The 144,179-nt window shown below is 39.8% G+C and overlaps 2 protein-coding genes across 3 annotated transcripts in view; one reads left to right on the top strand and one right to left on the bottom strand.

Annotated features, from left to right (window-relative positions):
* LOC132821885 (mitofusin-1-like) overlaps positions 1 to 39,335 on the top strand; it is a 75,987-nt gene extending 36,652 nt beyond the window's left edge. The window contains exons 10-18 of the mRNA XM_060834804.1: positions 10,024 to 10,145; positions 15,207 to 15,333; positions 18,477 to 18,581; positions 18,676 to 18,778; positions 26,380 to 26,609; positions 27,563 to 27,718; positions 30,170 to 30,366; positions 32,269 to 32,403; positions 37,033 to 39,335. Coding sequence (XP_060690787.1) covers positions 10,024 to 10,145; positions 15,207 to 15,333; positions 18,477 to 18,581; positions 18,676 to 18,778; positions 26,380 to 26,609; positions 27,563 to 27,718; positions 30,170 to 30,366; positions 32,269 to 32,403; positions 37,033 to 37,129 — 1,272 coding nt within the window. The 3' untranslated portion in view covers positions 37,130 to 39,335. The remainder of the gene's footprint in view (positions 1 to 10,023; positions 10,146 to 15,206; positions 15,334 to 18,476; positions 18,582 to 18,675; positions 18,779 to 26,379; positions 26,610 to 27,562; positions 27,719 to 30,169; positions 30,367 to 32,268; positions 32,404 to 37,032) is intronic.
* A 9,724-nt stretch (positions 39,336 to 49,059) lies between these two features.
* On the bottom strand, positions 49,060 to 135,748 carry LOC132821884 (guanine nucleotide-binding protein subunit beta-4). 2 transcript variants are annotated; one of them, XM_060834802.1, is made up of 10 exons: positions 135,519 to 135,748; positions 91,673 to 91,775; positions 86,688 to 86,726; positions 86,484 to 86,590; positions 84,628 to 84,691; positions 84,370 to 84,532; positions 80,708 to 80,774; positions 57,301 to 57,502; positions 56,285 to 56,501; positions 49,060 to 52,011 (listed from the first exon to the last, which is right to left on the bottom strand). In XM_060834802.1, exons 2-10 carry the CDS (start codon positions 91,727 to 91,729, stop codon positions 51,905 to 51,907), a joined length of 1,023 nt encoding a protein of 340 aa, XP_060690785.1. In that variant the 5' UTR covers positions 91,730 to 91,775; positions 135,519 to 135,748; the 3' UTR covers positions 49,060 to 51,904. The 2 variants fall into 2 exon arrangements, with proteins under 2 accessions (XP_060690785.1, XP_060690786.1); XM_060834803.1 differs by having other exon boundaries at positions 135,589 to 135,748.
* Positions 135,749 to 144,179: the final 8,431 nt, after the last annotated feature.

Below are 144,179 nucleotides of genomic sequence, written 5' to 3'. Positions count from 1 at the left end.
GTCCCTCTTCTCTCTCATGTTCCATTCCCCTTCATGTTCCTCCTTCTTTCCCCTCCTTTTCTACATTCCATTCTATTTCTCCTCTCCTCTCACTCTCTTGTCACTGTCCCTCCCTCTCCCTGTCATGTTCTCCGTCGTCTTCCACAGGTCCCATTTTCTCCTTATATGTCCCAAATAAAGCGTCCTAACAAATCATGTAAGCTTCACTTAGCGGATGCAAAATGTGCACCTTCAGGGGAGCAGATGAAATGTGAAGCAGAGAGGATTCATATATTGTCTAGTCGTAGACCATAAAACATCTGAAAGACACATTTACCTTTCCAAAAAATGGAAAAAGCGTTATGCAATCACCTAGGAGTAGGCAAAGAAGTGATATATCTACCCTGCACAATTTTCTCTTCACAGTGTGTTGTAACTTGAAATGGTAACCTCTACCCTATGTGTCAGTAGCCTGAATTATGCATTTAGATTGTTAGCAAGGTTTCGATGTGAAACTCTTCTTTGATTTCAAAGTTCAGGGTGACAACTGTTTCAGATTTTAGTACCAAGTGAAATACAGCAGATATTAGACTCTGGAAATATCTGGTCTGGTCTTAACTGTGCAAAAAGGAACCATGAACATTTCAGGTCATGAAAATTCATCAGTTTTGATTTCAGGTCATGGTTGAAACATGTACTTCTATTTTTTCTCTGTACAGTATGCGATGTTAGCTTTCAAAAGCTGAAAAATTATTGAATACTCTGGATGAGTAGCAGGAATTATGAGAGAATGCCTTATGCTGAGTTTGCCTACTTTAGTTAGCTGTCTTCCAGATTTAAGTGTGGTGCTGGAAAAGCACAGCCGGTCAGTCAGCATCTGAGGAACAGGAAAGTCGACATTTCGAGCATAAGCTCTTCATCAGGAATGTGAGGGGAGGCCAAATGGCCTATGAGATAAATGGGAGGGATGGGGTTGGGGGAGAAGGTGGCTGGGAATCCGATAGGGGGATGAAGGTGGGGGTGAAAGTGATTGTATGGAGGGGAATGGTGATAGGGAAGATGGACAGGTAAATAGTTGGATCAGGGATAAGGTCAGGGAAGGAGAAATGAGGAAACTGGTCAAATCGACATTGATCCCGTGTGGTTGGAGGGTTCCAAGGTGCAAGATGAGCACCTCCACACACATCATCTATTGTGTCTGTTGCTCTCTATGTGGTCTCCTCTACACTGGGGGCTGGCAACTTGCAGAAGTTCCAGAGAACATCTCTGGCACATGCACTAACAACTGCATCGTCTGGTGGCCGAACAATTCACCTTCCCCCTCCCACTCTGCCAAGGACGTGCAAGGCCTGGGCCACCTCCACTGCCAAATTTTAGCCACCCAACACCTGGAGGAAGAACATCTCATCTTCTGCCATGGGACCCTCCAACCACACGGGGTCAATGTCGATTTCACCAGTTTCCTCAATCAAACCCACCAACTCAGCACCGCCCTCTTGAACTGTCCTACCTGTCCATCTTCCTTCTCATCTATCCACTCCACCCTCGGCTCCAAACTATCACCATCATTCCCCCACCTCCACCTGACTAGTGCATTCCCAGCTACCTTCCCCCACCCCACCCCATTCCCATTTATCTCTCAGCCCTCTTGTTCTCCTCACCCCCAACCCACCCTAACCCTGCATCCCCCTCCAAATTCCTGATGAAGGGCTTATGCTCGAAACATCGACTCTGCTCCTTGGGTGCTGCCTGACTGGCTGTGTTTTTCCACCACCACACTTTTTGACTCTGATATCCTACATCTGCAGTCCTCACTTTCTCCTGTCTTCAGATTTAGTTTTCTTGCGCACTTGGATCCACAGTCTCTGTGTAGAGCAGGCAGCAGTTTTCCGTTATCTTCTGTCAGCACCAGTGATTCCTGTGGCAGGTGATTTCATTGTTCAAGGATGGCTATCTCTCCCTCGCTTCTTGCAGTTCAGCAGAATATTGTGAAATTTGATGGTATGTAGTGAGACACCTTGGCCTGAACATTTTTGTTAGTGCAAATCATTCATGAGGGGCATAAATAAAGTGAATAGCAAAGGTCTTTTCTCTAGGGTAGGGCAGTACAAAACTAGAGGGTGTATGTTTAAGGTGAGAGGAGAAAAATTTGAGATCGGAAGAGCAATATTTTCATGCAGAAGGTGGTAAGTATGTGGAATGAACTGCCAGAGGAAGTGGTAGATGCAAGTACAGTTATAATATTTAAAAGACATTTGGACAGACATATGAATAGGCAAAGTTTCGGGAATATGGGCCCAAAGCAGGCTAGTGGGACTAGTTCAGTTTGGGGAAACCTGGTCGGCATGGATGAGTTAGACTGAAGGATGTTTCCATGCTGTATGACTCCATGACTCTATGACTAGGAAAAGCAGGATCACCAAAATGGTGTGGTAGCTGCAACTTCTGGATTTTTGTGTAAGTGAACTTCTTGGAGGTTACATTGTTATTGCACCCCTCAATGATAGCAAACACAGAAATTTGTCATTATTGAGAAAATAAAAGCTGGGCCTTTGTTTTCTAGAAATCGTTCGACCAAAGCCACTCTTTTGTTTCAGGTGAAAATCTTGTAGTTTAAATGGCAGGTTGGACATTTCAATTTTCCTCAGTTGTTGAATTTGAGAGATTGCATTCTTAGGTAGCAGGCATATAAATACAGCATTTGAAAATTCCAAATAACTGGACTAAACAGCCTTTCAGGGTTAGTCACATACAATTACTCTATTATCCTGATTTGCCAAGGAAATATAATTCTCAGCCTATACTGTCCAAGGGTTAAAAGTATTGTTTCCATACTTTAAAAAATCAGTTAATTTTGTGAAAACATTTGCAAACGTTTTTATTCACCAGTAGACTGTGATATTCATCTCCTGTTTGCAATATTTGCAACAGAATTTGTTCAGAATTGTGCTCAGAAAATTATTCTTTAACTTGTTAAATATAACACATAGGGCTTGAGATAGAATATATTATCTTGAACTTTCATTTTTTAAAACTTTGCAATGTTAAAAAGTTGATTAGCGTTTTACCTAACTGTGTCTCAGTTTCTCTTTGAGATGCTTCTTCTCTCCGATAGCTGTACCCTAACTTTTCTGAATGTGTGTTCTATTAATAGTCAATCTTTTGTGTTCATTGCTGAAATCTAGACCTGCTTCGGCGAGGTGCTGCTACAAGTACTATTCTAGTGTACTAACACTTTGCTGTTCTGTTATCATTCTTGTTTAATCCCTTTTTAAATTTTTGTTGTATATTTATTCAGAAGTTGAAATGGACAATTATATTTGGCATCTACTAGTTCCCCATGCCACTTCCTTATAGGAATAGAAGCAGTCTACTTAAATATTACTAGAAAAGCAAATTTTCTATATGCTATAGGGCATAGTTATATTTTAGCTGTTTCAAACCAGGATAAACAGAAAATATGTTAGTGGTTGCTTTGGTTCAGTTCTCTCATCTTGTTTTTGTTTTTGGAGTTCTAGTGTAGAAATGCTTAAAAATGAAGTCACCTGTTCTATATTTGTACAAACAATGACTCATTTAAAACAAATTATATCCCATAATCTTTTGATTAATTGAAAGGAAAACAATTGTAAAAGAGCTTCTTGAGGCTACATTGGTCAACTGCAGCCTTTATGTTTAAGGGCAGTCACTCTCACTTCTCACCTCCCCTCACTTCTGAAACTGAGCATTTTAGTCCACGTTTAAACCAATGGTGTAATGAGGTCAGAAGCTGTGCCACTTTGGCAGAACAAAAGATGGGCATCAGTGAATAGATTCAGGCTGTTAAGTTCTACTTGATAGTACAGATAAGGGATCCTTTATCTGCGTGTCTGAAAACCAAAGGTCTTTTCAAATGCGGGCCTTAGCATACCTATTGACATATTTAGCTCAAGCCCTTTAGAAAGCGCTTTGCTTAGCTCGAATGTGCCTAATGCAAAGTCCTTTTCCAAAGGCCTATTCCATGTGCCTGCAGGTTTGTTCCAGTCCATTCAGGCCAAATGAAGTTTTTGTTTACAAAGGCCCTGATCCAAAAACAGGAAATATCCTTTATCCATAAAACACTTGGTCCCGAGGTTCTCAAATAAAGAATTCCCAATATGTTTTGATCATAGTTGGTGATAGAGTATGTAACGATGGGGGGGGTACTTGGCTAGTTTAGATTTGTCTTGATTTGTGTATAAGACACGCATGTCTCATCCATAGATGTTCAAGGTTTGCATAAAGATTTGTAGCTCAGGTGCTGGTTGCCGTGGTTGTGGCTAATTTCACGAGCTGGGAAGTTGACTTGCAGACATTTCGTTCCCTGTCTAGGTCACATCTTCAGTGCTTTGGAGTAGCACAGTGCTTCACAGGAGACTCCAAAGCACTGAAGTTGTCAACTAGACAGGGGTCAAAACATCTGCAGATCAACTTCCCAGCTCAGCGAGCATACCCACAACCATGGCAAAACATACATGAGCAATTATCACACAGTTGTATCTGTACTGGAACAGCTTGGCAATACCAGGTCTTAGAGCACATGCTGTCAGTATTATTGCCACAATGTTGTCAGGCCTTACAACTTTGTTGTATCCAGTGCTCCAACCATTTCCCGATATCACGTCGAGTGAGTTGAATTAGATTTAGACTGGTATCTGTAATGCTGTGGATCCCTGGAGGCGGCTGAGATGAATCGTTGACTCAAGGCTTCCAACTGAAGATTGTTGCAAATGTTTATGCCTTATCTTTTGTATTGATATGCTGGGCTCTTCCATTATTGAGAATGGGAATATTTGCGGAGCCCCCACCTCCAATTGTCCTCCACCATTCAGGAATAGAGTTGTCAGAAGTACAGAGATTCGATCTGGCCCATTGGTTCTAGACTCACTTAGCCCTGGTCTGTCATTTGCTGTTTGGCATGAGGCAGTTCTGTTTTGTAGCTTCAAACTGACTGACATCAGTTTTAGGCTTGCCTGGTTATACTGATGTCATGGCCTCCTTAGCCCTTCATTGAGCCAGGGTTTATTGTTTGGCTTGGTAACAATGGTAGATTAAGGGATATGCTGGGCCATAAGATTGTGTTTGATTAGAATTCTGCTACTGATGATGATTCAGAACGCTTGATGGGTGCCCCATTTTCAGTTACTTGATCTGTTCAAAGTTTGTCCCATTTAGCACAGTGATAATGCCACACATTACGGAGAGTATCCTAAATGTGAAAACGAGATTTTGTCTCCTCAAAAACTGAGAGTTGGTTACTCCTGATATAGTCTTGGCAGATTGGTGAAGATGTTTTATCTGATATCCATTTTCCCCTTTGCTCAATTTGTCTATATTGCCCGAAAGCTCAGTTACATCCTCCTCACCATTTACAATCTCGACTAGTTTTGTGTCATCAGCAAATTTTGAAATATTACATTTTGAATTCTCATTTAAATCTTTAATATACCGTGAATAGCTAGGGTCCAATCACCGATCCCTGATATACTCCATGTCACCATCACCCTTCAGTCCAAAAACAACCCAGTCATTCCTACTCTGTTTCCGACCTGATCATCAACTGGCCAATGTATTACCAGTCACCCCATGTGCTTTGATTTTGTTTGCTAAATTCTTGATCAAAGGCTCGCTGAAAATCCAAATGCATCACATCCACTGATATAGAATCACATTTACTTGTATCCTATAATTAATTTTGTAGCCTCTAGCCTTCTCTATTAATTTACTCTTAGATTTGTACAATCTGTCTCTTCTCTTCACTGTGTCGTTATGAATTCCCATATCAATACTTTTCTATCTTGCTTTGGCTCTACTCTACTCTTCTGATTTCCCACATTTGATCCGTTGCCCCCACAGTTCATTTAAAGCCCTAGCTCCTTCCCTAGTTGTGCAGCTCACCGAATTGTCATCCCAGTATGATTCCAGTGCAGACCTGCTCAATAGTACTGTCTCCACTTTCCCTTTACTGATTCTACTGCTGCATGAGCAGGAATCCACTGTTGCTGCACCAGTGTTTGAGCCACTGATTGATTTCTGTAATATCATTTGCCCTATACTAGCTTGCATGAATCCAAAGATTATTACTTTGATGTTCTGCTTAATTATGGTACCTAATTCTGCAGAATGTCCTTCTTTGTCCTCCCATGTCATTGGTAGATCACAATGACTAGATCTCCCCCTCCCATTGTAAGTTGCTCTTCATTCCTAAGCTAATGTCCTGCAACGCCTTCTAGACACTCGCTGTTTGCTGTAGAGAACAGTATTAATCCCACTCACTGTACTGTGCCTGATTGCTAATACATTATTTTTTGCTTTAGCAACTTGAATGGCTTCCTGCACCACAGTGCCATGATCAGTTAGCTTCTCCACCCTGCAGCCCTCACTCTCATGCAAACAAGCTGGGGGAACATAGATTGTGGAACAATACAACGCCCTTGATGTTGTGCTGACTTTTTATCCTACTCTAAGATCAAAGTAACATACCCTACATTTTACTATCATCCATGTACCTATTCAACAATTGCTTAAATGTCCCTAATGTTTCTAACTCTACTACCACCGCTGGCAATGTATTCCACGCACCTGCCACTCTGTGTAAAGAACCGACCTCTGACATCTCCTCTAAACCTTCCTCCAGTCGCCTTAAAATTATGCCCCCTTGTGATAGCCATTTGTGCTCTAGGAAAAAGTCTCAGATTATTCTCTCTATGCTTCTCATCAACTTGTACACCTCAATCAAATCACCTCTCACCCTTCTTGGCTCCACTGAGAAAAGCCTTAACTCTCTCAACCTTTCTTCATAAAACATGCCCTCCAGTCCAGGCAGCATCTTAGTAAATCTCCTAATGACACATGATGGGTACTTTTATTATTAATATATCAATTTGAGTATTTATTATTGGATAGGAACATCAATTCTATTGGAGAATAGCAAAGACTGAGGCTCCTTCCCTCTGGGTACCCTTATCTGTCTCACTCACAGTCACATCCTCCTTTCCTAGACTAATGACCAAATGAGAAGACCCTGTCCAAATGGGTGTAACCACATTCTGCAATAAAGTATCCGGGTAAATTCCTACTTACCTGTTGTCAGTTTCTGTGGTTTGGTCATCAACTCATAAAGGAGCAAGTGAGGACTGCAGATGCTGGAGTATCAGAGCTGAAAATGTGTTGCTGGAAAAGCGCAGCAGGTCAGGCAGCCTATTCCTTGTTGGATGCTGTCTGACCTGCTGCGCTTTTCCAGCAACACATTTTCAGCTCATCAACTCATAAAGCCTGGACCAAGCATGCTTGAACTGCAAATGCATTTGTCTTGGATTACTGTGGTGTCAAGAAGCACCCATTTTCCACTCTCACAGCACATCTGTTGCCCAGCCATCTTTATTGTGTTTCAATTAAGTGCATTGTTTAATATTTAATCATAATTAAGTTCTCTTCTCACTATCCTTTACTTTTCTAATTTAAACCATAGAATCCAATAAACTTTGCCACTTAAAAATAAGATTAATAATGAAATCACTTCTGCTAGAGTCTCTTAAATAATTATAAGCTAAGTTATTAAAAGGTTTTTTTTTAAAATATGATTTCTCCCTCTTCAATTTCAGCACTTTGCATACAGTTCCTAATAGTAGGTACCTACCACCCAATCAACTCTCAACTTTCCTCTGATATCACTGATTTCCCCAAAACCTACTATATTCACCCCATTTCCTGCTCTGTGCATCTCATTCCATCTTTGTCCTCTTTTGTCCCCAAAAAGTAAACGACATACCACTGCATTTCCTGAGCTGTACTCTTCCACCCAGCTCTGTGTATTTCCTGCAGGTCTATTTCTGTTTGCTTCTTTCACCAAAATTAAGGAGATTTTAATAATTATAAATAGTCCAGCCCAGTAGACAGCATCCCTTGAAAGCAGTTTCTGAATTGTATTTCCTATGATGCCATTTAAAATTAAAGTCATTTAGGGTGCAAAATAAGCTAATTTGCCCTGATGAGTCCTTACCAGCTCTCCATGGACTATTTCAGTCATTTTTGCCCACCCAAGCACTTCTTTAGCCATGTAAGTCTTTTTCCTTTCAAGTTTCCAAAAATTTTCTTTGTAAAGTAGTGATTGTGGTACTTATGCAACCCTCATAGGCAGCAAGTTCTAGTTCATTGCCACTAGTTGGTTAAAAAGTTCTTCCTCACATTATGGGCGGCACGGTGGCACAGTGGTTAGCACTGCTGCCTCACAGCGCCTGTAGACCCGGGTTCAATTCCCGACTCAGGCGACTGATCTGTGTGGAGTTTGCACGTTCTCCCCGTGTCTGCGTGGGTTTCCTCCGGGTGCTCCGGTTTCCTCCCACAGTCCAAAGATGTGCGGGTCAGGTGAATTGGCCAAGCTAAATTGCCCGTAGTGTTAGGTAAGGGGTAAATGTAGGGGTATGGGTGGGTTGCGCTTCGGCGGGTCGGTGTGGACTTGTTGGGCCGAAGGGCCTGTTTCCACACTGTAAGTCTAATCTAAATTACTCTTGTATTTCTTTCCAAAAACGTTGTTATTTGGACCTTGTATGATCAGCTAATGTGTACAGTTTTCTTTTCCTTGCCTATCATTATCTTAAACTGTAATATCCTTGTAAACGTCTATCAGATCTCTTGACCAAATGGAGCAAGCCCAGCTTCTTCAAACTAAAAAGACCAAAGACTGTGAATGTTGGAAATCAAAAATCTTTCAGTGACTAAAAACATAAATTGCTGGAAAAACTCAGCAGGTCTGGCAATACCTGTGGGGAGAAAGAAAGGTTAATGTATCGGGTCCAGTGACCCTTCTTCAGAACAGTTACAGCCATTTCTGGTTTTGTTTCTCCAAAATAACCTTGCAGCTAAAATCATCTATCACTGGAATTGTTTTGGTAAATCTCATTTGCATAATCTTGAGAGTCTTCACATCCTGGATTCAGTATGAGAGTTGTGGCCAATTTAGAGTTTTATACAGGGTTCATTGTAACAACTGCTTTTGTTTTCAACGTCTCTTAATGAAGTGCAACATTCCAGTGTTTTGTTAATCACTGTCTCGATATGTCCTACCACCTCCAGAGATTTATGCAGACGTGCTTCCATTTGCGTCTATAACTTGCCTCTCCATATTGCCTCTGTCAAAATGCATCACCTGTCACTTTGAGTACTAAATCCCATGTGCTTCTTGTCTGCTCATATGTATGTCCTTGTACATTTAATTGTATAGTTGAGATTTTTTTCGAAGTTTGAGTTACATGGTAGGGATGGAATGCAAGCAGAGGGAACAGAAGAATATGTAGTTCAAAGGGAATCTTAGTCTTTCTCCTAATCGTCTGTTTTCCAAACATAAAATTAAACTACAAGTCAGTGGTTGCACCTGCCTTTATAATGCACCTGCAAGAAAATAAGCTGGTGTTCAGAGGCCCTGAAAATTTGTTGAAACAACAGAGATCCTTTCAGATTGGAGTCAAAGCCATCAAGTCAGATTCTGTAAATAGTGGAATAGAAAATTATAATGCGGCAGAAGTTTGGCAAATTTGTGTCAAAAGGAAATTAGTAGGCAATAGAAAGGAAGTGCAGTACATATTTAACACAGCTTTTCTGAATGCCCTTCCAAAAGCTATGACAGCTGATGTCAGATCTTCAGGTGTCTTGAAGCCACTTTCATTCATCGTTTTTGTACTGAACAGATCTTAACACGGAAATAATTTTAAAAGTGACAACGGATAAACCTTACATAGTTTGTGCCCACATATGCAATGAAAAATAGTGTGTTTTATTTTATTTTATACATATGTATAATTTTATTTTTATAAGTTGACACATTACTGTGAATAAAAACCTCTCATTCAAGACACTGCCTTGCTGCTGTTTTTATACTTTTGTTCATTATAAATTCTGTTTATATTTATGTTTGTTGAGGTTTCTGTATATTTATTTAGAACCAGCAGCAAGCCTGTATCTGAACACATTTGTCCAATGTAAACAATATAAAGTTCACAGTAATGTGTTACTGCTTGGGCCTCGCAGGAGTGTATCTCGCAGTCAGCAGTGAAAACAAAATTTGAACAACACACTATCAGAGCTAAACAGATCATAGACACTGTGAAAAAAATCATGGAATCCATCAATGTGGTTGCAGCAGAAAAAAGGTAAGGAAAATCTTTCAGTGACTTAATTCATATACAAGGCAGCAGTTGGCAAAGTTGAATCTTTAACAGAGTGTCAGCTTTGTTGTTGCTTGTGGCTTCAAGTAGATATGTTGAAATGATAGTTAAAGTGTGATTTGATTCTTTTAAAAAAAACCTGTGCTTAAATGTTATGAAACTTGAATTATGTCAAGAATTGTGTTGGAACAACGAAAAGTTCATATTTGTTCTCCAGGCACAATGAAGGCAACTTTCTTAACCCTATACTAACTTTACAGCATCTCAGAAGCTATTCAACTCATTATGCTACAGCATTAAGCTACAGCAGCTATTCAGCTCATTATGTTTGTGGAATGAGTAACTCAGCACATTTCCACACCTTCTCCTCGTGACTGCACATTCTTTCTTTTCAGATAATAATATAGTTCTCTCTTGAACACCTTAATTGAAATTGTCTCCACCACTACCGACAGTGAATTCTAGATCTTAACCTCTCATTCCATCAAAACATTTCTCTTCCTGTGTCTGTTGCTGCTTTTGTAATTAAATGTGTACTGTCTCTTTCTTGATCCTTCCAACAGTAGGAACGGTTTTTCTCTATCTATGTTATAGACCACTAATTATTTTGAATACCTCTTATAAATCTCCAGTAAACAACCCCCTCTTTTCCAATCCATCCAGGTAGCATGAGTACCACATCGCTGGAATCATTTTAAAAATATTTTCTAAACAATGTCAAATCTTCATATCCTTCCTAAAGTGTAATGCCCATACCTTGGTGTATGCTCCAGTTGTGGTTATATTATTTTGACCGTAACTTTCTTGATCTTATGCTTCTATTCATAAAGAGTGGAATCCTGTAACTGCTCTCAACTTGTCCTGTCACCTTCAATGATTTATACAGCATAAACATCCAGGTCCCTCTACTCTTTGATCCATCCTCACCTTTATATTGTACCCTTTATTGTTTCTCAATGTTCTTCCTACCAAAATGAATTAATTAAGATTTATCCACATTGAACTTATTCTGACACTGGTTTGCACATTTCTCCAAGTTGTCTTTGTCCTTTTGTAGTTATACATTTTCATCCCCAAAGTTCATAATGCTCATAAATTTTGCATTGTCTGCAAATTTTTAAAATTTGTCCTGTGCACCAAGCTCGAAGGAAGTAACATATCAGGAAGAGCGAGGGTTCCAACAACGATGCTGAAGAACCTCATTACAAACCTTCCTCCAGTTTGAAAAACATTTATTAACTGTTGTTTCTATTTCAATTCCCTATCCCTCAGCTAATTCTGATCCATGTTACTACTGTCACTTCTTCTATTCCATGAGCTATAACTTTGTTTGTTGGTAATGTGCAACACTTTATCAAATGGCTTTTAGAAATCTAGGTGCATCGCATCAACAACATTGCCCTCATTAAGCCTCTCTGTTACCTCTTCTAAAAATCCAAACAAATCTCTTTCTTTAATGAGCCTGATTTTTGCCCAAGTGAATACTAATTTTGTTCCAAATCCTTGCTTCTGGAAGCTTCACCACCACCACTGAGGTTAAACAGATGGACCTGTAGTTGTTGTGCTCATCTTGACACACTCCTTTGAACAAGGGTGTAACATTTCCAATTCTCCAGGCGTCTGACACCACTCCTAAATTGAAGGAAGATGACCATTGCCTCCATAAGTTACACACTAACTTCCTTCCCCCAGGCCCCATATCCACCTGGTCCTGATTCCTTATCACCTTTTAAGTTAATACAGCTATCTATCATTGTCCTATCAATTTTAATCCCGTGAATCTGAATTACCTCCTCTTTCACCATGACCGAGGCAGCAGCATCTTCCTTGGTAAAGATAGGTCTAAAAGATGCATTTAGTACCTCAGCCATGCCTGTAATATCCAAGCACAAATCCTTTTTCTTTGTCTCTAATCAGCTTTATATCATCTATACAATTTATTTCCAGGGAGTTAAGGCTGTGATTGCTTTGGTTTTTACCTTCATAGGAATATATCTTGGCTGTACCTGAACTATCCTTTCTTTAAAGGTAACATTTGATTCAAATTTATATGATGCAGCTCCTCCTTCACCCATTGAAGATGGCTTTCTCTCAGTTAATTATTCTTATTCTGAACTGTTCTTTGTCCTTTTCCATAATCAACTTAAACCTTATCACAATGAACACTCCCCTAAATGTTCTGCTTCTGATCCTTGATCCACCTGGCCTACCTTCCAAAGTATTAGATCTAGCAAAGTCTTCCTTCTCATTCCACTGGAATTATACTGATGTTGAAAATTTTCCTGAGCATGCTTTCAGGACTTTTGACCCTCTCTGTCTTTAAGTTGCTATCTCAGTCTATATTCAGATAATTGAAATTCCCCCTTATAATACTCTATAATACATGCACATCTCTGTAACTTCTTTGAATGCCCACTGGCTGGCAGTGCATAGATTATACTGAGCAAAGTACTTGCACCTTTTCTACTCCTTAGCTTTAGCTAAACAGATTCTGTCATTGACCCTTCCAGGACATCTGCCTCCAGCACTACATTGATTTCCTTCACCAATAGTGCCACCCCACATCTTTTTTGCTTTTCTACCTTTCCTGAATTCTTTGCATCCAGGTATGTTTGATCTTGGCCTCCTTTAAGCCAGATCTTGATTATAGCTGCACCATCCTACTTCCATATAGCAATCAGTATCTGTAACTCACTGATCTTATAACCATTTCTAACTTACTTAGCCACTCAAATGTTATCCATCTCTGTCTACTGGGATCCTTAGCATTACTCTCTGATATTATCTCCTAGTTCCCTAACTGCCTGCAAGTTAATTTAACAGGATTAGCATGCCCTGGAAATAATTTACTCTCAGCTCTATTTAGATGTTCTGAAACCATGAATTCAAGCTGCTGCAACAGATGGCATTTCCTGCACAAATGGTTATCTAGGACACAGGAAGATTCTTCACGTTCCCACATGGCACAGGATGTACATTCAGTGGTTGGAGCAGCCCTGCCATTCCTCCACCTATTAATTAATTAAACCTTAATAATGCTAGTAAACCTTACCAATTCAAACAAAACTTAGTAATAGCAATAATCTTTTGTTGAGTATAAAAGACAAAACTTGCCTTCTATTTTGCACTTCCCTCAGCCAGGAAGCTTTTGAATAATACACTATGGTATATCCTAAGAAGGAAATTTTTAAAAAATTATTTCATGGAATATTGGCCCATTCCTAGTTGCTGTTGAACTGATTAGCTTGCCACATCATCATTTCAGAGACCAATTAAGCGTAGCCAGATTGCTGAGTTTGAGTTAAATGCAGGCAAAACCAGATAAAGACAGCAGGTTTCCTTTTGTAAAGATCAGTAGTAAACCAGATGAGTTTTTATGACAATCAACAATCTTTCTGTGGTTACCGTTCCTGAGATGAGCTTCCAATTCTGGATTTTATTAATTGTATTCAAATTCTGGCAGCTTGCTGTGGTCGGATTTGAACCTACGTCACCGAATTAGCTAGTGACATTATCACTGCACCACTATTTCCTCTTGAATTATTGGGTATCTCTGGTTTGCAATAGTTACTATGGCTGACTATTTCCTAAGTTCAATCATGCCCCTTGGGACAAGAACGTGCGTAGAATTATCTGAGAAAACTGCAAAGCCAATGCCTTTTAAATCCTTCTGGCTGTAATCTAAGGATAATAGCAAATCTTCATTTATCATCCTGAAAAAATTTTTAAAAAGCTTTTGGAGTTAAGATTTTGACCAAGTTCGATCCTCCAATCAGTGATATACTTCCTGTAGATTTTAGCATTTTTGCCTCTGCCAGGAAAATGGAGGGATGTGTCCTAGCGACAGTCTTATCTGTTGTCCTTAATTGATATTTTCCTCCTCGTTTACAATGGATATTTGAGCACATTCTTTGGGAGAGTTACCCAAGAAGTACTTGTGATGTATAGGGTTTGGAAACCTAGCATAACGAGTCTTTGACTCTTTTTTTTCTCTAATTTGAGACTGGAAAATCATCCTGCTCCTCTAGGTACAACATCGTGGAAGATTTACCTTTGCAACAACAGAAAGCATTCAGGAGTATTTTATATGCTAGTTTCATTTTATTACATTTAGTTTATTTACCATTGAGTATATTTATGCCTTTGGGACAGTCAAGACTGGAGTTACCAGTGATCTCCCAACTGACTCCCATCTTCCACCCTCTACTATCTTGTAAATGCCTAAACCCTATCTGTATCTTCATTCACACCAAGTCCCATTATTGTCATTGCTTCTTAGGTTCACTGACCCATATTGTTTAGTCTTTCACCAAACCTCAATTTCAATCATTTTTAACCTTGTTTTAAAATCCCTCCATAGACTCACCTATGTCTCTGCAAATTCTACCAAAAATACAAACCTTGATGTCACTATACCCACTTGTTCCACCATCTTGTTTGTCCCTGATCATACATCATTCCACCATCGGTGGGTGTATTAAGCTGCCTTGACTGTGAGGTTTTGAATTCCTTTGTAAAAGTGCTCAACTCTCTTCCTTTAAGATAACATTTAAAAAGTATCTTTTTGACCATACTTCAGGTCATCTGTTGATACCTCTTTCTGTGTCTGTTAAATTCTCTTAACGCTCTATTAAATGTCATGGGGTCCTTTACTGTATTAGAGATGCTACATCACATAAATTTTTGGCTGTATTTTAGATTAAATAGTCATAGCCGCCGTACACTCAGTTCCACAATATAGAGAAGCTTCTTAGAGGAGGTCATCTTCGGTTGTTGATGTGTGCATGGTGAAAGCTTTTTCCTCCGGAGATTACTGCATTAGTGTGAGACTTTATATACCATTGAGTGTGGAAGAATCAAAATATAAAACTAAAGTTCCCTTACTTGCTAATGGCCAGAATAACATATTATTAGCCTTTACCTAAAGAATGACGAAAGCTATTTTTAATTTAGTGAGATCAATTTTCAGTAATATGTGAAAGATGCAATATAATATGTACTCAGTGTGTAAACATTGGAATAAAACTTGCCTTTTTTGCTCTCAAGAGTTCTTTCCTTGGAGGAACGGGAAGACCACCTTGATCGATTGGAGTTTGTGCGCAGTCAGTTAACTTTGCTAACTGAGGACTGTAAGAAAAGCATAAAACTCGTAACCGAAGAAGTAGAAGCCAAGGTGAGTGTTGTAGCCCTCTTCACGTAGAAATTCTTGCTTTTAACATGTAGCTTTCGAATTATTGTTGGCCACTACTAAGGGAAGCAAAATACAAAATTTAGGTAGCTAATTGGATTGAAGCATTATCATGTCTGCTGGGTAATTCCAGCATTTTTGTCGTCTTATAACTTTTTTTTTCTTATTTATCCCTGTGATAAGACAACCAATCAAATGGGAGATGTCAATCTTATTTAGGAGAACTTTATGCTGTATAGGATGACGTTCCCTCATGAAATTTCACGTGATCTACTCTGTCATTCAGCTGGCCTTCAACTGATAAAATATTGCATTAATGCAATGCCTGATTCATGCATATGAGCTTTATAATACTAAATTCTTTGTCATTGATTTCAGAAAGAGATGTGAACTGTTTGTGGTAATTGTATTAGTTAGATTACATTTATTTTGGAGTAAGACCGTGGCATGATATGACTTATCGAATTTGTAATCCAGAATCTGTGGACAAGGGAACTGGTGAAATTTAAATTCATTTAATTAATAAATTATCCTGAAACTATGATTGTTTGTAAAACCCCATCTGGCTCACCAGTGAGGGAAGGAAATTTGTTATCCTTGTATAATCTGATCTCCATGTGATTCCAACTACATGGCAGTGATCTTTAAAAACTATCTTGTGAAATTGCTGAGCACATGACTTAGTTCAAGGGCAATTTGGGATGGATATCAACTGTTAGCCTTGCCCACAATGCCTGTATCTTATGAAAGAATAAATAAATCAAAAATTCCTCATAAGCACTGGGGGGAGGCTGTGTAACTTATTGTCTCCCTAAAGGAAGTGGAAAGAAAATAAATTTTTGAGTTTTCAAACTTTGCTACATTTGACTTATGTATTAAAAAATCTATAAAGAATGTACAAGAGCTCTAACCAGTCATGGAGTCGTAGAAATGTACAGCACGGAAGCAGACCCTTTGGTCAAACTTGTCCATTACTAACAGATATCCTAAATTAATCTAATCCCATTTGCCAGCATTTGGCCCATTTGCACCCATCCAGATTCCTTTTAAATGTTGTAATTGTACCAGCCTCCTCCACTTCCTCTGGCAGCTCATTCCATATACGCACCATTCTTTGCATGAAAAGGTCGTCCCTTAGGTCTCTTTTATATCTTTCCCCTCTCACCCTAAATCTATGCCTTCTAGTTCTGAACTTCCCTACAACAGAGAGAAGATCTTGTCTATTTAATGTTTAGAGTGAGTTGCTGGAAAAGCACAGCAGGTCAGGCAGCATCAGAGGAACAGGAAAATCGACAATTCGGGCCGGAGCCCTTCATTAGGAATGATCTCCAGCAACTGCAGACCTCACTGTCTCCACCTTGTCCATTTACCCTATCCATGCCCCTCATGACTTTGTAAATCTCTATAAGGTCACCCCTCAGCCTCTGTTGCTCCAGGGAAAACAACCCTGACCTATTCAGGCCTTCCCTATAGCTGAAACCCTCCAATCCTGCCAACATCCTCGTAAATCTTTTCTGAACCCGTTCAAGTTTCGCAACATCCTTCCTGTAGGAGAGAGATCAGAATTGCACAATATCTTCCAAAAGTGGCCTAACCGATGTCCTGTACAGCTGCAACATGACCTCCCATCAACAAGTAAACTTGTTACAAAGTAGTTAAAACAATTTTATGATTCAAGTCTTTGTATTGAAAATAAACGTTGCATAGAAAGATAGAGCATTTGTTATAAAATACGTAAACAAATGAAGGATTAATTCCAGATTCCTTGTGTTGATGCTTTGCAAACCTCCCATTGCTGCCTCTGTCTTGCCCCTCCCACCCCCCCTCCGTCTTTCATCTCTTTCTACCTGCAGCCTCAATCTTTTCTCTCTCCCTCCCTCTCTCTTTTCCCCTCATGTTTTCCCTTTCTTTCCCACTCACCTGCCTTCTCTCTCCATCTTCATTGTTTCTCTTTCTCTCTCTTTTATCCCAACTTAATTCTCATCTTCTGAGGCTTGTTGCTGATGAGTTCACTGGAGAGGAATAGCCTGTAAATGGAGGAGCAGCTCTTCTGAGATTCTGTCATTTCCAAGTCTGTGGGCAGCTTTTCATTTTGTTCTAATGCACAAAGTTGAGTGAAGTTTCTGAGTCTGAGGTAAAAGCCAGTTCATTCTTGACAGATTAAAAATTATTTGACATTGTCTTTTCACAACAAATAAATACCATCGTTCTGCTGCTGGAATTGATGGTCACAGCATTGATTATCCTTCAGTAGAAAGTTTCTTCAGAATTTTAAATATATTTGTTTGAAAATTCATAACTTTAGGCAAAAGAAACAGTAATAATTGTTATAACAAAATGCAAGCATAGTTCAAAGGAAGATGAAGTTATCCTCTAAAGAGAGATTTGGGCTGCTATAATAACATTTTATTCTAAGTTCGGATGCTAGATTTCTTCCTTGGATCGAAAGGTTTACAAACAGACATGGTTTCTCTGATGACCTATGGATGCAAATAAGGGTTAACACTAAAAATTGAGACAGTTTGGATCTGTTGAATTCAGATGGATCATGATTCTGTCAAGTGAATACTATACTTCACAGTAGTTCAGGTGAATACTATACTTCATAGACAATATGACCAGTTTCCCCACCAAAAGTTTTCCTTTGAGTAGTGAGTTCCAAAAATAGTCCATCAGTTTATCGTTATTTCTAGGATTTATAGATTCAGGTTGGCTCATTCATTGCAAATGGAGTCTTGAGAGACATTAGGTATTTTATAGAAAAAGTCTCTTAGCCATTTTGACTTTGAGCGTGATGAATTTATTCATGCTTTTATTTGATTCCTGAATTCGCTTTATTTCATAAATTACCAGAGAGGACATTTTTGCCCCCACGGCATCAAGTCAGTAGTATCATTCTGAGAAGAACAATCTAGTTATAAAATCTTCTTTGCCATAGTTTGAGCTATATACTCCAACTCCTGGTTTAATTTATTTTCTTTAATTTGTTAGATTTATCAACCCTTACCCATAGATACATTACAATGAATTGAATAAATTATCTCTGAAGCATTATATAATTGAAAGATATTGTGACTGTGATTTTGTTGCAACTGCTTAACTTTTTTCATCATGAACTGGTATTTCAGGTTTCTGCTGCAATGACTGATGAAATCTGCCGCCTTTCTATATTGGTTGATGAATTTCATGGAGATTTCCATCCTTCCCCTGCAGTTTTAAAGTTTTATAAAAATGTGAGGAAAAGTTCCTTTTTATAGTATATTCATAATTGAAAAGGCTATAGTTTATTGTTATCTTTAACATTTTATATATTACATTTCTATACAGGATCTGCACAAACACATTGAAGAAGGACTAGGGAGGAACTTGGCTGAACGCTGTTCCAGTGCAGTCCATGCTGCCTTGCAGACAGCACAGCTCCAAATGATAGGTTAGTATGCCAAGATATAAGATTGGGGTAATTTGTTTTATTCTAGAGTAGAAACTTTCTCAAACCTGATTTCAGTTTTCAAACTGAGACCTATCCTGCTGTTCAGTAAATGTTTCTTTTAATAAGTATCTCATGAAGGTTTTAGGAAAGCAGGAATTGAATCCCAACAAAAATCTAGGAATTAACAAAATAAAACTACTGTGTTGCAAGATTTGATTATGAGGAATGCATACTTGTATTTTAGAGTACAGAATTGCAGTCTTACACATGTCATCAAGCTCCATGTGACTGTTCTCCAGTCTGGAGTTAAGGAATCCAGATTTAATAAAACCCTTCCAGACACATTAAAAGCTTTTCTAACCTTTACCTACAAAGTTAAGATCTGCTAAGCAAATCAAATTTTGGAATGGTCTTTTGCCGTTAGATAATATTACCTAAGTGGTAGACAACAGCCAGAATCTCGCAGTACACAACAAATGAGTGGTCTCATTACTTCTTACTCCAACATTTCCACATGGAATTTCTCTGTCATTTACTTTGCCGTTTATGGTTATTAATCACAACAGTGCAGCACAGCACCCTCTACAGGGGACCTGGTACTTTGTGAACCAGGAAAGCAGTGATGTGCCTCCTGAGGCAATCATGATAAAATATCCTTGTGGAGATGCACAGAATTAAAAGGAAATGTATGGAATGATGTTTAGTTCCATCTTTGAATTATGTACAGAAAACAGATTAGAGCGAAAAAGAAATATGGCTTTGAAAGATAAGACATGGTAAAAGAGATAAAGTAAACCCTTTCTTCATTTACAATAATTAAAATGTTTTAAAAAAGCACTTAAAAGTCATTTTTAACATTAGAAAAGGTACGTAGCAGAAAGTAATTTTTCATGTTACTAAGAATGCAGTTATACACTTAAATGGAAAAGCCCTAATTTTTGATTGCATAGGTAGTAGGTAGCTGGTATGTCTCTCAACTTTTTGTCCTTCACGTATTAAAATGACAGGTTTCTTGGACAGCTTGTGTAGCAAAGTTTGAAGAGGAGTAGGGCAATTCAGACAGTAACATTGAGTTCCATATCTACCTACCCATATAATCACCACTGAAGGATATTACAGTTTTCCTCAATAATAATGGCATTGTTACTGCAAAATCCGAGCTATCCAGCATTGAACCCTTGTAATACCAAATGGACCTAGGCAAAATAAACTTGCCATTTATAAAATGTTCGGTTATTAAATTTAAGTATTTGTACCGTATTTTGGGTTATCAATTGCATTGGTGTTTTTGCTCACAAAACTGAAATGCACGTTCAGGTAAATAAGTTCATATGCCTGGTGATTTGATTTTGACACATTTGAATTCAAGATTTCTAACAATTGCGGTTTTGTGAAGAAAATAAATAGGGAGAGGGGAAAGGTGAACATATTTTGGGAATAATGAAACATTGTTAATGTTTTTAAAGTTAGAGATTCTTGCTTACATTTATGCATATTATTTAGAAACATCTGATTTAGCTTTTGACATAATCATAATGAGACATTTCGTTGAGCATAGCTTATCTTTGAACTTTCTGACACCAACTGTAACACTCAGGTCAAGTGTTTAATCGAATACTCATGACTTGCTTGGGTGAGTGTTCTAACAACACTCTAGAAACTTAATATTATTCAAGAGAAAGCAGTCTATTTGATTAGTCCTTCACCTGTTAGTCTAAATATCTAATAGCTTAGTTTAGAGTGGATGCTTACAATAGGATACACTGCAGCAATTCGTTAAGACCACAGCACAGAAACAGACCCTTCAGTCTAATCCATTTATGCTGACCAGACATCCCAGTCTGACCTAGTCCCATTTGCCAATATTTGGCCCATATCCCTCTAAATGCTTTCTATTCATAAACTCATTCAGAAGTCTTTTAAATGTTGTAACTATACCCGCCTCCTCCACTTCTGGTAGTTCGTACCATACTCGCACCACCCTCGGGTCCTTTTAAAATCTTTCCTCTCAACTTTGGCAACACCCCTCAAACCAATGACCTCTCTCAGCTAGAAAGACAAAGGCAGCATATGCATATAAACAGCATTTCTTCTAAGTTTCCTTCCAAGTCACAACTCAAATCCTTAATGCTAGATTCAACTCTAGAAAGCATCACTAATAGCTCACCATACTGACCGCCATAGACATTCTGCAATCACCATTGAAAATTTATCAATAAATTGTGACCTTATTAGAAATGTCTACATCTTAAAATTTTTAAAAATGTGCTGTTTAGATACAAGTTAAATATACCCTTTTCGAGCCTGATTTTGTTCTAAAGCGATGAGAAAAACTAGGCAAAAAAAAACTGTTTAAAGAAAGAATTTGCATATATTTGTTGGACCTTCTCACCTTTTCCCAGGATGTATCAAAAGTAGTCAGTGTTTGTATCTTGAAACTTAATCAGTGTGACAAACAGTGAAGTCCCACAGGATGTTGTCCTTACACCACTGGGATGCAAAAGGCAGTCATCAAACTCCATTTAGTCTCTTCCCAATCCTTTCTCTGATGATCCTCCTCCTGATCACTTTAGGAGACTAGACAGTAGTTTGAATATTGTAGTAACAATATCACTTTATTAAATTGTATTTGTACCGAAAAGGATCTTCCTGGATTGCCTCTAAGGACCAGCGTTGATCAACTGTAGCCTTTTTAAAATTTTTTCTAATCAGCCTATTCAGAGTACCCAGGCCTCCCGACTCGGGTAGGGACGCTACCATTTTGTACAACAGCCCTTGTAACCCTTGGTTCTCTTTCCTAGTTAACATATATTACATGCTTAGAGTTTGGGAGAAGTTTGTAGCTCGGGTGCTCGTTGTTGTGGTTCTGTTCGCCGAGCTGGGAATTTGTGTTGCAGACGTTTCATCCCCTGTCTAGGTGACATCCTCAGTGCTTGGGAGCCTCCTGTGAAGCGCGTCTGTGATCTTTTCTCCGGCATTTATAGTGATGTGTATCTGCCGCTTCCGGTTGTCAATTACAGCTGTCTGCTGCAGTGGCCGGTATATTGGGTCCAGGTCGATGTGCTTATTGATTGAATTTGTGAACGAGTGCCATGCCTCTAGGAATTCCCTGGCTGTTCTCTGTTGGCTTGTCCTAAAGTAGTAGTGTTGTCCCAGTTGAACTCCTATTGCTTGTCATCTGAGTATGTGGCTACTAAAGATAGCCGGTCATGTCGTTTCGTGGCTAGTTGGTGTTCATGGATGCGGATCATTAGCTGTCTTCCTGTTTGTCCTATGTAGTGTTTTGTGCAGTCCTTGCATGGGATTTTGTACACTACATTGGTTTTGCTCATGTTGGGTATCGGGTCCTTCGTCCTGGTGTCAGATATGTACAACTCTGGGTCAGATATGTAGATGACACCTTTGTAATCATTAAAAACACAGAAATAGAGAACACACACCGGATCATCAACGCCACACTCACAGGAATCCGATTCACTAGAGAGGAAGAAAAGGACAACTAGCTCCCATTCCTAGACGTGATGGTACAGAGAATACCGAACGGAGAATTCACCACAAAGATATACAGGAAAGTCACACACACAGATCAAGTCCTAAACTACGAAAACAACCAGTTGAATCAAGACACTGTTCAAAAGGGCCACAACACACTGCAGTACACCAGAACTGCAATAAGACAAAGAAGAATACCTATACAATGTACTCGCCAAAAACAGATATCCCGCAGTTTCATCAACAGATGTGGGCGGCACGGTGGCACAGTGGTTAGCACTGCTGCCTCACAGCGCCTGAGACCCGGGTTCAATTCCCGACTCAGGCGACTGACTGTGTGGAGTTTGCACGTTCTCCCCGTGTCTGCGTGGGTTTCCTCCGGGTGCTCCGGTTTCCTCCCACAGTCCAAAGATGTGCGGGTCAGGTGAATTGGCCATGCTAAATTGCCCGTAGTGTTAGGTAAAGGGGTAATGTAGGGGTATGGGTGGGTTGCGCTTCGGCGGGTCGGTGTGGACTTGTTGGGCCAAAGGGCCTGTATCCACACTGTAAGTAATCTAAAAAAAAGATGCCTAAGGGAAAGACAACGGAATGAGGGCATGCCACAACCCAAAGGACTAGCCACACTACATACATCAAAAACATTTCTGAACTGACAGCCAGACTACTGCGACCATTAGGACTCATAACAGCACACAAACCAACAGCCACTCTCAGACAACAGCTCACCAAGCCTGAGCTGATCTAAATGTACTGTCTAAACCTGTCTGTCAATTCCTAAGCATTTGCATCTTTCTGTTCCCCACCTACTCATGCAATTGTCCGGATGCATCTTAAATGAATCTACCGTGCCTGCCTCTACCACCTCTGCTGGCAACCTGTTCCAAACGCCCACCACCCTCTGTATGAAGTACTTGCTGCGTGTATCCTCCTCAAACTTTCCATCTCTCATTATTGAATCCTTCACCCTGGGAAAAAGCTTGTCTATATCCACCCTGTCTATACCCTTCATGATTTTGTAAACCTCACTCAGGTTCCCCCTCGATCTCCTTTTTTTTTTCTCGTGAAAATAAACCTAACCTACTCAACCTTTCTTCATAGTTAGCACCTTCTATACCAGGCAACATCCTCGTAAACCTTCTCTGTACCCTCTCCAAAGTGTCCACATCCTTTTGGTAATTTGGTGACCAGAACTGTACATAGTATTCTAAGTGCAGCTGAACCAATGTCTTGTACAATTTTAACATGACTTGCCAGCTCTTATACTCAAAATCCCGTCCAATGAAGGCAAGCATTCTATGTGCCTTCTTGACCACTCTATCCACGTATGCAGCAACCTTCAGGGTACAATGGACCTGCACTCCCAGATCTCTCTGCCCATCAACTTTTCCCAAGTCTCTTCCATTCGTTGTATAATTCGCTCTAGAATTGGACTTGCCTCAATGCATCACCTCATAGTTGTCTGGATTGAAAGCCATCTGCCATTTTCCGCCCAACTCTCCAGTCTATCTATATCCTCCTGTATTCTCTTATGCTTTCTGCTACTCCACCAATCTTTGTGTCATCTGCAAACTTCCTGATTTTACAAACAGTGCCCTCTTCTAGATCATTTATGTATATTACAAACAACAGTGGCCTCCATACTGACCCCTGTGGAATACCACTGGTCACCTTTCTCCGTTTCGAGAAACTCCCTTCAATTACTTCTGTCTCCTGTTGCTCAACCAGTTCTTTTTCCTCCTAGCTAGAACATCATGCACACCATGTGACTTCACTTTCTCCATTAATCTACAATGGGGAGCCTTATCAAACGCCTTACTAAAGTCCATGTATATGACATCAACAGCCCTTCCTTCATCTATCAACATGGTCACTTCCTTGAAGAACTCTATTAAGTTGGTACGGCATGATTTTCCCCTGCACAAAACCATGTTGCCTATCGCTGATAAGCTCATTCTTTTCTAAATATGAATAGATCCCATTTCTCAGTACCCTTTCCAGCAACTCTGACATCAGGCTCACTGGTCTGTAATTACCCGGAATATCCCTACTACCTTCTTGTACAGGGGGACAACATGAGCAACTTTCCAGTCCTCCAAAACCTCACCTGTATTTAAGGATGCCACATAGACATCTGTCAGGGCCCCAGCTATTTCCTCTCTCGCCTCCATCAGTAACCTGGCATAGATCCCATCCGGTCCTGGGAATTTGTCCACCTTAGTAACCTCTAGCATACCCAACACAGAGTCATAGAGATGTACAGATGGAAACATACCCTTCGGTCCAACCCAGCCCATATCCCTCCAAACCCCTCCTATTCATATACCCGTCCAAATGCCCCTTAAATGTTGCAATTGTACCAGCCTCCACCACATCCTCTGGCAGCTCAATCCATACACGTAATCTTCCCTACTTATGCCAAAGTGATCCAGACTAATCAAACTTCTATCTCTAATCTCAACATTAATCATGTTCCTCTCCTCAGTGAACATTGATGCAAAGTAATCATTCAGAATCTCGCCCATTCTCTCAGGTTCGGCACACAGTCTTCCTTCATTATCTTTTAGTGGACCAATACTTTCTCTAGTTATCCGTTTGCTTTCTTAGATAAGAATGAAATGCTTTGGGATTTTCCTTAATTCTGCTTGCTAAAGCTATCTCATGACCCCTTTTAGCCCACTTGATTCTTTGTTTAAGACTTGTCCTACTCTTCCGATATTCCTCCAAGGCCCGTTCTGTTTTTAGCTGCCTAGACCTTATATACGTTTCCCTTTTCCTCTTGGCTACAATTTCTCCTATCATCCACGGCTCATGAATCTTGCCCTTCCTGTCCTTTGCCTTCAACAGGACTGCCTATCCTGCACTACCGTTAACCTATCTTTGAAAGCCTCCCACATCTCAAATGTGGACTTCTCTTCAAATAGCTGTGTCCAATCCACATTTCCCAGTGATATAATTGGCCTTGGCCCAGTTTAGTACTCTTCCCTTAGGAACACTCTTCTTTTATCTACGAGTATTCTAAAACTTACAGAATTGTGGTCACTGTTCCCAAAGAAATCCCTCACCGCAACTTCTACTATTTGTCCTGGCTCGTTCCCCAGTATCAGGTCCAAAACGGCTCCTTCCTTCATCAGACTGTTGACATATAGAAAACTCTCCTGGATGCTTCGTACAAATTCTACTCCATCCAGACCTCTGATGCTAAGTGTATCCTGTAGACATTATTCACTGTAACTATGTCATGCTATTGAATATTTAGGCTAATAGATAATGGGCTAGCCAAGTAAGACTGCTTTGACCTTCAAGGTGTTGAGCTTCTTGAGTGATGTTGGAACAGCCATCCAAGCAAGTGAAGAGTATTCCATAACAAACTTGATTTGCGTGTGTGAAAGTATATCACATATTTACTTTAGTGTAAAATTGTATTTACTGGTGTCTTAAATTTAGTTCTTCCGATGGAAGAAGAGAAAGACAAATCTGAAAATATGAAATGTGTTAAAAGAATGTAGTCTTTCTCTGGTTCCTGAGTGGAAGGACCAGAGAAAGCATGCCTAAATTGAAATTAGCGTCAGGGCATACATTCATTCTGACCCGAAACATTAACTCCGATTTCTCTCCACAGAGGCCATTAGACCTGCTGAGCTTTTTGATCAAATTTTGTTTTTGTTTCTGACTTCCAGCATATGCATTTCTTTTGACTTTTTTAAATCAGGGAATACAATGCTGATATACATGCTGATTGAGCTTGAGGATTGAAAAGTAACTTGATAGATTATAAGAATTTGAGGAAATGTAAGCATACAGTTGGTGTTCTGAAACATTGCGGAAAGAAACTGAGCAATCTGGGTTGATTAAAATTGTCTTGATTAATCTCTTCTGTTCAGAATTATGGAAAACGTTTTTTAACTTTTTTGGAAGCACGAACATCAAACCTAAAAATAGTTATTTTTAAATTTTTAATGCTATGGTACAAACAAAATTTATAGTTTATAGATCAAAGAGGGACAACATTAACACTGCCTAGTACACCTCATACTGAGAAGCTATTTCTGTTTAAAAATTATCACTTAATTTAGGCACAGACACTTGATCAAATTCTATATCTTTTCCAGGGAATCTCAAGCCTTTGCTTCCACTAAATGTTCAGAATCAAGTCAATGCACTGCTCCCATACCATAAATTTGACCTCAGCTATGACCTGAATTGTGACAAAATATGTGCAGATTTCCAAGAAAATGTTGAATTCCATTTTTCCCTTGGTTGGACTTCACTGGTCAATCGTTTCCTAGGACCCAAGGCCGCCCGTAGAGCTCTACTGGGACTTAGTGACCCAACTTTTCAGGTATACTGAACTGTGGTTTGTGTTATGAATGTAATACTCTTTGATAACTTTTCAGCTGGTGATTCAAAGATTTAATTTTGTAAAAGTGACAGGAGTAATTTCAAATAAGTTATTTTTAGAAGACATCCTAATGAATACACTGTTGCATTCAGAAGCCATAGAAAATAGTTTTGGAGGATACATATCAGTGTATTTAGTTTTATTTCCATTTTCCTCTATGTCGATTTTTTTTTTCTTCTTCTTCTCTTGACTGTGAACCAACTACAATTCAGGCAAACATATTCAACTATGCATCTTTGCACAACTAGTTGGCCATTAGTAATTTACAATCCTGTTGATTTAGGTCTTTGTATTTCAGTTCTAAATGTAACTAAACAGCTGAATCAATATAACACTTGTCCAACAAATTGTAAGTGTTGTATTTAATGCACGTCTAGTAACTTGTCATTTCTCAAAGATGTCCCAGCAGAAGGAATAATGCAGCTGTAGGAAATCAGCTGTAGGCTGAAACAAAAAAGTTTGTTCATTTACTGATCAGATAATTGAGAGTGAACAAAACAAAATTCTATTGGAAACAACAAATGCTGGAGATCACAGTGGGTCAGACAGCATCCATGGAGAGAGAGCAAGCTAATGTTTCGAGTCTAAATGACTCTTCTTCAGAGCTGAAGTGAAGTGTGGAGGACAGCATTTATGCTATAGTTTGGAATGGGGTAGTGAGTGTAGACCTAGATTATCTACTAGTTAAGTCTCTTTCCTAACTTCCTTAACAGTCTTGTAAGGCCAACTTTCAGAGATTCATCCTGTAATGCTGATAGTGATAACACTAACACTTCATCTCCTGTTCAGAATGTTTCATTTGGAACTAAATAGTTTACAACACTCCTGTATTTACTCATTTTTACACATAATGTACAATGCAACTTTATATCTTGTGCAATCTTGTACTATAGATCCCTCGGCCTTTATCTACAACACCACCAGTGACAAATGCACCTGCACTTGCTCAAGAAAACATGGCACAGGAAGAACTCATGCTCTCTCTAGTCACTGGATTAGCTTCTCTGACATCTAGAACTTCAGTGGGCGTTGTTATTATTGGAGGAGTGGTAAGTAGTTTCTTGAATATTCCTAAAATTGAGCTCATATCACAGATTAGAACAGTCTTTTATTATGGACACAGGTGCGATGGCCTTATTAGTTTCCTTTTGTGCTGTCTCATTCTACAGTATTCAAAGTTTGTGAGAAGATTTGTAGCTCGGGTGCTCATTGTTGTGGTTCTGTTCGTCGAGCTGGGAATTTGTGTTGCAGACGTTTCATCCCCTGTCTAAGTGACATCCTCAGTGCTTGGGAGCCTCCTGTGAAGTGCTTCTGTGATCTTTCCTCCGGCATTTGTAGTGGTTTGAATCTGCCACTTCTGGTTGTCAGTTCCAGCTGTCCGCTGCAGTGGTCGGTATATTGGGTCCAGGTCGATGTGCTTATTGATTGAATCTGTGGATGAGTGCCATGCCTCTAGGAATTCCCTGGCACGTCAATCTGCCGCTTCCATTGCAGTGGTCGGTATATTGGGCCCAGGTTGACGTGCCAGGGAATTCCTAGAGGCATGGCACTCATCCACAGATTCAATCAATAAGCACATCGACCTGGACCCAATATACCGACCACTGCAACGGAAGCGGCAGATTCAAACCACTACAAATGCCGGAGGAAAGATCACAGAAGCACTTCATACGAGTCTCCCAAACACTGAGGATGTCACCTAGACAGGGGACGAAACATCTGCAACACAAATTCCCAGCTCGGCGAACAGAACCACAACATTCTACAGTATCTGCACTAGTAATTATTCCAAATGATTTGCACAAGCTCTATTTTGTATATCTTAACTTTGCAATTTTATTGCTTCTTTATAAAATTATCAGAAATATTAGCAGAAGTAGGCAATTCAACTTCTCCAAACTGTTGCAGCATAGCCGATCTGATTGTGGCCATAACTCCCCTTAACTGACTTCATGTGGGTGGCACGTTGGCACAGTGGTTAGCACTGCTGCCTCGTAGCGTCTGAGACCTCAGGCAACTGACTGTGGAGTTTGCACATTCTCCCCGTGTTTGCGTGGGTTTCCTCCGGGTATTCCGGTTTCCTCCCACAGTCCAAAAATGTGCGGGTTAGGTGAATTGGCCATGCTAAATTGCCCGTAGTGTTAGGTGCAAGGGTAAATGTAGGGGAATGGGTCTGGGTGGGTGCGCTTCGGTGGGTCGGTGTGGACTTGTTGAGCCGAAGGGCCTGTTTCCACCCTGTAAGTAATCTAATCAAACCTTCACCTCCACTCTCCAATAACTCGTGAGTGCCTTGTTGATCTAACTCAGCCTTGAATAAAGTCACTGCTTTCTGTAGAAGAGAATTCAAAAGACCAGCAACCTTCTTAGAGAAGCTTCTCCTCATTTTTGTCTTAAATGGGAGACTCCTCATTTTCAAACTGTGTTCCCAGTCCTCGATTTCCCCCCACAAGGTATCTTTTGATCTGACTACTTATTAAGAAATCTCACAATCGAATCCTGAAACAGACATTTAAACTTTATTGCATAGCACAACCAAAAATAAGACCTCTCAAGTAAGCAAGTTAAGCCTAACAACTCTACTTGGCTATTACCTATTTAATGATGGAATTTACCAAAATTCCAACCAACAGAGTCATAAAACTGTTGTGTTTACGTGACTTTGACTCCTCCTTTTCCCAAGCACATATAATTGCTTTCAATTCCTGTATAACAGTTTGTCCTTGTCCCTTAAAGTTTATTCCATAAAGAGTTATTGCTGATTCTTGTGATCAATGAACAGCTATTAAAATTCTGAAGTTTACAGTATCACAATACTCTCAGCATGTATCTGGCAAGCCCCTCAGAAGCATTTCTCTTTCTGCTAAGTCTAATAAGTACAGGTCCCTCTTGTTTAACCTTTCTTCATAAAATTGCCCATCACATCCATATTAACTTCAAAAAATTGAGAGCTGGTACCTTGAGCATTTGTATTTACCAACAAAGCCACAGGATGTTTGAAGTTGCAATCCCAAAGATGTGGGAACAGTCACTTTGGCTTCATTTTGCCATTGATACAATTTGCCCTTAGAGAACTCATACAGGGAATATAACAAGATTAGGACTGCAAAAAACAGTTTCAGCTCAAGATGGGCCTGACGCTTTTTCCCTCAATTAATATTTATTTGTGACGAACACAATCTCTGTCTGTTTATATTTTGGAATATTTGTAGCAACTATCGAGTTGACAGTTATATTCTCAATTTATCCATTTATACTGTAACAGTGCAGAAAGATGTTGCTAATAGTTGTTGCCCTTGATGAGATTACTTCAAAAATCAGAAATATTTAATCAAAAGTTATGAGAAAGACAATGCACAGGGTTTACCCCAAACTTTTACTCTATGTAGCAGACAAAATTCAAGTCAGTCCCTCATTCTGGGTGCAGGAGCACCTTACCAGATTTACAGTAGTTTTTAATACTGTTATTTTAAATTAATGTTTTCTCATGGTTCTCGCTATAGATTTTCAGAGCTGTGGGTTGGAGGCTTATAGCTATTGCTCTAAGTCTGTACAGTATATTGTACATGTATGAGCGTTTAACGTGGACAACAAAAGCAAAGGAGAGAGCTTTCAAGCGTCAGTTTGTGGACTATGCTACAGAGAAATTACAGATGGTTGTTAGTTTTACAAGTGCAAATTGTAGCCATCAAGTAAATCAGTAAGTATCTTTTGCTTTTGCCTTACATTGCTTTCAGGCTGGAATTTGCCAAAAGATTACTTAGCTGCTGGTGCTTTAAAGTGTTGCCGATCATGTATGAAAACAAAACTACAATAGGCTCAATGGACAGCTGGTCTGTACATGTCTAATTAGTTTTGTATGACCATTTACTTGAGTCATTTTCAAAATCTAAACGTTTCAGTAAATACTGGGATTTGTGTTGTAACTTCAGATTATAAACAAAGGGAACACTTTTTTTTGAAGATGTGGTCTTGAGGCAAATTCTAATTATCCCCTAAACTAATAATGGGTAGATGTTATTTTTAATTTTGTTTGTAAATGAATGCTCTATTTCATCTTGATGTCAGTGAATGTACGATTTGCTAAATGGATTAAGTATGCCTCTTAAAGCAGCTTATTTCTTAGTTCTCAGATTTTCATGCTTAGTTATTTGATGTTATACATTTGATGATTTACCTTGGACTCTTGAATTTGTTTCAGTAAGTAAAAGGAAATATAGTAAAATAATGACAAGCTAAATAGGGGCCAACCCAAATTCATGTTATGTGGGACTTCAAGATTGCTGAGAAACTCCAAGTGACCTGATTTGTTTACAAATGTACTGTGTCCAAAAAAAAAACAAAACATAGTGATACAGTCAAGATGTGATGTTTGTCTTTTTCAATTTGTTCACAGCTGCGTTCACTTGATAGATAATGAGACTCATAATCTCAGGTTTGAGATTTCAGGACAGGCGTTTCTGATTTTTTTTTTCCCTTGAACATTTTAAGAATATCTTATGCTTTTAAGTCGTTAATGAATTGCTGGGGTTAAATATCTACCTGTCACTCAGGCATCTTGTATTGACTACAAGAGAAACAGTATTGCTTTAATTCATAATTTGAAAGCTTTTCCTAAAGTAAAACTCTGCATCATAAATAAAGGTACATCCAAAATAAGGCCTGTCTTAATTGTAAAGGGACAAACTGACCAAACAGTGCATAATTCAGTAACAAAGCAGAGCTGCATTTAAAAATATCTCTCCCTATACATTCACATGCTGACACTGTAGCTGCACATGTGCTGGAAATGCTCTCTGTGGTGTTGAAATGCAAATAAATAGCCCCTCTCAAACCAGAGGCCTTGTACTAGAGTCCTCTCTTAAGCTGTGTAGCAAAAGAGAATAAAGTTTCTGTTTCATGGCCATCATCACTGCAGCTCTTCACTGGTTGCTAAGACACATTAACAACAGCTTCATGAGGCTACGCTACCGTTTCTGTACTGGCACTGAGCAGGTAATTTGAGACTTCTTGGGGACCTACAAAACAATAATTGGAAGTTTAGTGATATGATGTATTAGACATGCCAAACTAAAGGAGAAACAGGGATGCATTGATGTTCTGTTGGATGAGTAATCCAGAGGTCACAGGTTGGAATGCGAGGGGCACTAGTTCAAATATCACCATGGCAACTGGGTGGAGTTTACATTGAATTAATAGAATCTGGATTTGAAAATGATAACTATGCAAACCCATCAGCTGTGCTAATTCCTTGAGGGGAAGAAATCTGACATCCTTATCTGGTGTAGCCTACATGTTCATTCAAATCTTCACCAACATTTGAATGTAAGTATGTTGTTGGGATAAAATAAATGAATCCTTCTAGTTTTTCTTGTCTAGTATAATATGGTTCATCTTCGTATTATGTATAATAATTTGTTTTATTTTGTTCAAAGGACATTGAACATTTCTACAAGAATCTGCCAGAGACTGATCTGCACAGTAAACAAAAGGAAAATTAAACTTCTGTCCTTCCCAAGCTAGGTTTCACTCTGGAATCTGACTTATTAGCATCAACTGGGATCATAACACTTGACCTTTTCTCCTTTGCCTTTTCCTGAAGGGAACTGTCCAGTACCTTTGCTCGACTATGCCAGCAGGTAGATGTTACTGAGAAAAACTTAGAAGAAGCAATATCCAGCCTTAACAAAAAGATTGAACTTTTAGAATCTACGCAAAACCGATCAAAGCTGCTGAGGTAAAACATTTTTCATACTTCCCTTGTACTACTTAATTTCTGAACTGATTTTATTGTGAAACAAGTTTCAACTCGAGCAAGTTTATCCCATTATCTCTACTTTTATCCAATTTTTAGCATAAATTATTATAACCTTTCTGCTTTGCTTAAAAGCTTATCTGATCCAGAAAATACAGGATTAGCCTACTAAAGTCTGTAATAAATCACAGTTAACAATTGGTTGATCCTAATTAATATGGAAGTGCAAGCATATGTGACAAAGACTAGCTTAATACGCTTTGTGGTGAAAATCCCATAGTTCACACGCACATGAAAATGTAATGACTGTTGCCGCATTTGTCATCTGCTGCATGTGCCTGAACTATGTTGCAAATAATATCTTCTCCCCTACACTTGCTACTTTTCTTTCTTCTTCCATAACCAAAATTGGGATAAGGTTCTATGTCATTATATAAATGTACATTTCATTAACATGATTTGGAGATGCTGGTGTTGGACTGGGGTGTACAAAGTTAAAAAATCACACAACACCAGGTTATAGTCCAACAGATTTAATTGGAAGCACACTAGCTTTCGGAGCGTCGCTCCTTCATCAGGTGATTGTGATTACCTGATGAAGGAACGTCGCTCCGAAAGCTAGTGTGCTTCCAATTAAACCTGATGCGTGATTTTTAACTCATTTCATTAACAATTCTTTTGTATTGTAAATATATTTTATCTTTAAATTTAATCAATCTGAGATTTCTTTTAATATCTAGAAATTTAGGAAGAATAATGGATGAACGTCCAGTGAAGTATCTGCACTTCGGTGATTGTTGTTGGGGTAAATGTCTGAGAAACACATTGAAAATCAGTTTTCTTTTATTTATTCCTGGATATGGATATTGTTGGCAAGGCCAGCATTTGTTGATCTTTGTTGACCTTGAGGAGATGGTGGTGAGCTGCCTACTTGGAGGGGTGTATTCTAACCTCTTTTCCCCCCGCTTCCCAGGAATAATCTCTCCAACATTGTCCTGTGTCATAAATTTGCAGTAAAAACTTGTGTGTGGCTGTGGCTGTGTCCACTATTTGGAGACTTATCCCACAAAGGCAGCTGCAGTAGCAGCAGTCTTATCGTTGGTGTACAGTCTGGCTGCCCTGGAGATGGTGGCGGGGAGGGGGGGTGGTTCGAGTTGGGCTGTGTTGGAGGTGGGGGCTCCCACGCGTTGTGGGAGTTGGACCAGGTTGGGTGGCGGGCAGCGGGGTTGGACAGTGTTGGGGAACGAGGGGTGGTGTTGGACCGGGTTAGTGGGCGGGCGGGGACGGTGTTAGACTGGATGGTGCAGTGGGTTGTGCGCAGGCTAGCGCTGTGTGCTGCTGGTAATCTCCTGAATGGAGAGCAGACTTTAAAATTCTGAGCCCCAGAGGAAAGGCATTTCATTGATTTTTCCAAATAATCAATTATCCGAACAAAATACTGCCCGCCCATCTCATTCTGATAATCAAGTTTCTACTGTATAAGTTAGATGGCAGTATCTGTGCTGTATTGGAATAGTTTAGTTAGGATTGTGACTAGTTCTCAAGCACATGGCTGCCATACTATTACCAGAATATTGGCAGGGCCTAAAGCTTTTGTCATATCAATTTACAGTGGTATATGATAGGATTGCAGAAGTTTATATTGGTTATGGGATTGCTTAGCTCCTTCCCTTGTCTGCTGTTTTTGTGGTTTGTCATACAAATAGCCCTGTGTTGCAGCTTTGCAAGGTTGACATCTTGTTTTTAGGTATGCATTCTGCTGTCATACTCTCCTGCATTGTCTATTGATTGCCAACAGAAATGGTTCAATAGAAGGAAACAATCTGTGTTAGGATCTGACCCAGGGCAAAGATTCCCAATTCTTTTCAGTTTCAGATGGCATGTCCCAAAATGTTAAGCTTCTTGATCTGGACTGATGAACTGGCTCCCTTTGGTTGGTTGCAACAAGATTAATTTTAAAAAGATCCCATCTCTTGTGGCTATCATTCTCCCAGACCCAAATGAATTAATGTTTTAAAAAGATCCAATTCAATCAGGCTTTCCTAAATTAACAAAGAGTTAACTAATTACTGTGCTTGAGAAGAAATGCTAATGCAACACACAGACACAGTCTAAATACAGGTAGTTCTGGGATAACATGCATTTTGGCGGCGTGATTTGGCTATAACGTCACTGAAGAATTAGAGAACACTGGAGAAAGCTTACCTCTGTTGGCAATTGTGCGATTCCAGCAGGCATCTGTTGTGTGCTTCATTCTGCACATGCGCTGACATGTTCTCTGAAATTTCTGTGCTGTTCTGCGCTGGCCTTCTTGCTATTCTGCGCATGCATCAATGTTTATGTGCTGTTCTCTGCATGTGCACTGTCAGCACCGCAATCTCTGTGCCATTGTGCGCATGTGCAATATCATTACCAGTCTTCCTGCCGTTCTGCACGTGCACCAATGTCAGCTGCTGACAGTGTACCGAGAGCAGGTTCTTACATTTTTAAAAAAATGTTCTGTATTAAATTTACTTTTGTTTTGATAATAAGTATGATTTCAACCTTCATTCAGGCTGTGCTATACTTTGTATTAGAATTTTGGGTGATTTTTGAGCAATCGTGAGTGATATTTTTTGCTGGTCTGACCCTAACCGCACGTTTCTCATAGGCCCCCTTTTTTTCTATTAAGCCATTTTCTATTAAGAGAGGTTTGGCTGCAATGCAACTTCATTATTATAAAAGAACTACCTGCAGGGGGAAGTCCAAAAAATTAAAAGCTTTTTAAAAAATCTCTCGGGATTTGTGGAAATATATAAAATGCGCATACAGTCTGGGATGTATTTGCAATGGTTTGTAGTTTATTTTACACTTCAAGTTCTGTTCTAATATCCTCTTCCTCTCGACAGGCCCATTATTAAAATCCTTAGCTACTTTTGGCTGTATCAGCCCTCTTTATTTAAAAAAAAATTGATTTACTCTCTGGACTTAATGAAAGCCATGGATGAGCTGCTATCAATGCTCCAGCAAGTTTCCTACTGCATCAAAAAAAAGTATTTAAAAGTTGTAGCATCTACCAAAGGCTTTTACAAAACAAAATCAATAATCACAATTTCTGCCACCTGCAGTTGGACAAAATCCCATTGTGAGAACATGACATTGGAACTTGGTACATTTACTGAAATCTCTATTATAGGTAAGATGATAGTTCACACCAGAAACAGGACCTAAGAAAACCCATTAACAACCCCTCAAATTTGCTAGGTATTCAAAGGCAATTCCTTAAACTTTGACACTGCCTGATAGTACTGACAAGAATGTATGTTGGTGATCTGATGAATAATAAATACAGCCTGAGTTTTGTCAGTGTTGAATTTCATCAAAACCAGTGGCAAGACAAGATTTATTTGTATTCTGATTCTCAAGTAAAAAGGTATCACCTGCAATGAAATATTGTCATTGGAATACTTTTCATTAAACTTATAATAATTCAAATACCTCGTAAGAAGCTTGGGACATTTATTTTGGGGAAGTAAATAATCTGTTAGGTAACTGTTGTTAAACAGTCCCTGTTGGCAGTGCTTGAACCTCCCTCTCAAGCATCCATATAGTGCAGCCTCTGAAAGTTGCAAACATAAAACCCTAATCTGTCTTGGAGTTGCAAAACACTTTGTCCAAATTACTGGTCATGTAATCTTTATGGACTTTTCAGAATCATGAATGTCCTGATGGAGATTCAAATCCCTGAAATACTTTTTCCATTAATTTATAGAAATGAGGAATATGATTCTTAGCATGATATTTTTAGACTGGCATGCAGAATTCAAAGGCATTTAATATTAGAATTGCTGAAAGGTTCACAATACACAAATCCCTTTTCTCTGAATCTCTCAAATTGCAAATAATGTTCAGTTGCATTTATTAAGCATACATGGTTCTTGTAAGGGCTATGCACTAAGGCCTGGGCCAATACATAAACTAGTTGTATAAATTCCTGAAAAATCTGAACGCACAAAATCCAGAGAGATTTTCTGGAATTTCTGTATACCTGAAGTGGTGTTTTCAGTCTTACTAGTCAAACACAATATCTTGATTTTATATGTGCAAATCCACAGTATCACATTTTTGAGGCATGGGCAGCTAGATGTTGATGGTGAATTAATATTAATTTTATTTTAATTTAATCATAATCTGATGGTCTGGCAGAGGTGTTTGACCTTGTCTGCTAACATCTTATCATCAACCTGAGCTGCAAATCTTCTCAAAAATCGCTAATACATGAAAATGTTGAGATTATGGTTATAATGTGTTGCACATGGTCTTCTACCTCTAGGTCCCTAAGATCTGGAATTCTCTCCCTAAATTTCTTCTTTCTATCTCTTTCCTCCTTTAAAATGCACCTGAAAGGCTACCTCTTAGGACAAATTACTAAAATCTTGGTCAAATATCTCTAATTTTGCATAGTAGTATTCCAGTAATGCACTTTTTTTTACAGTAAAGGCACTTGTTTATTTTAGTAATTTCACATTGTAGGCAATTTGTATTTTTATTTGTTTTAAGATGGAGTCAGTAGATAGTATCAAAGTTAATTCATATCTAAATGAGAGTTTTTAATTTAACTTTTTTTTGCAGAAACAAAGCAACGTGGCTGGAAAATGAACTGGACATATTTACAAAGCAGTACCTGCAGCCAACCAGTGAAAATTTGCTAAACTTAAAATCTAAATGAGTCAAATAACGTCACTGATGGGGATTGTCACCAATGTTGCCACAGTGCTGTGTAGAAAATACAAACTTCCAGTCCCTCTATGCACAGTAATGTTTTTCCAGGATCCTTTTTTCAATCCTCCAGAAATCTTACCAGATATAGATTAGGACGCACACTATTCATTTAAATTCATCTACTTTAAAATAAGGTATTGATGACTGGGATTATCCATGTCTTGATAGATGTGTTGAATATGGTGAGAAAATTTAAACATTCAGCACCATGATTTAGCAGAGGATGTAAATGCCATTGTGATAAATACCAGGGAGTGTAATTGATAAGCATTGTTTGACATCAGATTGTGAATCTGACAATTGTTTCAGTTGAAAATTAATTTCTTAACATGGGTCATTTAAAAAAACAGGTAATTAACTATTTGCTGTGTACCTAGGAAGGGAATAAAATAAATATTGTTACTTAACACAGTATCGTATGATAAAATGTACATTTCATGTTCATTATCTAAACTTATGGTTAACATGTTGGTAAGCTGTAGAGGCATCTACCATTGCGGATATACAACCTAATCAAATCACAAGAACCTTTTAGTCACAAAGATTCTGACCTATGTGAACTCTTAAATTCTCACTTATGCAAATTTACATGTAATTGTTTTATCATGATTTTGCAAGCTTTCCCTTCTGCCAAAATTAGCACTAGTCTTTAGATAACTGGGTTAATATAAAAATTTTTGATACATGCAAAAAGATGTTGCTGAAAAGTGTTAGCAAAGCTTTATATTTGTAGTTATGACAACTGCAAGAATGCCAAATTTCAAATAGACGCAACAATTATCCTGCCGGAGAAAAGATTGCTTATTGGTTGGCAAGTTGACTCTGATTAAGGGTGGCAAACCCATGAAAGAGCAATGGGCTTCCCAAGCTCCTGTAAAATTCTAAAACTGTATAGGCTTATACATCTTTTGGTTGCATTGAGTGAGTTCCTGCACATGAATGGGTTTTACTGCTATCAAATGCAATTGAGCCACATTGCAAGCTAAACTGTTTATTTTAAATTGGTTATTACTGTAGCTGCTAATACATTCTGGTTTGTTCAGCAAGTGCTGCCCAATCACAGGATGAGATTTAATAGACAGTTTGTTTTGGAAGCACAGGTAGGCAGTGCTCAAACAATTATGAACACAGAAGTAGCATGCTGGCAGAGTACAGACCATGGTCAACCAACCACACTTTCAAAATCCAAAATATCGACTGGTGAACGGTCCAGAGTACATTAACTGCTGCAGAATCAATTTTAAGTAATCATTCAAGCTCATACGGTGGCTCATTACCACTTTATAGAAGTGAGATGTATTCTCTGCAAACAAAGACATTTGAGTCTTGGACCTCCTATGAATTAAGTAGATATATGTGACGTACTTGTCAGTTACCATTTCTCTCCTGCACTATAAATTCTTGTGACGTTTGAAAATTTGCATTTTTTGATCAGTACAAAATAAAAAGTTTCAGGTTTCTCTTTTCTGCAATAAATAGATGACCAGAGCTAAAGCAAGTACAGTTTGTATGAATGGGACTTCATACAATCAATCTTGTACGTAATGACAGGTTATTATTACATAAGGCAAGGTCATAAAGGAAGCAAAGCAATAAGGATTAAAGTAAATCCTGTATAGTTGGTTTTGACAGCATGGAAACCAGAATATTATTATTTGAGGGATTCCCAACACACTGCAAATGCCTTTTCCTAATATTGTAAATATGTTAATATGATTTGTAAGTGAGATCAAAAGAAAATTTAATCAAGTACTAGAAACAGCTTTGAGTGCATTTGCAAACTTTTTTCATGAAGACCACACACAGACTCACATATCATTCTCATTAAGAACTCTTCATTGAAACTTTTGATGATGTTCAGTTAAAGCTGGACAAGAACATAATATTAGATTCTAAATTTCACATGTATAGCTTTGCCAACTCAGATTACAAGTCAAATTGCAACATTGCCCATAAATTAACATAAACAATATTTTTGATGTGACAGTTTAAATAATTTAGAAATGTCCTATAGAAGTTCAATTCTTTAGACTTGCTTAATACATCACAGTTGGCATAAATGTGAATCATGAATGTTGGTTGCTTGTTGCAGAATTGGCATGGTATCAGACCAGTTTACTGGACAGACTAAAGAATAAAATTTAAGACAGTAACTACAGTGAGTTATTGATTCCAAATATTTAAATTTAGTAATGTAGTCATTGTTATTTTTTTGTTGAATGGATCCATAATATTTTTGAGGTTTACCTGCACATATTTAAAATGTATTCAAAAGACTACTTTTGTTTCTAAAAGTAAAGTCACTAAAATATAGATCAGCTACTTTGAGAAATGCCCTGATCAGCCAACAACTCATTGATTAAACTGAGTTGCACCAGTAATTTCCATTGAGGTTACTCCAACCTAAGCACAAAGAAACGATGTAAGTGGATTTTTATGCCATGAATTTCCATGAAATATTCTGAAAATTCTATCCTTTTTAATTTATAAATTAAACCTTAAATTTTCCATCTTAGCAGTGTGAAATATTTACACAGTATGTCCTGCCTTTGCAAAATAATTAACCAAAATTATTTGCATTTAAAGGGTTTCACATTGATTTATATTAAATGGAAGAGAGATGGGAGGATGCTTACTAGACAGACATAGATGAACGCATGTTGTACATAGCTGGATTTGATCTTAAATGAAATTTTCTACTCTTTGGACTGTTTTCTCGAATTTCTTGTCTCCGTTCCCTGTTACTAGATTTATCCATTTGTGAAGGATTAGCCAAGTTGATGATCTTTCAGCATGTATATTTAAACAACTGTACAATTTAAATGTACAAATAAATTATTTGAGTTACGTTGTCTCAATTTGTCATCAGAGGCAGGAGTTGTAACCCTCTTCGCAAGTATAATCGAAGATTTTTGTATGTTTCAATTCCAAGGAGTTTCAAATGAAGGACTGCTTCCAGGAAACCAGACACATAATAATTGCAAATTATTCTTGCTGGGTTGGTGGAGAAAATATTATTTGGAAGGTGCGCAAAACTAAGAATGGGATAGCCTTTCTGAAAATGTTAGATGACAGGCTTGGTGTCATTTGTGTATTTATGGTGAACATTGCATAAGATTATAGAAAATCCTCCAAATTTGTTTAAAGTCTGAGATAGGTATGCCACACATGAGAATGAATAATTCTTGGATACTAATAACTAAGCTTCCACAGTCTTCTGAGGTAAAATATTCCAAAGATTCATGACCCTCTGAATAAGTTCCTCTTCATCTCGATCATAAATGGCTTGTCCTTTATTTAGACTTTTATCCCCCAATTTTAGTACCCCTCTCCACCCACCACCACCACTACTACGATTATTTTCAAACATCAAGGGAATCACCTAGATTAAACTGACAGGGTTATTTTGCTTAGATTTGAATAGGACTTCAGTATCAAAAGCAGATTGGAACAGAATGCTAAATTGTGTCAACTAAAAACAGCTTCGTATGGAAGGATTCTGCCCATCTCTGACGTAATGAAACATTCTCTGCAGATAAAAATTTAACCCAAGTTGAGATTAGAATACTTTACATATCAATTTTAAATTCTGGTAATAGCATTTTCTTTAATTTATTATGAAGTGCAAATGGCAATGCCTGAAGTGTTCAGTCTGCACAAACTCAACTTCACAGCAGAGGGGTCTTGGAAAGCATGCATGGTGTTAAAAGCAAACTAAATTTGACTATTTCCGTCAGTTTGTTCAGTACAGTTTAACTAGATTGTCCATGGTATTATTGATGACATGGTATATGTGTGTGCATGTGATCTGATAATCTATTTGCTGCTTTGCTTTGGTTTAACATTTCAGTGAAAGCCCTTAATTTTCCTCAAATTAAATGGGAAGACTGGTAGTAACATATTCTCTTTTGTAGTTTTAAAAAATGTCTGAACAAAGTAGATTTGTCACCAGTCCAAAAAACTCAGTGGAGTTCATCATCACTGCAAAGTTACTACAGTGCTGCTACCAATAGGAAGTACCTGCAAAGGGGGTACATGAATAGATGGGTTTAGAGGGATATTGGCCAAATACTGGCAAATGGGGTTAGGTCAGATTGGGATCTCTGGTTGGCATGCACAGGTGGGATGGAAGGGTCTGTTTCCTTGCCATACAGCTCTGACTCGATTGTAGAGTTAGCTAACCGTGTTTTGGAGCTGGAGTTGCTAGACTGACTTGTGGAACATCCACAATTCAGAGGTTACTGTGGTCAGCAGATTCAATAATGTGGTCTCACCTCTGGTAAATAGTCAACAAGTGGAATGTGGTGGGTGACCACCATGCAGAGTAGAGGAAGGCAGTCAGTGCAGGAGACTTCTGTGACTATTCCCCTGCAAAACAGATCTTCTGTTTTGGATTCTAGTGGAGCGGATGGTGCGATAGTCTCAGGAAAGTAGCACCACAGTTGCTTCTGCTGCACCTGAGGGATAGAATAAATGTAGGGAGGTTATAGGAATTGGGGATTCAATTGTAAGGGGAATAGAGACTTTTTTGAGACCACAAATGAGACTCTGGGATGGTAGGTTGCCGCCCAGGTGCCAGGTCAAGGATTTCTTGGAGTTGCTGCAGGACATTCTGGAGTGGGAGGGTGAACAGCCAATGATTGAAGTGCACTTTGGTATCAGTGACATATGTAAGAAATAAAAATATGAGGTCCTAAAAGCAGAATATAGGGAGTTCCGAAGCAAGTTGAAATGTAGGTCTTCAAAAGTTGTGATCTCAGAATTACTACTAGTACCACATTGCAAGTCAGCATAGAAATAGTATATATCAGATGAATACATGGCTGAGAGATGGTGTGAGGGGAAGAGTTTCAGATGGAATGGGTTGCTCCTGAGCAGGACTGGAACTGTATGTCCGAGGGAGACTTTGCTAGTGCATTTGGGGAAAGTTTGAACTAAAGTGGCAGGTGGATAGGAACCAATACAGGGAGACAGTTGAAAGGAAAACAAGGACAAAACCCAAAAGAGATAATCAAAGATAAGAGTGATTGGTGAAAAATTCAATAGTAGAAACTAATGTGAATAGTTGATATGAGACTTAAGACTTTGCGTCAAATATTTGCAATAAAGTGAATGAGTTAGTCTTACAAATAGATATCAATACTTGGGGTTAAACAGACATGCTGCAGGGTGACCAGGGATGGGAACTGAATATGCAGCAGCATTCAGTTTTTAGGAAGTGCAGACAAAACGGAAAAGGAATGGGGTAGCATTGCTATTGATAGAGACATTAATACAATGGTGAGGAAGGCAGTCAGTTCTGGTGAAGTGGAATTTGTATGGGTAGAGCTTACAGACATCTAGGTCAGAAAACATACAAACAAAGAACAAGAGTAGGTGACTCAGCCCTTGAATAAAATGGAGAATCTGATATTAACCTCCATTTGACATTCCTGCATTATCAAGTAGATGAAAGATTAAATGTTTTTAAAGCAGAGATATCTATAATAAAGATTGTGCATTCACTGCCTTTGAGGAAAGGAATTCCAAATATTCTCAACCCTCAAAGAGAAAATATTTCTTCATCTTTGTTTCAAATTAGTGCCTTATTATTTTTAAACAATGACCCTCTTGTTCTATATTTTCTCACTTGTGGAAATGACTCGCATTGTCAGGAAAGAGAGATCACACCAGGATTTTGAGGCAGCCTGAGTGAATATATCATTTGGAGAAATGGGTGCAGAGAGGAAGAGGTGCTTTTTGCCACCTTTTTTTTGGCTCATGGTTGATAAGGCTTTTTTATAACAGGATAAATTGAAAACTTCAAGGTTTGTGTGAAGATTTGTAGCTCGGGTGCTCATTGTTGTGGTTCTGTTCCCCGAGCTGGAAGTTTTTGTTGCAAACGTTTCGTCCCCTGGCTAGGCAACATCATCAGTTCTGGTGTGCTGCAGTGTGTTGTGGCCCTTTTGGTTAGTGTCCTGATGCAGCTTCGTTTGTGGGTGTTGGGGTGGTTACTTTCATGAAGGAAGAAGAGGAACACCCATACAAGGTATTCGCCAAAAACGGATACCCGCGCAACTTCATCAACAGATGCCTAAGAGAAAGACCACGGAACGAGGACATGCCACAACCAAAAGGACTAGCCACACTACCATACATCAGGAGCGTTTCTGAACTGACAGCCAGACTACTGCGACCCTTAGGACTCATAACGGCACACAAACCAACAGCCACGCTCAGACAACAACTCACTAGAACGAAGGACCCGATACCCAACATGAGCAAAACTAATGTAGTGTACAAAATACCATATAGGACAAACAGGAAGACAGCTAACAATCCGCATACATGAACATCAACTAGCCACGAAACGACACGACCAGTTATCCCTAGTAGCCACACACACACAGACAACAAGCAACATGAATTCGACTGGGACAACACCACTATCATAGGGCAAGCCAGACAGAGAACAGCCAGGGAATTCCTAGAGGCATGGCATTCATCCACAAACTCCATCAACAAACACATCGACAGCTGAAACTGACAACCGGAAGCGGCAAGGACAGACCACTATAAATACCGGAAGAAACATCAAAGAAGCGCTTCGCAGGAGGCTCCAAAGCACTGATGATGTCGCCTAGCCAGGGGACAAAATGTTTGCAACAAAAACTTCCAGCTTGGCGAACAGAACCACAACATAAATTGAAGACCATGGTCAAAGGCCCAGCACGAAAAGTGATATCACAGGAAAATTGGCTGGTAAGCATTGCTAATTTCACTACTATAGGGGTAACTTTCAGATTGAAGAGAAATAAGAGAAATACTCAGATTACAAATGGGAGAAAAAGAAGTAGAATTTTGGTTTTAAAAAATTAAGAACTAAGAATAGAGATGCCAAGCCAGGAAATATGTTGTATCTGCATGATGTAGGAACTGGTGGACCCAGTTGTGGTTCATAATGACCACATATGGAGCAACTGTTGGTTGCTTGAGGAATTCTGACTCAGTTGATGAGCTGGAGTCTGAGCTTCGAACAGTATGACACATTGAGGGGGAAGAGTTACCTGAATGTCATGTTTCAGGACGCAGTCGTGCCAGTTAGATTAACTACCCCGATTTGGTCAGCCGTCGGGGGCAAGAAAATGCAACTAAAGCGAGGCAGGTAGAGAGATCCAGAACGTAGAGGTGAAGAAGCTTTCTCACTTGAGCTTGTTTAATGGGTTTGAGATTCTTGTTCCCAGTGTGGACTAAACCAGGGCCGTAGGGAGCATGAGCAAATAGATCAGAGCATTATAGGACAAGGACGCATTCAAAAGGCAGGAGAAAAGAGAAACGTGATTGTAATTGGGGATAGTATAGTCAGGGGAAAAAAGACTGGCCAAATCAAGAGTCCTGAAGGCTGTGTTGCCTGTAAGATGCCTGGGTTCAGGTTATCTCATCTAGTCTTCAGAGGAATGTGGTTGGAGGGAAAAGAACCAATTGTTATAGTCCATTCCTGAAGAAGGGCTTATGCCCGAAACTTCGAGTCTCCTGTTGCTTGGATGCTGCCTGACCTGCTGCGCTTTTCCAGCAACACATTTTCAGCTCTGATCTCCAGACCTCACTTTCTCCTCCTAAATGAGTATGTACTGGATTGAAATTGGCATGTACAATGTGTGCATCCAGACTAGCTGTAAGGGATCGGGGCTGAAAACTGAATATCCAATGATGCACATCCTCTCGAAAGGACAGGTAGGTGGACAGTCACCTCATTATTTAGAAATGAAACTAAATCAATAGCTAGAAGCGATGTTGAGTTAGATGGCATAGAATCTATATGGAGAGAGTTGAGAAACTGCAAACGGGGGGGGGGGGGGAAGAAAACACTGATGGATGTTGTGTGCAGGCCTCTGAATAATACTTGCTGCCTGTCATCCTGACTATTCTTAAATGACATTTTTAATTACAGTAATCGTGGGGGACTTCAATAAGCAGGTGGACTGGGACATACAGGTTGGTAGCAGATCCCAGGAAAAGAAAATTGTGGAATACCTGAAATGATTTTTTTGAGCAACTTGTGATAGAGCCCACTACGGAACAGGCAATTCTGGATTTGACGCTGTGATGGAGGAGTTTATAGTGAAGGAACCCCAAGGGGACAGTATGATAATTTGATTGAATTTACTCTGCAGTTTGAGGGGGAGAAGTTGGAATTAGATGCAACACCATTACAATTGAGTAAAGGAAACTACAAAGATATGAGGGAGCAGCAATGGCACAGCAGAAATTCATCCCGAAGTAGAAGAAATATACTAAGAGGAGGACAAGGCAACCATGACTGAAAAGAGAAGTCTGGGACAGCATAAAAGCAAACGTAAAAGCATAAAATGTGGTGAAGATTAGGTGGAAACCAAAGGATTAAGATATATGTAAACGCTAGCAGAGGGCAACTAAAAAAAACATGGGAGAAGATGAAATATAAGGGTGAGCTAGGTGGTAATACATAAGAAAATGGCAAGAGTTATTATAGATATGTGAGAGGCAAGAGTGGACATTGGACTGCTGGAAAATTTAGGCTGGAGAAGTAGCATTAGGGACCAAAGAAAGACACTCAAAGTTAACTGGTATCTTGCATCAGTTTTCACAGTGCTAAACACCATCAGAACTTCAAGACTCAGGGCACAGCTGAAAGATCTGAAGGTGAATAAACTACTTGGACTGGATGGACTACGCCATACCATACTGAAGAAGATAGCTGAAATATTAAAAACATTGGTGGTGAGCTTATAGAAATCACCTGAAGGCAGACAGATTGGAAAATGGCTAATGTAGCATCAGTCTTAAAGGAAGAAAGGAAGCAGAAGACAACAAGCTATAGGGCAGTTAGCCTGACCTCCATCATTGGTAAGATTTTAGAGTCCAAGAGTAAGGATAAGGCTTCAGAATACTTGGAAGTGCATAGTTAAATAGGACTGAGTCAGCACAGCTTCATCAAGGGGAGATCACACCTGACAAATCTCTTAGAATTCTTTGAGGAAGTCATGAGCATGTCGTACAAAGGAGACCTAGTGAAAGTAATCTACTTGGATTTCCAGAGCACCTGACAAGGTGCCACAAAGGAGGCTGCTAAATAACATAAGTCCATGGTATTAAGGCAAGGTGCTGGTATGGATAGAAGATTGGCAGAAAGCAGAGAGTAGGGATTAAGGTTGGGGGGGCGGGGGGGGGGGGGGTCTTTATCAGGATGGTGACTAGTGGAATGCTGCAGGGATCTGTGTTGGTATCACAATCATTTACATTATAGACGAACAATCTGGACAAAGGAACTTGAGGGCATTAAGTTTTCAAATAACATTAAGATAGGTGGAGAGACAGATTATGCTGAAGAAGTGAGACGGCTGCTGATGGATTTGGGCAGGCCAAGAGTGGGCAAAGAAGTGACAGAATGCAATGTGCGAAAGTGTGAGATTATGCACTTTAGTAGGAAGAAGTGGTGTAGACTATTTTCTAAGAGGGAAATGTGAAGTATAAAGGGACTTGGGAGTCTTAATTCAGGATTCTATTAAGGTTAATGGAAGGTTCAGTTGGCAGTTAGGAAGGCAAATGTAAGGGCTAAAGCACCCCTAAAAGCAGGGATGAACTGCCGATGCTGAATGAGGATCTGGTCAGACCGCATTTGGAATAGGGTGAGCAGTTTTGGGTCCCTGTATCTAAGGAAGGGTGGCATTGGAGGGTGTCCAGAGGATGTTTATAAGAATGCAAGGGCTGATGGGCATGTCATGAGGAGCATTTGAGGACTTTGGATCTCTACTTTGGAGTTTAGAAGGATGGGGGTAGCTATCTCATTGAAACTTGCAGAATACTGAGAGGCCTGGATAAAGTGTGAGATGTTTCTACTGATAGGAAGGACTACGACCTGAGGGGACCAGCCTCAGTGAAGCAGCGACCCTTTAGAATTGAAAAGGAGGAACTTAAGGCAGAGGGTGGTAAATTAGTGGAACTCTGCTGCAGAGGCCTGTGAAGGCCAAGTCGTCATTTATAAGATAGAGATAGATTCTTGATTAGTCAGGGCTTCAAGACTTACAAGGAGAAGGCAGTGGAATGGCACTGAGAAACACAATGGCCGTAGTCCATTCAGGCTTTGGCCATTTGATTAATTTTGCTCCTTTAGCTTATGGTCGATCATAAGCTTTCAATGTTCATCTGGTCAAGTCCCCTCAGGATTTTATAGGTTTCAACTAAATTACCTCTGACTCATCTAAACTCCAGATACAGGCCTAGCATGTCTAGCCTTTCTTCATAAAGCAGTCACAGAGTCAAAGAGCACAGAAACAGACCCTTTGGTACAACTAATCCATACCAACTGTAATTCCAAACTGAACTAATCCCACCTGCCCGTGCTTGGCTCATATCTCACCAAACATTTCTTATTCAGGTATTAATTTAAATGTCTTTTAAATGTTGTAACTGTATCCATATCCACCACTTCCCGTGGATGTTCGTTCCATAGACAAATCATGCTGTGTAAAACAAAAGAAAATGCCCACCACATCTTTAAATTTTTTTTCCTCTAACCTTTAAAAATGCTCTGCAGTCTTGAAATCCCCCACCTAGGGAAAAGACACTTGCCATTCATCTTATCTAAACCCTTTATGATTTTATATTTTAATATCCTTTCTGCGCTGGGGAGACCAAAACTGGACACAGTATTCCAGAAGAGGCCTCACCAACATTCAATACAACCCCAACATAACATCCCAATTCCTTTAGTCAAAGGTCTCAGCAAATCCTTACTGCAAGGCGATTCTTTAATAAGAGTTAATTTCTGCAACTGCAAAAGGGATTCTAGGGTACAATACCTCCCCGGTGCTAGGATCAAGAGTGGCTTGGAGAAGGTGAACTGCCAGTGGCTATTGATACGAATACCAATGACAGGTAAAACAAAATGGATGAGATCCTGCATGCTAAGCATAGGGAATTAGGACAAATTTAAGAAAGGACCTCAACAGTACTAATATCAAAATTGCTACCAGTGCCTATGTGCTTGTCATGATAATAGGATATATCTCATGCATACATGGCTGAAGAAAGAGTGGAGGGAGGGAGGGATTCAGATTCCTGGCACTTTAGGGGTAATACTATTTAGTAAAGGTGTTTGGGAAGATTTAAACTATAGTGGCAGTATGGTGTGAACCTGAGTAAGATGACAGAGGAGGCAACAAACAAAGGAATGAAAGACGGAAAAAACAAGGGTGAAAAATGAATGGGATCGTAATGCAAAATAAAGCAAAGATAACTCAACGTTAGAGATGCCTATAAGCATGCTGTATGAGTCTATGATAGATTGAGATATAAAGGCATCAAGGGATATGGAGAGAAAGTGGGAATATGGTGTTGAGAGAGGATCAATCGTCATCATATTGAAAGGGACAGCAGTTTTGAAGGGCCAATTGGTCTACTCTTGCTTCTAGTTTTGAAAACTCGATGCAGAATATTCCAATTGCCCAGGGCTTCTAGGGTATGAAAGCTCAAACAAGTTCAAAGTTTTCATTCTGCAGGTTTCTATAGAAGGATCTTATCTTCAGAAACCTTGTATTTGTATTTTTCTTAAAAGCAGTGAGTGTCTTGACAAATGAATTTACACAAAATTGAACTAAAGCAAATGAATAAAGGTGGCAGCCTTCATGGTGAGATTTGTTGTTTTGTTAAAATTCTTTACCGGTAGAAAGTGGCAATGGCGAGTTGCCTTCTTGAATTGCTGCTGTCCTTGGGTGTAGGTATAGCCAAACATTGAGTGACCATATCTTTACAGACATGGTATTTTAGATGGATCTATTAATAATGTGCAGGGGAACCTTAATGTTAGTACAAAGACAATCTGGTAATAGACTTGGTTAAAAGCATTTTTATCAGTTACAATCAATTTATCGCAACATTAGTTTCACTGAGCCACTGTACAAATACAAAGGAATTTGATGTGAATCAGACGATAAAGATACAAAGTGAAGATAATTTCATTTTATACAGTAGCACAATAGGAGAAAACACATGGCACAAGTTGCTGGTTTTATTGGCTGCCAAGAAAACTTAATATTCTTATTTTGATACAAAATCCAAAGGCAGTCCAGTATTACAAAATTGGTGTTAATACTGTAACCAGAGAAAAATGTTTAAACACCTAAAGTTCTGTATTATACAGGCTGAACAACTGGTTTTGCACTTCAGACCAATAAATTTTACTACTGAATTTGATAGCAAGTTACACAAAACTGCATGTATATTCCAGACATTATTTTACACTGTAGATATCCACTCTGGAAGGCTCAGGGCATTGTTTTTGTTGGTTTGCTTCAGAGTACAACTAATTGGATCCACGATATAATTTCTATCCTGAATCTCCAGATGTCCCCCAAAGCAATGCACTTAAACTAAAGTTTATGCATTGCAATCAAAATCATAAGTGCACATTTCCACTTTCAAGGTGGATATCTAAATTGGCAATACCCACGTTTTTCAATATTTAATGTTAAACTGATTCAAACTTAATTGCTCACTCACCAAGCTTGCATTTGCACCATTCGCTGCAGGGCATACAAACCCACGTGCAAAGCCATAGATCATCCTAGACAAGTTAAGCCAAGCAATCATTAGCTGTGCAATTTGCTAGACTACAGACTTCAAAAACCAAAAGGCATGACACTGATTACTTAAGCCATTAAGTTGGTTTTATACTTGGGCTATAGTGTATATATAATACTCAGAGTTAAGTAATTATTTATTTCAAAGTATGGCTAATAATTTATAGTAATTTTAAAAGTTAAAAGCCTATTTGAAAACCTCCAGGTCAAAAAATACACTTCAAGCTGAAGTTCTATACTTGAATCTATGACACATTGATTTTAATCAAATGCTTCACAACATTTAAACAATTTAAAACTAAATGCTTCATCTTGTTGTCCAAATTAATTACATAATGCTTTCAAACTCAGCTCTTCCAGGTAATATGGATTAAATACGTGTATCTATACAAAATATTTATCATGATGGAAATGATTAGGGTCTTTACTGAATTGAAAGTTATTACAATAAACTTGTCTAAAGGCAATTTAAATTTTCAATGCACCTGCAAAAGATAATACTGGCCTGACTTTAAGGAACAGCACAAATTATTGATATTCGTAAAAGAAAAGTTCGTCCAAAGCTGCTGTATTGGAGGAAGCGGATTACTTCTGCATAAACCTGTTTAGTGTTTGTTGGTCCCAAAGCTTTAAAACTGACTTCAAAACAATGCACTTTGTTATATTGATGCACCAATAACACCGTATCTTTAGTAAAGAAAGCTACTAGATTTATGTAGTTTATATCTTTCAGATTACATAAGACGGGGCTAGTCATGACATTCTAAAACCACAATTCAAAACTGATAAAAACAGAACTGTGGATGTTGTAAATCAGACAAAAATAGTAATTGTTGGAAAAACTCAGCAGGTCTGGTAGTATCTGTGGAGAGAAATTAGTTAATGTTTTGCGTTGAGTGACCCTTAGAACTTCTCTTGCAATTGATTTTGAAGCAAAGCCAATAAATTGCAATGTAAACTACAGGCTTCATGTTCAGTTGCAATTACTCATGCTTCAAAATGATTTGGTAATTGAAGAAACTATTTTCCTCCTAAATTGTCATTCAAGCCATGTGAGAGAAAGGCTATTTATTACATTAAGAAGTCTACATACACTGACATTTAGGGAAGATGATAATTATTTTTGAAACCACTCCCCAGATCAGCAATTAAATTCACTATATGAATCAGGGAAAGTACTACTTCAATTGCACATTGTTGAAAACAAAGTTTTTTTGGGTGGTAGCTGGATGGAAGGAAGGAATGCAGAAAAAGTTTATCTCTTGATCATGTGTGTAATGGTACTATTTCAGAGTATTAGGCGGAATTGTGATTTCATTTGACCTATCAATGTCTAGATACTACCTTTCACAGATATAGTGAGAAAAATCCCGCAGAGACCTGTGAGCTGCCGTAGCAGTCGCCATAAATTAGTGATTTTTTTGGGAGGGGGTGTTCTGTTCTGGGTGCAATGTATCAGATAAGTGTTATCACAAATGGTTCATGAACGTCTTGTAAATTGTGTAAGTTTAACAATGGATCCTGCTGCTGAACATCTGTGTACAGTTAAACAGTGCAAATGCATTTACAAAGTAAAGCGTACAGGTGGAATGTTTTTTATAATTTAAAAACTGCAGCAAAAATTGTGCATACATACAACCAAAGTTATTTTCACAATAAGTTAATTCACAAGAAATAAAATGCCAACAGCAATCAATTTATCCATCACTGGAGTCAAACTGTGATGTTAAAAAACAGGCTAAAAACCTAGTTTTAAAAATGTGATTTTTACATGATTAGCTGCTAGAATGTGTACATTCCATATGTACAAAACAATACAGTTAGCAGATTTAGAGCAACCAATAAACCTTCCAAATAATTCAGCCATTAAAACTAAACAATGGTTAGTTTGAAATATTTTTCGAGCCAACATAGTTTAGTACTAGCCCCTTCTTAAATTTCTCAGTTGTCAGGATATGTTCCTGGTAGATTTGCCTACTTTACAGAAGCCTTGTTATACAGCTGTATTCAATGATAGAAAAAAAATCACCTGTAAATACTAGATAAAAAGAATGTTATTTCATTGCCATTAACTGCATCTTAGGCAGCCCAGTCTCAATGAATGGTATTCAGGTGACATTTCTTCAATTCCAGATCTTTAGGAAACTGTCCCATGATCCTGTTGCTACAGCCATTCCATCATCAGTGATACCTAAACAACTGACACGATTGTCATGTCCAGGAAGCACGCCTAGAGGAAGACAGGAAGAAGAGACAAATGAAACAAAGCAATTTTAAATTCCAAGATTGACAACTAAAGCTTTAGTGTTAAAAGCATTATAATAATGTTTTAATTATATTTCATCCTTTACCAATACAATAATATGCACTTGGCTCTGCTAGCAACTACTCTGAAATCTAATTTATTCAGGTTATCCATCTATGCTATAAATTGTTATGACTCCACCTTGGGTATATACAATAATTAATTTTCAAAATATGGATAACATCAACAAATCCACTATCACCGACTTTGGAAAGTGTTATAATATTTAACCAAGCTGTTAAATAGACATTGAATAAGTTTTAATAACTCATTTTTGGAGAGTTCTGCAATTGCCCATTTCTAGTGGTTAGCACTGCTGCCTCACAGTGCCAGGGAACCGGGTTCGATTCCCGCCTTGGGTGACTGTCTGTGTGGAGTTTGCACATCCTCCCTATGTCTGTGTGGGCATCTTCCCACAATCCAAAGATGTGCCGATCAGGTGAATTGGCCATGCTAAATTGCCCATAATGTTAGATGCATTAGTCAGGTGTCAATATAAGGTTGGGGAATGGGCCTGGTTAGGTTACTCTTCAGAGGGGATTCTGGATCAGTGGTGCTGGAAGAGCACAGCAGTTCAGGCATCATTCAGAGGGTCGGTGTGGACTTGTTGGGCTGAACTGTAGGAAAGCTAAACAAAGGTTATAACACCTCAACATCAAGGTAATAAATTTTTGACCTAACTATGCAAAATTAATATGGTGAAATTACTGGCAGTAGCAGTACCACTAATTTTATGATGAATAATCAAGAGACTCAATGGCATATCAAGACTAGAGTCATCCAACTGTGAAACAACCTTGTCTAGCCCCAGGTATTCAATTCTGCAGGTGAGACAGAACATATCCAGTAATGAAAAATATGAAAATGCAACACATCAGTCAAGCAACATTTTTGTGTCTAGACTCTTCCAACATAAGCACAACATGAATACTTTGTGGTATCAGTTGGCTTGTGCTTTATAGCAATTCTTACAGCAATTAAATGGCAGCCAGCCACATGGCGCAGGATTGAAGTTAAGTGCGTGTAGATCAGGCAAAGGTGGAAAGCTTCCTCGCCAACAGATAGCAAGTCAAGTGCATGCTTAGAATAATAATGGTTATTTTTCATGATGCCCACTCATAAATGACCTCACTTAGGGTCATACATAAATAATGGAAACAGACTCTACAACTTCTACAATCTAGTTTTAAAAAATAATTCCCAGCCTATTCCCTACTCAAGTTCCAGCAACATCCTGGTAAATCTTTGCCGAATTCTCACCAGTTTAATAACATCCTTCCTACAGCGGGGCAACCAGAATGGTATATAGTACTCCAAAAGTGGCCTCGCTAACACCCTGTACAAGTACAATATGATGTCCTAACTCTTGTACTCAATGGTCTAAGCAATGAAGGTAAGTGTGCTAAATGTTTGCATCCACCTGTGACACAACTTTCAAATGAATTATGTACCTGAACCCCCTAGGTCTCTGTTCGAGAACACTACCCAGGGCCCTATCACTAACTATCTCAGTCCTGCTCTGGTTTGTTTTCACCAAAATGCAATATCTTATATTTATCCAAATTAAACTCCATTTGCCACTTTAGTCCAATTGATCAAGCTCCCCTTGTAATATTAGATAACATTCTTCAGCATCAACTATACCATCAATTTTGGTGTCATTCACAAATTTATGAACTATGCCTCCTAAATTCACATCCAAATCATTTATATAAAATGACAACAGTAGACGCGGTCGATCCCTATGGACCACCGCTGGTCACAGGCCTCCAGTCCAAAAACCAACACTCCACCCTGTCTCCTACCATCAAGCCAATTTTGTATCCAACTGACAAGCTCTCCCCGAATTCCGTGTGATCAAACTGTACTAATCAGTCTATCATACAGAACCTTGTCAAAGCTTTACTAAATGTCCATGTAGACAATCTTCAGAACTTTGTGCATCACTGAATGCCCACAACCTCTAGTTTAGGCAAAGCTGTAAAACTAAAATTTAGGAAAGAATCCAAGGAAACATGAGAGATAACTGCAAATGTGGTGGAATGTACCTGGCTATTTCCCCACTTTTGTATGAAGTATGCTCATAATAGATTATAATTTGAGAACTTAGATTCCAAAGTGGAGGAAAAATTGATTTTAGTTTCCTGTTCTGTGAAACATAGAAACAACGAGCAGGAGCCTATCTGACTCTTTGAGCCTGCTTCACCATTTAATTAGATCTTATGTTATATCCTTGCTTTCTCCCCCAAATCCCTTGAGATATTTAAGATCTGGAAATTCTCTCTCTCAGTGACTTCGGCTTCAAGCCTTATGGTGGAAAATTCCACCGGTTCACAATTCTTTGAATGAAGAAAATTTTCATCTCAATCATAAAGAAGCAACCCCATACCCTGAGACTGTGACCCCTCATGCTAGACTCCCAAACTAGTAAGGACTCAAATAAGTAAGCACATCCTGAGTTAGAGTTAAACCAACAATAGTCTAGGTGGGGTCTCATAAAGCTCTGTACAACTACAGTAAGACATCACTATTTCTGAACTCAAATCCTTTTGTATCTGATGCTAATGTATTATTTGCCTTCCTAATTGTTTATTGCACCTGCATACTTGTTTCCATCATATGGTGTATAACACCACCTAGATCCTTTTGTAAAGCCACACTTCCCAATATATCATCATTTAAATAATAATTTCCAGTTTGTTTTTGACAACAAAGTGTGAAACTTTATAGTTAGCTTCATTGTACTGCACCTGCTATGTTTGCCCCCAATTGTTCAACTTGTCTAAATCGCCTTGAAGCCTTGTTGACTCCTCCTTACAACTCTAAATCCCATCCAGTTTAGTATCATCAGTAAACTTATAAATCTTGCATTTGGTTCCCTCATCCAGGTCATTTATATGTATTGAGAATAACTGAGGCCCAAACTGACCTCTGCAGACACCACTCGTCACTACTGTTATCAGAGAAAAAGACTCATTCATTCGCGCTCTATTTCCTTTCTGTCAAACAATTTTCAAGCCATGCTAATACACTACCTCTATTTCAAGTATTGTAACGTTGTCCACTAACTGCTTATGCTAATGAAAATCCTTCTGAACATCCAAATAGAACACATCCACTTGTTCTCACTCATCTATTCTACTAGTTACATCCTCAAAAAATTCCAGGGGCAATAAAACTATGACACCAAACCAAATAGGAGCTATTAGTACAGTTAACTACAATTTTGTTAGGGGTACAATTCAAGCAGCATATTAATGTTGGAAAGCAAAATTGAGGTGCTGAGGAAGGAAAGCCAGAGGTTAGGATTTAGACAGCTGAAGTCAAGGCCACCATGGAGTCATACAGCATGGAAACAGACCCTTCGGTCCAACTAGTCCAGGCCAACATAATTCCGAACTAAACTAGTTACACCTGCCTGCTCCTGGCCCATATCAATGGCAGAATAATTTTAAAAATAAGAGATGCTCAAGAAATTAGAATTAGAAGAATGCAGCTATCACAACATGGTGGGCTGGAAATAGAAATAGGGAACAATAAGGCTAAGGAAGGATTTGAAAACAAAGGTGGAAACTTTTAAATCAAGATGTTATTTAACCTTAAGCCAGTGAACAGAGATGACTTATGTATTGGATTTGTTACGTGTAAGACCACATGGGGTTTTGGATGACTTCAAGTTCATGAAGGGTAGAACATGGATGGCTTGTCATCAGGGGCATATTAGTGTGGCCAAGTCTGACATTAAAATGACTCAGTCATCTTTATTTCTTTCCATCCAGATATTATATGAAACAAATACAGAAATTACTAAGTTCATAAACATATAACTGTCATAACATTTGGCCTTTTGACATGATTAGATATTGGTCAATAACAGTGAAATTCTGCGTAGAAAGGATGCATGATCCAATTTGGAGTCTGGTAATGGTCCACTTAAGGAAGCAGTTACCAACATTTATTCCAAATTTTAAAACACATCAGGTTTCCATATATAGAAGACAGAAGATGGAAGAAGTTGTTCCACTGGAGTAAAATATTCACAAGTCTCCCCATAGCTCCAGATAATAAGCTAAAATATGCAACTACATCAAAAGATTGTAAGGCCTTTGGGCAAATTTTGTTTGTGTTTTAAATCATATTGTCCCTTAGCTGACATGGTAAATTATTCTAAAGAAAAAACATGTATAGGTTTACTGACCTGCACGATCTCCTTTCAAAGAGTCCCAAACATTGCAATTAAAGTCATCATAGCCTGCCAACAGAAGGCGACCACTTTTGGAAAACGCAACTGATGTGATCCCACAGATAATATTATCATGGGAATACATCATCAGCTCCTGGTCTGCTCGGAGGTCAAACAGCCTACAAGTGGCATCATCAGATCCAGTGGCAAATGCATTTCCATTAGGGAAGAACTGTGGCAATACAATAGAATATCTTGTCAAACTGTAGCTAAGTTAAATAGAATTGTAGAGGTGGAGATAGAAAATTACATTACAATGTTACCAATTATAAAGTTATTACTTGTGTTATGAATTCACATAAAATCATAAATTATAAAACGTTTACACCACAGAGGGTGGCCATCAGTCTGTTGTGTTCACGTCAGCTCTCTGCAGGAGCAATTCAGTTAATCCCAAACTCTGGACGTTTTCCTGTGGGCCAGTGGTTTTCCCCACATTTTTCCATATACTCATTTGACCTGCTCATTTGACTTTCTTTAGAAAGTCACAATAGGAACTACCTCCACCTCTCACCTCTCTCTCTGGCATTGCTTTCTAGATGCTAATCACATTTCAAACAGAAGTATTTCCCTTTGTCACCTTCAACTCTTCCATGATTCATTTTAAATTGGTGTCCAGTAGTACTCAGCTTTTCCACTGGGAATAATTGCCCCAACAAGCATTCAGACAGATGATGATTTTGAACATGCCCATCAAATTTCTTCTTAACTTTTGCTTCTTTGATGAGAACAGCCACAGCTTCTCCAATTTATCCTTGTGACTCAAAATCCCTAATCTTGTAGTTTATAACATGCACAATTTATTTTTGATTTAAAACTAATGCAAAGTCAGCTCAAATCATATGGATTTCACCAATGAAATAGTATAAAAATTACTTATATTTTTAACAATTATTCTTCAGACAAAGTTGTCATAGTCTAGACCCAGAAATTCTTCTATGTTATTGAAATGACCAATAAAGTATACTTACACAAACTGCATTAATATCAGACACATGTCCAGTGAATGACTGTCTGCACATTCCATCTCTAATATCCCAGAGTTTGGCAGAAGCATCACAAGCACCGGAAACAAAAATGCGCATGTCAGGACTAAGTGTGAGACTCATGACATCCCCAGTGTGTCCTGTGAACATGGTAGTTTGATGGCCAGTTTCAATGTCCCATAAAGCACTGTAAATACAAAAATGGGCATTAATGCTTTCATCAGTATTACAAAAGCAGCAGTAGGTTTTCCATAAAACTACAGGTTTATCTTCAACAGATACGCTTTGGTGGAATAGAGGATAATCTGTTGGTGTATGTTTCTGGACTATTCCCTCAGATACCCTAGTAGTATTGAGTAGAATGTTAACAGACCTAGCGCAAAAAGTTTATCTATCTTTCCCTAGTTCCACTCAGTTATCCTCTCATGCTCTTTGAGCTCAGCCTGTCCATGAGGTCCAATTCTCACACTCTCCACCCTATTGCCACTAAATGTCCGAGCACCACCTAACATTTCTTCATGACACCCAAATTAACTGATATAATAAACAATTCCCTCTCTTCCCTTTGAAATCCACTTTCATCACCAGCTCCCTCAAAATCCCACCATCACATCTTTAACTTTCCGGGCTACTGTCCTGTGTCCAACTTTCCTTGCCATTGCTTCATCTCCACTACAAACGGTTTCTACCGAATTCTCTGTCCCACAGCCAATGTTTCAGACTGAAAAGGACTTGTTTATAACCTCAGCATCTGATGTGACCTACTCAATGAGAAAGATGACCTGCTTACATCTATTTAACATGGCTAACATCTCCAATCTCCTATTGCCAAACTCTCATCCATGCTTTTGATAACTCTCTCTTTGTCAGCCGCCAAAAGTTTTGTTCCAACATTTAGTCATAGTCACAGAGATGTACAGCATGGAAACAGACTCTTCCGTCCAACACGTCCATGCCGACCAGATATCCCAACCCAATCTAGTCCCACCTGCCAACACTTGGCCCATATCACTCCAAATCCTTCCTATTCATATATCCATCCAAATGCCTCTTAAATGTTGTAATTGTACCAGTCTCCACCATGTCCTCTGTCAACTCATTCCATACACATACCACTCTGTGTGAAAAAGTTGCCACTTAGGTCTCTTTTATATCTTTCTCTTTGACCAGTGGAGTGCCACAAGGATCAGTGCTGGGTCCTCCACTTTTGTCATTTACATAAATGATTTGGATGCGAGCATAAGAGGTACAGTTAGTGAGTTTGCAGATGACACCAAAATTGGAGGTGTAGTGGACAGTGAAGAGGGCTACTTCAGATTACAACTGGATCTTGACCAGACGGGCCAATGGGCTGAGAAGTGGCAGATAGAGTTTAATTTAGATAAATGCGAGGTGCTGCATTTTGGAAAAACAAATCTAAGCAGGACACATACACTTAATAGTAAGATGCTAGGGAATGTTGCTGAACAAAGAGACCTTGGAGTGCAGGTTCGTAGCTCCTTGAAAGTGGAGTTGCAGATAGATAGGATAGTGAAGAAAGCGTTTGGTATGCTTTCCTTTATTGGTCAGAGTATTGAGCACAGGAGTTGGGAGGTCATGTTGCGGCTGTACAGGACATTGGTTAGGCCACTGTTGGAATATTGCGTGCAATTCTGGTCTCCTTCCTATCGGAAAGATGTTGTGAAACTTGAAAGGGTTCAGAAACGATTTAGAAAGATGTTGCTGGGTTTGGAGGATTTGAGCTATAGGGAGAGGCTGAACAGGCTGGGGCTGTTTTCCCTGGAGCGTCGGAAGCTGAGGGGTGACCTTATAGAGGTTTACAAAATTATGAAGGGCATGGATAGGGTAAATAGACAAAGTATTTTCCCTTAAATTGAGACTGAATCAAAAACCTTGGAAAAAGACCATTTTCATGTGATCCAGTTTGACAATCAATCAGTTTTTCTAAGACTGATATGTAATTTTGGTATTGTCATTCTCCACCATTTACAAATGTGAGTACATCCAAAAACCTCTGCTGCCAAATCCACACAGAGCCCTGGTCATTTATCACCTATGTGTTTGCTGAACTACCACCAGGTGTCAGGCATCAAAACCTTTTTGCCTCACACCTCCCTATATCTGCTTCCAGTTCTATAACCTTCAAAGATCTGCATCACCGATCCTGGCCTCTTGCACATTGCCCGTTTCCTATCCTCAACATTGTGGTCATGCCTAGAGGACCTAGACCCAAAGTCTGGAATTCCATTACTAAATCATTCCATTTATTCTTAAAGCCACGTTAACTTGTAAGATTTAGTTATTTTTCAATAATTAATTGGTTAAAAACAAGTTCTGAAGAAGGGTCACTGAACTCAATGTTATTTATTTTTCTCTCCACAGATGCTGCCAAAACTGCTGCATTTCCCCAGCAATTTCTATTTTGTGACAAATGTGAAAATGCTTTTGAAGCAGAGCTTTATTTTAAAATGGTAACTTAAAAGTACTTAATGAGCCTGTTATTAATTGATGTGGCTACTTCAATTTTCTAAATTATTAACAATTACTGTGGAGTCACAAATACTTCTTGTAATTGAAGAACACTCATTTTTTTCCAGAATTTTAGATGCATCACTGGGAGATGATACTACATACCCTAAGTAGATGGATTAATTGAACACTGGTGCTTTTTTTCTGGAATTAAGCTAAAATAAACATATAAAACAGACAATCTTAAAATAAAATTGCCATGTATAAGAATTAATGAAGGGACATAGGAAGTGATGTCACTAAAGATGATCATTCTTTTAAAGGAATAATTCAAGAATTAGCCATAGAGTACCAAGCCAATCCCAGATTGATCATAAACTGTTCATATACTAATAAGAATTCAAGGTTTCTCTGAACATGCACCGGGGTAATGGTAAGCAAAGAGTTAAAAAAAGGCCTGGGCTTTAGTGGTTTGATGCACAAGGAAGATGATAAAAGACAGATGTTGAGTCAGCAGAACAGAACAAGAAACTGGTGGTCAAGTCAAACCATTGTTTTGAACACGTAGCCCTCCATGAAAAGGTTAAGAGCACTAAAAACACCAATAAAGTGTTTCAATTAAGTATTTTTTTCATTTGTCTTTATGATCAACTTACTAAATTTTAAAGAATTTGTGAAGATATGTTTGTATCTGCAATGGGTCATGTAACTAATTAAGACTAAATGGGCTGCCTCAGACTTCAGTCCACGATTGTAACATATCGGTTTGACAATTCAAGTGCACTCCAAAGTCTTACAAAGTCAGCTATCCAAATATTTCATCCTATGACTCTGTCAATATTTATCTTTGCAATGAAATGAAAAGAAAGCACTACCTGAATGAAGATTTTTGTTGGCTATGACATCAACTCCTCTTGACCAAGGGGAAAGGACTAACCAGACTCAACTGTCAGAATGTAACCATTTAGTGGTTTCCCCATTCCCCATAGCATATACATGATGTGTATTTTGATTAACTAAAATGCAATTATTGCAACATGACTAATTTTGGGCTACAATTTCATATGAAGCTTCAGGAAAAAAAATGGGTTGAAATAGCAATAGAGATCAGTATAAAATCACTCAACGGAAATTACAAAAGAAAAATTAAGTAGGCTAAAATTTGTACCAAGTTTTTCAGGGTCCCATTCTACATATGTTTAATTGCAGAATAATTTTAGTAAATGATTGTCATGCGCAAGACCACTGTGGTAGACCAGAGAGTCAGAGATGCACAGCATGGAAACAGACCCTTCGGTCCAATTCGTCCACGCCGACCAGATATCCCAACCCAAATTTAGTCCCACCTGCCAGCACCCAGCCCATATCCCTCTAAACCCTTCATATTCATATATCCATCCAAATGCATTTAAAATGTCGCAATTGCACTAGCTTCCACCACTTCCTCTGGCAGCTCATTCCATACATGTAAGTGTGAAAGATTTGCCCCTCAGGTCTCTTACCCTAAACCTACACCCTCTAATTCTGGACGCCCCCCCATCCCAAGGATAAGATTTTGTCTATTAATCCTATCCATGCCCCTCAATTTTATAAACCTCTATAAGGTCACCCCTCAGCCTCAGACGGTCCAAGGAAAACAGCACCAACCTAGTCAATCTCTCCCTATAGCTCAAATCCTCCAACCCTGGCAATATCCGTGTAAATCGTTTCTGAACCCTTTCAAGTTTCACAACATCTTTCCGATAGGAAGGAGGCCAGATTGCCCGCAGTATTCCAACAGTGGTCTAATCAATGTCCTGTACAGCTGCAACATGACCTCCCAACTTCTGTACTCAACACTCGACCAATAAAGGAAAGCATACCAAACGCCTTCTTCACTATCCTATCTACCTGCGACTCCACTTTCAAGGAACTATGAACCTGCATTCCAAGGTCTCTTTGTGCAGCAACACTCTCTAGGACCTTACCATTAAGTGTGTACGTCCTGCTAAGATTTGCTTTTCCAAAATGCAGCACCTCGCATTTATCTAAATTAAACTCCAACTGCCACTCCTCAGTCCACTGACCCATCTGATCAAGATCCCATTGTAATCTGAAGTCACCTTCGCTGTCCTCTACACATCCAATTTTGGTATCATTTGCAAACTTACTAACAATACCTCTTATGCTCATATCCAAATTATTATATAAATAACGGAACGTAGTGGAACCAGCACCGATTCTTGTGGCACTCCACTGGTCACAAGCTTCCATTCTGAAAAGCGACCTCCACCACCACCCTCTGTCTTCTACCTTTGAGCCAGTTCTGTATCCAGATGGCTAGCTCTCCCTGTATTCTGTGAGATCTAACCTTGCTAACTTGTATCCCATGGTGAACCTTGCTGAACACATTACTAAAGTCCATATAAATCACATCCACCGTTCTGCCACCAATCCTCTTTGTTACGTCTTCTAAAAACTCAATCAAGTTTGTGAAACATGATTTCCCACGCATGAAGCCATGCTGACTATCCCCAATCAGTCCTTGCTTTCGAAATATATGTACATCCTGTCCCTCAGGATTCTCTTCAACAACTTGCCCACTACCGAAAGACTCACAGGTCTATAGTTCCCTGGCTTGTCCTTACCACCCTTCTTAAATAATGGCACCATGTTAGCCAACCTGCAGTCTTCTGGCAACTCACCTGTGACTATCGATGATACAAATATGTCAGCAAGGGGCCCAGCAATCACTTCCCTAGCTTCCTACAGAGTTCTTGGGTACAGCTGATCAAGTCCTGAAGATTTATCCACTTTTGTGTGTTTCAAGATATCCAGCACTTCCTCCTCTGTAATACGGACATTTTTCAAGATGTCACCATCTATTCCCCCACATTCTACATCTTCCATGTCCTTTTCCACAGTAAACACTGATGCAAAATACTCATTTAGTATCTCCCCCATCTCCTGTAGCTCCACACGCAGGCCAGCTTTGCTGAACTTTGAGGGGGACCTATTCTCTCCCTAGTTATCCCTTTGTCCTTAATGTATTTGTAAAACCCTTTGGAATCTCAACTCTATTTGCCAAAGCTATCTCATGTCCCCTTTTTACCCTCCTGATTTATCTCTTAAGTAAACTCCTCCTGTCTTTATATTCTAAGGATTCACTCATTTATTTTTAGATATTTTTATTAAAAATGTAACATTTTTACAAGTTTACAAAATTAAAAAAATCCCAAGTATAAACATCGATATACAATTAAATCTTAAATAAATAATAACCAAAATTTAACAAAAGAAAAATACCAAGAAAAAAAACAAAACTAACTACTAATCTAACCTACAACTAAACAGAGTGTATAATTAAGTCTCTTATATTATTCAAATAAAAGAAAGAAAAAAAAACAACGGATAACACAGAAATTGGGTAATGAGATATATGCTCAGAATGTATTAACATCAAATGTAACAAAACGCGTATTCGTGCGGGATTCCTCTCCCAAGGGGCCCCGGACTAGCCAGGTTTGCCATCTCAATTAAATAAAAGCCCTTGTTAGGATGGCCTAAATATCTGTATTTATATAATTCAAGAAGGGCTGCCATATTTTATGGAATAATTCGGTCTTTTGGTGCACCATATTTGTAAGGAAGTCAAGGGGAATACATTCCATAATTAATCTGTGCCAATTTGAAAATCCAGGGGGGCCCTCAGCCACCCAGTTTACCAAAATATTTTTCCTTGCACAGAAGGAGAGAACACAATATAATCTCTTCCCATGCATATCCAGGAAGGGTAAGTTCGAAAAGCCCAAAAGGAGAGATACAGGGTCCACTCTAATTTCCGTTCCTAAGATTTCTGTCAGAGCACTTGCTACTTTAGTCCAATATCTACGGATCTTATGACAGGTCCATAGGCAATGTACAAGAGTGCCCACCTCTATTTTACATTTGGGATACATTGGAGATACTCCTGCCTTAAATTTTGCCAATCGATCCTGTGCTATATGGGCCCTATGAAGTATCTTCAGCTGAATAGCCCGAGTTCTGTTGCAGATGGTGATTCTTCTGGCATTTTCCCAAATGTCATTCCATGTTTCTATAGAGATTTCTAATCCCAAATCCTGATCCCATGTTTTAAGCAGATTGTCCATATCTCCCGATACTTCATCATGTAGTAAATGACAAATAGTACTGACGGAAGATACCCCCATTGGCCATAGCACTCTACATTCTCTATCTGATTTATAAAGATCATCTAGTAACGTAGTCTTCTTCTGTATATAATCTCGAATTTGGAAGTATCGAAAGAGGTCTCCATTAGGTAATCCGAATTTCTGACGCAGCTGTTCAAAAGACATCAGGACCCCTTCTTTAAATCGATCCCCGAAACAAAAGATACCCTTGGATCTCCAGAGTTTGAAATCCCCATGCTCCCACCATCAGAGCATCGAGGGATGTTTTACGTGAGTTGCCCTCATTTTGCCGCATTATATTCCAAGCTTTAATTGTGTTTAGTATTATAGGGTTTTTACAGTGATCCGTGATGATTTTCCTCTTGTCTGAAAATAAAAGGTTAATAAGTGGGCATTTTACTTGAGAAGCCTCGATGTCCAGCCAGATTGATTGCGGGTCAGACAAGACCCAATCAGCTATGTAACTTAATATGGAACTTAACTGATATTTCCTGGAATCTGGGAAATCCAATCCTCCCCTTGCCTGCGGAAGCTGTAGCTTCTTCAGCTTAATGAGGAGCCATCTATGATTCCAGATAAAGGAACCCAACTAGCCATATAATTTACGTAATGCCAGCCTCGGCAGCATCACTGGAAGCATTCTTATGTGGTATAGGAGACGGGGCAAGACATTCATTTTAATTAGTGCTACTCTACCTAGCCAGGAAATTGGAAGGTCTCCCCATCGCTGGAGGTCCTGCCTTATCCTTTCCAGTAAATGCACAAAGTTATCCTTGTATAACTGACCAAATACTGGGGTAATAAAAATGCCTAAATATAAGAAACCCTCCAGGGACCACCGAAAGGGAAAGTGGGATCCGTCCACTAAGTGGGGTATCCTAGCAAGGCCACCCATTGGCAGAGCCTCCGATTTTTGAGAAATTAATTTTATAGCCTGAGAATGCACTAAATGTATTAATAACTTGGATTAAGCAAGGCACAGACATCAGAGGATTACTGAGAAATAGGAGAACATCATCTGCATAAAAGGGTAATTTAATGTTTACCTGTGCCAATCCTCGGGACCGTTATATTAGGGTCAGCCCATATAGCTCAATTATTAGCGTAAATAGCAATGGCGAGAAAGGACATCCTCGATGGCAGCCCCTATCCACACTGAAGCTATCCGAGCCTAATCCATTGGTAATCACAACTGCTTTGGAATCACTACACAGTGTTGAAACCCATTTGGTAAACACCTTTCCAATACCAAACCTTTCCAATGTATAAAACAAATATGACCATTCAACCCTATCGAATGCCTTTTCCGCATCTAATGAAACTACTACTCCTGGTATCTTTCCCTGATGGCAGGCCTGAATCATATTCTAACATTACTGGATGATCTACGCCCCTTAATAAATCCCATCTGATCCTCCTTTATGATATGTGGCAATACTCTTTCTAGCCTCAATGCTAACGTTTTAGAGGATTTTAAAATCTACATTTAGCAAGGAAATTGGTCTGTATGACGTGCAATCTTCTGGGTCCTTTCCTTTTTTAAGGATAAGAGAGATATTTGCATCTTTCAGCGAAGGCGGGAGACAGCCCTGACTGTATGAGCAGTTATACATGTCCATAAGTGGACCAGCCAATATTCCTGTGAATTCTTTACAGAATTCAGCTTGAACGCCATCTGGGCCAGGTGCCCTACCGCTCTAAAGTTGCCTGATTGTGTCAAGTATTTCTTGGATTGTTAGGGGAACATTCAAGACCGATACCTGTTCTGGAGTTAGGTCCGGAAAGGTCAAATTTTTTAAAAATGATTACGTCCTCCTAGTGTTGTCTTCACAATCCTGCAATTTATATAAATCAGAATAAAATTTTCTAAAGATTGTGTTAATCCTTTTATGATCATGAGTCAAAATACCCATACTTTCCTTGATAGACGTGATAGTTTGAATGGCCTTTTTCTTTGCAAGAAATGCTAAATATCTACCCAGTTTATCGCCAAATTCATATAACCTTTGTTTTGCAAATAATATTTCCCTCTTAGCCGTTTGGTAGGTGTGGTGTTTAGAGTTGTCCTAAGGACCGTAATCCTTTGCAATTTGATAGTAGAAGGTCTGTCAGCGTATGCTGTTTCAGCTGCTTTTAAGTGAGCTTCAAACAGACGCTGTTGTTCTCCCTTTAATTTTTTCTGGGTCGCTGAGTAGGAGATGATCAAACCTCACATGTAAACTTTGATGGTCTCCCACATCATTGATGGGTTGCTAGCCGTACCTAAATTAATTTCTAAAAAGGTTTTAAATTCTTGAGAGAAGCACCTTACAAATTTACTATCTTTCACCAGGAAGGGGTCCATACGCCAAAGCCGGGGGGGATGTCTCACCTCACCTTGATTTCCATATATACAGCAACGTGATCGGAAATTGCTATACTGCCTATTTTACAGGATGATATGGAATTTTTAAAAATTGAGAGGGCAAAAAAACAAATTGATTCTGGTATGGCATTTATGTGGATTGGAGTAAAAAGAAAAATCTCTGCACCTGTAGATGAAGACATCTCCATACATCTACTAGTCCTAATTCTTTGTTCAAATCCACCAATTGTCTAGATCTGGGAGATACTCCTGCAGTACTTTTGGGTATCCTATCTATTTCCGGATCCATAATACAACTATAGGGGGAGACTTTAATTGTATGACGAGCACTGAGTGCCATCAACTTTGAGAAGGCTTCCGTTATAAATTTAAAAGAACGTGCGGGGTGGGCAATACATATTTAAAATCCCACATTCCTCTCCATATATAAGGGCTTTAATCAGAATATATCATCCAGATTCGTCTTTTATCTGATTTAGGATTTTGAAAGGGAAATTCTTCCGAATAAGAATAATAACTCCCCTGCTTTTTGAGCTAAAAGAAGAAAAAAAGGCCTGACCAAATCCACCCTGTCGTAATTTCAAGTGTTCTTTATCCAAAAAGTGTGTCTCCTGTAGGAGAGCTATATCAACCCTTTCTTTCTTGAGGTTTGATAATATTTTCTTCCTTTTGACTGGTGAATTACTCGCCTTGATATTCCAGGTGCACCACTTAACCAACTGATCAACCATAATCGTCCGGGCAAATCTGAGACCCCTCGAGAGGGGAAACCCTACTCCAGAACATCCCGAGCATAGAGCATATAAGATTCACAAAAATAAAGGCTGTCTAATACACTCAACAGTATAATAAAAAATTATTTCTAAATAAAAAAAACGTTTTTAAATGGAGATTTTCCCCCTTGTTCCCGGGGGTATCACTTCCTTTCTAAAGGTCCATTGTATCCTCTCCCAACCAGTGCCCCACCCTTGACCCAGGCGCTCCTCAATAGGATGAGGAAAATTCAAATATACTACAGAGCTAGAGTTAACAGTGAGCACCCTACACACCACCCCCCCACCAACACCTTGATATATTTGGTAATGTTAATACCATGCATAAACATATATAAGTATAAAATTACAACCTCAACAAGTAATAATTAAATATAATAATACAAAATAACAAGGGAAAATAACCCCGCTCCTAGAGACAGATGTAAAATAGAATAAGGTAACCACCTCCCCCCACCAACATTAACTAGACCCCCTGGTCTCTCTCTCTCTCTATATATATATATATGGGGGAGAAAAAATCGTTAAGTAGAGAACAAATAAATAAATCCCTCTCCCCACTACGCAAGATAATATTAAACAGTAAGGTAAAAAGAGAGATGAATATATATTAAAAAAAGGGAGGGGGGATGTAAACCGGAGTGGGGGGAAAGCAAACCAATATCAATTATCTCTTAAATTTATCTGAGAGAGTCCAAAAATTCCTTGGCCTTTCCTGGTGATCCGAAGTTATACACGGATCCTTCATGGTTAAAGTGTAGTGTCGCTGGGTAATGCAAGGAGTACTGAATAATTAAGTCCCTTAAACACTTCTTCGCCTCATCGAATGCCTTCCTCTTTCAGACCAGAGCTGGGGAAAAGTCCTGGAATAACATGATCTTGGATCCTTTATAGATCATGGCTTGGGGATCTTTTCCAAGATTTCCAGAGGCTTCGAAGAGTATCTGCCTCTCCTTATAGCTCTGCAGCCGGAACAGGACCGGGTGGGGGCGCTGGTTCGAGCCAGGCTCGCATATTGCAACCCGGTAGGCCCATTCTACCCTTACCTGGCCTGATCCAGCCTCCAAATTTAAAAGCTGTGGAAGCCAATGTTCCAGGAACGCTGTAAGCTGGCCATCCTCTTCCCGTTCGGGAAGGCCCAGCAAACAAATATTTGAGGTCATCAATGTGGTTCTCTTAGGTCCGGACTCGCTGCTCGGAGTCTGGACCCGATCCACGGCCAATTATGCTGTATTTGTTTTGGAGGTCGCGGCCTTTAGCTCCGCCCCTCCAACTTGGCACTCGATTTCCTTAATGTCTCAGTCGTGCTTTTGCAGCGCGGCCGAAAGTGAGTCCCATTAGCTTCGGGACTCTTCAATTAAAGCGCAATCTTCGCATCCAGTTTGGAGATGATTTCCACGGGGCTTGCCACCGTAGGTAAGTCCCCCGGGACTGCTGCAGATGCCTCTGCTGCAGCTGGAGAGGGTGGAGAAGGGGTTCCTGCTTACTGAAAGCTGCGGGTTCCCTTGCCTTTAGTCATTTTTACTGGAGATTAAATTGTTTAAATTCAATACTAAACAACTAATTACATTAAATAAAAGCTATTTTAAATGATTTGGTGAGTGTGGTGGGGGTGGGTGACCCACTTTGCCCAAGTCTTGGGAGGAGCACTGTAGACTCAGACTTGCTGGATTGCCGCCATCTTGGATCCCCACTCAATATATTCTGTCTTATACCCGATATATGCTTCCTTCTTTTTCTTAACCAAACCCTAAATTTCTTTAGTCATCCAGCATTCCCTATACCTACCACCCTTTCCTTTCACCCTAACAGAAATATACTATCGCTGGATTCTCATTATCTCATTTCTGAAGGCTCCCCATTTTTCAGCCGTCCCTTTACCTGCGAACATCTGCCCCCAATTAGCTTTTGAACATTCTTGCCTAATACTGTCAAAATTGGCATTTCTCCAATTTAGAACTTCAACTTTTAGATCTGGTCTATCCTTTTCCATCACTATTTTGAAACTAATAGAATTATGGTCGCTGACCCCAAAGTGCTCCCCCACTGAAACCTCAGTCACCTGCCCTGCCTTATTTCCCAAGAGTAGGTCAAGTTTTGCACCTTCTCTGGTAGGTATATCCACATACTGGATCAGAAAATTTTCTTGTACACGGTTGACAAATTCCTCTTCATCTAAACCCTAACACTATGGTAGTCCCAGTCTATGTTTGGAAAGTTAAAATGCCCTACCATAACCATCCTCTTATTCTTACAGATAATGGAGATCTCCTTACAAATTTGTTTCTCAATTTCCCGTTGACTATCAGGGGTCTATAATACAATCCCAACAAGGTGATCATCCCTTCCTTATTTCTCAGTTCAACCTAAATAACTTCCCTGGATGTATTTCTGGAAATATCCTCCCTCAGTACAGTTGTAATGTTGTCTCTCATCAAAAACGCTACTCCCCCTTCCTTTGTTGCCTCCCTTTCTGTCCTCATGTTCCAGGATACAAATGCTACATTAAGCTGCCAGTCCTGCCCATCCCCGAGCAACGTTTCTGTAATTGCGATGATATCCCAGTCCTATTTTCCTAATCATGCCCTGAGTTCATCTGCCTTCCCTGTTAGCCCTCCTGCATTGAAATAAATGCAGTTTAATTTATCCGCCCTACCTTGTTCTCTGCTTTGTCCCTGCCTGCCCTGACTGTTTGACTCACTTCTTTTCTCAACTGTTTCAGATTGATCTCTTTCCTCACTACCTCCCTGGGCCCCCCTTCCCACCACCTTAAATCTTCCTGAGCAGCACGAGCAAATCTCCCTGCCACTATATTAGCCCCCTTCCAATTCAGGTTCAATCTGTCCCACTTGTACAGGTCACATCTACCCCAGAAGAGATTCCAAAGATCCAAAAATGTGAATCATTCACCCATACACTTGCTCCTCAGCCATACGTTCACCTGCTCTATCCTCACTAGCTTGCAACATCAAGAGTAATACACATATTACTACTTTCGAGGACCTCCTTTTTAAACTCCTGCCTAACTCTCTACATTCTCCCTTCAGAATCTCATCCTTTTCCCTTCCTATGTCATTGGTTCCAAAGAGTACAATGACCTCCTGCTGGTCCCTCTCCCCTTTGAGAACATTCTAATATCCTTGATCCTGGCACCGTTCTGATTTTTCGCTGCTGGCCACAGAAATGTCTGTCTGTACATTGGACTAGAGAGTTCCCTTGCACAATTGATCTCTTGGAACACGACATACCCCTCATTGCATTAGAGCCAATCTCAATACCAGAAATGTGGCCGTCCGTGCTGCATTCTCCTGAGAATCCATCAGCCCCTACATTTTCCAAAACAGCATACTTGTTTGAAATGGGGACAGCCACAGAAGATTTCTGCACTACATGCCTACCTCTCTTACCTTTCCTGGAGTCAACCCATCTACGTGACTGTATCTGCAACTTTTTTCCCTTCCTATAACTGCCATCCATCACACTCCCTTGCTCTTGGAAATTCCTCATTGCCCGTCTCTCCAACCGATCCATTTGATCTGATAGAATTTGCAACCAACAGCATTTATTCCAGATATAATCCTCAGTAACACGTAAACTCTCTAAACTCCCACATCCGACAAGAGCAGCATATCAATCTGCTGAAGACCATTTTTGCTTATTTCAAAGTACAGACGCAGAAAATAGCATGGTCTTATTCCTCTACAAAACACTGCTCCAGGCTAACTTAATATTTATGGCTTATATTTTAAGTTTAATCAAGAGACATATCACAATAAATCATATAGTCAAGAAGGAACCCACTCTACTCACTCATGCAGACTTACAGCAAGGCTCCAAGGCCACATTTAAAACTTCACTTATCTGTTTCTGTGCTGTGACCTCTCCCAAACAGGTTCCTCCAAAATTAGTTGTGAATTACACTGTTTGTTGATTTCCCCAGATGCAATCCGATGTCCAGCAACACGAGTTCAAACAGCAAAGGCAGTAACTGCGCAGGTTCATTGCTGTGTCAAGTTAGCAGTGTGGGTTTCTCCCTCTCTCTCTTGCACTGACTGACAATGTGCTTGCTGCCTTTGACTGTTCCTCTCCCTTTTAAAAGTGCTGTTGTTTTGACTTTTTTGTTTCTCCTAAGTTCCAAAACAACACAACAGCATATAAAACAGTAATTGCTGCTCCTGGAATTCAAGGAAATCACCAACACCTAAAATAAGGAGCAGCCTGTTATTGCCAGAAATTTTTCCTGTCCTCTATCTTGGAATACCCAGAATTCTGAGGCATAAATACAGTGAAGATGCAGCTGGTTCAGCACTCTGCTGGAGCAGGAACAGGCAATGGAGGAATCATTCCAGAGAAAGGGCACTCAACTACAAGGCTTTCAGTAATGCATAGCGAAACCTCAACAGTACTGCAATGTAAAGTATATGACAGTGGGGTAAAGGGCAATACTAGGCACTACAGTAAAGTGCCATATGCAGTTATTAAAGAGGATTCAACAGTGTGAAGGAGAGGTATGTATATATTTTTGCAATTAGTGAGGAGTATACTGCCTAGTGAAAAGAAGCAAAGTTGTGAGCATGCTGGAGATCAGAAATAGAAACATAGCACTGAAAAATTCAGCAGAACTGAGAATCTATAGAGAGAGAGAGAAACAGAGCAAATGTTTTGAGTCCAATATGACTCTCCTTTAGAATTAGTATTGCATGGTGTTTCCTCCTAAGTACCAGAATAAAAGGACCTCACTGGTGGATGCAGATACCAGAATCAGGAAGGGACAGCCATGAGATGGGAACTAATGACAAAAGAAAGAAAATGATTAGATCCTTAAGGTCAGTTTCAAGATCAAGGGGACAAGTGAATGTTCAGTACTTGTGTACATTCAAGGCTTTGATTGATAAGAATCTTGAGCACTAAAGGGAATCAAGGGATGTGGAGATAGAAATGGAACATGAAGTTAATGTAATTGTAACCTTACCATATTTCAAGGGCTCAATGGCTGTTTTGTCTACTCCTGCTCTCTTTTTTTTTAAGAAAGAGAAATGAAAAGGGTCAACAGAAGCTGGTGTCAGTGGTACAGCATTTGGGGAAGTCAAAAAGGTTTACAACCGTTATGGAAAACCATTGCTGCCTCACAGTGCCAGGGACCCAGGTTCGATTCCCACCTCAGGCAACTGTGTGTGGAGTTTGCACATTCTCCCAGTATCTGTATGGGTTTCCTTCTGGTGCTTCAGTTTCCTCCAAATTCACCAAACCTACACAATCCAAAGAGGTGCAGGTTAGGTGAATTGGCCAAACTAAATTGCCAATAGTGTTCAGGGATATGTTGGGTTAGGTGCATTAGTCAGGGCTAAATATAGGGTGGGGAAATGGGTCTGGGTGGGTTACTCTTTGGAGGGTCGGTGTGGACTTGCTGGGTCGAAGGACCTGTTTCCACACTGTAGGGATTCTAGGATTCTATGAAAAGAAACAATGAAATATGTTAGATTTTAACATTGGAGGAGGAATAATTTCAGTGAGTTGAAAAATGATCTGGCCCAGGTCAGTTGCCAAATTGGAAGACAGCATAGTAAATTAACATTAGGAGGGAGTATTCAGGTACAGAGTAGGGATTTCAAAAGCAAATGCAGCAGGACGGGGTGATGAGAAGGCCATCCACAGGGAGGGCTCTCCAGAAATAAAGGACTGAACAGAAAAAGGTTTATACTAAATCTATGCTTCATAATACTGGATAGAAGCTGAACATAAAATACAGAGAACATTAAGGAAGGAAGAAAGAGGGGAAATATAGGGAACAGGAATAATTTAATAATTAGCATTGTAAATGCTAGTCACAAAGGCTGATTAGGGATAGAATGGAGACCTTCCTTTGGAGGCAAAAGAGATGACTGACAGAAGTAGCAACAAAATATGAGACAGTAACAATATTGGATGAGGTTAAAACAAATCAAGCAGAGTTACTTAAAACCTGGAACTATGTAAACAAGAAATAGCATGCAGTGTGGATAGGATGCATTCTCAATTTCCAAGGCAGCATGGGGTAGAAATTACAGAGATGTTGGCCATATTTTTTTTTACATATTCTACAAAATTTAGAAAAGGTAACGCAGGACCAGAGGATTGCAAATGTTACACTGAATTACAGGCCATTTAACTGTACTACATCTCACCAGGGTAGCATACTGAGAGTTAAGTGCTGCTCCACCCGGAGTTGATACAAAAGTTAAAGATGTTATAAGAGCGCACAAAATTTCCCTAATTTATTGGTCTTTTAAACCTAGATTGACATAAAGCATAAACCAGGTTCCTGTATGTACAAATTACCATTTAATACAAAGAAATAAATCCTAACTACAGCTAACAGAACAGAAGATCAGTTATATGATGTCACCTGCCCTGACAGCCATAGGTGCACCTGTTCCCAGAGGCACCGTCGCAGACATCAGATCGGCCTTCGTCAGAGTGAACCCACGGAAAGCGACTGGCCCGGTTGGAGTCTCCGGCTATGCATTCAGATCCTGTGCTGACCAGTTGGTGGGAATATTTGCAGACATCTTTAACTTTTTGTTACTATGATGTGAGGTCCTCACCTGCTTCAAAAGGCCACTATCAGCCTCGACAGATCAGGCAATGTGTCTTAATGACTACCGACCAGCAAGCTCTGACATACATAATTGTGAAATGCTTCAAGAGGTTAGTAACTGTACACGTGAACTCCAGCCTCCCACGTTGCCTTGATCCAATATAATTTGCCTATCATCACAATAGGTGCACGACAGACACCATTTGGTTAAGTGGATTGGCCTTGCTAAATTGCCCACATTGCCCAGGGATGAGCATGTTAGGTGTAGCCACAGGAAAAAGGATTACAAAGATAGGGTAGGGGTGTGGGTCTGGGTAGAATGCTGTTCAGAATGTCGATGTGGAATTGATGTGCTGAAATGGCCTGCTTCCACACTGTAGGGATTCAATGATTCGATCTCCCTGGCCATGCATGTGTAACATCTGGATATCGAAGGACACTTATGTCATACTCCTATTTATTAGCTTTGCCTTCAACTCATAATTCCAACAAAACACATCTCCAAACTCAGACCTAGGACTCTACTCCCATTTCTGCAACTGGATCCTTGACTTCCTGACCCACAGACTGCGAACACTAAGTTTAGGCAGCAATGCCTCCCCCACAATAATCTTCAACACAGGCACCCCACAATGTTATATACTTCAGCCCCTTACTATACTCCTTATACACTCTCAATGCAACATCTCACATTGGTCCATCAAATCAAAGTCCTGCTGTACTCTGAGATAAACATCTTCACTGTCCATTACATGACTTATTTTAGCATCATTTGCAAACTTATTAATATACGTTATATACACAACAAAATGATTTATACAAATAACAAAAAACAATGGACCCAGCACTGATCTTTGTGGCACACCACTGGTCACAGGCCTCCAGTGCAAAAAAGCAACCCTCTATCATCATTCACTGTTTCCTACCTTCAAGTCAATTTTGTATCCAATTGGCTAACTTCCCCTGGACCCCATGTTATCTAACTAAGCAGTCTATCAAAAGCTTTGCTGAAGTCCATACTGCCAATATCTATTGCTTTGCCTTTGTCAATTATTTTTGCATTTGAGCAATAGGAAGAGGCTGAATAAGCTGGGGCTTTTCTGATCCTGGAGTGTCAGAGGATGAGGGGCATAGACAGGGTGACTAGCCAAGGTATTTTTTCCTAGCGTGGGAGAATCTAAATCTAGAGGGCACAGGTTTAAAGTAACAAGGGAAAGATTTAAAAGGGATCTGAGGGGCAACTTTCTCACACAGAGGATGGTGCGTGTATGGAACATGCTGCCAGAGGAAGTGGTAGAGGGGGGTACAATTACAACAATTAAAAGGTATATGAATAGGATGGGTTTAAGAGGGATTTGGGCCAACTGCTGACAAATGGGACTAGTTAAGATTGGAATGTCTGGTCGGTGCAGAGGAGTTGGATTGAAGGGTCTGTTTCCATGCTGCATGTCTATGTGACTGTGTGGCCAAATTCTCGACTAAACATCTACAATAATGGGTCAGATCTCAAACAATGACGAGACCAAGTATAGGAAGGAGATAGACAGATTACTGGCATAGTGTAGTGTAAAGACAATAATCTCTCCATCAATACCAGCAAAATGATGGAGCTGGACATCAACTTCAAGAAGTGAAGTGGACACTCCCCTGTCTGTATCAATGGGGAAGAAATGGAGATGGTTGAGAGTTTCAAGTTCCGAGGAATAAAAATCACCAATGGTCTATCCATGTCGATGATAGAGTCAAAAAAGCACATCAACACCTCTGCTTTGGAAAAATGCAGATGTAACCAGATTGTTGTTATGGATGACTTCAACTTTCCCAATATTGACTGGAACCTCCTTAGTGCAGATGGTTTGGATGGAGCCATTTCTGTCAGGTATGTTCAGGAGGGTTTCCTTACTCAGTATGTTGACAGGCCGACAAGAGGAGAGGCCATTTTGGATTTGGTACTCGGCAATGAGCCAGTACAGATGTCAGATCTCGTGGTGCAAGAACACTTTGGTGGCTGCCTCACATTTACCATAGCCATGGAGAGGGAAAGGAGCAGTTATTATGGGAATATATTTAATTGGGAAAAAGGAAATTATGACACTATCAGACAGTTGAGAAGTGCAGATTGGGAGCAACTGCTCCAAAAAAAGGGCACAACAGACATATGGAAACTGCTTAAAGAGCAATTGTTGTGAGTGATGCATAAATTTGTTCCTCCGAAACAGGCAAGAAGGGGCAAGATTAAGGAGCCTTGGATGACGAGAACAGAGGAGCTTCTCATCAAAAGGAAGAAGGCAACTTATGTACAGGTGGAGGAAGCAAGGATCTACCACAGCTTCAGAGGATTACAGGCTTACTAGAAAGGAGCTCAAAATGGACTGAGGAGAGGCCAGAGGGGCATGAAAAGGCTTGGTGGGAAAGATTAGGGAGAACCAAAAGGCATTTTACTCCTACATGAGGAATAAGAGAATGATCAGGGAGAAGGTAGGGCTGGTCAGAGGTAGCACAGGGAACTTGTGCGTGGAATCTGAGCAGATGGAGAAAGGCCTAAATGAGTTTTTTGCTTCGGTTTTCACTAAGGAAAAAATACTTTGTTGCGAATGAGAACTTTGAGGAGCCGGGAAACAGGCTTGAACAGATAGAGTTTGAGGAAGTTGACGTGCTGGAAATTTTTTTAAGTCCCCAGAGCCAAACCAGATTTATCCTAAGTTGCTCCAGAAACCGAGAAAGGAGGTTGCTATGCCGTTGGCAAAGATATTTGCTTCCTTACTCTCCATTGGAGTCGTAACAGAAGATTAGAGGGAGGAGATAGTAGTTCCTCTTTTCAAGAAGGTTAATAGGGAAATCCCTGGCAATTACAGACCAGTCAGCCTTACATCTGTGGTCAGCAAGGTCTTGAAAGGAATTCTGAGGGATAGGATTTATGACTATTTGGAAAAGCATAGTGTGATTAAAAGCACTCAGCATGGTTATGAGAGGGGCAGGTCATGTCTCACAAATTTTATTGAGTTCTTTAAGGAGGTGATGAGACAGGTCGACGAAGGTCAAGCAGTGGATGTGGTGTATATGGACTTCAAGGCATTTGATAAGGTCGCCCATGGTAGGCTCATTCATAAAGTCAGGAGGTATGGGATAGAGAGAGATTTGGCAGTCTGGATTCAGAATTGGTTGGCTGACAGAAGGCAAAGAGTGGTTGTCGATAGAAAGTATTCTGCCTGGAGGTCAGTAGTTTCCCACAGGGCTCTGTCCTTGGGCCTCTGCTCTTTGTAGTCTTAATAAATGACTTGGATGAGGTGGTTGAGGGATGGGTTCGTACATTTGCTAATGACAGAAATGTTGGAGGTGCCGTTGATAGTACTACGGCTGTTGCAGGCTGCAGCACGACATTGACAGGATGCAGAGTTGGGCTGAGCAATGGCAGCTGGAGTTCAATCTGGATAAATGCAAAGTGATGCATTTTGGAAGATCGAACTTGAATGCTAAATATAGGATTAAAGACAGGATTCTTGGCAGTGTGGAGGAACAGTGGGATCATGGTGTTCAAGTGCATAGATCCCTCAAAGTTGCCACCCAAGTGGATAGGGTTTTTAAGAAAGCGTGTGTTTGGCTTTCATTAACAAGGGCATCAGGTTTAAGATAAGCGAGGTTTTGTTGTAGCTGTACAAAACCCTGGTGAGACCACACTTGGAATATTGTGTCCAGTTCTGGTCACCCTATTATAGGAAAGAAGTGGAGGCTTTGGAGAGGGTGAAAAGAAGGTTAAACAAGATGTTGCCTGAACTGAAAGGCTTGTCTTATGAAGAAAGGTTGACTAAGCTTGGACTTTTCTCTCTGGAGAGGAGGAGAAGTGATATGATCGAGGTGTACAAGGTAATGAAAGGCATGGATCGAGTCAATAGCCAGAGACTTTTCCCCAGGGCAGGACTGACTGCCATGCGGGGTCATAGTTTTAAGATATTAGGAGGAAGGTATAGAGGAGACATCAGAGGTAGGTTCTTTCCGCAGAGAGATGTGAATGCATGGAATGTTGCCAGCGGTGTGGTGGAAGCAGAGTCATTAGGGATTTTTAAGCGACTGTTGGACATGCACATGGACAGCAGTGAATTGAGGGGTGCATGGGTTAGGTTATTTTATTCTAGATTCAGATTAATCCTCAACACAACATCGCAGACCAAAGAGCCTGTTCTTTGCTGTACTTTTCTATGTTCCTAAGGAGACTAAGGAAATTCAACATGTTGCACAATGATTCTTACTGATTTTTATAGGTGCACCAGAGAAAGCATTCTATCCTGTTGCATCAGTGTGGTATGGCAACTGCTCTGCCCAAGACTGCAAATGATAGTTGTGAATGCAGTCCAATCAATCACAAAAAACAGCTTTACTTTCACTGACTCAGTCTATGCTTTCTACTACTTCGGAAAGCAGCCATCATAATCAAAGAACCCTCCACACCCTGGTTATACTCTTCCACCCTCTTCCATTGGGTAGAAGATACAAAATACGATTTTCCTGCACCTCGGATGCTGCCTAACCTGCTGTGCACTTCCAGCATAACTCCAGCACCACTCTAATCTTGACTCTAATCTCTAGCGTCTGCAGTCCTCACTTTCGCTTAGAAGATACAAAAGTTTGAAAACACATAACAACAGATTTAAGGACAGCTTCTATCCTGCTGTTATCAGACTTATGAAGTGAACTCTCATATATTAGAGCTGATCTTCCTCGGTATCTTTCATGAAGCTGTAACACTATATCCTGCATTCTATTTTACTAGCCTGATATACGTAAGGAAGATATGATTTGACTGGTTAGCACAAAGATTTGAAAAGGACATTAAGGGTAACTTTCTCTCACAGAAAGTAGTGTGTGGTAGAACAAGCTGTTAAGAAGGTGTGGTAGAGGGGTGTGTACAATTACAACATTTAAAAAGGTATCTGGATGGGTATATGAATAGGAACTGTATCTCAGTACACATAGCATTAATGAATCAAGAATCAAATCAAAACAATTTGGAACAGTCAACAAATAACTTTGCTAGTTAAAACTCTAAGTCTTATAAACTCCCCTTCTACATACACACAGACAAACAGAAAATAGAAAATACATGGGTGTCATGAGCAGAGAGAAAGACTATGAAAACAATGCAGGGGTCCTTGCTCAGAGTTTGCTGAGATGATTCTTGCACTGATTGAAATACTGCTTCCTGACCTTCCTTGTCCAGATGCTTTCGCCTTTTTACAGGAGATACAAGTTGACTTTTTCACACTTTTAAAAGATTGTTAAGGATACTTAATTAAAGTCTCTCATTACAGCAACTAATGAAAAAAAAAATACACTGGCTTCCTTCAGCTTGACAATGTTTCTTACTGCAGAAAACCGAGCTTTTGAGTTTGTGAAGATGATAGCTTCTCCTTATCTTCTTCACAGCCCCAAGATTTTAGCTGGCAATCTCAATTGTTGGCAAATAGAAGTTCTTTGTCATCAATAACTGGTCACTAGCTCACAGACCAATCAGCTACATGCTGCCAACTGAATCTTCATTTGTACACAGCTTTTCAAAAAGTGCAGCAACTCATCAGCCTTGAATTCAAAGCAGTTCTTTTCCCATTTCCGTACACAATTAAAAACATAAAAAACAAAAAGACACTATCTTTACAAGTGGGACAAAATATATTGACACTTGCAAACATTTAGGACAATAAATTATCTGACATGGCGTATCAAAGGCTAAATCATTGTCACTAATCACCTGATTTGGTCTCTTTGATGAAGTTAATACATGTTTGGTATACAAACCTTTAAACATTTTTTAATGAAGTACCACCAATCAAATATCTCATCAAAATAAAAGTCTACAATATTAACATGAAAGCAAAAATAGCTAAGGCACCAGAAAGAGAGCACAGTGGTGAAAAGTTATGTCTTGGGCTCGAGAGAAAAATACAATGGTGCCCCCTAGAGTTTATCATTGGGACTACTCTCTCATAATAAAAAAAGATAACTAATTTGTATATACAAAACATATTTCAATAGGTGCAGAAGACAACACTTAAGAAAAAGAATAAAAAGTAATGAAGATACTAAGGCTTTAAACAGTACATATTGATGAAATGTGCAGACACGTGGCAGTTAAAATATAACAGGAATATTAATATATTTGGTAGTAAGAATAGTTGGGGCAATATAAACTATTTGTACAATTTTAAAAAGATAGTTTAGGAATCTGGGTATTTATCAACATAAACATTCAAATCGTGCCTAGGCAAGTTGAGAAGTCTATTTAAAAACATACAGCATCCTGAACTTCATAAAAAAGCCAGAGCAAGGTCTCAAGGCAAGATGATTATGGTAAACCTTTTATAAAATAAGGGTTGGCCCTCAGCCGCAGCTATATGTTCAGTTCTCAACACATAAGGAAGAATGTCAAGGACTTAGTGAGGATGCAAAACTGATTTATGAGAATAGTACAATAAAATAAAGAACTGCAGAATTGGAAATCTGAAATAAAACAGAATTGCTGAAGAAATTTTTTGAAACACTTTTTTTCCCTTAGATGCTGCCAGACCTGCTGAATTTCCCCAGCAATTTCTGTTTTTGCATGAGAACATTGACACAGATATAGGGCTCAATTGTATAGAGGTGCTGTTGAAGTTTGGGTTATTCTTTAAAGTAGAGAGGGTTAAAAATTTGACAGATGTTCATAGTCATCAAGCATAATTTTGTGAAGAGTAAGTAAGGAAAGAAACCAATTCCAGAAGCAAAATGAACAGTAACCATTGGCACAGATTTGAATTTGCAAAAGAGCCAGACAGGAGATGAGAGGAGGGCTTGGAACATGGCAAGTTTTTAATGATACGCATTGCAATGTAACAAAAAGGATAGTGGAGGAAAATTCAATTGCAACTTTCAGAAGTGAAATGGATAAATACTTGAGAGAAAATATTTAGTGGGTTTTGAAGAAGGACCAAAATCGGTGAGACTGCCCAGATAGAACTTTCAAATAGCTGGCATGGGCTACAAAACTTTGTACTTTTCAACTTACCAACTGGTATCGCCTGAACTTGTTACAATTTGGTTATCATCCAGAAAACGACAACACGATAAGTAACCTATAGAGAAAAATAAAACAAACATCAACAGTTTGCTTTCATGGTCTTCATAATTGGTTCTAAAATATCTGCAATTAATTCTAGCTTTTGATCTGATATACTTTTTCATGTAAAACTGTAGAGAAAATATTCACAAGCTGTTTCCAAAAGAAGCAGCTCAATGCAAGAGGACAAATATAATAAATATATTTGCAAAATACTGCGAATGCTGGATATCAGAAATAAAAACAGAAAATGTTGAAGAAACTCCAGCAGGTCTGGCAGCATCTATGGAGACAGAAAGGATGACATGAAGGACTTAAAATATAATCAAATAAGTATGCCATTATTATTATTTTTACCAGTTTTCATCACTTAATTCTAACTATTGAGTCCATAGATAACATTCAAACATTGATGATGTTCCAGCAGAATAAGAACCATAGCATAGGCTAAGCTTGCACCAAAAGGTTTCATCTGGAAATTAACAACTGCTTTTAAGAGGTCAAAACCATATTCCTCCTCCTCCTCTAGTAAAAAAGAATTTAATCCCATTTTAAAAAAAGCCTAATTATTCATGCCTTGGAACACGTACCACTAAACCTTTCTTGTCAGAATAAATTTAGCTTTAAGAAATTTGCACAGGATACCATCCTAAAGCAGTCTTCCTTCCTTCTCTATATATGTTTTCAATACATTAATGCCCTTCTCAGTGTAAAGTGCCTTGTCAGAATAACCCCAATAGAGCTCTTAATGTGAAATGGCCAATCATCTATGCATGATTAAGTTATTACATAAATCAAAGGAATTCTGATATTTGGTTAGCCTCTTTAGTTTCACATTGCAGTAATGAAAACTGCTACTGATAAGAAAAAGACTTGAGAGAAGACAAGACAATACATTAAACCTGTGTTTGCTCTCATCATCACAAGTGCTATGCTCTTCTTTAAATTGTGCGTGCGCAGCTTTTGGCGGGGAGGTGAGGGTGTTGCAGGTCCAAAGGCTGGAAGGGTGAGAGGTCCAGGCACAGGACTAAGTGTTCAGATGTTGGGGATGGGATGGTAAGAGGGAGATTGGGGATTAGTGAAACATCAGGATCTGGGAGAGAACTGAAGGAAGACGAGCCATGGAGAGTAGGGAAGGGAGCGCAAATTCTCCCGGAACCCCCAGCTCAACCCACCTCCCAACCCAACTCTGCTTCAGGGTTCTCATTACCATTGGCCCCTCCATCCTGAATCCCAGAGCGGCGGGAGCGGGAAAGCCAGACTGTCATTATAGTGCAACGTATCTTGCTGCAGCTGAGTGCCAGTGAGGAGTGGACTGAAGGTTGGAGCCTAATGTGACAGTTTTTGGACTGTGGCCTGGCACCAGCTGACAGACCACATGCTGAGCTGCTGCTCTCTGAAATTCTTTGCCAGACTATAATGTAAATACTTTAACTCTGTTAGAACTATTTTATTTCTAACTATTTTTCAGACACCAAGTAATGCTACTACTTTTCTTTTTTAATCCTCTTTTGTATCCAAGATTTATAACTAGGTACTTGTACCTAAGATGGCGCCATTTTAAACGCAGCCATTGTAAAAACCTTTTCACTGTACTCCTGCACTGAAGTAAATGCGATAATAAAGGACATTCTATTCTATTCATCGCCACACCCCTCCCCACCACTGAAGCCCAGTTCAAAATTGTATGCTTCCCTGCACTTATGCAGTAATGCATTTGTGCATGCCATCATATGTAAAGTCTACATTTCATGTCAGTGCTTGGAGCTCTGCATTGTTGAATGAACATGCATGCATAGCTGCCTGCAGTTTTGGAATCAGAGAATATTGCATAAATTAATGACTTCATGAACTTTCATAACAAAGTATATGATAGTTTTATGTTTGATATGACTTTATCTTTGATATCCAGCAGATCATATTGCAACTTTATTTTCTTTTTCTTCCTTGCTTTAAGGCACCAACTCTTTTTGTTGTCAGTTTCACAAGCACGTTCCCCAGTGCTTTAAACAGAAAGTTGGTGTATTGCTCAATCTCATCATCATAATGGAGTGAACTCTCGACATTACTCAACATCCATACTTTGAAGGAACAATTATTGGTTATAGAGCAGGAAGATGAATCCTGACCAGTGTTTCCCCCTCCAAGCAGAAGCAGTAATTTAACCAACTAGAATACTTATTCACCTTGGCTACTTCAAAACTAGGAACTTCAAAGTTGTAAAACATATCTACATACCATTTTCTTATTAGTGGAGATAAATATCTCCTTCCTAGTCTATTAACTACCCCCACATCACCAGGATTTCCTATCATGAAATGGGTTGTTCAACTACTTAGTCCCCAGTATCACATATTTTGCTCCTCCTTTTCCTTAGTTGACAATCAACAACCCCTTTGTCTGCCTACCCTTATTTCTTTCTTTTTCTCATTGAGTGCCACCTCCAGCTATCCACTCACTCCTCCCTACCCCTATTCCCCATCATCAGCAGAAACACCACCTTTTCCTATCCGCATCTAATACTGGAGGCGGGTCACTGGACTTGAAACATTAACTGTTATCATCCCATAGTTGTTTCCAGTCCTGTGGAATAAATTGTTCTTTTTGTTGCATACCACGTTAAGCCATTATAAGGAAGCACTCCAATGAGTATTCACAGCCAACTAATCCATTAACAATTTTTCAATTCATGAAGGCTCAAATTGCCACTAATTAAGTCAATAAACTGCCTGAAAACTTCCCAACCTCCATAAAGACCATACCACAAAAGAATCATAAATTACTTCTGTCCATACAGAAAGATAGTGGTTACCCATTAAGATGGGCAAATAGCACTTCTTCACCTCAAAGTAGCTTGTTTCTCTGAATGACGTAGCAGAAACCACCCATCACATGACTTGAACCTGTACTGATTAAATTGTTAAATATACAGTTTTGAATTCTGACTTCAGTTGCCATCTTAACCTCATGAGAAGAGCAGCTCCAGATCTGAGATTTGAGGAGGCATGCTCTCCAGTTCTTTCTCAATAGTCTCATCTCCAGAAAGAATCTCAGGCTTCACCTGCCAAACAGGACTAATTCTCAAGAGTATGAGAAATATTTCTGCACCATTAACTGCCATTTGAAACCCAGCTCTCAGGAACTGAACTTACAAAATCAGCCAAATGAAAGACTCACAACTGGTCAGAGACATACTGGACTGTAAGTCACATAATCAAAGATGTCGGTACTAATTTAAGAAATTCAACTATAGCAATTTACTTCCTTTCCTTTCTATTTCCTTCTACCACGTATGCTTTCATGTGCATCAAATAATGAAGCCACCCACTAGCAGCCCCCCCACCCAACATTTTGAATGATTTTTTTAATAAACCTTATATCTGATTGCATATTAAGGGATTTTGTTATGTCCTTACTTCTAAAATTGAAAGCTTACAAAAAATGGTTACATGAACACAACTTGGCCAGTAAGGGACAAAAATAAAACAGCAAAGAAAAAGCAAATTAAACAATACCTCACTGTCTCAGGCTTTACAGGGAAGATCAATCATAACTTAAATTCATCCATTCTCCCACTGCCCATGACACGGTTTACTCCAACATGATCGTACCTGTATGCCCCGGTAGTTCCCTACTCACTCGAACATTGCCCTCCCTCGTTTTCAAGCTGTATATTGAACAGATGTTGTCCAGCCCACCACAAGCAACATAGTTTCCAGAAGGAGCATATGCACAAGTCATAACCCATGATGATCGCAAAGGGATAGCATGCATCTACAGAAAAGAGAAGAAAATATCAAGTGGTCACAGAGTTACACTAATCGAGGTCTAAATTGTGTGAATTGTAGTCAAATCAATTACATTCTTACTTTATTTGTTGTATAACTATCCCAGATGATTAATTTTCCATCTTGAGATGCACTAACTAGAAGTCTGCAAATATAAAAACATATTATTCACTGAAGTATATCAATGTCACAATGTGAAGAAATTTTACTCAAACGAAAGCAAGGCTGAGACATTTTAGGAGGCTGGAGAGAAACTGCAGCACAGTTTCTGCACAGCGGCCCCCCCCCCCCCCCACTTCAATAAGAACAATGAGAGAGATTTGGCAGGTGCTCACAATTGATAAAATAAATTGTGAAAACTCCACTACTAACTGGCTTCATAATAAAAGAGTCAAACAAAGTAGTCTAAAAATAATGTTTAAAAAAAAAGCCAAGAGGATTTCAAGAACATCAAATGATGCACCAGATATTGTGCACACTGGAAACAGAACCTATAGTAACTTTTGGAAAGAAATAGCACACATTTGGAAAAAATTGAAAAAACATACATACAAGAATTGATACAGAATGCACTGAACTGTTGTCTAAGAGAGTTTAAAAATTAATTTGTAACGTTATAAACTTACAGAATTCTACAAAATTCAAGCTTCTGCAAAAAATGTTCATTTATTGACAATAATGCCAAAAGTACTCTTTTTCTTTAAAAGTAACCCAAAAAACTCTGTGGATGCTGTAAATCAGAGGCAAATAGAAATTGATTGAAAAGCTCAGCAGGTCTGACAGCACCTCTGGAGATAGTTAGAGTTAATGTTTCAGGTCGAGTGACCTCGCCTCAGAAGGGTCCTCTGTTCTGAGGAAGTCACTTGATCTGAAACGTTAACTCCGATTCTCTCCACTGATTCTGCCTGACTTGCTGAGCTTTTCCAGCATCTATATTTGTCTTATTTTGTTCAGTGTCTGAAGACATTACACCAAAAATTTTTAATCCAGAAATGAATTGCATCAAATGAAAATTATCCTAATTGAACAGCAAAAGATTTATTCCTATCACAATATCTAGGGACTTAATAATGGCAGGATAATATTATTCATTTAATTTGCAGGCGGTTGACAAAGATTTTGAGCAATGCACGATTGTACATTTTTTTTTCTCCATAGGATATGAGCATCACTGGCATTTGTGGTCCATCACAACCGTTCCTTAACGGAGTGACTCGTTGGCTATTTCAGAGAATAGTTAAGAATGAGCCACATTGTCATGGGTTTGTAGTCACATATATGCTGGACCACACAAGAATAGATTTCCTTCACAAAATGGTATTTTGTGAACTCGTTGAGTGTTTGCTGCAGTCATGTAGTCACCATTACTAAGACAATCTTTTGAATCTAAATTTATTACTTTTTAAACTTAATTCCAGCAGCTAAGATTTGAATGAGTATGACAAGAGCATTAGCCTGGGGCTTCTAGAATACCAGTACAGTTACATTATACTGCACCACCATCTCTTCCTACTGTTGATCTTTCAGGATGTTATGATAATTTCATTCTTCTTATGCTATGAATGAAATTATGTTGCAAATGTTCATCAGTGCCGCATAATTTTCACCATCGCTTTCAGTAAAACACTGCAATTTCAAGAACAAGCCATATCCATAAGCACATCATTATAACAACTCCTCTAAATATAGTTGCAATACAATAATAGATACATTTCACAAGGATCATACCCAAGGAACACCTCTAGATATCAATAATATAAAAGAAAGAAATGCATAAGAATCACATGGTTTTTATTTGAATGTTAGATACTGAAGCCCAGATTACATTCAATAATACAACTGATTCATTGTAAACATCACAGCAAACACAATGAGTGACACTACAAGTTACTGAGCTATCTGATCATATAATCATAAGTCAACATTCAAACACTGACCTGGAGTCTGATCCCCAATGCATGGCATAGATTTTTGCCAAATGTCCCCTCAATGTTCGCCTTGTACGCATTTGGATTCGACCAACTGAATCCAGCCCAGCTGTGATCTGAAGATACGATTTAGTTAGTTGTGTTTCGATCAACAGGCAAACAACAAGAAGGTTTGTGCATGGTATTTGTCCATTTCCCACTAAATGAGTTTACCTGTGCTAAGGTGGAATCACCACATGCTTTTCTTGCATCCTGCAATGACAAAGAAAATTCTCTTAGCAAATATTTAATATTAAAGTCATAAATCTAATACAATTACTTAAGATGGCACTCTTTTATGCCATTCTTCTTATTGTACATTGTAAAAGAGCTATGCAAATAAAATAACTTCCCTTCATTAAGTCATTCATGCACTTGAGATTTAATTGGCATGGTGCTGTGGTCAAACATCTGTGCAACATAGCTGTGGATTTTCAGATAGTACTAAAAATTAAATGATCGGACAAGAGTGGCATTGAAAATCTAGAAGAGGAGTATATACCTAATAAGTAAATCAAGTACCTTCACGACCATTACTTGCTTTCAAGCTTTCACGTATTCACTGATTTTTACTCCTCAACAACAAAAGTACCAGTGATTTAACTAGCCAAAACTAATGCTAGCTTCATCGTGAAAAATGTCTTTTTGTAGGCAGTTACTGGAGGATTTAAGATTTGCCTTATTGTATATTTGTTTTCTACCATGCTCAATGCAAGCCACATACAAAACATTTGTCACTTTTACACCAACCCTTCTTGATCAAATTTAAGCTAATCACAATCCCGTGATTTTATTTTTGTCAATCATTTTCCTCTTTATTTTTTAAGTCTTAATTTCTGTGAATAGCACAGGACATTTAAAACAGAAAATAGATGACTCTAAGTTAGAAGGGCTGCTAGCAAATGTTTCCTCGCATGAATAAAGGGCATTGAGGGGTGAGGACAAAATACAAGAAGGTTCAGAAGGATGGAATGAAAGGGAGACTATGGAGGGATTTAAAATAAGAATTTTATTTTTTTATATAGATATTTTTATTGGAAATTTAACATTTTTGCAAATTTACAAAAATAAACAAAACTCTCAAATACAAACATTGATGTACAATTAAATCATATATACAATAGTCAAAATTTAACAAAGAGAAGAAAAAGAGAAAAAAAAGGAGAAAAGAAAAAAAAACAAAACTCAACTTTCTACTAATCTAACCTATAACTAACCAGAGTGTATACCTACGTCTCTTACATGCTCGGAATGTATTAACATCAAATATAATAAAACCCGTATTCGTGCGGGATTCCTCTCCCAAGGGGCCCCGGAGCAGCCAGGTCTGAAATCTTCACTAAATAAAAGCCCTTGTTAGGATGGCCGAAATATCTGCATTTATATAATTCAAAAAGGGCTGCCATATTTTATAAAATAATTCAGTCTTTCGGTGCACCATATTTGTGAGGAAGTCAAGGGGGATATATTCCATAATTAATCTGTGCCAATTTGAAAGTCCAGGGGGGCCCTCAGCCACCCAGTTCACCAAAATATTTTTCCTTGCACAGAAAGAGAGAATAGAAAATAGTCTCTTCCCGTGCATAAGAATTTTATATTTAAGGTATAAATGGACCAGGTCTCAATAAAACACATGGAGACAACAGGTAAAGAGGACTGATGTGACTTCAGAAACAGACAAATACATTGCAACAGTTTCTTTGGATCGTGGTTTGGTGGATGTGATGTCAGCCAGGAGAATGTTGGAAGAAATGAATTGAAAAGTAACAAAAATGTAGGAAACAGTTTCAACGTATGGGCTTTGGTAGGGACAAAAAACTTTATGCAGGTGGAAGTGGGCAGTCTCCAAGACAGAGGAGATGCACAGTAAAAAACCAGGGTCAAATACTTCACAGAGATTACCAGTGATCTGGATGCATTTGCAGTTGTTTGTTTTATCAATGAGTAGTTGGCTTAAGGGAAGGTGTAGCAAAAAAAAGTGGAAGAATTGAAAACTATGTTTTTCAAAACACAACCTTTTGTTGGTAAGAAATATCAGGCAGGATAAAACTATTTGTTCAAGGAACCTTAAACACGAAATTGTACTAATATGAACACAATAGATAGCTCAGTCAGGGAGATCGTACAACTTCAAACTCAATAGCAGCAAATAATGGAGCTTTGATCTTCCTTCAGTCTTAAATGACATTTTAACTTTGGTTTATTTCTTCCACAAGGAATAAGCAGGATATAAAGAAAGAGAAACAAAAACCATTTGATAAGGTGCCAGATACAAGATTACTACACAAGATGAGAGTTTTTTTGTGTTGGGGGCAATATATTAGTGTCAACGGAAGATTGTCTGCTTCCTACTGATTAACCAATCAGGAGAAAAGGTATTTTCAGGTTGGCAAACTGTAATTAGTAAAGTGACACAGGAATCAGGCCTTAACTATTTATGATCTACATTAATGATCTGAATAATGGAATCAGGTGTACTGCCAAATGTACTGACAATGAGAAGATGTCAGAAGAAGGACGTAGATAAAGTGAGTGGGCACATATTTGGTAATTAAAGTATAACCTGTGAAAATGAGAAGTGGTCTATCTTGGTAGGAAAACAGTAAAGCAGATTACCATAAAAATGGGGACAGTATGCGAAATACTGCAATACAGAGGATCTGGATTCCAAGTACATGAATCACAAAAAACGCATACAAGTACAGCAAGTAAGTAAGAAGACAAATGGAATGGAATATAAAACAAGGCAAGTCTTACTGCAAATACAGTGCTGATGAATAGCTCCTATACTACTGCTTATGGGTTTAGTTACCTTAAAGAGATGAGATATCTATATAGGAAACTTCATGCTGTACAACTCTGTGGCTGAAACAGACCCTTCTGTCCAACGCATTCATACCAACCAGATATCCTAAATTAATCTAGTCCAATTTGCGAGCATTTGGCCCACAACCCTCTAAACATTTACTATTCAAGTATCCATCCAGATGCCTTTTAAATGTTGTAATTGTATCAGCCTCCACCACTTCCTCTGTCAGCTCATTGATTTACATACCACTCTCTGCGTGAAAAGTTACCCCTTAGCTCCCTTTTAAATTCTACCCCTCTCACCGTAAAACTATGTCCTCTAGTTTTGGACTCCCCTACCCTGGGAAAAAGACCTTAGCTGTTCATTATCCATGCCCCTCATGATTTTATAAACCTCTAGGAACCCGCACCCCAAGACCTCTTTGTCTGGCAACACTCCCCAGGACCCAACCATTAAGTGCATACCAAAATGCAATACCTCATTTATCGAAATTAAACTCCAACTGCCACTCCTCGGCACATCTGACCAAGGTTTCGTTGTTCTGAGATAACTATTCAAGATGTATTCCCTTGCCTTATTAATGCTCCAAAATACATTACCTCATATTTTTCAGTATTAAATTTGCCACTGTTCAGCCCACCTAAATCATCCTGTAATAAGTCTGGAAAATGAAGTTTGTTTCAATAACAGCAACCATGACAACTAACAAATTTTGTTGAATAAACCCATTTCATACACTAATGTCTGAAGGAGGAAATCTGCCATCCTTACCAGGTCTCTTTGCTTCCCTCTGAAATGGTCCAATTCAAGGATAATTAGGGATAGAAACATTCTAGCTTCGCCAGTGGCATCCTGATCTCAAAAAAAATGAAGACTGGGCCTACCTTCACTGGAATAGAGGACGTGGCGATTGAAATAAGATTCTGGACATGGTAACTGCTAAGAGCTACCCGTTGTGGGAATTAGAACTAGTTTCAAAAAAGGAACTCCCACTTAATTGGAGAATGCGGAGGAATTTCCGCAATGTGTTGTCCATGTTTGGAATTCTCTTCTGGAGGAAAGTGTTATTTTTCAAAACTTAATAACTGACTTAAACAAGTGAGGAATTAAACTACACAATCTGTTTAACTATGGTTAACTGTTAAACAGTTTCTGTAGGGAAGAAACCAAACAGCTCGATCAGCTTTGAGGTTTCATTGCTGTTTTTGGCTCAGGTTAATGTAAACTTAAACAGACACACAAAATGGACACAGGTACATTTTAAGATAGTAGCTTGGAACGTGCAACAAGTCTGTATGTATTTGTTTGTTTGGTTACTTTGAGCTTCAATTAGTTTTAGGGATCAACAGTCATTGTGGAGTCTTACAGTCTTCTTGCAGTTAAAGGATACTGATAGATTTGGGAGAATTCCTAGATGCACCATCTGGGATATAGTTATTCACTAGATGATGACAGTATGTTCAGGCAGATACACAGACGACCTAACTGGTACCATCTAATCTTGGTTAAGATCTCTGGAACCGCTCAGTTAAAAGGGACAAGCTGCTATAAAAAGGAAAATCTTACAAAGCGATGGATTTGTCAAAAGCACGAATGAAACATCAGCAGGTAGTGATGCATCAAGAACAGGGTAGATACTCCATAGCCAATTCAAAATGATAATGCATTGTTCATAAACGAATATGCTCATTAGAGTTCAGGATATATTTTGATCATGCACAGTAGGTAGTGGTTGGCATGGATTAATAATGCCCATGTTTTAGTGGTTGGACGTGACAAGGAAAATTGACTAAAGACATAAGAACATTACAACAGACCAGTGTCCTGAATAGCATCCTGAATTTGATAAACTGTAAAACCACGGTCTTACCAAATACAATTTCTTCTGTGCATGTAGCAATAAATGTAATAAATTATGTAAAATATGTGGAATCATATCTGTACCTGGAATAAATCTTGTAGTGACCAGTAAAATTTAGATTGACTCTTATAACTCAGTCCATAAACCTGATTGATGTCGGTCTTAAGGTTGAAGCGCACCCTCAAAAGTTTTACAATTCCGCAATAAGTAGTGGAAACTGCATCATTAACTCTAGATACTTTTAATCAATCTGTACAGATCTCTGGAGCAGATTTCTCAAGAACAAGATTTCTGGACAGATTTTTGATGGAGAAGGGAGTCAAAGGTTATGAGACAGTCATGGACGAGGAATTAATGCCAGATTAGAAGAGCCATAGGAAATTATTAAAATCAAGTTTTAATACAAGTTTCAAATTACTGAGGGCCTAATACTTTACATATTTTTCTTTTAATTGAATATAAGAGTGCATAGATGATGTAAAATCTTACCCTAATTTGATTCCGCAATTGTTCTGCTTCTTGCCGCAACTGTTCCAGTTCACTCATTGTTGTGGCTTGATATCAAATGTCCACAGACTATCAGGAAGCAGATCTGCAATGCAACACATCTCTAGTCAGCACTATTCAAATTCATTCAGTATCACACTATGACTGATTACAATATTTGAGGATATTTTTAGAACAAACAGGTTAATACTACTAAAGTTCAGTCCTCAGCACAATCATCACACCCAATCAATTACACCTACATCTTAAAAAAAGGATTTGTAATGCAGTGTAATCTCAAAATAATGTGGTTGGATGAAAATTACAAGTGTATTTAACCAACAATACAACAAACCAAAATATATAACCAAACTACAGCAATGTATATTATCATACAAAGTAAATTTACAAATGCACCAAATTATGTAGGATATACAACACAAATAGTTAATATGCAGGTGTTTATCTTCCACCTCAGCATCCTCACATCTTCCTCAGAAATCTCCGATTGTAGCCATTTTTCCCATCTTCTCTCCTGTAATCCATCTTCCTCTTGATTGACGTAAAGTGTAGATGCAACCACTTCTTGTGATAGAAAGCTGCACATTCTCACTGCTCCAGGTAAATAAGTTTACTGATTCCCTATTGAAGCTCTTTGTGACCATCTTAACTGCCTCATCGAGCAAGAATATTCATTCTGTATCAACTTTGGCAAAATTTCATAATTGGCTCCTCACCTAACTATATTTTCAGAAATTGAAAGGCCTCCAATTGTTCACTCCTTCAGTCGTTTTTATACACGCAAAAAAAGAGGTCCAGCCTAATCATTACTTCCTGAAATGTATACCAACGCATTTCTGTAATCTTTTGTCAATCTTCTCTGCATCATCTCCAGTATCAGTAGTTCCTTTTTAAAAAAATAAAAAGGTAATCAGGACTGTAAGTACACCAAGGTTAGATATTGGTTCAGCTCAACTTCCTTGTCAAATCCATACTTCATTTGCTTTCTTTTAAAAATGTCTTGCTAACCTGAACTGCAACATGTAATAATTAGCATACTTGTACTGAAATCCCTTTGTTCCCTAAGTCCAGCGAGACTCTCCGCTTCCAATGACTTACCTCTGTACTCTATCAAAACATACTTCATGTTTATCAACATTGAGCTTCATTTGGACCATTCACCCAACCTATCCATATCCATCTACAAATTTATTTCATCATTGCAATTTACATTCCCACCTATTTCAGCGTCATCTGCGAATGTGGCTATAGTACTTTCTAGCTCAACATCCAAGTCATTAATACAGATTACTAGATACATGTAACATTTTCAGTAAAAGGTTCCTGTGTGAGTTCTACGACATTGTAAAAAGAAGTCTATTCTTGGTGCCTACAAGTTAGTTCAAGATGCACGGGTAAACGTTTTCAAACGCAAGGGAGCATCTGAGACAAACATTCTTCAAACTTGAAAGAGTAAAGCAAAATAATCTTAATGATTGGATCAAGGTATTAGGAGTAAATTCCACACAGGAAGCTTTCAGTGAAAGTATTCTAATTTTAAAAAATCAATTCCTTCAGTAATTATACTGCCATTGCTAGACAACAGCCCATATTGCTGCTGAATAAGTGAGCGTAAAATTTAACACTTTTTCCATCAACCCCATAAATCCAAGAGAAAGATGGAATGTAGGAGAGTGAAAAGAAGGCAAGCAACGAGGGTAAAAAAGGGATAGCTGAGAATGCCAAGAATTATTCCTCAGGCCAGAAAGTATTCCTGATGAAGGGCTGATGCCTGAAACATCGATTCTCCTGCTCCTTGGATGCTGCCTGACGAGCTATACTATTCAAGCACCACACTCTTGACTCAAAGGGCAAAAGTAAAAATCAAAGGCCTAAGCATTTCCATTAGAATGTTGCATGGAAAACCCATGGGACTTACTGAGCTTCATAAGAGTGATCTGGAGAAAGACGCCCAGAATGAAAACACAATGGATCAAATTGTAGCTCTACCTACAACCATGAGACCAAAGCTTAACCCTGCAACATGTGCCAGAGAGATGACTTGGGCAGTTCAGAGATAGAAAGGATTCCCTTATTCTTCAACTGATACAGCCATAATTGTGTTAAGGAATTATCTGAACCCTTTTGCTGTGGAAATTATTTTCATTTCCAAAATTTTAATGAATAGAATTGGAGAGTATTTATCTGTTACTTTGCACAATGTGCACTTATGTGACTTAATATGCAGAACAGTGACAGTAGATGTTGTTAGAAATTAAGCACAGATGGGTTGACTTACTCAGAGGTAACTACCAGATGGAATGAAAATTGTAGCTTTGCCAATAACCACAGAAAACCCAAATGAGATTATAAGAACAATTTCTGGATATACTTTTTACGTTTGTGGTGCCAGAACAATGCTTTAACAAAATCCATTAAGGGTTAAAACTTTATATCTCACACATATTAGCACAGTCAAAAACTATTTAAAGATCTGGATAATTCAAAAGGGTTTTCTAAGTATGATTACGGCTCAGATCCAAAGTCAAACATGTTAGCACAATCTGCAAACACTCAAGCCAAAGCCAAGGGAGGTTTTGGAAGTGTTACTATGTTAAAAATCAGATTCTGATGAGGAAATGGCATCACCTAATGGGGCTGTAGACAAAGACTTGACAGTTCCTCATACCACCTGTATATTAAAGGGACAGTCAGAGAAGACCTGAAATGCCCAAGGCATGACATTTGGGAATACATAAGAATCAAGCATCAGTAAATTCACATTTTCAGTGACTGAGTCTTCATAAGGACATAGTACAGTTTTTAAAACGTGCCAAATAGTGAGAAAACTGCAAGGTAATAATTGCTGTTCATTAAATAGGGTTTAGTACAACATCTAGGACCACGACCAAAAACAAAAGTAGAACACCAATATATGCTTCTTATTGATAAGAGAATTTGGTTCCAAGAAGCTATTCCTTTGAGAATAACAACTAAAAGTGACAGAAAAAAAATATTCAATATTCATTACAGATTACCATTAGTCAAACTTTATTTCTAAAGCTTTTCAAGACTTGATGTGTGACTTGGATACAAAACAGTTGAAGTGAACAGTGCATCATTCAGATACATAGGGAACTTTAAGCAGGTATTATCAGGTTCTCAAGCCGCAGGTTAAAAGCATTTTGTAATGAATCCCACACAACTGAACCAAAGAACTAGATTTTCCATTGTGTGCTACTAGAGACTTGCAAATGAATCTACTGGGTTTAGTCCATTTAAATTAATAAGATCATGACCGATCTGGTTCATTAACGCCCTTCAGGAAGAAAACTATTGCCTGGTCTGGTCTATATGTAACTCCAGACCAGAAAATGTGGCTGACTCTTAACTGTCCTCTGGGCAATTAGGGAAGGGAAATAAATGCTGGCCTAGCCAGCAATGTCACCATCTCATCAACAAATAAAGAGTCATCTACCAACTCCATGAACTTAGCAATGTCCCTTTGAAGTTTTTTGTCTTCCCCAAAGTTTACAAGGTTTCAAGTTTCACATCATCAGTAAAGTGTGGGTTTTGCCAATCGATAATGGATTCCTGGTCATCACAGACTCTTGATTTCAGATATTTATTTAATTCAAATGCCACCATCTGTCATGGCAGAATTCGAACCCGGGTCCCCAGAACATTACCTGGCTCTACTCCTCTCTCATCCAGAGAGCTCTAGATTGTTTGCCCTTAATTTTTACCCTTTTCTTTTTGACAGAATGTACTTTGACTCTCTTCTAAGATAGGAGAAAGTGAGGACTGTAGATGCTGGAGATCAGAGTCAAAAAGTGTGGCACTGGAAAAGCACAACAGGTCAGGCAGCATCCAATGACCAGGAGAATCGATGTTTCAGGCATAAGCCCTTCATCAGGAAGGTGGAATCTCTAAGATAACCCACTATTCAGCTCCAGTTTTTCCACTAATTCATCTATCCAGTCCAGCTCTATTGTTTCCCCACTGAATTCAACTATCCCCAGTTAATTACTCTACCCTTTCCTACAATTATCCGAAATTTTATGACACAATGATCACTATCCTCAATACGTTTCTCCTACTAACAGTTCATCAACTTGGCCCAAGAACCAGTCTAGCAGTGCCTCTTTTTCTCATCCGACTAGGCAACTGCTGCAGAAACACCCGAGTGCAACTTGAGAATACTTGCGCCTTTCTGCTCTTAATTTTACTGCTATCCCAGTCAAAATTCAGATAATTAAAGTTTCCCATTGAAACTATCCAATAATGCTTGCATGACTCATTTCTTTGCGGATTTGTTCCTCTACGTTATTCCCACTATTGTTCTTTGATAGAATCCCTCCAGTGTGGAAACAAGCCATGTGGCCCACACTGACTCTCTGAAGAACTGGTGGTCTGTAGAGAAGTTAAAAATCACATACATCAGGTTATAATCCAAAGGTTTACATGGAAGCATTAGCTTTCAGAGCGCTGCTCCTTCATCAAGTAGTTGTCATCAAGTCAGAGTCATAGAGAAACAGACCCTTCGGTCCAACTTATCCATGTCGACTAGATATCCCAACCCAATCAAATCCCATCTGCCAGTACTCTGCCCATATCCCTATAAACCCTTCCTATTCAAAAACCCATCCAGGTGTCTTTTAAATGCTGTATTTGTACCAGCCTACACCACTTCATCTGGCAGCTCATTCCATACACGTACCACCCTCTGTGTGAAAAAGTTGCCCCTTAGGTCTCTTTTATATCTTTCCCCTCTCACCCTAAACCTATGCCCTCTAGTTCTGGATTCCCCCATCCCAGGGAAAAGACCTTGTTCTATTTACCCTATCCAGCCTCTCATGATTTTATAAACCTCTAAAAGGTCACCCCTCAGCGTCCCATGCTCCAGGGAAAACAGCCCCAGCCTAGTCAACCTCTCCCTGTAGCTCAAATCCTCCAAACCTGGCAACATCCTTGTGAATCTTTTCTGAACCCTTTCAAGTTTCACAACACCTTTCCAATAGGAAGGAGACCAGAATTGCACACAATATTCCAACAGCGGCCTACCCAATGTCCTGTACAGCCACAGCATGACCTCCCAACTCTTGTACTCAATAGTCTGACCAATAAATGAAAGCATACCAAACGCCTTCCTCATTATCCTATCTACCTGCGACTCTACTTTCAAGGAGCTATGAACCTGCATTCCAAGGTCTCTTGGTTCAGCAACACTCTCTAGGACCTTACCATTAAGTGTATAAGTCCTGCTAAAATTTGCTTTCCAAACATGCAGCATCTCACATTTATCTAAATTAAGCTCCATCTGCCACTTCTCAGCCCAGTGGCCCATCTGATCAAGATCCCGTTGTAATCTGAGGTAACCCTCTTTGCTGTCCACTAAACTTCCAATTTTGGTGTCATCTGCAAACTTACTAACTGTACCATTTGTGCTCACATCCAAATCATTTATATAAATGACGAAAAAAAAGGACCCAGCACTGATCCTTGTGGCACTCCACTGGTCACATGCCTCCAGTCTGAAAAACATCTCTCCGCCACCACTCTCTGTCTTCTATCTTTGAGCCAGTTCTGTGTCCAAATGGCTAGTTCTCCCTATATTCCATGAGATCTAACCTTGGTAACCAGTCTCCCACAGGGAACCTTATCGAACGCCTTACTGAAGTCCATAAAGATCACATCTACTGCTCTGCCCTCAATACTCTTTGTTCCTTCTTCAAAAAAACTCAATCAAGTTTGTGAGACATGATTTCCCATGCACAATGCCACGTTGACAATCTATTATCAGTCTTTGCCTTTTGAAATACATGAACATCCCCCTGTCCCACAGAATTCCCTCCAACAAATTGCCCACCACCGACATCAGGCTCCCTAGGTCTATGGTTCCCTAGTTTGTTCTTACCACCTTTCTTAAACAGTGACACTACGTTAGCCAACCTCCAGTCTTCTGGCACCTCACCTGTGACTATTGATGATATAAGTATCTCAGTAAGAGGTTCAGCAATCACTTCCCTTGCTTCCCACAGAGTTCTTGGGTACACCTGATCAAGTCCTGGGGATTTAGCCACTTTTATGTGTTTCAAGACAACCAACACTGCCTCCTCTGTAATATGGACATTTTTCAAGTTGTCACCATCTATTTCCCTACATTCTATATCTTCCATGTCCTTTTCCACAGTAAACAGATGCAAAATACTTGCTTAATATCTCCCCCATCTCCTGTGGTTCCACATAAAAATGGCCTTGCTGATCTTTGAAGGGCCCTATTCTCTCCCTAGTTACCCTACTGTCCTTAATCTATTTGTAAAAGCCCTTTGGATTCTCCTTAACCCTATTTGCCAAAACTATCTTACATCCCCTTTTTGCCCTCTGTTTTCTCTCAAGTATACTCCTACTGCCTTTCTATTCTAAGGATTCACTCGATCTATCTTGTCTATACCTGACATGTGCTTTCTCCTTCCTCCAAACCCTCAATTTCTTTAGTCATCCAGCATTCCGTATACCTACCAACCTTTCCTTTCATCCTAACAGGAATATACTGTCTCTGGACTCTCGTTATCTCATCTCTGAAGGCTTCCCATTTTCCAGCTGTCCCATTACCTGCGAACATCTGCCCCCAATCAGCTTTTGAAAGTTCTTGCTTAATACCGTCAAAATTGACCTTTCTGAAATTTACATCTAATTTATCCTTTTCCATCACTACTTTAAAAGTAATATAATTATGGTCACTGGCTCCAAACTGCTCCCCCACTGACACCTGGAGGCGCAGGGGTCAAAGGCATCTGGAAACCCATCGTAAAGGGACCTCCAGCTTCTGTCCCGACACTACAGATTTCTTACAGAACCTCAGTAACCACAGACTAGTTGAACCATGAACATTCCTAGTCACAATGGACGTTTCAGCACTCTATACCAGCATCCCCCACAATGACAGCATCGCTGTAACAGCCTCAGTACTCAATATTAACAATTACCAATCTCTGAGCACCATCCTATAACTCATCCACTTCATCCTCAACCACGTTTTCACCTTTGATAACCAGTTCTTCATCCAGACACACTGAACAGCCATGGGGACCAAATTTGCACACCAATATGCCAACATTTTCATGCACAAGTTCAAGCAAGAGTTCTTTGCTGCTCCAATCAACACTATACACCAGATATATTGATGATATTTTCTTCCTCTGAACCCGTGGCAATGAATCAATGAAACAACTACAAAGTGATATTAACACATTTCATCCCACCATCAGACTTACCATGGACTCGTCTCTACTATCTTTCTCATTCTTGGTCACATTCATCTCTATCAAGGATAGGCACCTCAGTACCTCATTCTACCGCAAGCCCAAGGATAACCTCACCATGTTACACCTCTCTAGCCTCCACCCTAAACATATTAAAACAGCCATCCCCTACAGACAAGCCCTATGCATACACAAGAACTGGTCAGATGCAGTGGAATGTGGCAGACCCCTGAAGGTGCTCAAGGGTGCCCTCATAAGAACAGGGTATGATGCTCAACTCATCAATCACCAGTTTTGACGTGCCATAGCGAGGAACCATAATGACCTCCTCAGGAGGCACACATGGGTTGCAACCAATAGAGTTATCTTGGTTGTCCAGTGTTTCCCAGAAGCCGAGAGACTGCGATGTACTCCTCAGCATGCAACATATTGATGAGGACGAGCATCTCGCCAAGACCTGCCCTACACCTCCAGTTCTTGCCTTTAAACAAAAATCAAACCTTAAATGGACCATGGTTCACAGCAAACTGCCTAACCTTCAGGGCAACATCGACCACAACACCATACAACCCTGTTACTCAATCACTGCAAGACATGTCACTGTCAACAAATTTACCACCATTACCCATGGGGACACCAACCACCGTGAACTCGGCAGGTGCTCATGTGACTCAGACAACGTCGTCCATCTCATACGTCGCAGGCAAGGATAGCCTGAAGCATGGCACATTGACGATACCAAGCAGACACCACACAATGATCAACAGACAGGGGTGTTCCCTCCTAGTCTTTAGCAGTCAGGGATATTTGGCCTCGGATCATCAAGTGACTGTCCTCCAAGGCAGATTTCAGGATAGCCAACAACGCAAAGTGGGCGAGCAGACGTTGACAGTCAAGTTCAGTACCCATGAGGAAGGCCTCAAGTGGGATCTTGAGTTGATGTCGCACTACAGGTGAACCCACCACACAATACAGTCTGACATACACACACGTCATACTCACACAGACTCTCGCTCATACACATACAACCCCCCCACACAACCCCTCTTACAGGCTTATACACTATCATTACCCACACCACACAACACCAAACTTTTATTAATGCAAATACACACTCTCACATGCGCACGCACACACATACAAATCTATGGGATGAATAAGTATTTGCAGAATTATATTTGCAGTTACATTCTATTTTGCTCAAAAAAGGCACAATCTGCAGGCAGCCAATACATGTAATAGCTTGCAAGTTCCACTTTGAAAATAGAACCAGTCTGACTCAAGATTCGGATACAGACAGACTCTGACCTCAGGCATTTAATGCATTGTCTGAACTGAGGATCTGCTACTAGGTCCTTCTCTTCAGTAAAATTTCCACAGTCAGAAGAGAGTCAGTTTATTTTCCTGCACCAGTTGCTTTAAGCTGTAGCATTAAACAGTAACTAAGAATTCCCAATCATCTCACCAATCACCTGCGTCCCTGGTGAAGAAAGGAAAAAAACCTGGAGAAGAGAGATTGGAAAACAGAGAAGCCTGGCAATAAACAGATTGTCCAAGTTAATCCTGAGGCCATTGAACTGTTCCAATGCAGTTTTCCTTCCACCCCAAAACACCAATTTCTTTTGCCTGCCTGCATCTTCAAGAATGTCTCCATGCGCACATATTTGTGTGCATGTGCAAGGGATATTTTACGAGGGTCATAGAGTCATAGAGATGTACTGCATGGAAACAGACCCTTCGGTCCAACCCATCCATGCCAACCAGATGTCCCAACCCAATCTAGTCCAACCTGTCAGCACCCAGTCCATATCCCTCCTAACCCTTCCTGTTCAATAACCCATCCAAATGCCTCTTAAATGTTGCAATTGTACCAGCCTCCTCCACATCCTCTGGCAGCTCATTCCATACACATACCACCCTCTGCATGAAAAAGTTGCCCCTTAGGTCTCGTTTATGAGGAGTTAGAGTTTAACTAATAGTTCCATGCTTTAAGTACATAGTTTATACCTTTGGTTATAATCTATTCCCTTGTAATAAAGAGCTCACATTAAGTACAGAAACCGGGTCAGTAAATGCTGTTGACCCATGTCTCTGAAAAATAAATTGTTAAATTCGCCAACTTTGATAAAACGCTCAACTTTTGTGATGTCTTCAGGAAGTCTGCCGCAAACTCCAAATTAAATATTTTAAGGTAAGGTGGTTAAAGATTCACTAATTTTTTTTTTAAAAAGACTTCATCCCAGAATAACCCAAAACATCTTTCACTGTAGAGTTTTCTTGCATAGCTAATTTGAATTGGTCATGCAACTTACCTTTATGCTCACACATATAAAGATAAACAAATACAAAATGGATTATGCATCTCTGTATGCATACACTGAGGCAATAAACTATAATCACTTCAATTTCAATAAACATTATCTTTTATAATCATATTTTGAACTGATGAGGTGCCAAAAATGCCAATCCTGAAGCAATTGTATAAATATTGCATTTTAGAATACCGTTTGATCTCAATGTCTTCAGATTAAGCACGGTTAGAGGGCAGGGGACAATGGAGCCAGAGCAAGCAGATCTAATTTAATACATTGAAAATATTCTGGAAAAACTCACATCAGGCAACATTCGTGGAGGAGATGAATCAACATTTCAGGTCAAGTGACCCTTTTAACAGAACAACAAACCATCATCTTTGCTGATGGCTTTATTGCTCATGACATGGTCAATTGTTGTAGCAATGTGCACATGTGAAACACAGTTTTAGAATAAAACTCATACACAGGCTTACTGAAATCAATGGGCATTACAACATGGCAGAAGTGACTTGTGTGCAGTAATGGACTGCTAAAACATGTCATCTCAAATGAATGAGAAAACAGCACAGAAAAGCACTCAAAAACGTCCTTGGTAACTCATCCCCAGCTCCACTCCCCAAGCCAAGTGGCAAGCTGCAGAATGAGGAATTCAACCAATGGTAGGGTAGGTTGGGGGTGGGGGGAGTGAAGCAGAAGGAACCAGGAGGACAACCAACAGGAAGTGGAACAGCTAAAGGCTCTGTGGCGAGGAGTGCAGCTACAGTCCCAAGGCTCTATCAAGGCAATGAGAGGTCATTACCATCATCCTCTGCGTGTGCACTCAGTTGGCATTGTGTCAGCAACAGAGTTTTTGGTTTTCTTTCTTTTATTTCAGACTGTCAGCTTCTGCAGTATTTTGCATTCAACAGAATTTAGTTTCCACTTTAAAGTCAAAGCCCTATTTATTATGTCCACATTCATGATGTATACTGAGTATACAAAGGTATTACATTACTAATGGTGGGGTCACAGCAGTTTCTGAACTCTCAGCAGGACAGCAAATATAGTATGTCAACTACACAATGGCAAGTTGTGATAAAATGTGGTCAGATATGCAATTTGTTATCGACCATGTCTTATCACTACGTAGGTTATAGAGATGGTGGTAAACAAGTATAATTTCCCCCTTTCCTTGAAAAGAAGTTCAATTTCTCCTCTCAATAAGACACTCATTGTGATTATGCTAGCCACTGCCAGCCTCTCATTTCCTTGGGATCAGAACACAAACAAATATGAGCTGTCAAAGTTGGCCGGAGTGAACATCCTTTCGCATTAGCTGTGCCATGCATAAGGAGAAGAGTTTGTTAGGAAAAGGCTATTAAACTCAAAGCAGTTAAAAGGGTCACTTATTTTTCATTTGTCACCTCATTTCAAATTACAAGAATCCAACCAGATACCCCAACTACGACGAAAGCCAAAATTAAAGTTCAGATCAAATATCAGATTCTGCTCCAACAGCCCCCAAAACCTCGTCGCCATCTCATCCCACCTACCCACTACATATGTGTTTTAAAACCCAAATTTGGCTGCATCTAAATAAATTTCTTCCCAAATTACTACTTTTAATTTTTAGTGTTCATTTACTTCTCTGTTATGACCTTGGCCATAGTTCAACAAAGAAAATCATTACTTTTTTATCTTGGGTTATTGACCAAACAAAGATAATGAATCAAAAACAATTAAAAGGGATAGAGTCAACAGTCACGTGGAAAAAGGTGGATTGAACAGGAGGAAAATTGTGTGCACTAACTTGGCATTTTGAAGAGGTAATAGAAAGGTTTGATACAGATCATGCAATCTATGTGGCTTACATGGATTTCCAAAAAGCATTCAATAGGATGTCACACAACAGTGATGAGAAACATTATTGCTGCTATCCTTTTTATTCTGAGATATGTGGATACAAAAATGGTGATAGAAAACACAGTAACAATCAATGGATGAAAGGGGGAAAATTATACTTGGAACTGTTTAATACCATCTCTATAGTCTACATAGTGATAAGACATGGTCGATAACAAATTGCATATCTGACCACACATTTTATTACAACTTGCCACTGTGTAGCTGGCATAGTACATTTGCGGGAAGGTTTATAATGGATATCATCAGGGGTCATTTTAGGAGCCTTAATTTTCTGAAAATGATCTAATGATTGGTGAGCACGAGGACTATTTCAACAGCTGCTGACGACATGAAACTTGGAAGCATTGTAAACTGTAAACTGGATAGTAAAGAACTTCAAAAAACAGACACATTAGTGGAGTGGGCAGCAAAGTGACAGGTGAAGTTAAATGCAGTGAATATGAGGGGAGGCATTCTAGTAGGAAAAATATATACAGACAATATGAATTAAAGGGTACAATTCTAAAGGGGGTGGAGGAGCAGAAGAACCTCAGTGGAAATGTGTACGGATCATTGAAAATGGCAGGACAGCTGAAGAAAGCTGTTAATAAAATATTCAATATCTAGAGCTTTGTTAATGAGGCAGAGAACAAGAGCATTGTGGTGATACTGAATGTTAGCATAAAACAATTGTTAGACCACACCTGTAGTAGTATGTACAGTTCTGAGCACCACACTACAGGTTGAATGAGAATACATTGGAAAAAGTGCAAACAGATTCACAAAAATGGCTCCAGGAATGAATATGTTCAGTTAGGAGGAAAGAGTGGAAGGTTGGGACTGTTTTCCTTAGAGGGAAAGCAATGAAAAAGAGAACTGAGGGAAGTTTTCAAAGTAATGGGGGAGCTGGTCAGTACAGAGGGAGAGAAACTGCTTCTGTTTGTTAACGGATCAAGAACAAGGGACACAAATATAAACTGATTTGCAAAAGAGGCAAATGTAATGTGAAAAGAACCTTTTTTGACTCAAGTGGTCCAGATCTGGAATGACTGCTTGGAAATGTGGTGAAGGCAGGTTCAATTGAGTCATTCAAGAGGGCATTAGAAAATCATTTAAATAGAGGCAGTGCACAAAAGTAAGGGGAAAAGACAGAAGAATGTCACAAAGTCATGATGCTTGTTTGGCGAGCTGGTGCAGACACAATAGACAGAATTGCTTTCTTCTGCCAAAGAGAGGAAAGGAGAACTGAAATACTGCCATAATTCCAAACTTTTTTGGTAACTACAATTATTACACATTAATGACCGTCAATGATTGCTTCCATAAATAGATCTACATACACTACTTTCAAAATGCGTACAGCGTTAATAATCACACCACACCAGCTTATAGTCCAACAGCTTTAATTGGAAGCACACTGGCTTTTGGAGCGACACTCCTTCATCAGGTGATTGTCTGATGAAGGAGCGTCACTCTGAAAACTAGAGTGCTTCCAATTAAACCTGTTGGACTATAACCTGGTGTTGTGTGATTTTTAACTTTGTAGACCCCAGTCCAACACCGGCATCTTCAATTAAAAATGCGTGTTTTTTTTAAAAGAGAAAATCATAATAATGTGGTTGACAGGCAGAACAGTATTCATCAGAATTCCTCAAAGTTCAATTAGTTTCCATCAGACCACCAGGAAGCTGGACAGATGGCAACATCATTTATGAAGCTTTAATAAAGTTAAAAATCACAACACCAAGTTATATTTCAAGAGGTTTACTTGAAACCACAAGCTTTCTGAACTCCGTTCCTTCATCAGGTGGTCGTGGAGGAAAAGATCACGATCACAAAATTTATTGCCAACAGAGTCCAATGTCATGGTGATGTGATGCATTAAACAATTTTAGATTAAATCTTTCATCTTTTAATATCAGATCTGGTGGTTTCTGTTCTTTGATACGTAAATCCTAGAACATTTAAATTACATTCTTAAGATAGTTCAGCATTTCTAACAATAGGTGTGAAGTCTGTCTGTATTCCAATGTTTAGTCAGACTGACAAACCCTCTGCATAGTGTTACATGGATTCATACAGTTTGAGAAAAATAAAAAGCAATTCTGCAAAACAAAATTCACCCCATAAACTTTCATGTGCATACATGTAGGAGCGACAATGAGTATGTATGTAGGGGTTGGGGTTGGGGTGGGGGGTGGGGGAGAACCCAAGATACTGGTTGAGGCCATTCCCATGGAGACAGAACTTTGATATCAGCTTTTGCTCAGTGTATGAGGTAGACCACTTTGGCCACATCACAAGAGTATTCACTGCGTCGATGGTGGGAGGTGGCCCCACATGTAATGTTGTTATTGTGTCGATACTTTGACATGTCTTGCAGTGGTTGACGTCCTGAAGGCTAGACAGTTTGCTGTGCACAATGCTGTGATTCAAGTTCTGTGGTTGTTTAAAAGGTAAGAAGTTGAGGTGTGGGGAAGGTCTTGGCAAGGTGCTCATCCTCGTCGATAACATGTTGAAGGCTGTGAAGAACGTGGCGTAGTCATTTGGCTCTAAGGAAGTAATAGACAATGAAGGGTACCCTATCTGATGAAGCTCTGTCTGTCTCCGGAGGAGGTCATTACGGTTTCGCGCTGTGGCACATCAGAACTGGCAGTCAGTGAGTTGAGCATCGTAGCCTCGTGAGGACACATGTGACGTGGGTCTATCTCATACTCTGCAGGCAAGGATGCCATGAGGCATGGTTCATTGCAAAGACCAAGCAGGTGCTGCAACAACAGATAAATGGACACCATGCAACAATCACCAGACAGGACTGTTCCCTCCCAGTCAAGGAATACTTCAGCGATCCAGGACATTCGGCCTTGGACTTTCGAGTGACCATCCTCCAAGGCGGACTTCAGAACAAGCAACAATGCAGAGTCCCTGTGCAGAAGCCGATAGCCAAGTTCGGTACCCATGGAAATGGCCTCAACCAGGACCCTGGGTCCATGTCATGCTACTGTACGATACTCTCTCCCTCACACACACCCCCATGCAGACCCTCTCTCATATGCACACACAAGACCCCCCCACCCACACACTCATCCACATATGCACCCTCTTACAGACACATACCCCATCACACACACATCATCATATGCACTCACACCCACATGCATACTCACTTTGTCGCTCCCTCATATGCGCACAAGTTTATGGGGTGAATTTGTTTTTGCAGAATTGCGGTTTATTTTTCTCAAAACTGCATGAATCCATTTAAAACTCTGTAAAACTGCACAGAGGGCTTGTCAGTCTGACTAAACATTGTGACAGAGACAGAATTCACACCTAATGTTAGAAAAGCTGAACTATCTTGAGAATGTAATTTAAAAGTAGTTCTGGGATTTAGATATCAAAGAACAGAAAAAAGAAGAAAGATTTAACCTAAAATTGTTTAATGTATCACATCTCCTTGACACTGGATTCTTTCGGCTATAAATTCTGTGATCGTGATCTTATCCTCCACAATCACTGAAGAACGAGCAGCACTCCAAAAGCCAGTGCTTCCAAATAAACCTATTGGACTATAACCTGGTGTTGTGTGATTTTTAATTTTGTCCCCCCGGTCCAACACTGACATCTTCAAGTCATAAGTTTGAATAGTGATACTTGCAACAGTTATTTGGAAAAGTTTTGAAACTCTGTGCTTAATTGCAGTTCTATCTTTTAAAAAAAAACAGGAAACTCTAAACCACACCTCTTTGCAATTGATATAGTGTAACCAGGGAGCAACAACCTTTCTGCACTGCAAGACTTAAAAGTCTTGAATCAAACTGGACGTGCAACATAAACCCATTAAAGTTGCTACACCCAGCATGAGCTGCAAAAAATAACTTGCAAAAAAATTGAACTTGCTGAAACATCAGTGTGCTGATTTACATTCAATTTTTACTTTTCAAATAAACTTCTGAAATGTCTATTAAAAATCTAAAACCAAGTTGGGCCATGTAATCATAACTATCACACTGTCTTACATTTGGGCATGAAGCTCTAACAGTAATTACTGCAATAATGTAAGTACAAAACTTAGTCTCATTGGGAAGCCCTGGAAAGGGCTCAGCTGTGCACAGCCGTCTCAAAAGTTTACCCTAAATTATAGAAGTGAAAGGTGAATTTAAAACCATCAGATTTTAAACTTAAATCTAAAAATAAAGCTTACAGCTATCCACGGTATTGCCAGTCATTATATTTTTGTAACCTGGATATATTTTGAAACAATACCAGAAGCTTCTTTTCCCTAATGTTGAGTTTCTAACATGACAGCAAGAAGTCAACAGTCAAACACGTCACAAGATGCAAATCATCAGTTATCAGGAGTCATTATTAAACTATGATAGTCAAGCATTATCTTTAAGAACAAACATGAATTCAAGCAACTTTTTGTTTCTGTCATATCTTGAGCCCTTTAAAATACAGGGATTTTCTTTGCAGATTGAGTCACTGCATTACATATTTATGTTTGCCCAAACCTGCTATACGCCCCCCAATAACGGAAACATGAATGCACTGCATATTTTTCTTTAAAAATTCTCAGCTTCACCCACAGGGTGAAACTGCCATTTTATACAGTTCACCTTGGTCACCTAATTAGAAAAACAAGTTGGTAAAGTACACTGAACAAATCTTCAACTCAGACACAAGGGAAAAGGAAAAAGTATAGTCCACACAGACAATTTTCTAATTTTTTTAATGAATGTAATGAAGTCTCCATTTTGCTTTAGTAGTATCACAAATCCATATTGGATGCACGTGAGAACCAAATGAACCGAGGTCAGCAGTTTGTGGATCTTAACACCACTGCAATGGCACAACTTCGGTGCCTTGAGGTTACCTGAAAGCACAAATCTGTTAAAGAAAGATACATAATGTACAATACTGATTTTATTCATTAGGAATCTCAAGCCCTAAGTAATCATTGCAAATATATTTAGTAAAATTTGTCCAAAAGCAATGTTCCATATTGGTGAAGCCTTTTAACTATATTAATCCAGTCAACCCAAAACCTCTCATCCAGGCTGTTCCCCAATAACTACGCTGCTATTGCTTCCAGAACATTCTTAGAAAGGCACAAAGGCCCAGATTCTTTCTGCAATGCAGAATCTCTGTGTTTAGAAAAGCTGGGAATGCCAAGTCACGCCCTAAAGCCAGCATCTCATTTTTGTATGACAGGATTGGGATGGTCTACAGTTTGCACATTCATGATTTCCAAAGACAACTTGCCTTTAAATGACCAGCTGTTTCCAATTAATTGGGAATGTAGAGTTACTGGAATGAAGCTATGACCAGGTAAGAGCAAATCTGTTCTCAGTGTATATCATTTGGAGAGCCAAGGCACCAATTGTTGGAGGGTAAAGCACCAGTTGGAATCATACCAAGTAGGCATGCTTGTGCATAAAAAGCATATAAACACTTCTGTTTAATTTTGTTCATGGGATGTGGACATCATTGGCCAGGGCAGCATTTATTACCCATCTCAAATTATCCTAAAAGTGATGAGTTGCTTTGAAATGCTGCAACCTTTGGTGAATGGGCCAGGAGGCAGCAGAGACACAGTGATGTTAAAAACGGAGATCCAGGACTTTGATCTAGTGACAACGAAGGCATAACAACGCAAGTTCTACATCAGTATGATCTGCAGCTTGAAGGGGAACTTGCAGGTGGAGGGGTTGCATGCATCTGTCGCCCTTATTCTCCTAGGTGATAGAGGTGACCAGTTTGGAAAGTGCTACAATAGTACTGTACTACATAGTATACATTGTTGAGGGAAGTAAATGAAGGTGGTGGTGAATGGGATGCCAATCAAATGGACTATTTTGTCCTGGATGTTGTCAAGCTTCAAGTGTTTTTAGAGCTGCATCCATCCAGGCAAGGAGAGTATATTCGATCACGTCGGACTTGGACCTCATTGATGGTGGACAGATGAGATTACTTGCTGCAAAATTCCCATGTTCCATCCTGTTCTTGTAACCACTGTCCTCTAATTGTTCTTTTTTCTGCATTCTCTGAGTTCATGTGTGGCAGTGACTTCTGGAACCAAAGGTCAATACTGCAATCCACAGTGGCAGACTGACTGCTGTGCACAGAACACTGGAGCAAAGAGTATGTCACTCATACCTAGAGTATTTATAGGACTAATTCAGTTCAGTTTCTGATCAATGGCTAGATTCTCTCCTGTTGAAGATGCTTGTCACTGGAGACAAAAATGACCCTGCCACTTGTCCAAGCCTGTCCAGTCCAGGTCTTGCTGCATACTGACATGGGCTTCTTCAGTATCTGAGGAATCACATATGCTCAAACACTATGCAATCACCAAACATCCCCGTTTCTGATGAAGATCATTGATAAAAACAGTTGAAGATGGTCCAGCGTAGAACATTACCCTGATGAGTCCTACAGTGATGCCCAGGGATGACAACTGAGCTGTTCATTCTCACCAGTCATTTCTCAATCAATTGAAGGATTTAACATCCCAACTTGAACGGCTACTGCAGATTTTTCAACTTTGCTAAAACAATGTGTTGCTGGAAAAGCGCAAGTCAGGCAGCATCAAAGGAGCAGGAGAATTGACGTTTCGGGAAACACTTTTCCAGCAACACATTTTTCAGCTCTGATCTCCAGCACCTGAAGTCTCACTTTCTCCCTGTTTTAGCAAAGTGTTTTTTTGTAAATAAACAAATTGGTGTGGCGTTATTTGACAGGGGGTGGAGAGGGGGGAGTAGAAGGGAGTAAAGGATAGGATGGGAGTTATGTACATGCATTAAGTGCAAGCTCCTGCTATAGCATTTGAGGAATGAAGAGAAATTGAGTTCACCTTATTGTTCTGGTAATTAACAGTCTGCATTTGACTTAGATTCCAAGGTGGATCAGACAGAACCAAATTAACACACAATAAGAATAAATCTTCTATAGAATATAGATTTTTCAAAGTGAGCACCACAAATCAGAGAAAGGCAAGTAGTTTCCACGAGTCTGATTTGAGACCCTGGAGTGCAGGTGCATTGATCCTTGGAAGTGGAGTTGTAGGTAGACAGGATAGTGAAATAGATATTTGGTATGCTTGGGAGTTAGGGGGTCATGCTGTGGCTCTACAGGACATTGGTCAGGCCACTTTTCGAATACTGTGTTCAACTCTGGTCTCACTTCTATAGGCAGGATGTTGTAAAACTTGAAAGGATTCAGAAACATTTTGCAAGAATGTTGCCAGAGTTGGAGCGGTTGAAATATATGGAGAGGCTGAATAGGCTGGAGCTATTTTCCCTTGGCCATCGGAGGCTGAGACGTGACTTTATAGAGGTTTATAAAATTATGAGTGGCATGGATAAGGTGATTAACCAAGGTCTTCTTCCCAGGAAAGGACAGTCCAAAACTTGAGGACATAGGTTTAAGGGGAAAGATGAAAAAATTTAAAACGGACCTAAGGAGTAACTTTTTCCACACAGGGTGGTGCATGTATGGAATGAGCTGCCAGAGGAAGTGGTGGAGGCTGGTACAATTGCAACATTTAAAAGGTATCTGGATGGGTATGTGAATAGAAAGGATTTAGAAGGATACAGGCCAAATGCTGGCAAATGGGACTAGATTAATTTAGGATATTTGGTCAGCATGGACGAGTTTGATCGAAGGGCCTATTTCATGCTGTACATTTCTATGACTATGATACTATCAGCCAAGAAGAATGCCTTGAATTTTGTATCCTACATTTTTCTAGTGTGTTGATTTTCTTGTATTTCTTTTGCTGTAAATTAACATTTTCTGAAATGACAGTACTGTATCCCCTGGGAAGCCAATGTATGTTTAACAAGAGGAGAGAATTATTTCCAAATATGAAACTATTTTGTAATCCCATAAAGGTGTGTGGGTGTTTTTCATTATAAAAAGAAATTAGGTACGTAGTATCTAGACTTCTGTTCTTTCCAGACCATTCAATACATGCTGATATCCTACTTCCAGGCACTATTAATAGTGAAATCTATCAAAATGGACTAAGTGGTACTTGAATACAAAAGGATTCAATTCAACAGCCAGGCAAAATACCATTGCTGCCTTATTTAGAAACAGGATATTTTATCCCACTGAACCTGTATTCAAATAATTTCCTGAAATCTTTACAATTAAAAACTACACAAATCAGCTCTGCTGTTGAAGCTCATTACAAAGGTTTACTTTCTATATTCAATTGACTGTTGCATCCTTTAATCATCAACAAATTTAGCATCAAAATAATCACACATTCTGCCAAAACTGTGCTTTACTAACCTGCTCCTGAATTTTATTTTGGTACTGTGGAAAATAACACAGGTACTTCTACAAAAGGTTGAATCAGAACATTCAAATCCTCATTCGAATCATAATTGTTCACGTTCTATTTTAAATTCACGCAACCAATTCTCTCTGCTGGTGACAAACACCACATTGTACAATTTGCATTCAGCCTTCTGAATTAAGGGTTACTGGTCACAATACTGCACTAACCCAAAGGCCTTGACCTCAAGAAACAACTGTAAAACACACTGTGCCAACTGAGCAATTTAAGCTTAATTTTAAAAAGCCTGAAATAAAAATTATGCTTCAAGAAATGAACGGTGAATATTTCTAGACCACAAGTAGACCACTTACTTCTTTCAAGCTTGTTCCAATTTTATCCTAAACTCTACATTCCTGTATACCCATGATTATCTTTCATCCCCTTGGTAATCAAGGATTTGTCTTGCTTGAAAATTTAAAGATTCTGCATCCACTATCTTTTGAGGAAGAGAATTCCAAAGACACTCAACACTCAGAAAAACTGCTTCCTCTTCTCTGTTTTAAAACGGGCATCTCCCTTAGTTTTAAACAATGATCCCATGAGCTCAAGATTCTATTTTAAGAGGAAACATCCTTTCAACAGCAACCTGGTCAAGTTCCCTCAGAATCTTGTATGTTTCAATTAAGTCACCTCTGATTCTGACCATTGGTCTAGCAAACTTTCCTTGAACTGTTTCTAAAGCATTAACATCCTTCCATAGGTTTGGTGACCATTACTGTATTCAGTACTCCAGATGGAGTCACACCAATGGCCTGTATAATTGAAACATAACTTCCCTACTCTTGCATTCAATTCCCCTCACAATAAACTATAAAATTCTCTCAGCCTATTAAGCTGGACCTGCATACTAACCTTCTGTGATTCATGCACTAGGGCACCCAGAACTCTGCAACCTCTCATTATTGAGATAATATGCTTCTTTTTTCTGTCAAAATGGACAATTTCACATTTTCCCGCATTATAACCAAAACACAACCTATAAATATCCTTTTGTAGGCTCTTTATGATCTCTTGTCAACTCACTTTCCTACCTATCATCAGCAAATTTAGCTACCATACCTTTGGTCCTTTCATCCCAATCATTTATATAAAATTGTAAAGGTTTGAGGCCCGAGCACCAATTCCCATGGTACATTACCCAAGACAATCAGCCAACTGAAAAAGACCCATTTTACGCCTACTGTTTCCTGTTTGCAAGCCAATCTGTGTCAATGTGTTCGAGCTTTGATTTTCCACAATCTTTGTTGCACTTCTTCAAATGCCTTATAGAACAGTACAGCGCAGTACAGGCCCTTTGGCCTCAATGCTGTGCCGACCTGTCATACCAATCTGAAGCCCATCTAACCTACACTATACCATGTACGTCCATATGCTTGTCCAATGACAACTTAAATGAACTTAAAGTTGGCGAATCTACTACCGTTGCAGTCAAAGCATTCCATACCCTTACTACTCTCTGAGTAAAGAAACTACCTCTGACATCTGTCCTATATCTATCACCCCTCAATTTAAAGCTATGCCCCCTCGTGCTCGCCGTCACCATTCTTGGAAAAGGGGTCCCCCTGTCCACCCTATCTAACCTTCTGATTATCTTATATGTCTCTATTAAGTCATCTCTAAACCTTCTTCTCTCCAACAAAAACAGCCTTAAGTTCCTCAGCTATTCCTCGTAAGACTTTCCCTCCGTGGCAGGCAACATCCTAGTAAATCTCCTCTGCACCCTTTGCAAAGCTTCCACATCCTTCTTATAATGCGGCGACCAGAACTGTACATAATACTCCAACTGCGGTCGCACAAGAGTTTTGTACAACTGTAGCATAACCTCATGGTTCTGGAATTCGATCCCTCTATTAATAAACGCTAAAACACTGTATGCCTTCTTAACAATCCTGTCAACCTGGGTGACAACTTTCAAGGATCTGTGTACATGGACACCGAGATCTCTCTGCTCATCTACATTACCAAGAATCTTAGGAATCTTACCATTAGCCCAGTACTTTGCATTCCGGTTACTCAGACCAAAGTGAATCACCTCACGCTTGTCCGCGTTAAACTCCATTTGCCACCTCTCAGCCCAGCTCTGCAGCTTATCAATGTCTCTCTGTAACCTACAACATCCTTCATCACTATCCACAATTCCACTGACCTTAGTGCCGCCTGCAAATTTACTAACCCACCCTTCTACGCCCTCATCCAGGTTGTTTATAAAAATGACGAATGGCAGTGGACCCACACAGACCCTTTTGGTACACCACTGGTAACTGGACTCCAGGATGAACATTTCCCATCAACCACCACCCTCTGTCTTCTTTCAGCAAGCCAATTATTGATCCAAACTGCTATATCTCCCACAATCACATTCCTCTGCATTTTGTACAATAGCCTACTGTGGGGAACCTTCTCAAAGAACTCAATAAGGTTTGTGAGGTACGACCTACCCATCACAAAACCATGCTGACTATCCCTAATCAAATTATTCTTTTCTAGATGATTATAAATTCTCTCTCTTATAACGTTTTTGAACACTTTGCCAACAACTGAAGTAAGGCTCACTGGTCTATAATTACCAGGATTGTATCTACTCCCCTTCTTGAACAGGGGAACCACATTTGCTATCCTCCAGTCTTCTGGCACTATTCCTGTTGACAGTGACGATTTAAAGATCAATGCCAAAGGCTCGGCAATCTCTCCCTGGCTTCCCAAAGGATCCTAGGATAAACCCTATCCGGCCCAGGGGACTTATCTATTTTCACACACTGCAGGATTTCTAATACCTCTTCCTTGTGAACCTCAATCACACCTAGTAGCCTGTATCTCAGTAATCTCCTCGACAACATTGTCATTTCCTAGAGTGAATACTGTTGAAAAATATTCATTAAGTGCTTCCCCTATCTCCTCTGACTCCATACACAACTTCCTACTACCATCCTTGATTGACCCTAATCTTCCTCGTCATTCTTTTATTACTTAAATACCTATAAAAAGCCTTAGGGTTTACACTGATCCTATCCACCAACAACTTCTCATGTCTCCTCCTGGCTCTTCTGAGTTCTCTTTAGGTCTTTCCTGGCTACCTTGTAACCCTCAAGCGCCCGAACTGAGCCTTCATATCTCATCCTAACATAAGCCTTCTTCTTCCTCTTGACCAGAGATTCCACTTCCTTCGTAAACCATGGCTCCCGCTCTCTACAGCTTCCTCCCTGCCTGACAGGTACATACTTATCTAGGACACACAGGAGCTTTTCCTTGAATAAGCTCCACATTTCTAATGTGCCCATCTCCTGCAGTTTCCTTCTCCATCCTATGCTTCCTAAATTTTGCCTAATCATATCATAATTGCCTTACCCCAGCTGTAACTCTTGCCCAGTGGTATACACCTATTCCTTTCTATCACAAAAGTAAACATAACAGAATTGTGATCGCTATCACCAAAGTGCTCATCTACTTCCAAGTCTAACACTTGGCTGGGCTCATTACCCAGTACCAAATCTAATGTGGCTTCGCCCCTTGTTGGCCTGTCTACATACTGTGTCAGGAAGCGCTCCTGCACACACTGGACAAAAACTGACCCATCTATAGTACTATAGTGTTCCCAGTCAATATTTGCAAAGTTGAAGTCCCCCATGGCAATTACTCTGTCTCTCTCACTCCTATTGAGAATCATCTTTGCTATTCTTTCCTCTACATCTCTGGAACTATTCGGAGGCCTATAGAAAACTTTCAACAGGGTGACTTCTCCTTTTCAGTTTCTAACTTCAGCCCATACTACCTCAGTTGACGAGTCCCCAAACATCCTTTCTACAAATATAATACTGTCCTTGACCAACAATGCCACACCTCCCCCTCTTTTACCATCTTCTCTGTTCTTACTGAAATATCTAAATCCTGGAACCTGCAACAACCATTCCTGTCACTGCTCTAACCATATCTCCAAAATGGCCACAACATCGAAGTCCCATGTACCAACCCATGCTGCAAGTTCACCCACCTTATTCCGGATGCTCCTGGCATTGAAGTAGATACACTTCAAACCAACTTCTTGCTTTCCGGTGCCATCTTGTGTCCCTGAAACTTGATTTTGGACCTCCCTATTCTCAACCTTTTCTATACTTGAACTACAATTTTGGTTCCCATCCCCCTGCTGGATTAGTTTAAACCCACCCCAATAGCCTCAGCGAATTTCCGCCCCAGGATATTGGTACCCCTCTGGTTCAGATGAAGACCATCCTGCTTGTAGAGGTCCCACCAACCCCAGAAAGAGCCTCAATTATCCAAGAATCCAAAACCCTCCCTCCTGCACCATCCCTGTAGCCACGTGTTCAACTCCTCTCTCTTCCTATTCCTTGCCTCACTAGCACATGGCACGGGCAACAAACCAGAGACAACAACTCTGTTCAACCTAGCTCTAAGCTTCCATCCTAGCTCTATGAATTTCTGCCTTAAATCCCCATCTCTCTTCCTACCTATGTCGTTGGTGCCTATGTGGACCACAACTTGGTGCTGCTCCCCCTTAAGGATCCAAAAAACATGATCGGAGACATCACGAACCATGGCAGCTGGGAGGCAACGCGCCAACCGTGAGTCTCTCTCTCTCTCTCTCTCTTTCTCTCGTCCCCACAGAACCTCCTCTCTGTCCCCCTAACTATGGAGTCCCCAATGACTACTGCTCTGCTCCTCTTCCCCTTTCCCTTCTGAGCAGCAGGGACAGACTCTGTGCCAGAGCCCTGTACCCACCACTTTCCCCTGGTAAGTCGTCCCCCCCAACAGTATCCAAAACAGTATACTTATTGCTGAGGGGAATGGCCACAGGAGATCCCTGCACTGCCTGCTGGCTCCCTTTCTGTCCCCTGATTGTAACCCATTTGCCTTTTTATTGTACCTTAGGAGTGACTACCTCCCTGTAACTCCTCTCAATAACCACCTCTGCCTCCCAAATGATCCGAAGTTCATCCAGCTCCAATTCCCTAACGCGGTTTTCTAGGAGCTGGAGTGGGTGCAGTTCCCACAGATGTAATCAGTAGGGACACTAGTGGTGACTCTTACCTCCCACATTCTGCAGAAGGAACATTCAATTGCCCTAACCTTCATTCCCACTATTCTAAATTCCCAAAGAGAGATTGTTGAAAAAATAAGGAATTTAAAAAGAACTCGTTACCTTACCAATCTGGCACACAGATCGTTTATTTTGTTAGAGGACGAGGAGGATGGGTGGGAGACACTACCCGAGTCGAGTTTCGGGTAACACAACGACACAAATATATGACTTCCCAGAAGGCCTTCGCTCCTCCCTCGCCCATCTCGGCAAATAGAGGCCCGACCACTGAGGTAAGTCCCTTTTAATGCGGGAAAATTCACCCTTCCCGGCAGCCTTCACTTCACCTCTCCTTCTCTCCTCGCCTTCTGGAAAGCTAAATACAATACATCCACTGGTTCCCTTTTATCTACACCACAAATTCATACTTGAAAAGAACTCCCAATAAAATTAAACATGATTTCCTTCTAACAGAATCATATTGGTTCTAATAGCCTCCAACATTTTCCTTTTGACAGTTGTTAGGCTAACTGGCCTGTAGGTTTCCTGCTTTCTGCCCCCCTCTCTTTTAAAATAAAAGAATTTACATCAGCAATTTTCTAATCTTGAGTTTAAAAATTAAAACCAACACAACTATTTTACTGGCTACTTCTTTTAAGATCCATCAGGACCTAGGTACTTGTCAATTCGCAGTTGATACAAATTTACTCAGTACTATTTCTCTGCTAATCGTAATTTTCTTGAACTCCTTCCTCCCTTTCAACTGCTACTTTAGTTATCTCTAGGATGTTACTTGTATACACGAGAGAAGACCAATGCCAAACATCTGCTTAATTTATCTGTCATCTCTTTATTCTCATTACTAATACCCCTTACTCATTTGCTGTAGGAACTACTAATACGACAAACTTTTAAATTGTCATAAACCCTATCTATTCACTAATGTCCTTTAGTGAATGAAGTTCACTGGCTTTATCCAGTCTGGGCTAAGTGGCACTAGACCCATTGCAACATGGTTGATTCTTAACTGCCATCCGGAATCAAGCCAATCATTCCTATCTCAAGGACAACAAATGCCGCTTTTACAAGCAACTTCAACAATACTCTCAACTGAATAAAAACCTAAATGAAAAGTTAGCACCTAAAACTGTTAATGTTTTCAAAAGAGGTACTTTATAACTAGTTTCAAATAAAACCTATATAAAATATGATAAAGGTTCCCAAGCACTACAATGTAGCTATTTCCCAGTTTAGAACACAGAATACAGAATCATACAGCACAGGAACAGGCCCTTCGGCCCAAGCCGCTGTATCGAACATGACACCAAATTAAACTAATCCTTTCTGACAGCCACTGGTCCAAATCCCTCCATTCCTTATATATTTATGTACTTATTTAAAAATCTCTTAAATGCCCCTACTATATCTGCCTCCACAACCACCCCAGCAGCATGCCATTGAGTAAAAAAAAACTTGCCCCTCACGTCTGCTTTGAACTTTCCCCTTTTCACCTTAAATGCATGCCCCTGATTTCTGACATTACATCGGTGACATAAGATTCTGACTGTCAACCCTATCTATGCATCTCATAATTTTATAGATTTCCATAAAATCTCTCGTTAGCTTTCGCCACTCCAGAGATAACGAGCCCAGTTTTTCTAGCCTTGCCTTATAGTTTATACCCTCTAATTCAAGCAGCATCCTGGTAAATCTATTCCACATCTTCTCCAAAGCCTCCACATTCTTCCTGTAAATGCGACAACCAGAACTGAAAGCAGTATTCTAAGTGTGGCTGAACCAAAGTCTTAGAAAGCTGTAACATGATACTCTTGCACTCATTTCCCCAACCAATAAAGGCAAGCATGCTAATGCCCCCTTCACCACTCTATCGACTTGCACTGCCACTTTCAAGAATCTGGACTTGAACCCCAAGATCCTTCTGTACATGCTATTCAGGGTCTTACCATTAACGGTGTACTTTTCCTTAACATTTGATCTCCTAAAGAGCAGCACCTCACACTTCCAACTGCCATTTCTCTGCCCATATATACAACTACATCTATATCCGACATCATCCTTTGTCAACTGTCTACACTATCGATAACCACCAATCTTTGTATCATCTACAAACTTAATAATCCACCCATCAACATTTTCATCCAAGTCATTTATTTATATCACAAACATCAGAGGTCCCAGTATACAGATCTCTGTGGAAAACCACGAGTCACAAACCTCCAGCCTGAGAAACAACCTTCCACCGTTATCCTCTTGCCTTCTATGGTCAAATCAATTCTGAATCTACGCAGCCAAATTACCTTGGATCTCATGATTCTTAACCTTCTGGATGAGCCTACCATGAGGGACCTTGTCAAAAGCCTTACTAAAATCCATGCAGATAATATCCACTGTTCTATCCTCAATGAGCTTTGTCACCTCCATGAAAAGTTCAATAAAGTTAGTAAGACAAGACCTGTCCTGCACAAGCCATACTAACTGTCCATAATTAGGCCATATTTTTCCAAATGCACAAATCCTAAAAATTCTCTCCAATATCTTCTTAACCACCAATGTAAGACTTGCCAGTCTATAGTTTTAGATTATAAGGAATCCCTACAGTGTGGAAACAGACCATTTGGCCTAACAAGTCCACACCAACCCTCCAAAGAGTAACCCACCCAGACTCATCCCCCTACCATGTGTTACTCTACATCTCCCCTGACTAATGCACCTAACCTAGGTGCACATTCCTGAACAGTATGGGCAATTTAGCATGGCCAATTCTCCTAACCTGCACATTTTTGCACTGCGGGAGGAAACCGGAGGATTCGGAGGAAACCCACGCAGACATGGGGTGAACATGCAAACTCCACACAGACAGTTGCCAGAGACTGGAATCGAACCTAGGTCCCTGGTGCTGTGAGGCAGCAGTGCTAACCACTGAGCCACCATGCCTGGATTATCACAATTTCCCTTCTTGAATAGAAAAGCAACATTAGCTACTCGCCAGTCCTCTGGGATCTCTCCAGTGGCTAATAAAGGATACAAAGATCTTGGTCAAGACCCTAGCAATCTCCTCTTCTGTCTCTCTCAATAATCTGAATAGACACCATCAGGCCCGGGGGACCTATCCACCCTAATACTTTTCAAGAGACCCAACACTAACTCTTTCCTGATCTCAAAATGACCTAGCATGTTAGCATGCTCCACACAAAATCTCACAATCCTCCAGATCCTTCTCTTGGGTGAATACTGACTCAAAGTATTGATTTGGGATTTCACCTATATCTTTTGCCTCCAAACACTAGTTCCCTCCTTTATACTTGAGTGGTCCTACCTTCTCCCTAATTGTCATCTTGCTTTTGGAATATGTATAGAATGCCTCAGGATTCTCTTTAACCTACTTGCCAAGGTCCACTTCTTGATCTAATTCCCTGCTTGAGTTCTTTCCTGCTTTCTTTATATTCCTCATGGGTCGTGTTTGATTTTAGCTTACTAAACTTTACACTTACTTATTTTTCCTTTTGATAAAATTCATAACCTCCCTCGTTACCCTCACTGGAAGGAGCCTGAAAATCTCATCAGCAGGTCTTTAAATTATTCCCACACATAAAGCTTGATTGAGTTTTTTGAAGAAATAACAAAGAAGATTGATGATGGCAGAGCAGTAGATGTGACCAATATGGACTTCAGTAAGGCGTTCGACAAGGTTCCCCATGGGAAACTCTTTAGCAAGATTAGATCTCATGGAATACAGGGAGAACTGGCCATTTGGATGCAGAACTGGCTCAAAGGTAGAAGGCAAAGGGTGGCAGTGGAGGGTTGTTTTTCAGACCGGAAGCCTGTGACCAGTGGAGTGCCACAAGGATCGGTGTTGGGCCCTCTACTTTTTGTCATTTACATAAATGATTTGGATGCGAGCATATGAGGTACAGTTAGTAAGTTTGCAGATGACACCAAAATTGGAGGTGTGGTGGACAGCGAAGAGGGTTAACTCAGGCTACAACAGAATCTTGACCAGATGGGCCAATGGGCTGAGAAGTGGTAAATGGAGTCTAATTCAGATAAATGCGAGGTGCTGCATTTTGGGAAAGCAAATCTTAGCAGGACTTATACACTTAATGGTAAGGTCCTAGGGAGTGTTGCTGAACAAAGAGACCATGGAGTGCAGGTTCATAGCTCCTTGAAAGTGGAGTCGCAGGTAGATAGGATAGTGAAGGCGGCATTTGGTATGCTTTCCTTTATTGGTCATAGTAAGTACAGGAGTTGGGAGGTCATGTTGCAGCTATGCAAGACAGTGGTTTGGCCACTGTTGGAATATTGCATGCAATTCTGGTCTCCTTCCTATCAGAAATATGTTATGAAACTTGAAAGGGTTCAGAAAAGATTTACAAGGATGTTGCCAGGGTTGGAGGATCTGAGCTATAGAGAGAGGCTAAACAGGCTGGGGCTGTTTTCCCTATGGCGTCGGAGGCTGAGGAGTGACCTTAGAGGTTTACAAAATTATGAGGGGCATGGATAAGATAAATAGACAAAGTCTTTTCCCTGGGGTGGGGGGAGTCCAGGACTAGAGGGCATAGGTTTAGGGTGAGAAGGGGAAGATATAAAAGAGACCTAAGCAGCATCTTTTTCACGCAGAGGGTGGTACGTGTATGGAATGAGCTGCCAGAGATGTGGTGGAGGCTGGTACAATTGCAACATTTAAGAGGCATTTAGAGGAGTATATGAATAGGAAGGGCTTGGAGGGATATGGGCCGGGTGCTGGCAGGTGGGACTAGATTGGGTTGGGATATCTGGTCGGCACAGACGGGTTGGACCGAAGGGTCTGTTTCCATGCTGTACATCTCTATGACTCTATAAATGTGGATTTGCTCGATATCAGTTCCTACCAATTAACACTCTCTGGTTCCTGCCTAATACTGATATAATTTGCCCTCCCTCAATATAGTACTTTGCCACAAGGTGCTGGCTTATCCTTTTTCATAAATATCTTAAAACTTTAGGAGCTGTGATCACTGTTTCCTGGCCAGGCTCATTAATCAGTAAAAGGTCCAGTATGGCCCCTCCTCTAGTTGGGCTATCCACATACTACTTCAAGAGTACCTCTCAGATGCATTTAACAAATTTTGTCTCATCTAAGCCTCTTACTCTAAGGGAGGTCCAGTCAAATTGGTGAAATTAAAGTTATTCACTAAGACAATTTTTTTTATTATATCTTTCAATAATCTATTATACATATTTTCTCCTCAATTTCTCGGTGGCTGCTGGAGGGGCCTTTTGTATAATCCTATCAGAGTGATTGCACCCATCATTCCTTTGATCTCTAGCCATACTGTCTGAGTGGATGAGTCCTCCGGTGTGTCCTCTCTGAATGGAGATATAACATTCCCCGTGACTAGTAACGCAACTCCTCCATGTCCCTCTGTATGTCATCTAGAACACTCTACCTGCAAACAAAAATAGTATCCATTCTCAAATCATTTGCTTTTACTGAAGAATATTAACACAAGTTTTTTTATATAAAACAGCAAGAATGAAACACTATCAATAGGCACACTACAGGAGTCAAGCAAGTTTAGTTTCCCAGGGTAAAAACAATGACTGCAGATGCTGGAAACCAGATTCATTAGTGGTGCTGGAAGAGCACAGAAGTTCAGACAGCATCCAATGAGCAGCAAAATCGACATTTCGGGCAAAAGCCCTTCATCAGGAATAAAGGAGGGACTCCCTGAGATAATTATTTTTACCTCGTTGATTTTAATCCTATTGTGAATCCTCTTGTAAGGATGCCTGCCTTGAAGAAGTTTTCTTCCTCTCTCTACAAGAATCTCAGGGAGTCCCTCCTTTATTCCTGATGAAGGGCTTTTGCCGAAACGTCGATTTCGCTGCTCGCTGGATGCTGCCTGAACTGCTGTGCTCTTCCAGCACCACTGATCCAGAAGTTTAGTTTCCCCTCCATCCCTTATAGAAGAAAACCTAAATTTTATATACACCATCTTTCCAAAACACAGAATAACATTACACTTGGATCAAATCTTTGTCAGGAAAGTGTATACTGATCAAAAGGGCTGAAGCTTTAACATCAGCATCTAATTACCTGTAATTTAAGTTCCAATGTTTCAAAATTTCAGGGGGGTATTGAATGCACATAAATATGTTCAACAAAAGCAAAAGTTAGTTTATTAACCGAGTTAAAATGGTAACGTTAAAGGCTTTTGAACATGAACAAAAATCCCAAAATAAATTTTATCCATCACAAGTGATAATTCCTGCAGACTGAAACTGCCCTGATCTGGAATATTAACTTTTCACAACCTAAGCTATATCATTGCTAGGGTTGTTAGTTAACCACTTCTCGTCATTCATTTTGGTGATTAACATTCTTAAATTTACGTTTATAGAGTCATGAAAATGTACAGCACGGGTCCAACTCATCCTTGCCGACCAGATATCCTAACCCAATCTAGTCCCATGTTTTTCAGGTGTTAAGTGATTGAACTTGAACTCTCACTCTTTAGCTTGGAAATTGAATCGTGTAGCTGAAAATTATATCCTCAATCCAAAACTATTAGTATTAATTTAAAATTGCTTAATTATTATTCTGAATGTTAGCTTTAAGAATGGCTTGTGATTTAAATGTTGCTGCTGTGATACAATGAAGCTGGTATGTAAAATTGAAGTATAAGATTAGACATGATGAAGATGCTCAGGATTACAAAAAGTTGTGGGTTTGTGAGTTTTATAGCTGAAAGGAATTGGAAGATTTAGATTTTTCCAAGCACAAAAGAGGAGTTCTGAGGAAGGGTCACTCAACCCAAAATGTTAACTGTTTTCTGCCAGTCATGCTGAGCTTTTCCAGCAGTTTCTGTTTTTGTGTCCTATAATTGCTTATATTCCAAACTTGCATTTGAAGAATGGTCAAATGTGCAAGGGATTATTGGAGTGCCAATGTCAAGCCCCGATTTTCCATATTACAGAATGAGTCACTGCGTTCCAGAATAAGCAACGAGACAGGAATGTTGAAAGAAAAATATTTCTTGGCTGTAAGTGTGATGGTGCAAGTGTTCTAAAGTTTTACATTTGTTTCTCAAAGTAAATAGACAAAGTTTTCTTTCCCTTGGGAGGGCGGGGAGGGGAGTCGAGAACTAGAGAGCGTAGGTTTAGGGTGAGGGAGGAAAGATATAAGAGACCTAAGGGACAACCTTGGTATGTATATGGAATGAGCTGCCAGAGGAAGTGGTGGAGGCTCGTACAGTTGCAACATTTATAAGGCAACTAGATGGTTATGTGAGTAGGAAGGGTTTGGAGGGATATGGGCTAGGTGCTGACAGGTAGGACTAGATTGAGTTGGGATATCTGGTCGGCATGGACGAGTTGGACCGAAGGGTCTGTTTCCGTGCTGTACATTTCTATGACTCTATGACCTACCAGCACCAGGTCCATATCCCTCCAAACCTTACTATTCATATACCCATCAAGATGCATTTTAAAATGGTGCAATTGTACTAGCCTCCATCACTTCCTCTGGCAGCTTATTCCATACATGTACCACCTTCTGCGTGAAAAAGTGTTAGTGAATGTTATGAGAATTAAAACTGTTCTAATGAAAAGCAATATTCAAAAATATTCAATACTTCTTTTGAAAACTTGACACTGATTCTCACTTCTTTAAAATTAAATAAAATGATCTCAGTTTAAGTGAGAAAGCATCTTGTGTTGCTTGCTCTCATTACTGCTACTGCTCAGGCATCTAACCTCAAAAGATGGAGAGATTCAGGAACAGGCAATATAAAGAGTGTGAGTCGGTGGTATGAGGTAGTAGGGGTTGGAACAATGGCAACATGCAGATAGGTCAGACAGAGGCAGATGGGTTTGACAGACAGACAGGCTGGATATAACAAAGCAGGGCAAAAAGCCACCTTTAAAAATAGAAAAATTAAAAATATCACACAAACAAGAGGACAATGTGGTTAATCTTGATAGAAAGCAATCAAGAAGAAACATATTAGTTTGAATCATTATGGATAACATATTTGTATCTGTTCGGCTTTCAGTTTTTAAGTTTAGCTCAATGATCTGATGGCATGTTAGATCAAATGATAATTATTTGCATTTATGATCTTTTGAATTCCAAAATCATAGAATGACAAGATTTTCTACATAATTCCATGTGATATCAGAACGAAAAATAGTAACCCAATTTCTTTTAAAAACAACAATCTATTAATTTCATGGAACAATTCTTCAGACTAACTTTATATATCAGAATTATTGATGGATTAACAAACTAAACTAACCTGAATGAGATGGATAGTCATATTAAAAATTATTAAAATCCAGTTTAGAAAATAATTCTAAAATAAAAATTAATGCCAATTAATTTTGAATGGGTGACAACTCCAATTATAGCTCTGCATTACCCAGCAATGAATCAAAAGTAACAATGATACTCAATAAATGTTGAGATTCACATAATACTAAAACTAGACTTACTTCTCAAATATCAACTTTAAATTTTATAAATACCAATGTAAAACAGTGTCAACAGTTTATCGTGCATATTCATTTCCTCAAAATTCACATTGCGATTCCATGAACACCTAGATCAGGCAACATCCTACTTGCTGCAACTCTTCCACCACCACCACCCCCTCATCACTCCCCAAGTTATTACTCTGGAAAGGGTACGAAGAAGATTTACAATGATGTTATGGAGACTGGAAGATTTCAGTTATAAGGAAAGACAAAAGGCTGGAACATTTACCTTGGAGCATAGCAAGTAGAGGGGTAACCTCAAAGGTTTATAAAATCATGAGGGGCATAGATAAGGTGAATTGCTATGGTCTTTTTGCCAGAGTGGGCAAGCCCAAAACTAGACGGCATAAGTCTACGTGAAGAGGGAAAGACTTAAAAGGGACTTGAGAGGCAACCTTTTCACACAGAGGGTGGAGCATATATGGAACAAACTGAGAGAGGAAGTGGTAAAGGTGGGTACAATTACAACATTTAAAAAGACATTTGGATAGGTGGACAGATCGGAAAGGTTTAGAGGGATCTGAGCCAAACACAGGCAAATGGGTCTAGTTTGGTTTGGGAAAGCTGGTCAACATGAACGAGTTGGGCCAAACAGCTTGTTGCCATGCTCTATGACTCTAATTATTTCTAGATTATCATAAAACTGGCCAGGTGGACAAACTATTAAACCTGTTTGAACAAAGTAAAATTCATCCCACCTACAAGGAATGTGAAAGGAAAACTACAACAAAGATTTGTCTCAACTTATAGATCAGAATGCAACCTTTCAACTCTTAGCTTTGCACAATTGTAATCTAGCTTTTTGGTACTAGTTCACATGTTGCACATTTAACTTTGTTTTTTTCCTTTATTCTTTCATAGAATGCTGGCTTCACACTGACAATGCAAATATGTCTTGACCATCTCTAATTGCCTTTGATCCAACTAGCTTACAGTCAGTTCTGTTATAACATGTAGTTCCATTCTCATGCAATCCCGTGTTAAGAAAATTGAATAATAGCAGCACCATTTAAACTAATGGGGTTAGAATCGCGTTATGACCAATACATGCTTTAAAACTTTGCGCTTTACAAACAGTGTCCTCAATTTGTCAATCATGTTAACGAAATGCATGTTATAGCAGAACGACCTTGGCCTTTTCAGGGGATGATTGGTTTGCTCAGATTTATTGCTGTGAAACTAGAGTCACATGTAGGCCACACAAGGCAAGGAGGGCAGGCCTCCTTTCCTTTCCTAAAGGACATTAGTTTTCCAGATGTCTTTTTTTCCTACAAAAATCAACAATAGCTTCATGGTGCAAATTACTCCGACTAGCTTTATGGATCAGATTTAGTAACTGAATTTAAATTCCATTTGTTGCAGTGGAATTTTAACCAGTGTCCCCAGAGCTTAGGCCTCCAAAATGCTCCTCTTCTGACATTACATTATGCCACCACTTCCCCTTAAATAGTTACTTTTTTTCTACAGTTAAAATCCAGGTCAAACATACAGAACTTGTGTAACTTCCCATACGACAAACTCTGCAAATTCACTCTCCAATTACAGGTTATCATTTCTTTAAAAAAAGCAGTAAGCTCTGCAACTAATGCTGCATTACTCATACCATTAACAGTGCACGGAGAGAAAAAAAATCAGTTGGCAATTATAACACTCAGTTAAATTGTACTTCAATTTCACAATCCGAAATCCTAATTTGTTTTTCCATTTTCGTGTTTACCCATTCTTCAGCAGTTATAAAAACATTGGAGTTTTTATGTTTTTTTTAAAAAAAGACTTCATTAATTGGCTACAAGGAATGAGATCTGGATTTAAATAAATGTGACACCTAATTACCAAAAGTGATAAATTTGTTGAAGTCTCCAGTGAGCTCTGAAATTTATCCGACTGCCAATTTATAAAATTTTGCACAGTTATACACTAAACTAGCACTTAGTGAAGTGCAAATTAATCCTGTTATTTGCAATAAGTTGGTTAACAAGAAAACCACTTGCAACTCAAATAACTTTACCATTGTTGAGCCAGAAACAAGTTAGAGTTTTAAAAATAGCAAGTGCATTAAATCTGCATTTACAGCACAATTAAAAATATTTGATATGTTGTCTCTCTTTGGGCTAGACTCCAGATGTAAAATAAAGTTGCACTTCATCTTTGGTCTTATAAAAATGTGAAAAACTTGAAAGCATACATTACTTTTTCCACACTGACATTTTATGAATACTGGAAAGCCTCCATTTAATGAAACACTTTTAATGCAACATTAATGTTACGGAAGTTTGATAACATACACCACAAATGAGTAGGCATTCGTACTGCACAGCTGCTGAGATGCACTCAAGTAATTAGCCAATATTCTCAGACACATTTTCAATAGTTAGCTGAAGAACAAATAAATCTGTCCTACCCTACAGGTGCACTTCAGAATATTCCAGTGCTGGAAATGCATGTGCAATTATTCAGGAAATAATTTTCATACATAAAATATAAATTTTGACAAATGTTTTCTCATCAAACAATGTACTCAGTTCAATTTTTCAAATTCACAAAACATTTATACAAGTAACCACAAAGTACAACCATGTACTACAATGCCACGTGCATTTCCTGGAATCTTTCACCAAGTTTGATCTCACTTACTTTTCCACTTTTAGTCCTTCTGCATAATGTGGTTTTGATCTGAGAGGTCAAATATTAAATCATTACAAAAAGAGCAATTAAAACAGTTTTCATGTGAAATTATACAAAGCATCGACATTCGGGTGAAATTTCAAAGACTAAGCTAACTCACTATAATTATAGAATCATAGAATGGTCACAGCTCAGGTGGTAGCAATGTCATCCATCGAGTCCCTTGCAGCTTTCTGCTGGAACAATTCAGGTCAACCTCACTAGCCTGTTTTTTGCCTATAACTCTGCAACATAACTCCCTTCAGAAGTGTGCTGCTTTATTTTTCTCAATGTCATCACAGTATTGAAATTGCTCATAAACAGTAATGCAGAAAAAAAATCGTATGAAAACCAATCTGTCACAGGTTAATTGAAATCAAATATTGACAGTTAAGGCATCCCTTTATTCGAGCAACAGCTTTTAAACAAAGTTTGTTTTTGTTTACAGGAAGTCCTCACAAAGGTGTGGTTGCATTCCTGAAAATTACAACTTTACATAAAATGATTAGATTCCTTACAGTGTGGAAATAGACCCTTCGGCCCAACAAGTCCACACCGACCCTCCGAAGAGCAACCCACCCAAATCTATTCCTCTACATTTACCTTCATCTAACACTACAGGCAATTTATCATGGCTAAATCACCTAACCTGCACATTTTTGGACTGTGGGAGGAAACCGGAGCACCCAGAGGACACGGGGAGAATGTGCAATCTTCACACAGACAGTTGCCCGAGACGGGAATTGAACCCGGGTCTTTGGTGCTGTGAGGCAGCAGTGCTAACCACTGTGCCACCGTGCCACCCACAGACTTAGTGAACCACTGTTTTCTATTATAAATGATGTTAAATTAAATTCTACAGCATCTTCCTTAAAAGTATTAAAACATTATATCCGCTCATTTGAAATATTTATACTGCTAAATTATTTTCATGCAGCACATACCCCTCAGCCATCAATAAGGCACCTTGTTATTTATCCCATAGCAGCAAGTTTTTTTTTCCCCCCACATTTGAACTGATTGAACATCACATTCAAAACACAGCTCCCCAACAAGTAGGAAACACTTTGGAGTGGTGTAAACATTTATTCACTGGAATAAGGCTGGAACTCTCAGCTTTCTGACTGAGGTAAAAGCAACCATTGAGCCAAACCAACACTTAAATATTGGTAATTTTATTCATTTCAAGAATCATGTACCAAACTTGTAATGCATCAAGACTATAACCACAAATGCGGATCCTAAGAACGCACAGAAAAGGAACGGAGTTACAACTATGGAAACCAATTGATGTCTCTCTCTCTTTCTCTAACATATAAGCCTAACCCAGTGGTGCTGTAGCAATTAGATAGTTTTTTCCAGGAACAGTCATTCATCATTCATCAGAAAATGTCACAAGAATATCAATTTAAGAGGAAAATGAACATTATAGATTGTGAATGGAGTGTTGATTTCGCTGCACTTTGGATGCTGCCTGAACTGCTGTGCTCTTCCAGCACCACTAATCCAGAATCTGGTTTCCAGCATCTGCAGTCATTGTTTTTACCTCTGTGTTTATTAGTTAGCAAGTGGACTCTGTTAGAGGCATTGCCATGGAAAATGTACCAGTGATGATGACAGTCAAATGCCACATTCTGTTTAAGCCATGCAAGTCGACTCAGACTGATCAAGTCGCTGCCCTGAGAAATCAATCAACACATGGTTGCCACCTAGTTTGTTGAGCTGAAATAGGTGCACCAGTGAACAATAATTTAGTCTGCAAAAGGTAGGGAAAGAGGTATTATTCTATTTGTTCCACTTATGTTCATCCAATTGAAACACCTCAAGCTAGGCATAATAAAAGATCTAACTATATGAAATGTTGCTGTATTTTGTTTACGCTCTAATACCTACAGTAAACAAAATTACTAAAACAAAACATGCTATATTGCCTTCCACTTTTTTTATCCCCATGGTATAACAGTGAATGGACAAGCAAGTCTGCTCACAATGTGGTCTTCTCCACTTTGGGGAAATGAAGGGTAGACTGGGTGACCACTTCACAGAATATCTGTGTTCTGCCTGCAAAAATGACCCTGAGTTTCCAGTTGCCTGCCACTTCAACACACTACCCTATTCCCTGGCCAACATCCATCTCAGGCTTGCTGCCATGTTTCAGCAAAGCTCAGTGCAGATTGGAAGAAAAACGCTTCATTTTCCACTTGGGAACCCTGCAGCCCTCCAGACTCAATATCAAGTTCAATAATTTTAGGGCCTAAACTCTCTTCGCCCCAAACCCCACACACCAGACCTTATCACAGTCTGTCGTTACACATACAGTCTCTACAGCCACTAACAGTTTCCATTTACAACTATTCACTCTTCTAGCTAGATCTTTATTACGGACTTCTTTGACTGTCAAACTGTTCCATGCTCTCTTTGGACTCTATCCCCACCTACCATTTACTCCATACCTCCTTCCCCCACTCTATCTTCTGCATATGAACCAACATTTTCCAATGTACCATCAGTTCTGAGGAAGGGTCACCAGACCTGAAACGTTAACACTGATTTCTCTTTATAGATGCTGCCAGACCTGCTGAGCTTTTCCAGCAACTTCTGTTTTTGTTTCTGATTTATAGCATCTGCGTTTTTGTTAAGCAAGTCTACTCTGACAAATGATTTAGCAACACTTGTCAAGCGTATGGCAATGACAAAATGTGACGACGACATATGCTGGAGAGTCAAGAGTCCAAGTGTGGCGCTGGAAAGGCGCAAGTTTGGCAGCATCCAACAAGGAGTGTCGATGTTTTGACCATAAGTCCTTCAACAGAAACATTTGGGGGGGGGGTGAAGAGGGCTGAGAGGTAAATAGGAGGGTGGGAATGGGGCTGGATGGGAGGTAAGTGAGAAGACCTTGGTGAATGCAGGTGGGGGATGGTTGTGATAGTTTAATGGGGAGAATGGATGGGTGGGAAGGAAGATAAACTATATATTCAAATAATAATCTTACTCAAATGTGACAATGACATTGCATCTAAAAGTTTGTGCATTAAAGTTAAACCATAAGAATTGGCATGACAGGACAAGTATTTTCATTCATGTTTTTATTTAAAGTTGAAATCAGAACAACAGTTGATATGATCGATATAATTCTAATGCAGATTTATTCTACCTTTTCTCTAAGTTTATGCTGTATAATAAGCACTAGCAATCCTTACCAAGACCTCATGCAAGATAGTCTAAACATCAAATCATTTGACCAAACACAACCACACACAGTCAAGTTCAATGCTGTCATTAACCAATGTGTGCTCGCATGTACATTCAAGTAGGAGCAACGAGATAGCAACAGACTACTTTGGCCAGGTTTCCTTTCCCAGTCCAGGTTATAAGGCCAATTGTAGATGCCCAGTTGCTGCCCATATTGACATTAGCTAATGAGCCACCTCAGGGACAGTGACATTGCAAGACAAATTCAAGTAGTGAAGATGAGGGCAAACATCTATGAATCTTTAGGTGAAGGAAATGCCTGAAACTACAAGTCTACAAGCATTGCTGTACTCATATAACATTTAAGTGTTGCTTGATCTCATTATTTATCACACAGTAAACATAATAATTGTAAAAACAATAAACAGAAAGGATTAAACAATAGAATGACCAAACCTCAATGGCTCTATTACATGTTGAGTTTACCAGCTGAACCTTAGACAAATATCGTCTATGTCGAAGTACAACTATTGCATTCTGTCTTGAAATATTTTACATGGAGATAGAAAAAGAGAATATAGCTAGACGTCTGACATACCACATGCTTACAAAACTGATTCTTTAGAATTTATCCCTGAAGTATCCACATTCCACTTATTTGTAGGAAACATTTTCAAATTATCTGCATTACCTCAACATTCCATAAATATACTTCTTGCTAAGTGATTCTTATCTAAACAAAAATTAAATGAAATATATAATGCACCACTGTTACATTACAAAACAGTATAAGAGAATCAGATGACAAGACAATTATCAGCCTTGCCCGAGATGCAATCAGAAATATTTAACCCTCCTATCCTTTGAAATAAATACGCACAGCCTGAGGTGAGGAGCCAAACTGCTTTTTCTGGATAGAGTCATAGAGATGTACAGCATGGAAACAGACCCTTTGGTCCAACCCGTCCACGCTAACCAGATATCCCAACCCGATCTAGTCCCACCTGTCAGCACCTGACCCATTTCCCTCCAAACCCTTTTTATTCACATACCCATCCAAATGCCTTTTAAATTTTGTAGCTGTACCATCCTCCACCACCGCATCTGGCAGCTCATTCCATACACGTACCACCCTCTGCGTGAAAAAGATGCTGCTTAGGTCCCTTTTATATCTTTCCCCTCCTCACCCTATACCTATGCCCTCTGGATCTGGACTCCCCCACCCCAGGGAAAAGACTTTGTCTATTTATCCTATCCATGCCCCTCATGATTTTGTAAACCTCTATGAGGTCACCCCTCAGCCTCTGACGCTCCAGGGAAAACAGCCCCAGCCTGTTCAGCTCTCCCTGTAGCTCAAATCCTCCAACCCTGACAACATCCTTGTAAATCTTTTCTGAACTCTTTCAAGTTTCACAACATCTTTCCAACAGGAAGGAGACCAGAATTGCACGCAATATTCCAACAGTGGCCTAACCAATGTTCTGCACAGCCGCAACAGGACCTCCCAACTCCTGTACTCAATACTCTGACCAATAAAGGAAAGCATACCAAACGCCTTCTTCACTATCCTATCTACATAAGACTCCACTTTCAAGGAGCTATGAACCTGCACTCCAAGGTCTCTTTGTTCAGCAACACTCCCTAGGACCTTACCATTAAGTGTATAAGTTCTGCTGAGATTTGCCTTTCCAAAATACAGCACCTTGCATTTATCTGAATTAAACTCCATCTGCCACTTCTCAGCTCACTGGCCCATCTGATCAAGATCTTGTTGTAATCTGTGGTAACCTTCTTCGCTGTCCACGACCCCTCCAATTTTGGTGTCATCTGCAAACTTACTAACTGTACCTCTTATGCTCACACCCAAATCATTTATCTAAATGACAAAAGGTAGAGGACCCAGCACTGATCCTTGTGGCACTCCACTAGTCACAGGCCTCCAGTCTGAAAAACAACCCTCCACCACCACCCTCTGTCTTCTACCTTTGAGCCAATTCTGTATACAAATGGCTAGTGCTCCCTTTATTCCGTGAGATCTAACCTTGGTAACCAGTCTCCCATGGGGAACCTTGTCAAACACCTTACTGGAAGTCCATACAGGTCACATCTACCGCTCTGCCCTCATCAATGCAGAATAGAGCATTACAGGAGGGCCATCCAATTGACTATCAAACATATTTTGCTTACTGAAGCACAAGACAAATCTTACCTGTAATCTTACATAGCTTGTTAGCAATAGTCCCTCTGCTTCTGAAACTTCAGAATTGATGCTTAATTCCAAATTTCAAACAATTTTTCTACAGTACGTACATTCTAAACATTCAGATATTTCTGAGGGAGAACTTATAAAGAGAACTTGATCTGCATTAGATTCAAAGGATTTTAAAATGTTTTTCTTGCAGCTGAACAAATGTCATCCTCACAATAGGCTACTACCTACAGAATATGTTACTTAACTTTGATAAGCCTTTTACTCTGACATAGCCGAAATATCACTGCCTGCTATTAATGCACAGCACAATTAAAAAGCCGTAACACTATATTAAATGACATGCTAAGTGCTTCAGGTCAAAGAATCCCATGCAATCAGCTACTCCAATATTGTGCATTATAATCAAAAGGTGGAATACTTCAAAGGCAAAGATATTTAGCAATAAAAGGCAACTAGTCCTCATTTCACCACAGCAGTTAATCATCTGAATGTCAATGTGGTACATATAACCTTATTGTACAGTACTGCTCATAGTTATATACTAGTTATACTATACTTCATCAAGGCTATTCTTGTATTAACTTACGTATAAAAGTTGCAATTCAATTTTTAAAAACATTATTGTTCTAAAAAGACTTGGAATTCTTTCAAAATGGGTTTCGTCTTAGTGGACATTATGGATTGCCTACCATGTCTTAACCACCTTTACTGCATCTACCACATCTTGGACTACAAGGTTAATTAGATTGTCAGTATTCTAGACTCAACAAGGACAGCGTGGGGTGGGGTGGGGGGGGGGGGGTGTTAAGAGACAAGGAGGACAATGTGGAGGAGGTGAAGAGAGAGAGAAGAAACGAAAAGGACAGCATTGGAAATGGGGGGGGAGGGGAGCAATGAGGACAGCATGGGGAAATGGGGGGGAGCACGACGAGGACAGTGTGGGGAATAGGAGGGAGCGACGAGGACAGCATGGGGGAGGGGGAAAATGACAAGGACCGCATGCGGGGGGGGAGTGACGAGGACAGGGTGGGGAATAGGAGGGAGCGACGAGGACAGGGTGGGGGGGGGAGCGACGAGGACAGCGGGGGGGACACGAGCGACAAGGACAGCGGGGGGGGGACGAGCGACAAGGACAGCGGGGGGGGGGACGAGCGACAAGGACAGCGGGGGGGGGGACGAGCGACAAGGACAGCGGGGGGGGGGACGAGCGACAAGGACAGCGGGGGGGGGGACGAGCGACAAGGACAGCGGGGGGGGGGACGAGCGACAAGGACAGCGGGGGGGGGACGAGCGACAAGGACAGCGGGGGGGGGAACGAGCGACAAGGACAGCGGGAGGGGGCCAGCGACAAGGACAGCGGGAGGGGGCCAGCGACAAGGACAGCGGGAGGGGGCCAGCGACAAGGACAGCGGGAGGGGGGAGAGGAGCGACAAGGACAGCGGGGGGGGGGGGGGGGGGGAGAGGAGCGACAAGGACAGCGGGGGGGGAGAAGCGACAAGGACAGCGTGGGGCGAGGAGGCGACGACAAGGACAGCGTGGGGGGGAGAGGAGGCGACAAGGACAGCGTGGGGCGGGGAGAGGCGACAAGGACAGCATGGGGGGGAGAGGCGACAAGGACAGCAAGGGGGGGGAGAGGCGACAAGGACAGCATGGGGGGGGAGAGGCGACAAGGACAGCATGGGGGGGGGGGGAGAGGCGACAAGGATAGCGTGGGTGTGGCAACAAGGCAACAATAACTGTGTGGGGGGGAGCAACAAGGACAGCGCAGTGAGGGGTAGGAGTCTTTTTGGGGTGGGGGGGCAAATATTGCCATGGTTTGGGGGAGTAGACGATGCCAGGGTGGGTGTGTGTATGTGGGGGGGTGGGGGGTGTGTGTATGTGGGGGGGTGGGGGGTGTGTGTATGTGGGGGGGTGGGGGGTGTGTGTGTGTGGGGGGTGGGGGGGGTGTGTATGTGGGGGGTGGGGGGGGTGTGTATGTGGGGGGGGTGTGTATGTGGGGGGTGGGGGGTGGGAAAGGTGGAGATATCAGGTTGGGGGCGGGGGGCGTGGGAAGGGACATTAAATGCCAGGGGATGTGGTGGGGCGGGGGAACGGTAGTAGATGCCAGGAGGGGGAGAAGAGGGACAGTAGGTGCTGTTGGGTGGGGGTGGGGGTGGGGGTGGGGGTGGGGGTGTGAAGAGAAGATGCCGGTGGGGGAAACAGAAGGGAGAGGGAGAGTAGATAACGGGGTGGCGGGAGAGGAGGTTAGGGCGATACCTGGGGCACCTGCGTGTGGAGCAGGATGTGGGGGAAGAGGGGAGGGGATGTGAGGGAAGTAGGGGATACCTCGAGCGGGTGAGTGGGTGGGTGAGCGGGGGAGTGAGGTGGGAGGGATGTTATCGGCGGAGCCCGGCAGTATCTAACCTGAGAATGAGTGGCCGCGACTCCGGCCCTCCGCACTCGTTATGGTGGAGGGGTTTCCTGTCGCTCTTACCCGAGTCGCCCCCTCAGTATTGAATCATGGCCTTGGGTTATGACTGTAACTCGGTTTAATAATAACGGCGGCGTTGAGCTGTATTAGTCACCGCTCCTGCTGGACCGTTAGTCAGTGACGGCGGAACAGCCGCTCGCGCTCGCTCTCTCCGACCACACCCAGGACCCGGCACCCTGGCAACCGAGACCTGCCAAAGGCGGAGCATACTGGGGGGGAATCTCACACCCCCAATCCACAAAAAAACAACACAACTACAGATCCAAACAAAAAAATACGATCTGTACTCAGCATCACAATAATCATCTACCACTGTGCAATCGTCTCCATTTGTTCACAAATTATTCAAGTTGTTTCCAAACGCCGAAATATTCAGACTATCCCCTCCGCCAGATAGAAAGTCTTTTGGCCCGAAAACAGCTCAAGAATAGACTGGAGGTGGAATAGGCAGATTCACAAAAAAAGACAACGGTTGCACAGCAAAATGGGCAACTGTAATATAAATGCCTAACATTTATTATGATAAGCTTGTGTGTTTTTCATGGCTCTTCATCATTGGGAATGCAAACCCCAGCTCAAGGCGTGGAATTCATCTATCTTTGGGAAATGGAAGACAGTTGAGATCTAAAGCAGAAAACCCAATTCTAGAAAACGTTAAAACAGTGACATTCACTTCCGTTATTATAGTTTAGAATGTGAACCTCTTTTGCTTGAAACTGCTACTTTTAATAGACAGATGGATTCCCTTGGACCTCGAAGCTTCCAGTTGATTGGTGGTTACCATGGGGATTAAGGCATTGACGTAGAGCGGTGGTCGGGGTCTGCAGCTCCTGACAGCTTTAACCCTGGAGAGAGCGGCATGGGCTGCAGCAGCAAACACACACACACACACAATCAGAGCGTGAACCATAGTCAGTCCACCACAACCATGGCCAGCCCTTTGCACAGAGCATTACATTAACACTTCCAATCATTGTAGACCTTCAAATCCTCAAAAAAGAATTAGCTTAAAGCCTCATGAAGTCAGATGAAGGACTCAAATTGACCGGACCACAGATACATATATACCTAGTGCATCAAAATACGCTTACATTTTCCTTTGTTTCACCCGTAACATTGTTCACTTGTCGAATTGAAACGCGCGCACAACATCCAAAAGTACAGATGTGCAAGGAGTGTAAATCTGAAATAAAAACAGTACCGGAAATACTTATCATGTTTTAGAACTGCCTGAAATATAACCTTCCCATCTTTTCAGACGAAGGTGAATTTGCTGTGCATTTTCAGCATATTGGGACAATGTTTCTCTATTGTCAAACACAAAGCACGTCGAAGTATTCAGATGAAATAAAATTATCGGGTGCCTAATTTGTGAGCATATTGAGAGAGGTGATGTTTAAAGTCGTGAATTATTTGCATTATAAAATATCACTTGGGATTGTATGCGGCCAGCCTGTTGTCAAGTTTACCAAAATCCCATCAATTTGCAGTAAGCTATTTCGTCTTCCCTATGTATACAATTCCTCATGACACCGAAGGTATTCATATACTGCAGACAGTATTCTGTTTGGAATTCTGTTTCTTTTAAAAAGCCTCGAAAATATAACCACCGTTTGACATACACTAACTGACATGCTATATAATTTTCCAATTTTGTTTCTAGGAATCGCGTTTTTCCTTTATAATTTATATGCCCGAGATTCGATCAGTTTAATTGGTTCATTTATTGTCCCGACCTAAATCCATAAAAGCCTTTGACAACTGTTACTTGAAGTTTACATGTTATTTCCATTTTACAATCTATTTCAAAAGAAATTGCCGAAATTCGTCAAACAGTCATATGTGAGACCTGTTCTGTCTTTGCCGAAGCATCATTCCCGGGCGTCTACTTTCAATTTTGTTTGAATTAAAAATTCAAACTTTTCTGTCAAATTGCAAAGCTGGAATACATTCAGTCAAACATTTTGATTATATTATATCAAAAATCTTCCATTAGCATTAGCATCTCCAGCAAACAATTGCTTTTCAATGAGTGCTCACCATAGTTTGTAACCTGGGCAACTTCCGACGTGTTCTTCATGCACCTGTTCAATACGCGTGGGGAGTTTCCGTTTTCGAACATAGTTTCTAACCTGCACATTTTCATTTATCGATTCAATATGTTGTTCTAAATACTATAGAAATCAGATTACACAGGAAGACTTCAAATTGTACCATCTACCTTGTCTTCATCACTCAACATCTACGGACCCGAACTAAACACATCTTCCTTGACAAGTCCTTCCAGCTGTCGATCACCATGTATAACTCTCTACCAACTTTCTCTGGTAATCGGACATATTTCAGGTTACATAACCTTATGAAGGAAATTTTGTAATTTCCACTACAGATTCTTTGTGTCCCCACTACAGAAAGAGAAGAACGAGGTTCAAGTACCACTTAGGACCTGATGGCTAAGGAAGGTGCAACGAGATTGTGGCTAAATAAGTTGGCGCTGAACTTGTAGATTCTTCCGATTGGTCTGGTATAAGAGTGGATGAGTCTCTTGGTCAGCTATACTTGTTGTGATTGTGCTACCAGAGCCTCAGGCGATAGGCTGCAAACATGTTCTAAAGAAATCTAGCGGTTGAAATAGACATAACTAGATACTTTAGGCGGAAGTGAGGACTGCAGATGCTGGAGATTAGAGTCGAGAGTGTGGTGCTGAAAAAGCACAGCAGGTCAAGCAGCATCCCAGGAAAATCGACGTTTAGGGCAAATGCCCTTCATCAGGAACTGTTTGGCCCTTGCGTTGTTAGAGGAGGGAAGGAAATAAATAAAATATATTGTATGAAGAAAATAAGCATTTCTCAAGACACCTGATTTGTTGAGTCAGTCTTTATAGCATTTCCTCTGACACGTGATTATTTCTGTTGATTTCATTTAGAGTTCAGTGATACATCAATGTTCTAGTCTTTACATGAAATATTGAAGTTACAGTCTAACCAGGAAACTAAACAGTTTCAGCAAGACCATTGAAGACGCTTGAATGCAACGCTATAACTTTACGTTCTGGTACAGTGCTGATAGTAAAGTGTAATTATACAATAGCACTCATATCCCTGAAGGTTTTTGAAACGAATAATAAAAATCAAATATAGTTTATGAACAGATGCAACAATGCAAATTTTGGCAATTTTCTTACAATTATAAACAAAATTATAATTGTTTGAGAGATGTAGAAACTGGAAAGTTTGTACCAGGATAGGGAGAAGTAAATCTCAGATCATGAGACAAAATATTACAACTTATGGGATTCGATTGACTCATAGGTGAATGGAAAAGTAACAAAGATGTGCATTTATGTAGCATTTCTGTTGTTGTGACATTGAGTAATAAATATTGACCAGAACACCAGGAAGAGTTGCACTGTTCATACATGCATCTCACTGGAAAAATGACATGTCTAACAGTGCAGTGCTTTCTCAGTACTACACCAGTGTCAGACTTGTTTTTGTACTTCAGCATTGTAGCAAAACTTGATTCTGGAATTTTGTGATTCAGAGGCAATTGAGACATGGCTGCCAGAAAAACAAAAAAAAAGAAAATCTTAAAGGAAAAGGTCTGACATGAGCAGCAATGGAATTATTGGAATCCTTGTAATATAAAGAAGCAAAAATGCAACAAAAAGATGGACAAAAAAAAGAAAATGATTATTCAGCAATAATATGATGGCAATGTTACAGTTTACTATGGAAGTTCAGCTTGTCGTGACAACATTCAATTTACATGCATGGTGTATGTAACCAAGCCATGAACAGTAAAGGCCAATAATCCGATATTATTTCCATTTCATGATTGACTCAAGCTATCCCACTCTTACCACCAACTAATTTCAGGAAAAGTAAGAAATAAAGCAATTGTTGAAGTTCCAAAAGAAAAAGCATATTAGCCAAGAGTATCTCGATCAGGAATTTCAAGTTTGGTACATCAAACAAAATGCAATTTTTGATGCCACACCTGTTATTCATTCCATCTGGCATTCCTATTAATTTGAGAAGCAGGTCATGTTGTTCCGAGTTCAATTAGTTGCAGAAATATTTGCAAAGAGAAGGATGTTGTCTACTCCTTTTGGCTGCTGCAGAACAATGCAATTTCCTGTACAGTAAATAACGAAACTCCCAGTCACAGACATTTTTGGTACTAGGAACTTGCTGCTGTTTTGAAAAATCGAGAAATATGTGCGAGTTCAACACAGTATAGGTCAGCCAATGTCCTCCTCATGTTTCTACACTTCTGGTTAAACTTTTATACAGTTAGAAAATTGGCACAATTCTCATCAATGTCAGTTGTCCTTCAATTTGAGGAAGATGTTTACTCAAGGTTGAAGTTACTTTTTCTGCCACGGGCCTTCATGGCTCTATGTGTGGTGATCTTTGAACACCTGGGCAGGATGTCCCATGATGTGGTCAGATCCAGAGTATCAGATTTACTTAACTTTTCTTTCCTTCCCTGTCGCTGCTCTGTCTTAAGTTAAACATGCTTTGATACAGCTTGGAGGACAAATTATCACTATTCTGAACAATTAGTAGTCTGTTCCTGATAGTTAAATGTCAATTTGAGAGACTTTTAACCATTTGAATTATTCAATAATTTGGTCTCATAACTTTGAATTTCAGAAGCAATGTATTGGAAAAACAGAATTGCAACAAATTCTGTCCCATCTTAACATCCACAGGAACATCCATTCAAAAAAACATGCACACATACACAAAATGCTGGAGAAACTCCATGTCTGGCAGCAACTCTGGAGCGAGAGATAGAGTTAACATTTTGAGCCCAGTATGACACTTCTTCAGAACTCCTCGCTCCACAGATGCTGCCAAATTTGCTTACTTTCTCCAGCATTCTCTGTATTTATTTCAGATATCCAACATCTACAATATTTTGCCTTTATTCAAGTACTTCAAAGATAGGTTGCTACCTTCCAAATAGACAAGCAAGAAGCAGGAACAACACAGCCAGCCAAGCAGCATCAGGAGATGGGGAAGTCGACGTTTCGGGTGTAGCCCTTCCCTAGTCCTGAAGAAGGGTTGCACCCGAAACGTCAACCTCCACCTCCTAAATGCTGCCTGGCTTGCTGTGCTCTTCCAGCCTCCTGCTAGTCTACCTTGGATTTCAGCATCTGCAGTTTTTTGTCTCTAACCTTCCAGATAGAAGCTGTTGATTTTTTTCTTCCCTAATCTAAGACTATTAACTGTATTGCTAGTTATGCAGATTTGATTGGATGGGAGTTTCTTAATTTAATATGTTTGTCCAAGAAAAGGGCTCAGGATAAACTAAGAGGTGTAGCTTATTCTGTTTCAAAAATGTAACTAATTTAATGAATAATGGAAATACAGTAAAGATTCATCTAAATTTTCTGAATGCATTTGATTAGCTACGTCAAGGATACTCATTACATTCAGGCATCTGGAACAATAGAAGATATATCAGCATGGATAGAAAAATAATTGATAGCAAGAACACAAATGATTAGACCAAAGTGTATCATCATATCAAGGTGGAATTGGATTTTTTTTCTGTTTCTAGCATCAATGTTGTGTTCACTTTTAATTTTCAATACATATAAATACTTGGATGAGTACAGGGAGCACAGTCACAAAATTTGACGACATCATGAAAATAGTTTTGGCAATCAGTGAGTAGGATTATATAAAACAGCCAAATTACACAGGAGACCTTTGCACTTGAGGTGCATAAAAGGCAGAAATAGGGAGCTGGAACAAGCAGTAAAAAAAAGTATAATGGGGAAAGTCCAACTTTTACAGAACTTAGGCATTTGATACTACAATAACACTTGAATTCATTGAAGGGAACTGGAAGAATGCAGGTTGATGTATGTAAAATAAGTCAATAAGTGCATCATTCAGAAATGGCAGACAAATATGATGGAGATAGTATGCTGGGAACTGTGATAGAATACATCATAGGAAGCATTATTATGGGAGTAGGCCCAACTGAAGAAGCAACATGTGTTGTAGATAAAGGAGGAGAAGTGGTGTAGATTTCCAAAATGAATTTGATAAGGTGACATTATAAAAGATAATTACAGAAAACAAAAATTTGTGATGTAGATGTGTACATATTGACTTAGAAGACAGTGGTGTTGGAAAAGCACAGCCGGTCAGGCAGCATCTGAGCAGCAGGGGAATTGACGTTGAGCGTAAGCCCTTCATCAGGCATTGCCTCATTCCTGATGAAAGGCTTATGCTTGAAATGTCAATTCTCCTGCTGCTCAGATGCTGCCTGACCGGCTGTGCTTTTCCAGGAGCCTCATTCCAGCACCACACTCTGATTTGGATAACCAGCAGTCCTCACTTTCTCCTTCAATAGGAGATTGTTAGCCAATAGAAAACAGAGAATATACATAAATTGGTAATTTTCTGATTGACAAGACGTAATAAATAGTGTGCCTGGGGTCACAGCACTTTTACAAATTTTATAAATGTATTGAATAAAGGCACCAGAGGCATAGGTGATTCTAGAAATGGGAGACACGGTTTAAGAATAAACAGTGGGTGGCACAGTAGTTAGCACCACTGCCTCACAGCGCCAGAGATCTGGGTTCAATTCCCTCCTCAGGTGACTGACTGTGTGGAGTTTGCACATTCTCCCCGCGTCTATGTGGGTTTCCTCCGGATGCTCCGGTTTTCTTCCACAGTCCAAATGTGTGTGGGTTAGGTGGATTGGCCATGCTAAATTGCCCGTGGTGTTAGGTGAAGAGGTAAATGTAGGGGAATGGGTCTGAGCAGGTTGCGCTTCGGCGGGTCGGTGTGGACTTGTTGGGCCGAAGGGCCTGTTTCCACACTAAGTAATCTATCTATTAAAGGATCACCTACTTAAGAAAAACATGAGGGGAAATGTTTACTCACAGAGGGTTGAGTATCTTTGGAAGGTTGTGGAAGTGGAGTCTTTGAATCTTTGTAAGGTAGAGATAGATAGATTCCTGACACCAAGTGTTGAAAGGTTATCAGTGGTAGGCAGAAATGTGGAACATTTAGATCAACTGTGACCCGAAGGAGGATTACTAGAGCCAAAACATTAACACTGCTATTTCTGCACAGATTTTGTCAGACCTGTTGGGTTTCTCTAATAATTTATGTTTTGTTTTTCAGATTTCCTGCATCCACAGTTCTTTTGTTTTGTGATCTTACTAATTGTAGAACAAGATTGAGCGATCAAAAGGCTTACTCTTGCTCCAATCTGCATGTTTGACATCTACACTGCACAAAACAAATGACTATGATGTGGACAGATTCTTAGGAAATAATACTATCACTATATACTATGCACAAATGCATTTTTCCTTTGCACTAACAGAATTTGCATGGAGTAACTGAACCAGAGTTTGAGGGATGATCTCAGAGGTTTATAAAACAAATGAGTATAGATAAGGTGAATGGGAGATTTCAAGAACTGGGGGGTATATTTTTAAGATGAGCAGAGGGATTTAAAAAAGATATGAGGGGCAAATGTTTTACATAGAGGGTGATTCACATGTGGAGTGAACTTCCTGAGGAAGGTATTGGATGCGGCCACAGTTATAATGTTTAAAGGATATTTAGATAAGTGCATGAATAGAAAGTGATTAGAGGGATATGGGCCAAGTGCAGGCAGCACTTGGGGACTAGTTTAGTTTGGGATTATGTTCGGCATGGACTGGTGGACCAAAGGGACTGTTTCTGCTTTATGACTCTGACTCCATTATACACAGACTGGTTTATGGATAGAGGAATTAGACACATTTCATTATATACACTTAATTGTTACTTGTAATAATTTTGGAAATGTTTGATTTCTACAAATACTATAAGTGTTATATATAAAACATTTCCATCAGGAGTTGGGAGGTCATGTTACGGCTGTACAGGATATTGGTTAGGCCACTGTTGGAATATTGCGAGCAATTCTGGTCTCCTTCCTATCAGAAAGATGTTGTGAAACTTGAAAGGGTTCAGAAACGATTTAGAAAGATGTTGCCAGGGTTGGAGGATTTGTGCTACAGGGAGAGGCTGAACAGGCTGGGGCTGTTTTCCCTGGAGCGTCGGAGACTGAGGGGTTACCTTATAGAGGTTTACAAAATTATGAGGGGCATGGATAGGGTAAATAGGCAAAGTCTTAAAATAACATACTCACACTTTGATACCTAACAAGCAATCACAAATGTTAAATTGGCAAGTCACAGGTAATATATTTCTATTGTATAGTGATAGTAATGAGGTCAACCCGCTGGGCCTGATTGGTCCAGATTAACAGCCCAGTCAGGGAGCCCTGGCTGACAGATATAACTAGGAAATTACGCTCCTGATCTTTGGGCACCCGGTACGGAGGAGGGAGGGCAGGTCTGAAGACCTCCTCGTGGGTCTGCTCCTGGGCCTAGCCAGACTGGCCATAAACAGGTCCAGACAGCGGGCTATGGAGGGGGTCGTTAGGGCCGACTGCCTGCCTCTCTTCCGCGGTTACGTTAGAGCCCAGGTGTCCTTGGAGAAGGAGCATGCGGTGTCCACAAACACCTTGGAGTTGTTCAGGGAGAGGTGGGTGCCGCAGGGAGT

This window comes from Hemiscyllium ocellatum, chromosome 13, assembly GCF_020745735.1.
Source record: "Hemiscyllium ocellatum isolate sHemOce1 chromosome 13, sHemOce1.pat.X.cur, whole genome shotgun sequence".
In the NCBI taxonomy this organism is placed as follows: domain Eukaryota; kingdom Metazoa; phylum Chordata; class Chondrichthyes; order Orectolobiformes; family Hemiscylliidae; genus Hemiscyllium; species Hemiscyllium ocellatum.
Note: the sequence above shows the minus strand (reverse complement) of the source record. Positions and strands in the feature narration are given on the sequence as shown.

Coding starts and splice junctions, on each gene's coding strand:
- LOC132821884 (XM_060834802.1), bottom strand. CDS start 91,729: ATGAGTGAACTGGAACAGTTGCGGCAAGAAGCAGAACAATTGCGGAAT. Junction 80,775..84,369: donor GGAACTACCGGGGCATACAG/GTACGATCATGT, acceptor TTTTCTCTATAG/GTTACTTATCGTGTTGTCGT. Junction 56,502..57,300: donor CTGATATTAATGCAGTTTGT/GTAAGTATACTT, acceptor GTATTGCCACAG/TTCTTCCCTAATGGAAATGC.